Source organism: Rhinolophus hipposideros (assembly GCF_964194185.1).
Source record: "Rhinolophus hipposideros genome assembly, chromosome: 10".
NCBI lineage: Eukaryota > Metazoa > Chordata > Mammalia > Chiroptera > Rhinolophidae > Rhinolophus > Rhinolophus hipposideros.
In genome coordinates this window covers 86,310,483-86,423,563 of record NC_138056.1, presented here as the reverse complement: position 1 = coordinate 86,423,563, position 113,081 = coordinate 86,310,483, and the positions used below count along the sequence as shown (strand labels likewise).

The following is a 113,081-nucleotide window of genomic DNA, read 5'->3' as shown; positions in this document are numbered from 1 at the left end:
AACCAACCCACCCCCTTGCGTAGCCACGGCAGTTATATCAGTGGCTAATAACTAACTGGTTAAAGCTGATGGCCACAGCAGATGGCCATCTAATAACCAAGCCAGCACCTTTCCACATGAGGCCGAGAGCCTGGAAACTGCTCTCCTGGCTCTGGCCCCACACTCTACCCCTCAGGGTCTTGCCTTACAATCTTTGAGACAAGCATCTTCCGGGAGGGGTCTGGTGCCATATTAGCCTACAGGCACCTATGGGCGGAAAGAGTAGTCATACTATTTGCTGTACAATGGCAAATCCCTTCCATCTGGGAGGATACATGCTAGCTTTTTGTCCTGGGAAAAGACACCAGCACCTTTCCTGATTTGTGGTACCAGACCTTTATGGCAGTGCTTGGGGTCCCTTGCGTAGTTTCAACATGTAACAGAACAGGGGACCCCATAATAGGCCATAGTGAGAGCACATAGGTTCCCGGCAAAATCATCCCAGTATCGGGACCTCCGTATACTACAGTCACTTGTGGTGGCCACTCAACCACCACCCCTGGCGTCACTTGCAAATCATGAGTCAAACCGGCCCCCCATGAGGCTATCAGGCCCAACCATCGACAATGGTGGCCTTTGACCTGCCAGGGCCAAGTCCATTGCTGCCGTTCCCCTGCTTTCAAGCATGTGAGTGCTGGCAGCAAAATGTTTCCATTTCTGCCGTGGCCTGGCTTTAACAGAGTCTCACTGGTGGTAACTTGTAATTGAATGGGAGCGGCTGTTCGATGTAGCAGAGCTTCTACTGGTGCCGGTCCTCCCTTCCGTGGTCTCTCATTCGGGACTCTCAGGACGTCCCATAGACGCGAGGCCCAGTCACGCATCGTGGGAGGGTGTTTTGACACCCGGAGACCTTGCTTCAAAAGGCCATTATAGTGTTCAATCATGCCAGCTGCTTGTGGGTTATACGGAGCATGAAACAACCATTGCACGTCCATCCTGGCAGCCCAGCGTTGCACTTCTTGCCCCATAAAATGGGTATCCCTGTCACTTTCAATGACTTGGGGGGCCCATAGAGGGCGCACAGCCGTGTAAGAGCGACCACTGTATGCCACTGCACTAATCCACAGCCGGACATGGCCAAGCAAACATCAACCCCGTAGCAGTGTCCACTGCTGTAAACACGTATACCGCATTGCGAGCCTTAGGCAGGGGTCCAATGTATTCCACTTGCCAGCGAGTGAGAGGCACCCTTCCTCACGTTATCTGCTGTGTCTCCCAGGGGAGCCTCCGCCTTTGGGGACTGTCCAGGGCACAGACGGCACAATCATAGCAGGCATCTGCTATCTCCTGCCATTTCAAAGGCAGACCCCAGCGTCTGCTCACCTGCCACATGGTTCGGCTTCCAGCGTGCTGCAATTTCCTGTGCAGCCAATGGGCCACGTCAGTGGCAGGAGCCCGTTCTAACCATCGGACCCGTGCTAGGGCATCTGCTTCATCATTACCTGGGGACACTAAAGGGGGAGTGACCTGTGACATGCATTAGGGTCACCTCCTTTCTCTGCCCTAGGTCCCAGAGGTCCTGCCACATGGCTTGACCCCACAGTGGACGGTGTCCTACCAACCAGTTTTGGTGTTTCCATGTAGGGAGCCACAACGGTAGGCCCCGGAACACCGCCCAGCTGTCAGTACAAATAACTAGGGGCCCGGGCTCGTGGCTGATTACCATCCACACAGCCCGTAGCTCAGCCCACTGGCTACTCTGGCCCGTCTCAGTATCAAACCAAATGGTGTCTGTTTTGGGCTACATACCAATAGCCATCCAGACGGCTGCAGCTCCTCGGCTAGAACCATCAGTAAACCAGGCATCCTCAGGCACTGGGGACTGTCCTTCTCTGTAGGGCGAGGGCTCCAAGTCCTCTCCTCTAGGCAGAGCGCTTGGCTCAGCCTGGGCTACAAGCTCCACAGGCCCCAGGACCTGTTGTAGCTCTGTGCTCAAAGGGCTTGAGCTAAGGGTGCTACGTTGCTCCAAGTGGGTACCTCACTTGGCGAGGGTGGTAGTTTATGTCACCCCCATTTTGGGTTCCTGGGTCCACGTACGGAGCCACCCCTGGACGGGATAGGTTGTTCGAACCAACACCTGTGCCATTCCTGTGATGGCTTCTGTGGCCATTAGGGCTGCGTACACAGCAGCCAGCTGTTTCTCTATTAGAGACTTCCTCTCCTTTCCACAATTGGGACCAAAATCCCACTGGCAACCGGAGACGCTCCTGCCGTTGCCAGAGGCCCCATCCATACCCCTCTTGGGTTACGTGAACATCAAGTTCAAATGGGCGGCCAGGGTCCACTACTTGCAGAGTCTGTGCCTGCTGCACTGCTTGTTTTGTGGCAACAAAGCCTTGCTCTATAGCCTCTGTCCAATCCTATGAGGCCCCCTTTTTAATCATGTTGTACAAGGGCCTTGCCATTTGTGCTAAATGGGGTACAAACGCCCGCCAATATCCTAGCAGACCAAAATACGTCTGCAGTTGGGAGACCTTGGTCGGCCAGGGAAAAGCTCGTATTTTGTCAATAATCACCTCAGGTATCACCTTTGTCTTACCCGACCACACAACACCCAAAAACTTAACAAATAAGCCAGGGCCTTGGACCTTTTCCTCATTCACCGCCCAGCCACGTGACTTCAAGTGGTGGAGAAGAGAGGGAGCCACTTGCTCTAAATCTGAAAAGGAATCTGATGTTAATAAAATATCATCGACATAATGAAAGAAGGCCACAGAGGACGGGCGATCCCACTGTGCCAAATCCTGGGCCACGAGCCCGTGGCAGATAGTGGGGCTGTGCAAGTATCCTTGCGGAAGGATTTGAAAAGTCCACTGCCGCCGTCCCAAGTAAAAGCAAACTGCTCTTGACACTCGGGTGCAATGTCAAGGGAGAAAAAAGCATTGGCCAAGTCCACTACATAGTGAAATGTTCCCAGGCGGACAGTCAGACGACCCATCAAATCGTGTAGTGAAGGTACTGTAGCACGCAAGGGTGGTGTCACCTTATTTAACTACTTATGGTCCTCAGTCATTCGCCAGGTCCCATCTGGCTTCTTGACAGGCCATATTGGGGAGTTAAAGGGACTGTGTGTTGGCCTCAAATATGTGCCTTCTCCAATTCCAAAATTGTACGACCAATCTCCTCCTGCCCTCCTGGCAGGCAGTACTGTCACACTGTAACCACGCACCGGGGCTGTTGCAACACTTGAGGAGGGTGGTGAGCATGCCCGTGTGTCACCGCTTTCACCACCCAGATCCGGAGACGGAACTCTCCTAACGACGTCTGTAAGCTGAGGCCATGTAGCACGTCCTCCCCTAGAATATACTCCGGAACTGGGGAGACATAAACCCTGTAGGTATGACGGGGAAGCCTTCCTATACCCAGTGGTAAGGAAACAGCTTTTACAGTCTTTCCCCCGTAGCCATCAATGCAGATTGCTGGTCCAGGGAATAGTTCTGGGTTATCATAAACAAGACTGCAGTCTGCGCCAGTGTCAACTAGGGACAAAACCCTCTGCACATTAGGAGGGGACCAATGTATGGACAGTTCCACATGGGGCCTCCGGTCCCTGCTCCTCCCCTCTGACCCTGGTACCTTGGCCCCACCCCTAATCAAGCTGAAAGGAGTGGGCCTCAAGCGGCCACATGAAGTCCTGAAGGGACATGGGTCGTGCTTTCCCAGACTTCTCCTTTAGGCTTCGCTGGAACTGCTGTTCCAGATGCAGCTGTTTCCAAAATTCCAACAGTGCATTGGGTTGTCAGTCTATTCCCCCCCCCCCATCAACTCCTGCTGCCACGAGATCACGCCACGTCTGTGCGCGTTACTCTCTGAAGCCCGCGACCTTGCCCCTTTACTTTTGATTTGGGCTTCGAGGTCTCGACTTCTTGGACCTCCTGTCTCAACTTCCTTTGCCTTCGACTTTCAATCCCCCAAGGCGGCCATGGCAGTTGTAACTTCATGGATCTGCCGCCCCACATGGGCCGTAAGAATGGCGACCAAGAATCCAAAAGCACTCGCAGGTACAGTATCCAAAACCAGATTTCTCATGCTGGTTGTCATCCGACCCCCGCATATTAGAGTTGAAAATAGCATGTCTCATACCCATTTCACTGGTGATTTGAGTAAGTTCCGTATATGACTGCCATTGACTCACAGTGTCTGGCAGCTCACCAGCCTGTCCCCATACTGTGCGTACTGCAGCAGTGAGCCACTCCATTAGAGCTGTGGTCTTGGGTCAACCTATGGCAGATCTGTAACCTTTGTCACAGGGACGGATGCACTGTCACAAAGGCTAGCTTTTCCATCTCGCCTGGGGAGCAGAGAATGTTGTCTGCTCCCTCACCCCATAAACGCAGTAGCCAAGCCAAGACTCTCTGGGGCGCTGTCGGCACCGTCCCCCCAGCTCCTGCAACTCAGTAGGTAAGGAGTGTAGGTTGTGAACTCAGTCACAGCTGGGTTGCTGACAGCAATGCCCCTGGGCCCGCTTTACCTTTTGTTTCACGATGGGCAGGGCTTGGGGGTTGGGAGCTACATTGTCTCCACTTGCTTCCTCCGCCTCTGCCTCAGAGTCTCCACTGTGAGGCTCATCCTCTAACAGGCGGACCCGGGCTTCCAGCGCTTCCAACCGGGACACCTGGTCCGGCACCTGGGCCATTTCATTAAGCGCACTTTCCCTGTTGAGACTGAAGGCCTGAGGAACATCCAGCCCACGCGGCTGGCTGTAGCCTTCTCCTCCTCCGGCAACCGTTCAGCTAGAACCTGCAGAGCCCTCTCCACGCTGTCCGGAGAGCCGTCCATGTCCTCCCACCCCTCCTTGGGGGTCCAACTCCTGAGAACAGTGGCTACTGGGTACCACACACTGTGTGGGGGCCACCTGTCTTCCTGCTGAGAGTCAGATGCCATTCCTACCCGGCCGGAATCCTGCTCGCCGTGCCAGACGACTGATTGGGTGGAGGCCTCGGTGTAAGATGTCCGCAACCCTGGGAGCCCACGGCAGCAGCGGATCACCAAAAAGCAGGTGACGTCTGCCATGGGCAGCGTGCCATCCGGAGGCTGGAGAGGACCACCAACTCACCGAGGGGTCACGTTTCTCCCAAGCAGATTGTTTCCTGCTCCCGCTGCCACTCCTCATGGGCTTCCCTTGACTGAGTTTTCATACGCACAAACTGTTCCACCATCCTTCGGAGGGTTTTGGCCGACACCATACCCTGCTCGCTGCGCCATGTCATCCGGGGTTTCAGCTCCTGCTCCCCGCACCAGAACGCAGGATATGGTGAGGCCAAAAAGGAACACCAGCAGAGCCATTGATAAGGGGAGTCATACCATTATATTGTCGCTGGCGGCTGGATTAGAGACACAGGAAGCAGGAGCCACATGACCTGCAGCCAGCCTTCTGCCTCTGCCAACCAACCCACCCCCTAGCGTAGCCTCTGATTACAGCTGACGGCCATCTAATAACCAAGCCAGCATCTTTCCACATGAAGCCGAGTCTGGAAACTGCTCTCCTGGCTTTGTCCCCACAACATTGCTATAAAGCCCTTATTTTTTGCCTGCATTTCACCAGCAGCCATCTGCTTACTGTCTCTCTTGCGATTTATATTCCCCATCATTACCAGAATCACGACTCTAAACCTTTACATGGTTACTTTGGGTGGTCCTGCCTTCCTTTCCATCTTGTCCTTCTCCCCATCCTGCGCCCTCTGTACTACACCATAAAGTACCCCTTTAGGTTTACAAGCCTAGTTTCTTCCATTTGGAATAACTTGCCCACCTTTGTTAATGGTAGCTCTAATCACTTCCTTGATGAAGCCTTTCCTGATCCCTTACCCACGTAATATTCTCTACTCCCATTCTGAACCTTTTAAATGAACCCTGATAGGCTTCTATTTCTATCATTCCACTTATTTACATCTTTCCTTGCCTCTGTACTGCAAGTCTCTCCAGGCCACGTCCTGGGTTTTATTATCTTTGTATCCTTAGCACCTGTAACAGTGCCTGGACGGGAACTTGGTAAATGGCTGACGGAATTAATAAATTTTCTTTCCTATTTCCTTCTGCAGTAGCCAGTGTTTTGGCCTTTTTAAAAAGGGCCAGAAGGGCGGCCTGATGGCTCAGTTGGTTAGAGCGCAAGCTCTCAACAAGGTTGCGGGATCAATTCCCACATGGGATGGTGGGCTGTGCCCCCTGCAACTAAAGATTGAAAACAGCAACTGGACTTGGAGCTGAGCTGCGCCCTCCACAGCTAGATTGAAGGACAACGACTTGGAGCTGATGGGCCCTGGAAAAACACACAACTCCCTCATATTCCCCAGTAAAATTTATTTTTTAAAAAGGCCCAGAAATCTTCGTTGGGCAGCTTCCTGCCCATCCAAGCCCCCTGAGAATATTTCCTTGACCTCACCAGAGTAGCAGAGACCCTAAGAATGGACACAGGTTGCTGTGAAGTGGCTGGACAGGTCTAAAGAAATAGTTCTTATTTTGGAGGGTTTCAACCTCTTTGAGAAAAACCAGACCCTTTCCTCAGGAAAATGCACTCACACAATATTTTCTAACTTGGTTCCTGGATTCCAAGTACCTACCATTCCCTAGGGCCTCCAAATCCACCTTCCACAGCCAGCTTCCTTCCTATTCCCATAGCCCCACAGGTAAAGAACACCTATCCCGGAGGCACTGGGTTCTAATCAGGACTAGAGGGTGTGGGCATGGTCAGGTACTGTATCTTCCTGGTTAGCCCCACTCATCCATTCTAGAGTGCTGCTACTGCAAACTCATGACCTATGCTTGGGATCTCCAGGGAGATGGCAGATACTAAGAAGAAACGGATAAGTTTCCAAAGAGGGGGTGGGGTGGGGCAGAAGACAGTGATCCCCCCATCACGAAAAGGGGAACAAGCCTAATTACTCAGCTCCTCTTCTGGGAGGCTAGTTAGCCGTCACCACACATAAGAAAAAAAATCAGTTAACAGCCGAAGTGTTTCTTTTATTACCAAAAACAACTATCATATACACACTCAGTGCCTCCAGCCCCAGTCCCGAGGATAACATGAAGTCCTTGGGTTGGAGGAGGAACCCTTTAGAGGGAAATGGTTGCCTGGCTCACACCTCAGCTAGCTATGATGAAAGGGCCCCTGCAGGGACCAGTTATGTCATCCCCTGGCCTAAGAAACCCTAAAGATGGGAATGGATGCAAGTTGACTTAAGGATTTTAATGACTGTTCCAGCATGGCTAGGGGTTATGGTTAAGCCCATCTGTAAGAACACACATAGCCAGGGGGTCCTCCTCAAAGAACCCAAACTTCTCAGGATCCTGACATAGTCTAACAGAGAAGGGAAGTCCTTAGAGTCCGCTGAATGACGCAAGCTGAATCCAGAGTGGACCACACTGCTCTCAGCACTACTCCTAAAGGGCAAGGGCTGCCCACAGGGACACTGCCAGCAGCCTAGTTCAAACCCCAGGGCCTGGGGTAGGAATGGTGGGGTTCTGCAGCCTTCACACCATCTGGATTTCTGGCTCCTCAGCTATTCCCTGAAGCTTTTCCATGATGCTCTCTGAGGGAGACTCCGGGGCTGGTGGGTGGTCTCCCAGGGCTTCAGACAGCACATAGTAGACAATCTCTTGCTCGCCTTGGGCATTGGTCTGATTCACCACGTGGATGACGGGACTAGGGGTGTCCTGAGAGCCTGAGTGGGCTGTTCCCTCACCACCCCTGCCCTCCTCCTCCTCTTCGTCTTCTTCTTGGGGTCCTGGCTCCCCTGGCAGTGTTTCTAGAATGATGCCCTGCAGGCTGCTCTCATTCAGTGAGGCTCCCAGGCCCGATCCTTCCTGTGGTTGACGCAGCAATTGCTGTGTGAGCTCCACACTCTCATAGCGAACCAGCTGCAGTCGCATGTACCCATCTTCATGCTCCTTGTACCTGGTGAAGTAGGGGCACAAAGGGCAGCAAATATGGGCAGGGGGCAAAAGAAGTGGGCTGGAGCTTGGCAAGGTTAAGGGACAAATCTGAGGGATGGAAGAAGCCCTGGGATTCTAAATGATAGGAGTTGAAGATAAAAAGGTCTTTAGTGGAATAGATAGAAAAGGGAAGAATCGATTACTGAAAATGGAAAATGTTATATAGAAACCAGGGATGGTGGAGATGAGGGAGGGGAGATAAGTTGTTTGTGTTGGAGGGTAGGGGTGTCAAAGGATTTATGAGGTGGCCATGGGGCTATGAATCAGGACCCTTAGGATCTAGTTCTACTTTTGACTGCAGAACTTTGGGCACCATTTATTGGGTTTGGCACTGTGCCTTGGAATCAAAAATCAGAAAAGCAATCTTTGCCTCACCACTATTGTCAGAGTTCCTTGAGCCTAATGGAGATGGTGGACATCAAAGCACTATCAAATTCAACGATTCTAATTTGTTGAAATGGTATGGGGAAAAAAATGTATGAATCTAGGGTGGAGGATTGAGAAACATACCGAAAACGGGGGTGCCCTGAGGGCCACTTGAACTGGTGCTTCTTGCGAAGGTGCACGGTGAGGTTGTTGCCCCTTGTGAAGCATTTGTCACACACATGACATTTGTACCTTGGCTCTGAGTATCCCTGATGATGAGGGGAGGGAGAGTGAGGCCAGCTCTTCACCCTGGGTTCCCCCACACTTTTGCTAGCCCTCTCCCACCACCAGCACCACTCACTTCATGTACTTTTCGGTAATGAGACTTGATAGAGCAGAGGGATCGGGCACTGAAGCTGCAGTTCTCAAAATCACACCTGTGCACTGGCTCCTTGCTATGGGTATCCAGGTGCTTCCGGAGGTCAATCAGATTCTTACAACTGCCAGGAGAAGTCAGGAGGGAGTGGAGGGCATGGGGGACCCTGGAACATGAGTTCTCTGATTTCTGGCCCCTGGTTCCCCTTACCTGTAGTCACAACAGTCACATTTGAAGGGCCGGTCCTCGCTGTGGCGAAAGCGCATGTGGTTGCGGAGGGAGGATGGCAGTGGACAGGTCATGTCACACAGGGGGCACTTATAGTGATTCACTGAGGGGAGTAGAGAGGTGGCTGTGATTTGAGGGGCAATGAACTTTAGAGGGTGGGCAGGGAGGTTGGGGGCAGTCAGCTACTCACCATGGTTACGCATGTGGTCTCGCAACAGCCGCTCAGTGGCAAATCTCTTGGAACAGTGGGAGCACTGGAAGCGTTGCTCTGGAGTGGGGCAGGCAGAAGAAAGGGTGGCTGTGGGGGATGTCGGCGAGGCACAGAGAGGAGAATGAGTCCCGAAGAAGGGAACCATCCCAGGCAGAAGGGAACCACCCAAGGAGACAGGGGAGCTTAGGGAACTATGGATGGACACAGTATCATGGAGAGCATGGGCCTCGGAATCAAAAACCTGGATTAGAATCCCAGCTTGACCACTTACTATCTGTGTGATCTCAGGTAAGTGATTTAACCTCTCTGAGCCTCAGTTTCCTCATCTGCAAAAAGGGGGATAAGAAGCCTACCTCATGGGGCTGTTGTGAGGCTTCTCTGAGATAACTGATGGGGAACACAGTAAGCCCTGAATAGCAATGTCTAATGAATCTGAGTCAGCAGAGACTGTGGCAGGTGACTGAGCCCTAAAGATAGATATAGTCAGTTGCAGATACCTTCAGTGGCCCCCTCTCCTGGGAGTATGCCCCCAACTCCCACCACAACCAGGACAGCCTGCACCCACACCCCTTCTCTGATTGCTTACGATCCAATGAGGTCTGGCGACGGATGTGATCTAAGAACTTCGTATTGTTGGCAAACATGCCCCCGCAAGTGGGACACGCCACCACTTTCTCCTGAGTATGGCTGCGTAGGTGCTCACGAAGCTTACAGTGGTCCTTAAAGGTGCAGGTACAGCCTAGGAAGGAAGGCCTGGTCAGGCTCCAGCCACAAACCCAGAGTAGGCTCTGATACCCCCAAGTCTCTCCAGATAGCAGCCAACCTTGCCCTACAGGACTGGACCCACCCTAGTCCCTCAGCAACTCCACGGTTTCTTTAGAGGCCAGAAGTTAAGGAGTCGCCCTACCTTTCCAGCCACACAGCACCATGTGGTTGTCCTTGCCGACTGATTTGTATTCACAGCACAGGCTGTGCGCTTCCACGTGCCGATAGAACCACTCGGGATTGTCGAAGGAGCTCTGTGCCAGGAGCAACTTGGGGTAAGGACTGAGGGTGGGTGGAGGGACTCTTACCCTTATGTGTCCAAAGGGGCCTTCTCACCTCTCTCCCAAATTAACTTGGTGGGGACAGAAACGTTTGACCAAGGGAGCTACCCAGAAATGAAGGAGAGATACTAGCAAGAACCTCGGGAATACAGGGCATCGCTGAAAGGGTCAAGGCATTTTGAATTAAGATCTGCAACTTCCTTCCACCCCCTACTGCCAGCACTGCCTGCTGACCTCACAGTGCTCCCACAGACACAGGAAGTGGTCAGGTATGTCAGGGATGATGTTGCGGCTGTGGAAGTCCAGAATGCAGGGGCTGAGGTCCGCCTGGCTTTTCAGGGCCTGCAGCCCCCACTGTTTCAGCTTGGTGTGGTAGCAGTGGAAGTAGACATGACGGATGAGATCAGCAGAATTGTCCAGAGAACAAAAGCCACACTCCTGCCACAAGCAGGAAAATTCTTCATCTGCAGAAAGGGGTTTAGAAAGAAGAGAGTCTGATACCTTCCAAAGCTCAGCTCTCCTTCCATCTGTGGCACTTAGCAAGCAGTAAGCAAGGAGGCTGGACTCTGACCAAATTACAAGTTCATTCAGCAAATACCAGTATTTAAATCACCACTAATTGTGCCAAGTGCTGGGGATATAACAATGAGTAAAAGAGTAAAAAGCCCTTATATAGCTTTTAGTCAGGAAGAAAAAACATCAATCAAATAATCACACGTATAAATATAAAACTGCAACCAGCCATAAGTACTACAAAGTCGGGGTGTGGTACTACAAAACAAACAAGAGCTAACGTGAGGCAGAGCTATCTTGGAAGCGTCCCTGTGTTGAGATCCAAAGGGTATCTGTAAACTAGGTGAAGAAGTGTCATCTAGGCAGCGGGGCAGTGTGTGCAAGGCGCAGTGCCAGGGTCTCAGGGACGGCAGGTGTGACTAGAATGCTGCTCCCCGCAGAAGACACTACTGCCCAACCTGGGCACCTCCCGCTCCTCCCTGTCAGACTACAGGACCTCCTTTCCACCGTGTTCTGCTCAAGATCTGTATTCTCCAGGAAAGTCTATCAACTATTCCAATCCACTTCCTATCTCTCTAAACACCATATTTGCAGTGCTTTTTAGGGGTTTACTTGTTTTAAAAAGCAAATACTTTAAAAAAATAACAATCTCCTAATTTCTCTTTTGTATAAATATTCCTTGACCTTTGAAACAATTATAGTTCAGTCACCCGACTTCAAACAGAATTTGAGGTGCGGGAGAGCTGCCTCTGCACTTTACAGAACAGAGTTTTTCAAACTGTCGTGACCTATTAGTGGGTAGTCAAGTCAATTTAGGAGATTGAAAACCATATTTTTTATTTTAATGAATTTAAGATAGAACACTTCAGAGAGCATTTAATGAAGGCAGATATTGTTTCAAGTATTTTTTAACTTTTGTGTACAGGGTTGTGATGTAAAATGTACTCCTAACTGGTGGTTTCAGTGAAAAGAGAGAGAGAGAGCGAGAGAGCGAGAGAGCGAGAGAGAGACAGAGAGAGAGAGAGAGAGAGAGAGAGAGACAGAGAGAGAGAGAGAGAGACCGAGACACCAGAGTGGGGGAAAAGAAGTTTGCCAATAGCTTGTACAATATGATCCTTTTAAAAAAGATAAAATCAGTTATCTAATTTATGCAGAGAGAAGTCAAAAAGAATATTCACTAAAGTACTATCAGTAATTGCCTTTTGATGGGAAGATGGAAAATTCATTTTGAAAATCCTTGTTGAATGAGTTTTCTATAAGGAGTCTACAAGGTTTTTTTATAAACAAAAAAAGCACAATTAGGAAAGTAAACCACCATTCTTCCAGGCTGCCTTCTCCCTCCGCGGAAAAGACGTCAGATTTTCCACTTTCCCTTGAGCTTCTACTTCCTGTATCTGGCTCCCTTACCCAGTGGGTCCTCCTCTCCCTCGTCTTCCTCCACGGAGCCATGCAGGTATTTCTGCAGGTGCTGAGAAACATGCTCACAGAACTCCTCCATGGCCGAGCACACAAAGGAGCAGGACCCCCACTCACACTGTAACCCTAGGTTCTCCTTCCGCGGAACCTTCCCAGGGGGCGGCATGGCCTTCACCCTACAGGGGAAAGAGAAAATCCACAGTTGCAAGGACTTCACCCAAATGCAGCTGGGGGTAAACAGCCGGGCAGGCAGCCTGCTTTAGAACCAGCAGGTGTTTTTCCAGTGACCCCTGAGAAACCCTGTGCTTTTTCAATAAGGATGAATAGCATTTCCTCAAACCCCTGGAAGCTGTCTGATATTCTCGGGAAGGGACAACACAAACTAACATTGAGCACATGCAAGGCACTGAGCTAAGAACTTGAAGACATTTTCTCATGAAGCTTCAGAGCAACCTGCCAAGAAGGAATTATTCCTATGGGAGGCAGAACGATGCTCAGGTTCAAAGAGATGGCTTTGGAGAAGGAGCCGAGTTCAAATCCAGACTCCTCGGTCCACCAAGCTATGTGACCTTAGCCAAGTAACTTCACCCTTCTACTCCTGAACATGTCAGCTTCAAAATGGGGTAACAGAACCTTTTTTAATTTCACACTTACTATATGTCTAACGCCATACTAATCACTTTATTTATATCACATCATTTAATTATCACTTAACCACCCTATGAGGTAAGCACTATTTTTAACTTTATAGATAAGGACCTGAGGCTCAGAGAGGTTAACTGTTTTGTGCAAGGCCACACACTAGTGGTGTGGTAAGGTCAGGATGAGCGCACTCCAAAGTCTACATTCATATAGCCTGCAAATGAACCCAGAAGCTCCTTATTTATTACTGCATTGTGTCTAACTGCCAGACTTTCAAAGTGCCATACAATCTTACCTTTGCCGAACCTATCCAGTGGTTTACTCCACCATGCCCCTGGCATTCTCTGAACTAAAATGTAGATTCAATTTGAACTTAAGAGGCTGTATCTGTCTAGCTGATAACCGTACCTTGGGTGTATACAGGGTGAGGCATGCTTAGGCATGTCATATTTGTTGAAGAAAACTGAATAAAAAACTGAAGGTTCTCAACCTTTATAATGCATACAAACGCAGAGTTCTCCAGCTCCTCTCCTAGAGATCTGGATTCAGGAAGGCTGGCATTAAGCCTAGAAATCTGCCCTTTTAACTCAGCACCCCAGTTCTGATGCAGGCAGTTCTAGGAGCAGAGTTTGAGGAACAATAATAGTTTCCCTCATTAAAACAAAACACTGCAAGCAGAAGTTCTGGGGGGAGAGAGGGCAATGGGAGGTCTTGACTCTGCCCCGAGTGTTATCTCGAGGATTCTCGCTGCCCCCACCATGGTCAACCTTGGAAGGGAGGGGGGCATTGTTTCTTATGGCTTACCTGAGACAGATGAAACCTGTGAAAACGGCTTCTAGTACATACTGAGTGGAAAAAACACATAAAAATTCTTCATTCCTACAAGTACAGGAACCTACTATACCTAACTACTCACCAAAGAAAACCCTTTCTAATCTATAGCCTTTGCTCCTCCACCAAGAAGAATCCAGTCACCTTTGATACTCGGGTGTACATGGGGTTGTGGGGCTGCTCGTAGACTACCAGTGAAGCCCTATTAGGGAGAAAATGTTAACTACTTTTATAATGTTGTGGTAAGAAAAGTAGGGAAAGCCTGCCTAGGTCAGACATAACAGCCCAAATCTTCTCTAACTCTCTACTACCTACAGGATCAAGTTCACACGCAAGGTTCTTCTCCAACTGGCCTCAACTTACTTCTCCAGGAGCTAGGTAAGGAAACTAACACGTATTGAAGGCCCACCAGATGTCAGCCCTGTAGTGAACCCTCTCCAAACTTTATTTCATTTGACGTAAGAGTGCCCTGATTCTAATCCAAAGATCATACTCTTCCCCCACACCATGCTGCTTCTGTGGCCTCTTCTCCCATCCCCTTACCCTCTTCCGTTCTCATTCAATCACCTTTGTCCCTAAACACACCACATTCACCTAAAACTACCTAAGCGACTTCTACTCACCCTTCAAGCCCAAATGTCGCCCCCTTGGCAGGCCCTTTCCCAATTTATCCAGGTACATCCACCTACAATATTCCACTTCCTGTCCCCACAGTACTCTGTATACAACTTCATTACAGCACTTGTTACAATGGCATGGAAGGTCTGCCTCCCCTAGTCTAGGAGCTTCTCAGGGCAGAGACCATCACTTCTTCATTTCTCATTCCCAGCATCTGCAGAGTTTTGTACTCTCTGGATACTCAATAAATATCAGGATATGATTCCATTCCAGGAAGCCTTCCTAAACTATCCTGCCCCTCAGATTATTCTTGCCTCTTGGTTCTACAGCTGTCATAGTTGACACCAGAAAATCTCAACCCTATTTTTATGCTATCCATGGTCACTCATGCTTGCTTTATGTATTCTATTCTCATTTACCCAACTGGACAATATTAGCTACTTCTGAGCAGAAATCGTTTCCAACCCGTGTCCCTATACTGTGCCCAGCACAGTGCTGAACACAAATATTCTAAACACATAGCTGCTGTTAGACTGGTGCGCAAGGCCCAGGAAGCTGGCTCTGCAGAATCTAGAATGACTTGAAGCTTGGCAAAGTTCCCCGAATCCTTCTTTCACTGTCCCCCAACCTTCTTTACTTTCTCTCCCTGTGCCCTGCTTATTTTCACCCCGGGGAGCTGTAGGACTGGGTGACTAACTGATCACCACTCTTTCTGCAGGCGAGGAATGCAAATGAGGCAACCTGTATACTGGAGAGGGCATTGGACCAGCTGTCAAACCTGGGTTCAAGTTTCTTGTCTCAACGATTTTGCTATGCCTAGAATAATACAACAGCGATAATTGTCAAGCAGTGTTCTAAGCATCTTATTTGAATTAAAACTCACTAATACAAGAACCCTAATGAGGTAGGTGCTTTTATTATCCCCCTTCACTGAGGAAACGGGCCCAGACAGGTTAAGTAATTTACCCAAAGTCACAAGGTTAGGAAATGATGGAAACAGAATTCAAAGCCAGGGAATTCAGCTGCATTGTCCTCCTACATCTGCCTGTCTCCCCTCTCTTTGTCTGGTTCCCTCCTCCCTGTAGACAATGTATCCGTATACACAATACCCAAGACATGTTTTATTAAGCAGTTATTTTGTCAGTTTCCTCCAACAAGCTGTGAGCTCCTAGAAAGTCTGCCTGTGCCCTGTTCAGTTCTAAGTGCAGGGCCAGCACTTACCTACAAGGGGCTCTTCGAAGGTTCAAGTAAATCTATAACTTATTATTTTTGGACAAATCACTTAGCTTCTCTAAACTTGTTTCCTTAAACGTAAAATGGCATACTAACAGCACAGCGACGGGTGATGGATACAACGGATCTGGTTAGAAAGCTCCCACATTTACTAGCTGTGCGACCTGAAGCAAGTTACTTAAGCCCGGTTTCCCGTGTAGCACGGGAATAATTATGCCCATCTCACTGAACTGATTTACGGACTAACCTAGGTACCGGACACTAAGATGCTTAGCATAACACACCGCGGGAGCCCAACAGGCGTTAGCTATTCGTATTCCTGCCTGAGGGTGAGATGAGCTAAGCACTAGTTCTACAAAAAGGTCGACAAAAGGACAACCCTAGGGACTGTTAGCACCTCCTCGGGAGTCACACCAGGCACGGAAAGCACCCCGCACGGCACCGAAGAAAAGGAGGGACCCAGCTCCTGAACCTAAGGACTCACAATTTGGCCGAGGAGACACGACTGACGTGTGAAGACAACGATGAAAACAAGGCGCCCGATGAGGGCTATCAGGTCAGACAGAAATCCCAGCGGGCAGGCGAAGACGGAAGGCTTGCCTGGCCCTAAGCGGTGGGGAAACGCTCCTGGAAGGACGCGGAGAGTTCGGAGAGGAGACCGCCCGGCGGGTAAAACTCCCTCGCAGCCCCTCACGCGTCCTGAAGTCCTTCTCCCTAAGACGTGGCGGTGACCGTGCCTCAGCCGCAGAGGACGAGAAAGCAAGGTTAGCGGCGGGGCTGCAGGCGCCAGGCCGACCCGCGCGGCCCAGCTGCAAGGGGAAGCCTCGCTGAGGCGACAAGGGAAGAGCGAGGCCTCGAAGCCGGCCCAGAGCGCGGCTCCCGACGCATCCCCGCCACTCCAGGGGCACAGCTTACCGGCCCTCGGCTCCCGGGTCTCTTCAGCTCTCCTCCCACCTCAGACCATTTCCGGGAGGGCGCTTGAGCGACAACCAATTGCTGCTCTCAGATCCTCTAACAGCCAATAGCCACTGCGACTGATGGAACCTGTGCGCATCAAAATACGGAAGGGGCGGGAGGAAGGGGCGGCGGGCTGCCGGGAAAGTAGAGTGGCGGGCGCCGCGGGGACCCGAGAAAGGCGCCGGCGGGGGCCCGGGGCCGGAGTTCCGCCAGCTGCGCAGGCTCGGCGAGCGAACCCCACTGGGCCTGCGCTGGGCTCGGGCTGGGCGCCGAGCGCGGCTTCTTTTCTGGGTCGGTTCACTGCGTTGGCGGGGGCGTGGGCAGCGAGGTGTACCTCGGTCCTGCATACTTCTCCACTTGGGTCTCAAGTCCTTCTCGACCTTCCTTCCCGATCTCCGGCCCCAAATTTCTTTGTTTCTCCACACCTAGCCGCCTCTTATCTCTCTTGCCTTGTGCTTGCCACTTCCTCTTCCTGGAACAATCTTCTCCGTCACCTCATCCCGCACAGACGTGACTGATTCCTACTCATTTTTCTGGTCTCAATGAAGATGCGCCTTTTTGCAAAAAGTCATGCTTGACATCACTTTCCTGTATTTCCTTATTACATCTATCAGTTGTGTTGTACTTGCCTGATTGTCTACATTCCGCAGTAGACTCAGCTCAGTGAGGGAGGGTGGAGATTGTATGTATTTTCACCTTTATAATAACTCCATCACTTAGCCTCAGTAAGGGTTCAAGATATATTTGTTAAATAAAATCTGTACCTTAGTAAAGTTCATTGGGATTGACAGTTATTTTATTGTTACATTTTTCTAACAGAAAAAGCCTATATAATTTATATAAGAAAACACATTAAATGTTTAATAAAAATAAAGTGAACTTAAAGACACCATTAAAAATAGCAAAGTCATAGTAAAATCAATAATTTGGGGATGAAGTTTATTAACAACACTGCATTATAGCTTTGTCCTTGTTTTAAAATAAGGGTTTTAAAATATCCAAGAGTGGACCAGCCCAGTGGCTCAGGCGTTTGGACCTCCGTGCTCCTAACTCCGAAGGCTGCCGGTTCGATCCCCACATGGGCCAGTGGGCTCTCAACCACAAGGCTGCCAGTTCGACTCCCGCAAGGGATGGTGGGCTGTGGCCCCTGCAACTAGAAAACAGCAACTGGACCTGGAGCTGAGCTGCGCCCTCCACAACTAAGACTGAAAGGACAACAACTTGACTTGGAAAAAAAAGTCCTGGAAGTGCACACTGTTCCCCAATAAAGTCCTGTACCCCCTCACCCAATAAAAAAAATATCCAATAGTAAAATTTATTAACTTTATTCATTATCATATAGTAGTATTTCACAAACTGCCAATCTTATTTTAATTCAGATTTATACCACTAAAGATGGCTATTAGCTTTAATTTAGCAATTTCATGAAGTAAAAGTTCATTCACAGAGCTGCGTAGAGTCAAACAATTTTTACTGAGTAAAAATTTCAGAATAGTTCTGGGATCCACGCATCTTTCCAAAATTTGAGGCAGTGTCTTGTGTCTAGCACAGTTTTCTTCCCTCTCAATCTGCTTCTCTTGAAAACAAGCCACAGTTTGGCTAGATAACTTAGACATAGCCTAAGATTTGTTCTTTAAAAGCTGCCACAAAACTTAAGGCATAATTCATATTCATCAAAAGCTATGGATCTCAGGGTGGTCAGTTAGCTCAGTTGGTTAGACCGCAGTGCTCGTAACAAGGTCGCCAGTTTGACCCCTGCACAGGCCACTGTGAGCTGTGCCCTCCACAACTACTAGATTGAAACTACTACTTGGCTTGGGAAACTTAAAATAAATAAAGTTTTTTTTTAAAAAAAGGTGTGAATCTCTTCTGTAAGTGTAAAATGGATAAAGTTGATTAAATTCTGTATCTCTTTTGCATTTATTTTTAAAATCCCTATTTTTGAATCAGGCTTTTCTTCACTACAAAATATGTGGTTCCATTGAGCTCTGGTCCGCTCAGCACTGGAAGCTGAGCACAATTTCCAGTTACCATCCATTCAACCCACAGGTCCAGTGGGAATCTGAATACCTGCCTTCCCATCAACAAAAGTTTCTTGTGAAATTTCAAGTTCGGTGTTTGGCTGTCTTGTCATACTGGTAAACAAACTGCTCCTCTGTGAACTAAGATTTGCATTTCTTAGATCAGGGGAAATAGCTAGATAAATCTGAGTTTTCATGACACAGAGTTGAGCATATTATATACAAATTAACCAAATAGCCATGCTCTGCCACTCTTTCTAAATAGCCCATATTCTGTAACTAGTATGGAAAGGATCATGGAGAATATCAACAATTCCATACTGCCTACCCAAAGACACATGCCCTGAACTCCCTGTGATATACATAAGTCAGAATGGCAAGGCTGGGAGTGACCTGAATGATTATCTAGGCCACCCCTCCTTTTAGAGATGAGGAAGTTGAGGTCCAGAAAGGAGAAGTGGTCTCCTCCAGGTCACGATGTGTTTGTGGCACACTCAGGTTCTCTGTCCCTGATCCAGTGCTCTGACTCCCTGCAGTAGCTTACTTGGTTCAAGCCCTGTATAAGGTCCCAGACAACAGGAACCAGGGACATAGTTTGCTAGTATACATAACTCCCTGAAAGTAGCCCACATTTAGGAATAAAAGACTTTTTATTATGAGGAAAACTTTATAAGGCTTTCCTCTCCCAATCTGTCACTTCCGAGGCAACAGTTAACACATCTTCATCACTGACTATATGCCATGCCAGTAGAGTACTAAGCACTTTAATCATTTACTTCTCATCTACAACCAAATGACAGCTACTATTATCACAGTCCCCATTTTACAGATGAGAAAACTGAGGCACTCTGAGGTTACATAACTTTCCAAAGGACACACAGGTAATTAGTAGAGCTAATTAGTCAAATCCAAGCAGTCTAGATCCAGAGTCCATGTTCTGGACTGTCATATCCTGGAAGGAGGAGCCTATTCAAGAAAGGGGAATGAGGGGTGGATGGGTGGTTCAGTTCCTCAGAGCGCGAGCAATGGGGCTGCCAGTTCGATTCCAACATGGGCCAGCGAGCTGCGCCCTCCACAGCTAGAATGAAGTCAATGAGCTGCCATTCAGCTCCCAGGTGGCCACATGGCTCAGTTGGTTGGAGCGTGGGCTCTCAACCTCAAAGTTGCCAGTTCAACTCCTCAACTCCCTCAAGGGATGGTGGGCTGCGCTCCCTGCAACTAATAACGGCAACTGGACCTGGAGCTGAGCTGCGCCCTCCACAACTCAGATAACAAGGACAACAACTTGACTTGGAAAAAGTCATGGAAGTACACACCATTCCCCAATACAGTCCTGTTTCCCTTCCAGTCAAAAAAAAAAGAAAGGGGAATGAAGATGCCTGTACCAGCCAATCTACTTTTTTTTCTGATTGACTTTGTCATAACTCACCCTTCAAAGGCTTTTGTTCTCCCATCCTCTTTCCACACGTCCCTTCCTCCTTGCAGGTTCTTAGCAGACCCAGCACATGTGTCGTCTCTGCCACCTCACTATCTGGGCCCTGTGTCTGATTCTCCTACTCCATCAGCACCACATTCTCACTGCCCCTTTGCCTTTCAAAGGATAACCAGTTGTCCAGTTTATAAACTCCAATTTGACTTTAATAAATTAAATTCCAAGCCATCACACAGCAATGGACATCATCATCTCCCAACATACAGAGGTGCAGTCCTGCTCTTGCTCCGTCATCACACAATTTTTAAATAAAGCCATCTGTCCAGGAAGGCTTCACACCAGGCTCCTGGATCCCTCCTTCCAACAGAGCCACTGCTCTTGGAGAAGGCATCAAGTACAAAAACGGTAATAAAGGGGAAGGAGGGATGAGGAGCAGAAGGGGAGGCAGGGAGGTGGGGAGTACCTGCCCCCCCTCCCAGGCACCAGCCCGACTTTCTATGAGTTGCCAATGTCCTCAGAGGCAGACACTGGTGCTGGTCAGAGTGGGGACCTGTGGTAGGTATGGGAGCCCCATCCCAAAGGGAATTGCCTACCCTCCTGAGACAGTAAAGAAGGGTTACCTTGGAGAGATGCCCTCTATCATCTGTTCACTGAGGGTCCTGGACCACACATTTAAATAGAAAAGAGAATAAATAAGGGAAGAAGTATCAGCTGAGGAGCTAAGCACCCTGGACTCCTCTGAGGGGCCAGTGACAACAGCAGGCAAATGGTTCTGAGGAATGGCCACACAGGCCAGAATCCTCCTCTTACTCCCAGCTATGCACTCCCTCTTCTATGTCCTCAGCAATGGGTGCTCACCTCTCACATGCTTCCCATTGCAAGTACTCTTCCAACTGGCCCCACAGCCCAGGGTAGACAGGGCTTCTTGGAACTCAGAGGGCTTCCCTGGCCCAGGCTGTTGGGAATCCAGGAAGGGGAATGGAATGGGATGTGGGGAAAGGGCTAAGAGTACTCCTGCCTTCTCCTAGCTCAAGAGGTGAGAAGGGCCCTCAGAGCTGGGGGCTGGGGTTGCCATTGGCTTTGGGTTTGGATTTGAAGGAAAAGCGCTTAATAAGGCGGCGAGAAAAACTGCCAGCCTTCTTTCGGACACTAGGTGTGGCCATCGTGTTGGAGAGGTCATCGTGTGATTGGCTCAGACCAGCTTCCTTCTGTCGAGGTCTCCGGCGGAAGATGAGCTTAGTGCCACTGCGCAGGAAACTCACTGTGGGGGAAGAGAGGAGGCTGAGACAGAGAAAGGGGCACAATGGGGGTGAGGTGGGGGGCAGAGAAAAGACCAAGCATGGAGGGGCAGAAGATTCGGAACAGAACCGGGCCTTGGCCTAGAAACCAGCCTTCCTTACAAAAGAAAGTAGAGACAAAACATGCCCTTTATCCTTCTTGAGGAAAAAATAGCGGTGTTCATGGGATTCTGTGTGTATTCCTGAGTACTGGCCCTGAGGAGCAATGTCATGGGGCCGGCTGCTATGTGAAGACAGACTGAAAACTGGGCCTATTTAAAGGCTGAGCAGGGGTGTTCCTAAAAGCCTATAAAATCATGAGGGACAAAGTGAGTTGACACTGGCTTGTTGACCAAATTCCAGGATGTGAGCAGGAAGCGGTGCATCTGCAAAACTTCAAAAAGGTAAATTCAGACCAATATAATGAGGAAGGTGCGTACACAGCAAGCTTTGGCCTTAGGAATCTCAATATCCCAAGAGCTGATGAGGGCTTAAATCATAGTCAAGTACATTCACGGTTGACAGACTTATTGGCAGAGGGGCGAAGATGTTTTTGAGTAAGCCCTTCATCCTTAGAACTTAAAAAAAAAGCAACACAGCTATCCGCGGACTGTGTCACTGCAAGAGGGACACTCCTAGGGTTAGCCCAGGGTAGGATTTCTTATACTCATGAGGGAGAGAGAACTGAATGAAAGGGAAGAAAGAAAGAAAAAGAAAACAAAACAAGGGAAGGAAGATGTACACTTAGACCCAGGAAGAAAGAAAAAAGGTGCTAAGCGACGCCACAGGATCCGAAGTATCGAGTTCCGCCTGTCTGCCGCAGCCGGGCTGAAACAGGCTGCGGACTCTGGCCATCCCTTAGAAGAGCAGGAGAAGGCAAACTGGCCGACCGCCCCCACGTCCCCAAGGCTCCAGCGGGACCCAGGACATGACACTGGGTATAAAAGAGGGGGCCCGCCCTATCTCCCCACCTTTGTGATCCTTGAGGCTGCGGGTCTCTAGCGCACCAGTAGACCCTGTTTCCGATTCAACATCATCCACAGATGGCCTTTCAGAAATGTCTGAACGTGTTGTCTCCTCTGCTTCCTGGACACTTGTGGGACTGGAAAGGGCCTCTAGGGGTCCTGGGGACATGGCTGGTGGGTCTGACAGAGGCGAACAAGGACCTCCGCTGCTCCCTGCATCGTCCTGCATTGACGCTTCCAGAGATGCCGCATAGCCCAAGGACAGTGCCAACTCGTCCTGAGCAATGGGCACCTGGCAGGAGGGACACGTTGTAATGGGCAGGAATGACCCATTAGGGCTTTCTCCTTATCCCAGCTCCTCTCCCCAGAGTCCTGTTACCTTGGAAACACCAGAGATGATGAGAGTGCTACGCTTGGTGGGTGTCTTCTTGGCTGCCCGCCCACTGGGCTCAGTCAGCTGGCGAATTGCTGTCTCTGCTACAGGGTCCAAGCCGTTGGAAAGGTGGCTGTCCCCTGCTGGGGGTACAAAGGGCGAACAACCTGACTCCTCCTCAGCTCCTCCTTGGACCTGAACTCCTGTGCCCCACCCAAAGTGGTTTTTGACTCTGGGGCCCGGTGACAACCAACATTCATACTTCCCAGTTCCCCACTCACGGCTGCTGCTGTGGGAGGTACTGCTGGGGCCATTGCTCTCACTCAGCACAGTTGTTGTCTTCTCGGTCATTTCCACCTTGGACGGGGAGCGGGAGGGGGAGTCTGGTGGGTGGGGGAGGGTAAGTGAGCTGGGAGGTGCTTTAGAATGGTCCCCACCCCCTATCTTTGTTGTGGTACAGACTTTGGTGACTCAGAGGGCAGGGGTGACTAAGAGATTAATCACAGGGGTGATTAAGAAGATGCCAGGGGGACAAAAAGAGACCACAGGAACCAATGGGATGTGGGAAAGTGCCATTGGGCCCTGAAGGTGTGGGGAGATGCCATGAAAATACTGAGAGGCACAGAGATGGCTCAGGGTCCACTGAGGATAGGGAGAATTCCACGAGACCCCTAGAGATAGGAGAAATGTCACGGAGGGCCGCTGGGAGTGGGAGAAATACCATGGAGGCCACTTGGTGTATTGGAGGATCCCACAGGGTGCTGGAAGGTTGAGGGCAGAGGGAGGAACAATTAGGCAGTTGGGGCTGGGGAAAGGCAGGAGAAGAGACCCGTGAAAAGACGGAGGGAACTTGGGAAGGTGGAAGTGTCACGGTCCCATGTGAGGGGTTGGTAGATCCAGGATTGAAGAGGAAGGGGAGTAGTTGAAGAAATGGAGGGATGTAAGGGAAAGTCTGAGAGAGACAAATATAATTAGGAAGACGTGGCAGGAAACCCGGGTGAGTTGGAATTAGGGCTTCCCTTGCCCTTTCCCTGTCCTGCCATGGATCTGTAGTCCGGGGCCCCTTGCTAAAGCGGGCCTCTCACACTCCTTCTCTTTACCTAATTTGCCATCCACACGGGGCCGGGACTGGACAGTAGTAACCGTGGTGACAATGGTGCCATCGGGCATGATGGTCCGATCTAACTCAATCTTCTTGGTAGGTGTGATGCTGGGGCGTGGAGTGGAGAGAGTGGGAGCGCCCAGGTTCTGGGGCGAGCCCTCCTCATACTGAAGCTGTCGAGGGGTGAGAGAGCAAAAAGGCTGAGCCTCAAAAACTGCCCTCCCTTGTCTCCTCCCAACTTCCCCCAGGGGTCAGCTTCTCACCTCCACTGCCATGGTGGCTGCAGGTCCCAGAGCTTTCCCTGGTCCAGGGGTGAGTGGGCACACCTGTCTTCGGGACAGCGGTCTGGAAGGGGAGCCCACGGGCAGTGTGGCCTGGCCCAGGAGTTCAGCTGGGGAAAGGGTAGCACTGTGAGCCAGGCCCATGACCAGGCACTACTCAGCGCCCACCCAGAAGTGCTCCTTTCTGTCCCATACTCACTGTCTCCATAGCCTCTGCTCCTCAGCACTTTGAGGGCCAGCTCCCGGCTCTGGGGGCCCAGATCCCTGTGGCCAAGGGGAGGAAGAGCAGGGAGCGGGAAGGTTAGCAAATGGAATCCACCCTTGAGCTGATCACAGGCCAGAGACAGAGAGAGATATACATAAACAACATGATACAAGTATTCCAATCAGATTAATTCCTGCCCTTCAAATACTTTCTTTTCCCAAGAGAAGAGGACACGGCTTGAGTGGAGACCATAATTCTCAGCTGGGCATTCAAATCCTCCCTGGTTCTGCCCCACCCTGCCTTCCCAGTCTCTTTCTCTGTCAAACCACCCTCTTTCCTTTGCTCAAGCTGTTCCCTCTACCAAGAACACCTTTTTCTCACTCTTTGTTAAAATCCTATTCTTTAAGGTGTAGTTTAAATGTCACGTTCTCCATGAAGCCTACTCTGATCCTCATTCTCCTACAGGAATTAAGCTCCCCCACCTAAGCGCACCCATGTACTTTTTGTAACCTTAACTGGAGCACTTATGCCATCTTCTTTATATACATCTGTCTCTGCCTCAAGCCTAATATCAGTTCAGGGGTGGGGTATGTATCTTGTTGTTTGATGTCTGTATCCCCAGGACCTAGGCTGGGGTCAGGCATACAATAAGGGCTCCCACCAAGGTTTACTGAAAACAGAGCTGGTTCATGCCAGGACTATGCTGGATAGGGGTGATTCTCAGTCTGACCATGGGAGCAGGGGTGGCGGCAGGGGAGTCACTCCTTACAGTGCCAGATCTTCGGTCCACTCCACCTCAGGACCAGCCCTCGTGGGCTTGGTCCACTTCTGTTGCATGGGGTTGTCAAGTTCAGCTACACAGCAAAGGTCCCCAGTGCCTGTGAGGAAACAGAAATTAGAGGATCTTCAGATACAGACGGGAAGCCACTGTGGAATAGAGAGGCCATACCCTTGGCAGAGGGGCAGGTAGCACCTGCAGCCATAGCCCTGGCAGTCCCCCAGTCACTTCTGGCTCTCACCTTCCAGCTCAGTTCCCAGGTGTGATGCTCGAAGCTGCCGTAGGAATAACCGGGTAGGTCTGGGGATAGCTGGCTGGGCCTGGGGCACCATAGGTGGCTTCTCACTGGGTACCTAAAAGCAGAAGGAGGTAAAGAGTGACTACTCCGACAAAGTACCCTGGGGATAGTATATCTGTAAACTATTTACTTTGAGTGCCTACTCACCAGAACTTCAGGGGCAGAACAAGCCCTGAGGTTGATCATCATGGCTGCCTGGGTGCTGACTATGGTATCTTTGATCAGTTCCTCAACAGTGGAGAGCTCTACTTGCTCCTCACTTCTCTGCAGGGAGGAGAAGAGGAGAACAAAGACGTGGGGCGCCCAGCTCTGCCTTCCCTTCCCTGTTCTGCCTCTTCCCCCCAGCCCCAGCCCTGCTCGCATACCTCTCTGGCCTGCAGCTTTGGAAGCACTGTCAGGCTGAGATCTGGGCGCTCACTGAAGGCCCAGGATACGAGCAGCCCCTCATCAGGGATTTCCTCCAGGTTGACTTCCAACTGGGGACAGGGACAAAGGGATTGGATTGTCTTGCCCCACTCCTCTAGCTACTCCCACTCCCCAGGACCCTCCCTTCCCAAAACCATCCCAGAGAAGAACCAAACTGAAAAGGCTGAGGCAATTGAACCGCCCCCTGCCCAACTCCATTTCCCACACTCCCCTCCACCTGTGTTGGTGGCAGTGTCAGTGTGATGTGGTAGGTCTCCATGGAGACAGCAGCGGGGGACTGCTGGGTCACAGAAACTGGGAACATCACCTCCTCAGCAGAGAGCTGGCAATGCAGCACCTGAGACAGGCAAGGCATTGGAGGCAAGGAGTGTCAGGCCTGGAGGACGGGTGCTCAATCCTGCTTTGCCCTGCTCTGTAATGGGTCAGCAGACCTCTCCCCGCTTCAGTTTTCCTTGAGAGTTCACCTTTTTGGGGTCACAAACCCATTAAAAGAATCAGATAAAAATCAAAGACTCCTCTCTCCAGGAAAATGCAGGTACGCGTACTATATGGGATTCTCAGACCTCCTGAGGTCAATCTTTGAATCCCTCAGGCATTCATAGACTTCAGGTTAAGAACCCTTGGGCTAAAGGGAACTTTTAGGATCATCCCCCTCCCAGACCCTAAAGAAGGCAGTGCCCGGCAGAGCCTTACCATGGTGCGCTCTGATTGGTCAACACAGGTCACATGACTAATGCTGGCTCTGAGTAGGCGTTGGGGCACCTCCTCAATGGCGATTTGGATGGAGCTCTGAGGGAGTAATGTGGACATAGGATCAGGCCTCTGGAGCTGTCCCCGCAGGGCTGGCCTGCTCAGTTGCTGGCTGGACCCTGGCACTGCTGAGGCCTCAACTGCAGGCTGGCTTCTGGCCCCTCCCCCGGTTCAGGGCTTTAGGACAGGAAGTGTTCTCCTTGAACCCCGCCTCTCAAGGGGCCTGCAACTGCTAGGGAGAACTGGCAAGGTGGACCACCTCAGAGACCAGATCACCTTGGGCTGAAAACCCTAGATTCCTCCTGGAATACCAGAAGCCTCCCTTTTCTTTCTCTGCCTTCATCTTCACCCCCACCCTACCCCAAAGAGAGATGCACAGAAAAAAATAATAAAGGTGTTGGTTGCCACCTATATATATAACTGGGCAGAGAAAGACATGACTGAAATAAGGGTGGAAGCAGTACGGCCACTTATTCAAGACAAGCGCCGGAGAAACAAGGCTAAGCCGTCATCCTCCAGATAAATAGGATGCAGAGCTGCAGGAATATGTCTCTAGCCACATTCTTGGAGATGAAGACAGCTCAGCATGGCCTTGGGGAACTTGACCAGAGTGGAAAGAAAACTACACTTGAAGGGCTCAAGGTCCAGAGAGACCTGGCTAATTCCTCAAGGCAGACAGCAGGGTGGTATTAGGGAGCAGAAAGCTGCTTAGTTTAGGTCTTGAAAGAGCTTCCTAATTCTTCCACAGCAGTGGAAGCAACCTACTGCAGCACCATCCAGGAAACAGAATGAGATGAACTGAGGAAGGGGCACAGACTGAGCTGGCAGCTATTCCTTGGGTCTTGGGACAGGACGAAACAAGTCCACAGGGCTCCTTTGCCGGGCAAACCAGGAGAAGCCAATTTCTCTGTTCCTGCAGTTGTCTTATTAGAAGGCCAGGCCCAGGGAGATGGGGAAATGGATGCTTGGAACCCCAATCTCCCCACCACCTGCAAGGGAGACCAATGTCCAGCTGAGTCAGCTGCCCTAGGGAGTCACTCCTGACCCAGGGACATAGTACAGGGAGAGCTGGGTAGAGGGGTGAGTTCAAGGTGTAGACTGACAGATGCCATCTGGCTTTCTGTTGGGCAGAGGAGACAGAGCAATTTCTTGTGTGGCCATTTCTGTTTCCAGACATGTGGGGAGCTAGTAAAGCTCTCACACTACTGATGGCTGGAAATGGAGAACCCTCTGAGCAAAGCCTAATGGATGTGAGGGCAAGGAGAGATTACTGAGCCAAGATGGGAGGGGGTCCCATATGAAAGGAAGGCCTTTACCTCACACCTCACCTCTCAATCTTAAGACCATGCTTCCTGCTCCACTTCCTGGGAGGCCAGATGCCCACCCGTGGTGCAATGGGAGGAAGTAGGCTGGGCTGGTTTGTGACTGACCCTTAAGGGGCAGCTCCAGGCTCGTCTACTGGGAAAGGCATGGATTGTCAATATGGTCTTCACCTGAACACCTTTCTCTGGACACATACACAGCAGATGAGCATGGCGAATGTGTTAGACTGTAGCAGGGAAATTACTGAGGGGTGAGAGTGGGATGTAATTCATGCACCTTGGGAATCTGCCTGATTACACCAGGGGTTTTGGACAGGAAATGTTAACTAGGTGTGGTGGCAGGAGGACCAGGCAAATTCCTACCACAGGGCACCTGTCTCCCTTCTCCGCCCCCCTCCCCACACCCCCAACACAGCCAGAACACAGGATAGGCGGAAGTGCCCTCAGGCCCAGGGATTAGCGTTGCTATAACAGCAACTTGTGCTTGGGTTTGGAGCTAGAGAGTACTTTGACCACAAGAATAGCGAATTTGGGACACAGCTGGATTTCTACAACCTCCAGCCTCCCCTGCACGCTTTCCTCTGATCTGGGAAAAGAAGAGAAGCCATGGGATTCCCAGTTGATCCCAACCCCCATTCGGCCCTCCTGGTGTGAACAGTTTTCCGCCCCCCCCCAAAGGAAAGGTTGAGTGAGGGGACCACCTATGTGCTCTGTCCAACTCACCCCGTCCCTGCAGGCCTGCTCGTTGAGCGCTCGCACCCAAGCCCGCTGCCAGTTCTCCCGAAAAGACTTGAAGGCAAAGAGTGACGCTAGGAGGCCCCGAATGCCTGGCTCCTCCGGGGCGGCGGCCCGAGTAGCCCGCAGCCGCAGCAGCGAGCGCCACACGCCCAGCTCCCGCAGGGAGCCCGCGGGCTCGGCAGCTAAGGCGGGTCTCGGAACCCGGGACCCGCGGGCCCGCACCAGCCACAAGCCCCGGGCATACTGCAGCAGCCAGCCGAACACCGTGAGCAGCGAGGCGGCGAAAAGGATCAGCAGGGCCGCCCAGCCCACGTCCCACTGCCCCCAGCCCAGATCCATGCTCCGCGCGGGCTCCGGTCCCAGTCCCACTCTCGGCTAGGGCTCAGCCGCTGCCCCGGGGGAGCATGGCCCGGGTGGGCCGAGGGGCGGGGGAGGGCTCCCCCGGGGCTGGGCGCGCGGGCTTAGGGTCTCTCCGGGGCTGGTTGCTCGGGACTAGTGGGTTCCACAGATTGTAAGAGGCAGTCCTGGGGGTCGCAACGCCGGTGCCGCTCTCGGTGGTCCGCGTCGCTCCTGGGTTGGTCCCGCAGCCCCAACAGGTTAGCGGCCGGCCAGCGCCGGACTCCTCCCACCCACGGCGCGGGCCCCGCGGGACCCGGGCGGGGACTAGTCTGCAGAAACGCTGGGGCTCGCTGGCCGGCACCGGCGCTGGGAAGGCTGCGTGCGCAGAGCTGACACTGACAACACTGCCGGCGCCCCACCCCCACCCGCCCTTAAAGGAGCCAGACCCGCGCCGGGCGGAGTCTGGGGAGCCCCGCGCTCCAGCGCTGGAGGAACAAGGGAGGACTAGGCGGGAACCGAGGAGGTTTGAGGTTGAAAATAGGCGGGATCTTTGACCACCCAGCCCATCCTGGAATAGGGGTTACTCCCCCTTCCCGAGCTCACCGCCGGAGTAACTTCACTCACCTGAGATGCTGCCTCCGCTTTTCCCTATGCTCCTTAGATTTCTATAATTCGGACGCCTGTGAGGTTAAGAAGGAGGCGACCCCTGTGGACAGCATTGCCCCTTCTCCCAACACCCCTAGGCTCAACAGCTTCTTGGTTCTCATTTCCTGGTCGAAGTTAGACCCTCCTAGATATAAATGCCAGGCAGAGGTCCAGCTGATACTGACCAGAGAGCAGAACCTGAACCTGATAGAGGTTCAGAACAAAACATGGAATATTAACCCCCTCTACGCCTCCCACCATCCTTCTCCTTGGAACTAGGACACCAGGACAACCTATTAGTCTCCTTGATGGTTGGGTTTGTTCTGGAGACATTTCCCAAGCTTGGGACTACTTCTGGTTTTAAAAATAATATATTGCCATAGTAACAGCTCCTGCCTATGTAGTATGTGTAGAGGGAGTGGTAATGAGGAGGGAGATAGCAGTGCAGCACTGGACTACCAATAGATTCAGCCAGAGGACCCTGCCATCCAAATATCTACTGTAATATCGCAACAAACACCCAAAAACTGATGCTATACGTACACCTTTTCCTAAGTTTAAGAGAGTGGATTCCATCCCCATTGTCATTGCTTTCTGGAGACAGGGGAAGGAAAACCCTACAAAAGGATTCAAAGGAATCTCCATTCCCCAAGAGGTTCTTCTTCTCCACATATATATGTTAAGGTCTTCCTTAGAAAGGTAAACAGGGAAGGTGTTAGATTTCTCTCTCCCAAATCCAGTAGGTAGTCTGAGGAATGAATACCTGGGAGTAAGCAATGCCCTTTAAAGTGTAGAGTTGCAGAGCTAGGCAGAACCCGGCAGATCAGCTTCAGAATGCCTAAGCCTGAGGAGGTGGGGGGGGGGGGGGAAGCGGGAGGCATCCCTGGATTTGACTGTAAGGAATGACAGCAGGAGGCAGGGGGAGGGTAACCTTGCTGTGGCCTGGCCCATGCATCATCACTGGTCTCTAAAAACAATGGAAGACTTCTAGAGTGTACATTTCTAATGTTGAGGGGGAGGAGACATGAAATGTAGGGAGGAGAGAACTTAGGGCCAGAACCTAAGGGCAGAAGGAAGCTGTCAGTGGGCGGAGCAAGCAGCTAGAGCTAAGGGAGCACGTTCCACAGGAAGTTGTCCAGATGCAAAGTTTCACGGTGAAGACCCTCTTCCCCCAAGAACCCTTCTTCAGGAACCCTCCGACCTCCCAGGGGTCTCAGTTCTCTGAGTTCTTAGATTTACTTCCTCAATTCCACGGAGCAGTTGGTCCTCTGCTGCCAGATACTGCTTCACAATTCTGTCTTCCACGAGTCTCCCTAGTTGGTCCTCCCACTCTTCCTTTTACTTGTTGCTTAGACCTGTAGTACTTAATTCATTCCGCCTTATAGTCTGGTTGGTTGTTTATATGTCTGCTTTTCCCATTCACCAGGAAACTGCTTAAGAGTGGGGACCATGTCTTACTCATTCCTCTTTCCTCATATTCAACCAAGGTGTTTTAATATGCTGAAGTAGATTTCTTGAGGGCAACAACTGCATTTATGTTACTTTGTGTCCCCACAATACTTAAGAGTTTCCCATTCACAGAGTAGGTATTAGCAAATTCTTTGTAATTTTTAGAAGTCTAACAGAAAATATTCTAATATTCATGTAAACACTAAAAATTTCTATTTTGTTTCCAACTTTGGAAAACTCACTCATGTCTTCCCAGTAGAATGGAAGATCAGAGGCTTGCTTTCAGCTAACAGTTTTTGGTAAACTGATAGGGGAGGGACAAAGGGGAAAAGGAAAAAGAGTAACTCAGTTGCCTGGAAAGAGCCACAGATCTGGTCCTGCAAGTGCCATAGCCCCCAGATTATCCAAAGCTGTCTCATGGACTTTTTAGGCGCTGTGAAACGTTTTTTGGGACAGGCTTTGTCAGGCAATCAGACTTAATAGTAGATTGGCCTTGCTCACTGGGAGGTACTCAGGGCTTCCTAATAAGAGGCTAGAAGCTTGTATCTCAGACACTGCTCAGCCCAAGAAACCAGCCGAAGCCATTGACAACTCACTTGACCTGTGAGTCCTAGAATGAGCTTCAGCTTTCAGGCGAACGCTTTGAACTTTTAACACAGAAGGCACAAAACTTCAAGTGTGGTCAAGTCATGTGTTTGTTTCTTTCTCCTGATTAGTCTGATAATCAACTGGGCGGTTACCATCTCGGGAACAAAAATATTCAGATTATATGACAAGTATCCAAGTAACTATATTCTGATGGTAACATGTATACTGGATGATGACTCTCTAGGGCACTGTCTTTGAACAAGTCCCCCTGCCCTCTTCTAGTAGAGGTTGCAGAGTAGGGATAATGATCTTTGGAAAAGAAAGAGACCAAGGTTTCCGATGTGAGGCTGGGAAGGAATATTTATTAGGATTGGCCTCCTACTAAAAAAGGAAATAGCTACAAAGTGTCCCCCAGACCTCCAAGGAGTCTCCGACCGCTCCTGATCAACCAGATAACTGAATGCTGCCTCCTCTGGGGCTCCCATAAGCTCCTCCTTTCCACCTGCTCCCAGCATCTCACTTTCCCTGTTTGGAAGGCCCCTTCCACACTTGTCACTTACTGAAATTTTTGGTGATGCTACTTTTCCTCAAGGTCCTATCACTTCCCTTGGTCACAATTAATTGCTCTCTCCATGTGCTTCTGTTACCCTGTACCTCTTTCAGACCTAGACTCATTAAGTATGATAATGCTTTGTATACAGGTATCTGTGTATCCTTAGTCCCAGGGGGACACCCTGTGGAACAAAAAACACTTGCCTCTAGTTTCCAGTCTATGAGGCACAGATGCACTCAACACACAGAAAAACAATACCAGTGGGATAAGTACTGAAAACTCGGTGGAATACTATCAAGTGAATTACTGGGATTACTTCATAAAGTATATTTTATATATATATATGGTTTTCCACTTTTAGAGTGGCCTTCAAGTAGAAGAGACATTTCACACCTGGTTTTGAAAGACAGGAGGGGCCATCTTTGGCCTAAAGAGTCAATGTGACCCTCACTCCTAGAGCAAGTCATATTCGAAAGAGTGGACCAAGGGCCAGGATGCTTGAGTCCATCTGCAGAACTCCCTGGTGATTTCCTCTCTGAGGAATGGAAATCATTTACCATCTAAGAGCCTGTGGGTGAATTAAAGAGAATGCAGATTCTGGTGAACTATTATTTGCAGCAAGGAAACAGGTGCCAAGTAAAAGGCACAGTAACCTGGAGGAAGAGACGGGATTGGGAGTTGCTCAGTCTCACAGGAGTCCACGTGTGGGTCTGCTTCTCCTGCTTCCTTAGCTTTTTCCAACGCCTCACCCTCACCTCCTCGGTTTGGGAGCCTGGCACAAAGCAGTGATCCGGGACCAAGGAAAGTCAAGTACCGGGGCAATTCCAAGACCTGAAGGCACTGCCAACCCCTTCATTAATGAGGTGCCCTGCGGGGTTGCCCGACAACTAACTGCTACTGCGAAGGCAAAAGGTAGGCGGGATGATTAAGGAAAAGTACCAGGATGAAGGACAAGAAACACACGGAGTAGGAGAGGCTTTTTAAGTGTCTACGCTTCAGAATTTACATAATCTTCCAAACTGTGGCTGCGTTTCCAGGAACTGAGTTGTATTTACCTTGGCTTCCCATTACGTTGGGAACAGACTTTCTTTAGGGAGAGGGCGCAGTTCCACTTCCTCGTCCCTCACGCCCTCCCCAACTCGCTTCCACTGGCGGACTTCTCCGCTCTGGAGGCCGCCCACAGGAAACTCAGGGTACTGGCCCTTTAAACGTGACCGGCGGCGGCCGACGCAGAACTGACGTAGAAACGAGAGTGAGCGGCGTCGGACGCCTGTTAGAAGGCGGCGTTCATCTTGGAGCCGGGCAAGAAGTTTTTCTGCTTTGGGCTATATACATCCTGAATATGATGATAGGAAAGTATCCACTTTTGTCTTTAATTGCTTTTCTTATACTCTCGTGATGATTCAACTCTCGAATGAAAGATGTAGTTTAAAAAAAACACTTCTGTCCCCACGCTTCTGCCCATATTAAAAATGGCCGTCGCCGCTTTCCACAAGGATAGTTGCTCTGCGTACAAGATCCAGGCGGAGACGAGGGTAGGTAAATACAGTGGGGCGGAGCCGAGGTTTCTCTGTAGAGGCTTGCGGGAGTCTGGAGGGCAGCTTTAGTCGAGAGTTGTTGGGTTTTGCTCAGGCGGGTGTGTGGAGCGGCCACTGCTTCCCGCGGCGGGCTCAGGGTTTCTGCCCTCCTTAGGCGTTAGCTGGGGAGGAGGCGGAGGGGGCCTCCTGGCCGGTCACCATGTGGGCCTTCCCGGAGTTGCCGATGCCGCTGCTGGTGAATTTGATCGGTTCGCTGCTGGGATTTGTGGCCACACTCATCCTCATCCCTGCATTCCGTGGCCACTTCATCGCCGCGCACCTCTGTGGTCAGGACCTCAACAAATCCGGCCGGCAGCAGATGTGAGCGGTGGCACACGGATCCCGGGCAGGGGACAAGGGCTGGGGCTAGGACTGGGGTGCTTGGCTGCGCGCGGAGCTGCAGCGCCAATCCAGCAGACAGCCCCTTGGGAGGTGAAGAGCAGGAGTGGTTAGCACGGGGGAAGGGGTGGCGGGAGAGGGGGAACTCTCGGGTGTGTCAGGGACTTCCTCAGGGGTGCCCGCCCCCCACCTAAGATTAGGGTACTATAATGCTTGCACTAGTGCGTGACCACGTGCCCTTTCCTCTGTCCCCTTCACCCCACCTGCTGCTGGGCCACAGCCCAGAGTCCCAGGGAGTTATCAGCGGCGCTGTTTTCCTAATCATCCTCTTCTGCTTCATCCCTTTCCCTTTCCTGAACTGCTTTGTGGAGGAACAGTGTAAAGCCTTCCCCCACCATGAAGTAAGTGGGCTACTGGGGGCGGTTGCCTATGTCTGGGGACTTGCGAGGTGCCTGAAAGAGAGGGTTATTTGGATTTGGGTGGAGGGGCTGAGGGAGGAATGAAAAGACAGAAATTCTGGAAAGGAATGGTGAAGTGGGCTTAGGCTTGAGCCATGACTTGCCCGAGCCTCCCCCAGTTTGTGGCCCTGATAGGTGCGCTCCTTGCCATCTGCTGCATGATTTTCCTGGGCTTCGCGGATGATGTACTGAATCTACGCTGGCGCCATAAACTGCTGCTGCCCACAGCTGCCTCACTACCACTCCTTATGGTCTATTTCACCAACTTCGGCAACACAACCATTGTGGTACCCAAGCCCTTCCGTCCGATTCTTGGCCTGCATTTGGATTTGGGTGAGTAGCCCTGCCACTACTGCCTCTGTGTCCCCTACTTCAGGGTACCAGTACACCTTGAGATATCCAGCAAAGCATCCTTCATGGCGCTCTGTATTCTCCTCCATGTCCCCGTTTTGTCCCTGTGTCTTCTCAGATCTTTTCTGTTGGCCCTTCATCCTACCCTGTGTCCTCAATACTTTTCTCAGAAGAATATCCTTAAATCCTCATTCTGTAGGTGGCCTTACTTCTTTTCTTACTGTCTTCTCTCCTCAGGGATCCTGTACTATGTCTACATGGGGCTGCTGGCAGTGTTCTGTACCAATGCCATCAATATCCTAGCAGGGATTAATGGCCTAGAGGCTGGCCAGTCACTAGTCATTTCTGCTTCCATCATCATCTTCAACCTGGTAGAGCTGGAAGGTAGGTGGGTTGTGGGTAGGGAGAGAGAGAAGTCTGAGTGTTAAGCGAATTGCCTGATATCTGGCTTTGGGAAATTCAGAAAAAAAGCAATATGTTAATAACTATAGAAGATGAGTAAAGGTATTAACTTTGCAAATAACAAGTAAGATTTATTAAATGTGAGAAAAACAGCATCCCTGTCATTTATACCTAGTTTGGCATTATTCTGTAGGCCATGATCTTCTCTTACCAAACATAAACAGTTTCACAGAAGTCCCAACCTCTGTGACCATGATAGAGTAAGATGAAAACCAGACCTCTCCATAACTATGTCTGAGCATAAACAAAACCACAAGAACCCAGAGCACCCCACAAAAATGACCAAGATCCCCCTCTTCTGGCTAACATGAGTGATTGCTGCTTCCTTCTAACAACTCAGTTCTTCCAACTTAAATAAAAATTAAGATGCTTAATATAGAATTACTCCTGTTGACAGCATCCAGTCCAGGGCAAAACTCTGCCTCCTTGTATCCTCCTCAGAATTACTTAAATCCTATAGCAAGTTCTCGTAACACACCATTATGAGACATCCCATGGTTCTACATGGTATGTGGTTTCTAGTTTCCCTTGTTACAAATCAAACCCAGCTTTGATTACAGGTGTGTTTCTAGTGGTTTTGGACATCAATAAGTGTTTATTAAAGCTAAGTGCTTTTTCACAGCGGCCAGTTGGCTCTGTTGGTTAAGAGCGCAGTGCTCATAGTACCAAGGTCGCTGGTTCGATTCCCACATAGGCCAGTGAGCTGTGCCCTCCACAACTAGATTGAAAACAACAGTTTGACTTGGAGCTGATGGGTCCTGGAAAAAGACACTGTTCCCCAATATTCCCCAATAAAAATTTTTTTTTTAAAAAAAAGCTAAGCACTTTTCAAACATCTCATTTAAATTTTGTAACAGTTCTATGTGGTAGGTGTTATTAACTGTGTTTTACAGCATTTCACAGATGAAACTGAAGCTTAGAGAAGTAATGTATCTTGATCAAGGTCACACTGGCAGTAAAGCTCGTATTCAAACTTAGGTCTGAACAGTCTAAACCAGTTTAAGACAATAACTAGTTTAGAAAGGGTTCACGAAAGAGGTAGAATGTTGAGAATTACCTGGGTGACATAAAAGGTGTTGTGAGTTCTTGAATGTGACTTGGGAGAGGTGGACAATACAGTTGGGACATAACTTAGAGGCAGACAAAAATAGGATCAGGGTGTACAGAGGAAGTGGCTATCAGTTTTTCCTTCTTTCTTTTCCCCCTGCTTCCAAAGGTGATTGTCGGGATGATCATGTCTTTTCCCTCTACTTCATGATACCCTTTTTTTTCACCACCTTGGGATTGCTCTACCATAACTGGTAAGTAGGCCTGTGGATAGGGGGACAACTATTTGATCATGTGGCAAGTGTTGTCCTGATCATGACCCATCTCCTAATGGAGAGGCTAAACCTGTGCATACCCATGTTGTGTTTTCTGGGTCTTCAGTTGGTAGTATTCTTAAATTTCTGTCTACTCAGCAGTGGTTGGTGACAAGTGCTGTGGTTCCCTAAGAATAGATGAATTCAGGACCTTGCGTTCCAGAGAGTTGCTGGGATTGCTGATTGGAGTCTCCTCTGAGCCAGAACTAGGGTCAGGGCTAGCCGAGTGCCCAGGGTGTGTTATGTGAGAGAAAGATTTGGTAATGCCTCTTGCCACTGGCTCAGATCCTCTCTCCCACACAGGTACCCATCACGGGTGTTTGTGGGAGATACCTTCTGTTACTTTGCTGGCATGACCTTTGCCGTGGTGGGCATCTTGGGACACTTCAGCAAGACCATGCTACTCTTCTTCATGCCCCAGGTGTTCAACTTCCTCTACTCACTGCCTCAACTCCTGCATATCATCCCCTGCCCTCGCCACCGTGTGCCCAGGTAGCTGCTTTGGGTTTTGAAAGGAACATTATAGCTTTTTCACTTGAGATTCATAAAACCAGCCTTATACATTTGCTGCGCAAAGGGAGGGCCCAAAAAAGGGCTGTTTCCCTGTGGATAGCCCTTTATAAATTACAGAGCACATTCACTTACATAATCTCATTTAATGTTCATAGCAACTCTGATCACACAATAGTAAGCAGCAGAGCCAGAAATAGATCTTGAGTTGTTTGACTCCAAATTTCATTCTTCTTCCTATTAAATAACCAGACTGAAGAGAGTTCATTACGTAGTGGACCAGTCACATAAAACTCTCTTGCCCCTGCAGACTCAATACCAACACAGGCAAACTGGAGATGAGCTATTCCAAGTTCAAGACGAAGAGCCTCTCTTTCTTGGGCACCTTTATTCTAAAGGTAACGGGAACAAGGAGGTAAGGCTTTAGGCCACCATCCTAACTTCAGGGAATGGGGAACCAAGGCCTGTATCAGATCCAAGGGGAGTTTGGAAGCATTAAGCAGATCCCCATTCCTGAAGCATAGGTATTAGCTGAAGTACTCATCACTTCCGGCCCTTCCAGGTAGCAGGAAGCCTCCAGCTAGTGACAGTGCGCCAGAGTGAGAATGAGGACGGTCCCTTCACCGAGTGTAACAACATGACCCTCATCAACTTGCTACTTAAGGTTTTTGGGCCCATGCACGAAAGAAACCTCACACTGCTCCTGCTGCTGCTACAGGTGCGGTTTGGCATAGGGTTTACACCTCCTTGTCTCCTTTTCTCTATGGTTCTTACTCTAATCCATTTTTCCTTGCAGATCCTGGGAAGTGCTGTCACATTCTCCATTCGGTACCAGCTTGTCCGACTCTTCTATGATGTCTGAGTCTCCAGATCATTGCCTTTTACTTCACAGTCTCCAGGGTTCCTGACTCAGGATGACCTCATCATTCTAGACCAAGACTGCCTTTTGGCTCGGGCCTCTCCCACCCTTCATTCTCCTTAGCATTTTGTTTCCCCCATGATTATTGACAAATTGGGCCTTTCTTGCCCTCTAGTGACTATTGATTGGACTTCGCCAATGGTTTCTTCAACCTGCCACTCTCCCTATCCATCCAGTCTTTGTAGCCCCCCAAGGTGGGATGCTGCATTTGTTATGCAGTTTTCTACAACTATGGTTTTCTACAACATAGTCAAGGACTATGTTGGGCCTGGGGATAATATAACCTTGGCTGGTGATAGGGACACAGGCTCAAAGATGACATTTCACTATAAGTATTCTAATTAGTAAAAGCAGACAGGGTTGGGGGGCACAGGTGCTCCCAGTGGTGACAATAAAGTGTTGTCTTGTTCCTGTAGGTCTGTTTCCTATATGGGCATTTTAGAGTACATTGGGAGGGTTGGTGGAGGCACCTCCTCCAAGAGGATGCCTGTCTCTCTGCCCCATCCTTTTTCTTTCAGTACATCAGGCCCCTTTTAGCAAGTGAGCAGAAAGAACTGCAACCAGACAGAACATATTGAATAAATATTGAAATCCTGATACTTCAAGTGGCATGGAGGGTCATAAGATTGCAGTTACCTGTTCTCTGAGCGGGGATTGAACTTTCAGGGGGTCTCATTTCTTCCCTTTTTCATTCTCCCTTGGCCAGAAAGGAGGAGGAAGTAGGGTGTGACCACACACGGAAGGGAAGATAGACGTAGTTGTAGTGTTGACCCCTTTCCTTTAAAAATACCAAGTCCCACACTATTTCCCAGAGGCGCTTCGGCTTGCTTCTTTCTCCACCTACTGTCTTTTAAAGATTTGGTCGTCGGGTGTAGGATTTAAATCTCGCGCGCTTCACATGGATTGGCTACATGAGGGAGTAGTTGGCTGGCTGAATACCGCCACTCCTCCTCACCATTCCCCGGGCAAACGGTTTTCAAATTCGACCAATCGGCTGGCGCGCTCCCTTAGCCGAGGCGCGTCACCGAAGGGTTAACTGCAACCAACCAGAGGCTGCTTTAGAGAAAGAAGCCAATCAGGAGGGCACGGAGGTGTGCCCTGGTGGCTTATAAGGGCGGTTTCCGGCCGTGCGCGCCATCAGTTAGACTGCAGTGGGTGGCTGTGCGGTGCTCTACGAAGCGCTCTCCCTCATCACTCCTCTACCTCCAGCGACATGTCGGGCCGTGGCAAGACCGGCGGCAAGGCCCGCGCCAAGGCCAAGTCGCGTTCGTCGCGCGCCGGCCTCCAGTTCCCCGTGGGCCGCGTACACCGGCTGCTGCGGAAGGGCCACTATGCTGAGCGAGTGGGAGCCGGCGCGCCGGTGTACTTGGCGGCTGTGCTCGAGTACCTCACCGCGGAGATCCTAGAGCTGGCGGGCAACGCGGCCCGCGACAACAAGAAGACGCGCATCATCCCGCGCCACCTGCAGCTGGCCATCCGCAACGATGAGGAACTCAACAAGCTGCTGGGTGGCGTGACGATTGCCCAGGGAGGCGTCCTGCCCAACATCCAGGCGGTGCTGCTGCCCAAGAAAACCAGCGCCTCCGTGGGGCCGAAGGCGCCAGCGGGAGGCAAAAAGGCCACTCAGGCCTCTCAGGAGTACTGAGGGGCGCCCGCGCCGTCGCCGGCCTCCCGGCCCTCCCTGAGCCACCACAAAGGCCCTTTTAAGGGCCACCACAACCCTCAAGGAAAGAGCTGAGCCACGGCGTCGGCTGCGCCGGCTGCCCCCCGCCCCGCGCGGGCTCGCAGTGGCCCGCTCGGGTTCTCTGGCCGGGCGCGGCCGTTGAGCGACGCCGCGGCCCGGGGAGTGTCCGGCGCTGTGACTCAGCCACCCTGCCCTCGGAGTCGCTGACGGACGCGGGGAGGCCGCGGCGCTTTGGGGAGGCCGGGCCTACTGCTGTGACGTAGAGCTGAGGGGAGCGGCCCGGAGGTGAGTCGCCGGCGGAGCCTCAGCGCCACGGCTCGTCTGCTCCAGCTCGGGGCTTAGGCCGCCACCTCAGGCGTGGCTGTTGACTTGCAGGCTTTGGTGGGGGAAATATTGATCCCGAAGTTCGTTAGGGCGCCCCCTTCCCGGCCAGATCCGGGGCTTTTCCAATCCGCTTCCTCCATCTTCACTAGGCCTGTGCGTTGCGGCCACGACGGACGTTGTAATGTGCACACTTTGCCCAGAGAAGAGCGCCTTCCGGGGAGAGGCTGGGGGAGGGCCAAGGCCTCCCGCCGGCGTTCCGACGGGCTGCGTGGACTGCGGGCCGCGTGCCACCCCGGCGCTGACGGGCAGCCGGGCCCCCTCCGCCGCCGCCGCCGCCGCCAGCCAGTCCAGCACCTAGATAGCACACTACAGTAACCCGTCTGGGCCCAAGGCTTCCGAACTGAACTGGAATTGAACCCGCCCGCCCAAGGCTAGTACCTTAGGTATTGGGGAGTTTTAAGATGGGCTAATTTTATTAAAGGATTGTTTTTTAAAAATGAGTCACTTTCATTTTGCCCCGAAGTGTTGTAGGCCTGATGACTTTGTAGATTCTTGAGGGGGTAGGGTTGGGAGTGTACTACCTAATAACAAGGCTCTGGTTAACTGGAGAGATGCAAACTACAGGCTCTTCAGATGGTTCACTTTTGGTGTTCTCTGGAAGATCATTTATTGAATGTTTGAAATGAGAACTATTGAAGCAGAAAAAAAGGAGTATTCCAGAACTGTGGACAGAGGTCCCAGCCTTCAAAATAAGGAGTAAAGTGTTGTGTTTGTCTTTATCTTTCCTGCAACCCAAACAAAAACAAAAACCACCTTCAGAGCTGATTTATTAAGAGTTGGTTACATCCAAAGGCTTGGCATCTTTCTAAAGAGATGAAGCCCCTACCTAATGAGGCAAGGCAGTCCCTCCAAGTCTCTGACCCTGCAGTTCAATCCCCTGGGGTAATCATTCCCCAGTTAGTGAGAATGGGGCACTGAGGGCTGAGATGCAGGCACTGGACAGCAGTAATTCAGGCACCTGTGCCTCACAGACCAGTTAGTGGGCATCATTAAGCTGTCGGGCAACGTCCAGGATGTTCTTGGCTCCTTTGTTCAGCAACAAGTTGGCCAGGCTGATGCCCAGGTTCTCAGCAGCTAGCTGAGCTACTCGTGGAATGTTCTGGGCAGTGATGCCCACCAGCTGTGGATCATCTTCAGGGCCATCTTCATGCTGGGTGAGATAATATAAGATTTGGTGAGCACAAAAGGGGAGGTCTCAAGGCAGACTTGTTTCTTAACCCTCCCTCACTTTCCAGCCTTGGCACCTGGACAGGGACTCTGATGGTGGCCTGCATGGTCTCTTGCATACTATCTGAGCCATCCAGACTCCAGACTCCTCCAGTCAGGTACAGCTGGGAACGAAAACGGTTTGCCTTAGCATATTCTGAGAGGGAACTGCTTAGAAACCTGGGCTCTTGCCAGCAACTCAAGGACGCACAGGGAGAAACGCAACAGTCCTTTCTTTCCTGCCCTCCCACCCATCTTCCCTGCTTACTTGCCCATCCTTCATAGCTGTATGCACTGCTACTGGCACACTGCAGCCTCCTTCCTGCAATGAGAAGTTCTCCCCGTGAGTTCCAAAGACCCTCTTAACACTACCCTGTGACCAGAGCCCTATGAGGACATGAGTGAAAAGGAGGCCAGGGACCCAGACTTGGGTCCTCTATACACAATATTCAAGAATGAATTGCCACTAATTTCAGAGCATGAATTTTAGAAATCTCCCCAATATTCCCAACTCCCCACCCCTCCACAGCTGAAATACAGGCCCTACCAGGTGCCTCAGGAAGGCCCGTTCAGCAATGCAGCAAAGCAGAGTCTCAGGATCATGCAACACACCCACCAGATCCAAGATGTCCTTGTCCTTGGCTCGGACTTCCACGCCCAGAGCCCCCTGGTGGAAAAACAGCCTAAGACATCAGGTCCAATCTTTCCCCAACCAATGGAGCTACGGATGGGAACCAGCCCAACTCCATCTGCTCCCCAAGGCCTTTTGGTACAGTAGCCTCCCAAGACCTGGCCCTCCCTAGGAACGTTTATGCTGGGGAAGCAGATGCAGACTGAGACAGTTGTGTAACCATCTTGGTTGAGAACAAAGGGGTATATCAACACGGCTTCCTGGTCAAGCATACCTGACCCACAGCATACATGCATTCCTCAGGGTGCAGGATCTGTGGGGGCAGAATAGGCAGAAAGGTAGAGATGAGGGTACCTAAAAGAACAGCAGTGACATGGGGCTTCCCTATCATATAGAAAGCCTGGATAGGCAAAAGATGGCCTCTGATCCCCAATCTTCCATCCTGGGACTCATTTTGATTGTAGTGTTTTCCAAAGACTAGAGGCGGGGTGTTTAAGAAGAGCACATAGGCAGGAAGGGGATAAAGATTAACAGGAGGGAATAGGGGCAGCCCCTACCTGCCCCACCCGGTTCTGCCAGCCCATGCGATGCAGGCCAGCTGCAGCCAAAATGATGGCACTGAATTCCTGCAGCTCATCCAGCTTTTGAAGCCTTGTGTTGAGATTTCCTCGCTGTGAAGAGATGCTAAGGACCATGAGCATTGTTCCCTCTTCCTGAAGCATTCTCTAAATGGTTAACTTCTCATCTTTCAGTTCTCAGCTTAATGGTAACAGCATGCCACATACTAAAGTGTTTTACATGTCAACTCATTTAATTTTCACAGAAACTCTAAGGTAGGTTTTATTATCTCCATGTCACAGATGAGGAAAATGATACACAGAGATTAAATAACTTGCCCAAGGTTACAAGATCTCTAAGAAGCCTTCCTGACCCCCCAAATCTGTTTAGGTGTTCCAGTTAGAAGCTTCCAGAGAATTCCTTACTTTGCTCATTGGAGCACTTAGCACACACTATTTTAGTTTTACAAAACATACCACATATTCATTGTAAAAATCAAAACAATGTAGTAGAATATAAAATAAAAATGGAAGTACCCTCCATACTCCCCAGCACCTCCCTGGAGTATCACTCTTTGTTATCAATGCCTGTTTGTCTGCCTCCCAAACCAAAATGTAAACTCTACATAAACAGGGGCAATGTTGATCTTGCTCACCACTATCCCCATTGCCAGGCACTTGCCTGGAGCTGAGAAAACATGAAAGGATTATGGATGGATGGATGGATGGATGGATGGATGGATGGATGGATGGATGGATGGGAGGACAGCCAGCCCACTGCCCTGTGGCTCACTTCCTCTGGAAGCCCCTTCCACTCTCAGGACTCCCAGGGCCCTCTGGACCTCATCTTCCTCCTGGGCTGCTCCTCTAAAAGGATACAATATTCTTGAACTCCAGATGTGGGAACTTTCTCTTCAGCTGGGCTGCTCTCCGCAGGGAGCTGGTTCCTACCACACTGCTCAGAGAGGATTTAAAATTAGATTTAACCCTAGGCAGGCACTGTTCCTTTCTTCCTCCTTCTAACCATCCATCGTCTGTGCACATTCCACCAAGATGCCTATCCAGGCCCCACTCACCTCTTCTCTGGCAAGGTTTCTAGAGTCTTCCCAACAAATTTTGGGTGAAAGACAACAGCATCATAGGGGTTCTCTCGTCTGTGGGTGGAGGGGAGGACAGAATGATGGAGAGATCTCAGTTCAGGTCACTTTCAGTCTCTGCTGATAGCTAACTAACTGGCATTTTCTGAGTTTTCTGCTATGCTTGATACTCCTCAGGGCAGGGGATGCAGCCCTAGAGGCAGAGGGTCAAGTCCCAAAGGGAAAAGCCAAGGTTAACATGTTGCCCGCCCACCCTACCCAGGCCCTTACTCGCAGGACATACTTGCAGATGGCTCCAATGGTGAAGCCCGGAGGAAGCACAGTGGGCAGATCCTTCAGGGAGTGAACAACCAGGTCCACTCTAGAGAGATGGGATAGGGCAAGGAGAAGGAGTCTGGGCAGCAGGCCCCCACTTCTCCACCTACCCCTGCCTCTAGTTCAGTGGCAGAGCCTAGAGCAGTTTGGGAAGCAGGCCTCTCTTGAGATCTCAGGACCCTGAGACCTTTATCCCCACACTCCCACCCCCTCCCCCAGTCAATCTTGCACTCCAGGAAGCCAGATGGCTCAGAACCAGGACACTATCCTTTTCTGATGCCTGGAAAATCCCCCATATGATTCCCCTCTCTAGCTTATCCAAGGGTTTAAATTAGGCAGTCCAGCTGATATCCAGGTCTGATGCACACACTGGAGTCCTAGCAAGAGGCAGAGAGGGACCACACTCTGTCTTTTTTTTTTTTTTCTGGTTGCTATTCCACCATCTTGGATGTTCTCTCACGTCTTTCACTTACTCATTCTTCTCCAGTGCATGTTCCAGCTCTTTGGTAAATAGGCTCTTCTCTCCAATCTGCCAAACAAGAAAGAGCCTCGGACTAAATCTCTTGGGGGAAGGAGAGAGGAGGGGAGCAGGGATTGGGGGTGGAAATGTTACCTTAGAGAGTGCAGTATCAAGAATCTTGTCCCCTGTGGTAGACATAGCAACTGTGGAGAGAATCAGGCGCTCACTGAAAAGTATATATTGAGCCCCTACTGAACCCAGCCCTGTACTAAGAGCCAAGGTAAATGCCAAGGCAAATAAACCCCCGTCCCCACCCTCTGGGAGTGTACGAGGCCAGACGGCCTCAGAACGAGACCCAAAGCAGAAGATGTTAAATGCCAGGCTAAGCCAGGGAGTCAGAGCTGGAGGTGTTCAGAGGAAAGAGCCCTCCAAACTGGGGACAGCCATGAATTCTCGAAGGCAATGGGACCAGGTTGTGGTCCTGGGCCAAGGCAGAAACGCTCTGTTCTCCCCTTCAGAAGGTATGAGCTTCCTGTTAACTTCCATGCCTGTCCAGAAAACTCACTGATTTCAAACTGCAGTCCTGGGTATAAGGCTTTCAGGGTTGCCACCACACTGTCCGTCTGTATGCGAGCCAGCTGGGGGCAGAAATATGGATTAGTCCTGTCCTTCCCTGGCCACTGCCCTGAGCTCAGACCACCAGAGGGTCAGGATGATCCTGAAAGGACTGGAATTCAGATAGGGGGTTGAATGCCCATCTAGGAAGGAAAGAAGCGTTTTGGCCTAGGAATCCTCTGCACCCCAACAACTTCCACAATCCAAGGACTATCTCTCCACAGAATGCAATCTGCCATTATGCATGAAATTTAATACACAGCCACCACATTTCCTCCATCCCTGAGCTGCTGGGAACTAACCCTGAGGACCCCCCAATTTGTAATACTGTGAGCACAGAACTCTTCCAACAAACCTCCTTCTTCCAGTACCTGCACTCACCTGGCTCTTGCGGGTACCCACGCGAATCACTCGCATCTTTGGACTGTTTTCTTCCTGCAAAAAAAGTCCCCAGGTCACAGTCCCCTCCGTTCCTTGTGTTCTTCAGCACCTTGTCCAAGAACCAGAATCACTGGCTTGGAAGAAAGGAACCTGAGCACCTGGCCTGGGGCCAGGTAAGCCTTAGAGTGGGAAAATATTCCAAGAATGGTCCCTTTACTTTCCTCAATTCCTTCTACCCTCTTCACAGATCCAGAGAAGCAGAGGGAAGCAACGGTAGGACCTGCCGTTGTTGCACTAACCAAGACAGTGAGTCCTGAAGCCCACCCTGGCCAAGGCAGTGGGGGTGTTGCACATAGCCAGGTGGGTAAAGAGATAAGGCCCATCAGCCAGGCCACAGAGAGGGTGGAGCCTGTAGCAGGCATGGGCAAGACAGCTGGGGCCACACACGGAACTTATGCTGAGTCACTGAGGACAAGTTCAGCATTCACAGCAGAGCAGGCACTCAAGAAAGCTTCAATGCCACCCAGATGCCAAGAGCTACCCATCAGCTGCCACACTACGATCCCCTAATCTGGTTGGAATGATACAGAAAGGACTGGGGTCACAGAGTTTATGTATAGGCCTGCTCAGCCTCTTGGCTGGTGACCTTAAGCACATCATCCCTTCAGTACCTACTAGTGCTTCTAAAACATTAAGAGGTTTGGACTCAAGTATCTTCTGCCTTTGATGTTCTATAAGACTAAGAGGCTAAGCTGCCTAATGTCCATTCACTTAGAGTGCTGCCTCGGGTTTCATCAACAAGGAAACATCGGGGGCGGGCCCGGTGGCTCAGGCGGTTAGAGCTCCATGCTCCTAACCCCGAAGGCTGTTGGTTCGATTCCCACATGGGCAGCGTCCCCTGCAACTAAAATTGAACATGGCACCTTGAGCTGAGCTGCCGCTGAGCTCCCGGATGGCTCAGTTGGTTGGAGTGCGTCCTCTCAACCACAAGGTTGCTGGTTCGACTCCCGCAAGGGATGGTGGGCTGTGCCTGCTGCAACTAGAGGCAACTGGACCTGGAGCTGAGCTGCGCCCTCCACAACTAAGACTGAAAGGACCACAACTTGAAGCTGAACAGCACCCTCCACAACTAAGATTGAAAGGACAACTTGGCTTGAAAAAAAAGTCCTAGAAGTACACACTGTTCCCCCAATAAAGTCTTGTTCCGCTTCCCCAATTAAAAAAAAAAAAAAAAAAAAAAACACAAGGAAATATCGGGATGGCAGAGACCAAGCCAAGAACTCAAAGCACTCTTCCTCCTGCCAGGGCACCTTGGACAAAGGTGTTCAGTGCCAAGCAGGTAGAACTGAGTTCTTCAGTCTGAGGTCCTATTTCTTTCTGGATCTCAACAGCAGCCACTGTAGATACCGTCAACTTTCCTTGTTCTGGGATTTTCATCCCATGGAGCTCTTTTGCAGGTAGGCATCTGAGGAAGAGGTGATAGCTGATTGGTCTTTGACTCTAGTCTATTCCATTGCTATCACTTCTCTAATAAATCAGTCCTGAGGGACCCTGAGCAAATTAGGCTAGGCTTGGAATGCTAAACATGGCCACTAAAATTCTGGGCCACAGGGAACCCAGAGTTATCTAAGGTCTCGAAAACTGCTAGGTTCAAACAATCCCTTAATTTCATTGATTCTACACAGCATATTCAGTCAAATTGTTTCATTAAAAAATTATTTATTGAGCATTAATCTTCACAACCACCTATCAGGTAGACAGGGAGGCATCTCTGGGACCATAGTCCCAGAAGCAAAGGCTGGCTCTGAGGGGTGAAGTGACTTGTCCAGGGTTACACAGCTAATAATGGGCTGACAGCAGGAGCTAGAATCCGGATCTTCCTCCTTCTAGTGCAGTGCTCAGGAATGTCTGCAATGGCAAAGAATCCCTCATCTCACCAGCAGGCTGGAGAGGGAGAGATAAGCAGCTGCCCTACCTCTTTATCTCAGGCTGGCAATGGCCTCCACCGGCTCTGTAGCTTGCATCTGCACAAGCCCAGAAGTCGGGTTGGCAGGCCAGGAATAGGAAGACCTAAGGACGCCCCTAACCCCATCATAGTAACCCAATAGTGTGTTTCAGCTGGGGACTTCGAGAGTAGGTTGGGGCTGCGTGACCACTAAAACGGAAAAAAGGGAGAGGGAGCACTTCCAACATGGCTGTGTGCAGCTCAGAGACTTGGGGTCTCCTGTCTGGATGCGAAGTGGAACATCTTCCCAAGGTGGTCGAACCTCCCCCGCACCACCCGCCTCCGCCTCGTGTGAAAGGATCCTAGGGGAGAGTACCCAGTCTTCTGTATTCAACCTTCCCGGGTTGGGTCACTGGATCTAGAGCCGTGGGTGCCAGAATCCCACCCAATTTCCCGGAGGGCTGGGGGCTCCGTTCAAGGCAATCTCTCCACTCTTAACCCCATCCCCACCGCTCACCGATTTCCCCCCTCCTTCCTAAGGGCAAGCCAGCTACTGGCCCTTTAAAAAACATTCGGACACGCACACACGAAGGAAAGGCGTTCCGACCAATAGACAACAGAGGGTGGCAACCTGGGGCCAATCGTTGCACTGCTAGTCCGGAAAACCGAAATAGCGAGGTTCCTTGGCGCAGGACTCACCACCGCCGAGGCCGCGTTGCTGTTACCAGACATGGCTGTGCTTGGAAGGAGCGGGGAGAGGCTGTCGCCGAGGCCCTAGGATCCGGGGAAGCCAGAAGCATCGATTGCCGGGTACCGGGTCCACGCGGGGCCTGACCTCCAACAGTGGCCTCAGACTCGCGGCTCTAGGCCAGGCCTACGTCACTTCCGGCGCCCGCCCTCCGAAGGAAGGTGTCTCCCTCTGGGCGGGAATTAGAACGATCGCGACGGAGACCTAGCCCTTGGGTTACCGCCCCTACTCCACAGGCTGACGCGGGACGGGGCGGGGGGCGGCGGGCGGGGGTGGGGTGGCGTGTCCCAGCCGCAGCCTTCCCGGTTTGAGACCCAGGCCTACCACCTACGCTTTTCTGCTTTCACCTACACTTAGTTCTGAGCCAGTAATACTGATGGTCAGTGGCTAAAATATACTCCCCAGATTAAACCACAAAGTAAACTGCACTCCCCTCCTACCGCCACCCAAAGGGATGGTCAGTTAAGCCAAAGTTAGCCCCAAGAAGGAAAGGAGACCATATAAAACCTGAAGTGCTGCATTGGAAGTAAAGGATCCTTGAGGGAATTACCATGCCCCCTAGGTTGGATTCAATATCTACAAATAAAAGGAATGCTCCAAAAAGCTAGTCATCCAGAATTCTACAGCTTTATCTCCTTAGCTCTGGCACATTAGTGCAGTTTCTGTGGCACTTCCTTCACTCTATTCAAATGCAGGTCTGCTACAACCTTGAAGTCGGCAACATTTCTATTTTTAAAATAGGGAAAACTGGATCAGAGATTAAAGGTCATGCCTAGAGACAAATAACTGAAGTGGGAGTGCCAAACACATGGAAAACAGGGTTTGTTAGAAAAAGGGCCTTACCCGCTGACATTACTAATAACCGTGTATACATATTGAGCACCCATGCAGGAATCACTCTACAAAGAAATGGATACCCATTCGTTCCTTTGGCCTTCATAATGTCCTTAAAAGAAAGGTATCATAATTCCTAATGTACAGATAAAGAAACAGGTTCAGAGGAGGTAAGAGTTGTTCTAAGTCAAGCTAGGATTCCAACTAGGATACAAAGTTTGCACTTTTCTAAGTTTACCTAAACCGCAATGTCCAACTTGCTTTCTTCAATTAACCCCATAGGAGCAATTTCTGACAGGTGATGTAACACAAATTACATGCAGACACCAGCAACATAAAACTTCAGCAGACAACTTGAAACAGGGAAAAATGTTTCAATAAAGGCCCTTTTATCCCTTACATCTGGTACTGAATAGGGCAAGACACCAGCCTACCCATGATAAAGGCAGACTTAAGCCCAAGGCTCCCCACAAGAATCTGCCTCCTACCTGAATACTCTGTCCAAATGACACCCAGAGAGACCAGCTGTGGGGACAGAGCCAGGAGTGCAGTTTCCAGGCTCTCGGCCTCACGTGGAAATGTGCTGGCTCGGGTAGTAAATGGCCATCAACTGTGATCGGATGGCCATCAGCTGTGGCTAGTTGGCCGTCAGCTGTAACCAGTGAGCCATCGGCCACTAATATAACTGCTGTGGCTGCGCTAGCAGATGATGGTGGCTGACAAGTGCGGATTGCAGTTGGCACGACAGATTGCAGTTAGCAAGTGAGGTTGGTTGGCAGAGAAGTGGATCGCAGGTTGCAGATCATGTGGCTCCAACCCAGCCACCAGCGAAACTGTAGTGGTGTGACTCCCCTATCTATGGCTCCGTGGGTGTCCCTTTTTGGCCTCACCATATCCTGCGTTCTTATGTGGGGAGCAGGAGCTGAGACCCCTGCATGACACCCTGCATGACAAATGGCGCAGTGAGCAGGGTTCAATGCCATCCAGAATCCCCAAAGTGGTAATGGAGGAGTTTATCCATATGAAAGCTCAGTTTCAGGAAGCCCTTAAGGAGCAGCGCTAGGAACAGGAGGTGTAATCTGCTTGGGAGAAATGTTACCCCTCGGTGAATTGGTAGGTCTCTCAAGCCTCCGGATCACCTGTTGGCCATGGCGGGCGTCACCTTCCTTTTGGTGGTCCGCTGCTGTGGTGGGCTCCTAGAGTTGTGGCCATCTGACACTGAGCCCTCCACCCACTCAGACACTTGGCACGGCGAGCAGGATCCCGCCGGGTAGGAATGGTGTCTGACTCTGGGCAGGAGGACAGGTGGCCCCCACACAGTGTGTGGTACCCAGTAGCCACTGTTCTCAGGAGTTGGACCCCCAAGGAGGGGTGGGAGGACATGGACGGCTCTCCGGCCAGCGTGGAGAGGGCCCTGCAGGCTCTGGCTGAGCGGTTGCCAGAGGAGGCGAAGGGTACAGCCGGCAGCGTGGGCTGGATGTTCCTCACGACCTTGCTTTGTAACACAGAGGACGCACTTAATGAAATAGCCCAGGTGCAGGACCAACAGTCCCAGTGGGAGGCGCTGGAAGCTCGGGTCTGCCTGTTAGAGGATGTGCCCCACAGTGGATACTCTGAGGCAGAGGTAGAGGAAGTGAATGGAGAAAATGTAGCTCCCAACCCCCAAGCCCGGCCCATCATGAAGCAAAAGGTAAAACATGAGCAACCTTTGGGCCCCGGGGGCGTTGCTGTCAGCAACCCAGCTATGACTGAGTTCACAACCTACACCCCTTACACTCCCACTGAGTTGCAGGAGCTGGGGAGGCGGTACCCACAGCGCCCCAGAGAGCCAGTCTTGGCTTGGCTACTGCGTTTATGGGGTGAGGGAGCAGACAACATTCTCTGCTCCCGAGGCAAGACGGAAAAGCTAGCCTTTGTGACGGGGCATCCGTCCCTGCGACAAAGGTTACAGAACTGCCATAGGTTGGCCCACGACCAGGGCAACCATTCTTTAATGGAGTGGCTCACTGCTGCGGTACACACAGTATGAGGACAGGCTGGCAAGCTGCCAGACACTGTGAGTCAATGGCAGTCATATATGGAACTTACTCAAATCATCTGTGAAGTGGGTATGAGACATGCTATCTTCAACCCTAATATGCGAGGGCCGGATGACAAGCGTTTTACAGCCAGCATGAGAGATCTGGTTTTGGATACTGCCCCTGCAAGTGCTTTTGGATCCTTGGTTGCCATTCTTACGCCCTATGTGGGGCGGCAGATCCTGAAGTTACCATCGCCATGGCCACCCGAGGGGATGTTGAAAGCCGGATGCAAAGGAAGTTAAGACAGGAGGTCCGTGCAGTTGAGACCTGGAAGCCCAAATCAAAAGTAAGGGGGCGAGGTCACGGGCCTCAGAGAGTAACACGCACGCAGATGTGGCGTGATCTTGTGGAGCAGGGGTTGATTGGGAAAAAAATATACTGACAATCTATGTACTCTTTTATTTTTTTAAGGGAAAAGGACTTTATTGGGGAACAGTGTGTATTTCCAGGACTTTTTTCCAAGTCAAGTCGTCCTTTCAATCTTAGTTGTGGAGGGCGCAGCTCAGCTCCAGGTCCAGTTGCCGTTGCTAGTTGCAGGGGGCGCAGCCCACCATCCCTTGCAGGAGTCGAACCAGCAACCCTGTGGTTGAGAGGACTCGCTCCAACCAACTGAGCCACCCAGGAGGCAGCTCAGCTCAAGGTGCCCTGTTCAATCTTAGTTGCAGGGGGCGCTGCCCACCATCTCTTGCGGGACTCGAGGAACTGAACTGGCAACCTTGTGGTTGAGAGCCCACCGGCCCATGTGGGAATCGAACCGGCAGCCTTCAGAGTTAGGAGCATAGAGCTCTAACTACCTGAGCCACCTGGTCAGCCCCCGCAATGTACTCTTGTTGGAACTTTGGAAACAGCTGCATCCGGAATAGCAATTTCAGGGAAGTCTAAAGGAGAAGTGCGAGAAAGCGCAACCCGTGTCCCTTCAGGACTTCATGGGGCAGCTTGAGGCCCACTCCTTTCATCTTGATTAGGGGTGAGGCCAAGGTACCAGGGTCAGAGGGGACAAGCAGGGACCAGAGGCTCCATGTGGAACTGTCCATACATTGGTCACCTTCTAATGTGCAGAGGGTTTTGGCCCTAATTGACACTGGCGCAGACTGCAGTCTTGTTTATGGGAACCCAGAATTGTCCCCCGGACCAGCAATCTGCATTGATGGCTATGGGGGAAAGACTGTGACTGTAAAAGCCGTTTCCTTACCACTGGGTATAGGAAGGCTTCCCCAAGTACCTACAAGGTTTATGTCTACCCAGTTCCGGAGTATATTCTAGGGGTGGACGTGCTATATGGCCTCAATTTACAGACGTTGGTAGGAGAGTTCTGTCTCCGGATCCGGGTAGTGAAAGCGGTGACATGTGGGCATGCTCACCACCCACCTCAAATGTTGCCGCAGCACCAATGCGTGGTTACAGTGTGACAGTACCGCCTGCCAGGAGGGCAGGAGCAGATTGGTCGTACAATTTTGGAATTGGAGAAGGCACATATTTGAGGCCAACACACAGTCCCTTTAACTCCCCAGTATGGCTTGTCAAGAAGCCAGATGGGACCTGGCGAATGACTGTGGACTATAAGTAGTTAAATAAGGTGACACGACCTTTGGACGCTGCAGTGCCTTCAATTCACGATTTGGTGGATTGTCTGACTGTCTGCCTGGGGACATATCACTATGTAGTGGACTTGGCCAATGCTTTTTTCTCCATTGACATTGCACCCGAGTGTCGAGAGCAGTTTGCTTTTACTTGGGACGGGCGGCAGTGGACTTTTCAAATTCTTCCGCAAGGATACTTGCACAGCCCCACTATCTGCCACTCTTTTCTGCCAGCTGAAGTCACGTGGCTGGGCTTGTAGCCCAGGATTTGGCACAGTGGAATCACCCATCCTCTGTGGCCTTGTTTCACTATGTCAATGATATTTTATGAACATCAGATTCTGTTTCAGATTTAGAGCAAGCAGCTCCCTCTCTTTTCTGCCACCTGAAGTCACGTGGCTGGGCGGTGAATGAGGAAAAGGTCCAAGGCCCTGGCTTATCCGTCAAGTTTTTGGGTGTTGTGTGGTCGGGTAAAACAAAGGTCATACCTGAGGCGATTAGTGACAAAATACAAGCCTTTCCTCGGCCGACCAAGGTCTGCCAATCGCAGACATATTTGGGTCTGTTGGGGTAATAGCGGAGGTTTGTACCCCATTTAGCACAAAGGGCAAGGCCCTTGTATAACATGATAAAAAAAAAGGGGGCCTCATGGGATTGGACAGAGGCTATAGAGCAAGGCTTTGTTGCCATGAAACGGGCAGTGCAGTAGGCACAGGCTCTGCAAATAGTAGACCCTGGCCGCCCATTTGAACTTGATGTTCACGTAACCCAAGAGGGGTACGGATGTGGCCTCTGGCAACGGCAGGAGCGTCTCCGGTTGCCAGTGCGATTTTGGTTTAAATTATGGAAAGCAGCGGAGGTCCGCTACTCTCTAATAGAGAAACAGCTGGCTGCTGTATACACAGCCCTAGTGGCCACAGAAGCCATCACAGGAACAGCACGGGTGTTGGTTCGAGCAAACTATCCCGTCCAGGGGTGGCTCCCTACGTGGACCCAGGGACCCAAAACGGGGGTGGCACAGACCACCACCCTCACCAAGTGGGGTGCCTACTTGGAGCAATGTAGCACCCTTAGCTCAAGCTCTTTGAGCACAGAGCTACAACAGGTCCTGGGGCCTGTGGAGCTTGTAGCCCAGGCTGAGCCAAGCGCTCTGCCTAGGGGGGAGGACTTGAGCCCTCGCCCTACAGAGAAGGACAGCCCCCAGTATCTGAGGATGCCTGGTTTACTGATGGTTCTAGCCAAGGGACTGCAGCTGTTTGGACGGCTATTGGTGTGCAGCCCAAAACAGACACCATTTGATTTGATACTGGGACGGGCCAGAGTAGCCAGTGGGCTGAGCTACGGGCTGTGTGGATGGTAATCAGCCATGAGCCTGGGCCCCTGGTTATTTGTACTGACAGCTGGGCGGTGTTCCGGGGCCTAACGCTGTGGCTCCCTACGTGGAAACACCAAAACTGGTTGGTAGGACACCGTCCACTGTGGGGTCAAGCCATGTGGCAGGACCTCTGGGACCTAGGGCAGAGAAAGGAGGTGACCTTAATGCATGTCACAGGTCACTCCCCCTTAGTGTCCCCAGGTAATGATGAAGCAGATGCCCTAGCACGGGTCCGATGGTTAGAACGGGCTCTTGCCACTGATGTGGCCCATTGGCTGCATAGGAAATTGTAGCACGCTGGAAGCCGAACCATGTGGCAGGTGAGCAGACGCTGGGGTCTGCCTTTGAAATGGCAGGCGATAGCAGATGCTTGCTATGTCTGTGCCCAGGACAACCCCCAATGGCGGAGGCTCCCCTGAGGGAGACAGCAGATTATGCGAGGGTGTCCCTAATTTGCTGGCAAATGGATTACATTGGACCCCTGCCTAAGGCCCGCAATGCGGTATACGCATTTACAGCAGTGGACACTGCTACGGGGTTGATGTTTGTTTGGCCATGTCTGGCTGTGGATCAGGGGCATAAAGTGGTCGCTCTACAGGCTGTGCGCCCTCTATGGGCCCCCCAAGTCATTGAAAGTGACAGGTGTACCCATTTTATGGGGCAAGAAGTGCAGCGCTGGGCTGCCAGGATGGACGTGCAATGGTTGTTTCATGCTCCGTATAACCCACAAGTAGCTGGTATGATTGAAAGCTATGGCGGCCTTTTGAAGCAAGGCCTCCGGGTGTCAAAACACCCTCCCACGATGCGTGACTGGGCCTCGTGTCTATGGAACGTCCTGAGAATCCTGAATGAGAGACCACGGAAGGGAGGACCGGCACCAGTAGAAGCTCTGCTACATCGAACGGCCGCTCCCATTCAATTACAAGTTACCACCAGTGAGACTGTTAAAGCCAGGCTATGGCAGAAATGGAAACATTTTGCTGCCAGCACCCACATGCTTGAAAGCAGGGGAACGGCAGCAATGGACTTGGCCCTGGCAGGTCAAAGGCCCCCACTGTCGATGGTTGGGCCTGATAGCCCCATAGGGGGCCGGTTTGACTCATGATTTGCAAGTGACGCCAGGGGTGGTGGCTGAGTGGCCACCTCAAGTGACTCTAGTATACGGAGCTCCCTATACGGGGATGATTTTGCCGGGAACCTATGTGCTCTCACTATGGCCTATTATGGGATCCCCTGTTCTGTTACATGTTGAAACTACGCAAGGGACCCCAAGCACTGCCATAAAGGTCTGGTACCACAAACCGGGAAAGGTGCCAGAGGCAGCGACCCTCCTTTCCCAGGACAAAAAGCTAGCATGTATCCTCCCAGATGGAAGGGATTTGCCATTGTTGGTTCCTAAGACTACTATTTCTTTCCGTCCATTGTGCCTTTAGCCTAATATGGCACAGGACCCCTCACAGAACACGCTTGTTGCATATACTGTGAGGCAAGACCCTGTAGGGGTGGAGTGTGGGGACAGAGTCCCAGAGAGCAGTTTCCAGGCTCTCGGCGTCACGTGGAAAGGTGCTGGCTTAGGTAGTAGATGGTCATCAGCTGTGACTAGTTGGCCATCAGCTGTTACCGGTTAGCCATTAGCTCTAAAAACTGCCGTGGCTATGCTAGGGGGTTGGTTGGTTGGCAGAGAAGCTGATTGCAGAGGCGTGGATTGCAGTTAGCATGGAGGATTGCAGTTGGCAAGTGAGGTTGGTTGGCAGAAAAGTGGACGGCGGATTGCGGATTGCGGATTGTGTGGCTCCTGCTTCCTGTGTCTCCAACTCAGCCGCCAGTGAGAATATAGAGGTATGACTCCCCTATCTGTGGCTCCGTGGGTGTTCCTTTTTGGCCTCACTATATCCTGCGTTCTTGTGTGGGGAGCGGGAGCTGAGACCCCGCATGACGCCCTGCATGACAGGGGTAATGGAGGAGCTTATATGTGTGAAAGCTTCGGAAGGCCTGTGAGGAACAGCGATGGGAATGGGAGGCACGGTCTGCCTGGGAGATTCTAGCCTCCGGATGGCAAACCACCCTCTAGGCCATAGAAGGTGTAGCCTTCCTTTTGGTGGTTGGCTGCTGCCGTGGGCTCCTAGAGTTGTGGACATCTTACACTGGGGCCACCACCCATTCGGACACCTGGCATGGCAAGCAAGTTTCTGACCAGCACAGGAAAAGCCGTGCAACTGCTGGAGAGCTGGATCCCCGTGGAGGAGTGGGAAGATGTGGATGATTCTCCAACCAGCACAGGCTAGAGAAAGCGAAGGTCGTTTTAGCCCTGTGGACTGGGAAGTGCTTGCTGAGGCAGCCCAGATGCAGGACTTGAAGTCCCAGGAGAAAACGCTTGGTGAGTCTTCAGTGGGAGATGAGGGTGAGGTCAAGGTCGTCCCTCATTCCCAGGTTGGGTAGGACTTGGAGCCCTCACCCTGCGGAGAGGGCACACGTTGTGAGGCTGGTGCACAGCCCTGGTGAATGACTGTGGACTATAGGGAATTGCCTTCCATCTCTGATTTGATGGACCACTTGACTGTTTGTTTGGGAACGTACCACCATGTAGTGGATGTTTGTTTCCTGTGTCTTGCTCGGCCGCCAGGGAGGCTGGTGCAAGAAGACCCCTTGTTGGGGGGGTGCAGGCGGATGTTTGCTTTCGTGTATCAACTGGCCTCCGTCGAGAATATGTAAGCACCTTGGCTGTGAGCCAGTGTTGTTTCAGCACGGTACCCTGAGAAATCCTTGCTATGCCCAAGAAGTCTGGCTGTGCCCAGGGAGTGGTGGTGCCCTGAGAGACCTGACTGTATCCAGGAAGTCTGGCTGTGCCCAGAGCGGCAATGCCCTGAGAGGTCCTGGCTATGCCCAGGGAGACTGCCCAGGGAGATTTCCTTAAGAAGCCCAGGAAGTCTGGCTGTGCCCAGAGAGAGTGGTGGTGCCCTGAGAGACCTGGCTGTGTCCAGGAAGTCTGGCTGTGCCCAGAGCGGCAATGCCCTGAGAGGTCCTGGCTATGCCCAGGGAGACTTCCTTAAGAAGCCCAGGAAGTCTGGCTGTGCCCAGAAGGACTGGTGGTGCCCTGAGAAACCCTGGCTATGCCCAGAGAGCTTGGCTGTGTCCAGGATATTACATTCACCTCCAGGCTCCTCGCACAGGGCCCCTCACGGAAGACACTTGTCGCGTAGATTGTGAGGTGAGACCCTGGAGGGGTGGAGTGTGGGGACAGAGCCAGGAGTGCAGTTTCCAGGCTCTCGGCCTCACATAGAAAGAAGCTGGCTCGGGTAATAAATGGCCATCAACTGTGATCGGATGGCTGTCAGCTGTAACCAGTGAGCCGTTGGCCACTAATATAACTGCCGTGGCTATGCTAGCAGATGATGGTGGCTGGCAAGTGCGGATTGTAGTTGGCACGGCAGATTGCAGTTAGCAAGTGAGGTTGGTTGGCAGAGAAGTGGATCGCAGGTTGCAGATCGTGTGGCTCCTGCTTCCTGTGTCTCCAACCCAGCTGCCAGCGAGACTATAGTGGTATAACTCCCCTATCTATGGCTCCATGGGTGTTCCTTTTTGGTCTTACCATATCCTGCATTCTTGTGTGGGGAGCGGGAGCTGAGACCCTGCATGACACCAGCCAAAGTAAAGAGCAGGAACTGTTTGGGGGCCTCAGTCCAGGCTGCTCTTGGCTGCTCTTAACCATTAGGTGTTTTGCAGAGGTTCTTCAGTAAACTGAACTCTACTTAAGATGCCACAGGTCCCACTCATAACTGGGATGAGGTCAAGTCAACATGACCTTTACGACCTCTGTAAGAGGGGAAGTGGAGCTCTAGGAGAACAGAGGAAGAGAATTACATTTTTCAGTAAAAAATCACACCTGAAACTAATAATAAAAACAAAATCAAAAGAATCACCAGGAAGTCCCCAAAGTAAGTCCTTCAACCCATTTATTTATAGACTCTGGGAGCAAGGACCCAAGCAAAGCCTGGTGCTCTTAGGTAGAGAATAAAGCAACTATTGTCCATACTCAAAGGTTGCTGAGGTACCCTTCCCCATGGATCTGGAATGATCTTCACTGCTCAGAAAGTTAACAGGAGGAATGCCGGGCTGGCCAAAAGAGGAGGCAGGAAAAGAAAGTCCTCGTTAGTCCTGAAGGCTATCACATCAGATCAAAGTGGAATCTTGGCCATGTCAGCCTGACTCCTGTGCAACAGCCCTGCCTCTGTCCTCCTGTGTCCCTACTGCTGTGTCCCCACTACCACACCCCTCCCACAAGCTGCTTAAGTGCCTCTCTTGGAGTGTATGAGCAGGTCCCGCTGCAGCCCGGACTCCAGGCTCGCAGTCAGCCTGGACACAGGAGGGTCAGTCAGCAGAGTCAATTTGTTGAAAACACCTCGGCCAAAGTAGTCAGCAATCACAGAGAAGCTGTCATTGGAGCACTTGAGCTACAGGGAAAGAGGAGAGAAGTAGGAATCAGAACTGAAGTGCTTGTTTCCTCAAATGAGAAGAGAAAAGCCCTGCAATGCTCCCGTGACTCTGAGTGGGTAGTCATCTACTCCACCCTTTCCCACCTGGTGCTGGAACTGATCATGGAGATCTCGTTTCTGTTCCTGGGCCCGGATCATATCCATGACCTTCCGGTTTTCAGGGAGGCAGGTGGGACAGTCGGCATCACTTTCCGAGTAACTCTCAAAGCAGTGCTGGTGGAAGGAGTGGCCACAGAGAAAGTGGACTGAGGGCAACTCCAAGGCACTGTTACAGATGCTGCACTTGGTCTTCTGGAAAATCTTCGGACTATAGGCAAAGGAGACCAAAAAGGAGTGGCAAACAGTGAGGGTAGGGCCAACAGACAAGTGGAAAGAGAAAGCAGCTGGCGTCAATGAGAGAGAGGACCCTGTTAAGGGACTTCAAGACCCTGCTCTTCTTACCACCTAAAAGGGGTCAAATGAGGACAGCAGCACCGGGCCTTCAGTGAATCTCAGTATGCTCCCAGTAAGTCCAGGTATCCTAGGGGGATACTTTTCTCTTTCAGTTTTCACAATTGCCACAAAATTATCTTTTAGGTCTTTATTCAGATGTGATCCTCTCAGTGAGGCCTTTCCTAAACACCTTATAAATTATCACACACACACACACACACACACACACACACACACGTCACCTTACTCCCTCTCCTTAATTTTCTCCTTAGAACTTATTACCATCTAGCATACTATAATATTTTGCTTATTTAACGTGTTTACTGTCTGTCTCTACCTCTACAATGTAAGTAAGCTCCATGAAGACAAGGCTGTTTGCGTTGTTAAGAACAGTGCTTAGGACATAATGGAGACTCAGAAAATATTTGTGGAATGAATTGTTTTCTACTACAGTGGTACCTCAATTTTCAAACATAATCTGTTCTGGAAGACCGTCTGAGTTCTGAAACGTTTGAAAACCAAGGCACGGTTTCCCCGTAGAAAGTAATGCAAAATGGATTAATCCATTCCACACTTTAAAAATCAACCCCTAAAACTGAAAATTTAGCATGAATTTTACTATCTAATGATACCAGAGATCCATAAAATTTATGGCGTTCGTAAACCAAAATGTTCGTCAACGGAGACGTTGGAAAACTGAGGTACCACTGTAAATATTTTACAATGCTAAGAGCTAATTAGACTTAAGTGTAGGCATTAATGTCTGCTATATATACTTACACATTATCCACCTTCTGTATTTTCTAAAGCAAAGTTTTTATTTCTGAATGGCTTCTAACCACAACTTAGATGTGTTTAGAAAATGTAAAACATGGGCATATACAGAAAGAAAAGTACCTGCTACAAAATAATATCCTCCAAAGCCCAATAAAAAATGATGTATGTAATAAACCATTCTTTGGAATTCCTCCATTAAAACAGTTCTTCAAGCATGAAATGCTCAAACACACTCCACATAATCTTTTGTCTATTAAAAGTATTTAATGATACTTTTGTGAAGAACAAGGTTATCCACTGGACCCCTCCACATATCCAGATGCCAACTACCTTGCCTTGAGCTCCTGGATCTCCTGGCGGATACGGGTGGTCTCCTCTCGGTACCGCCGCACCTGGAGCTCGTCCTGTGCAATCTGCTGGCTCTGTTTCTGCAGTTTTTGGACCAGGTAGTCCCGGATGACGGACAAAGTGGCTGTGGAGTTGTGGGCCAGGGTCTGTACCACTGAGGTTGGGGTCCAGGAGGAAACAAAACAATGAACCAAGCATCGCAACCAGCACCTACCCACCCACCCTGTCCTCCCAAATACCTAGAAGGGGTGGCATGAGGTTCTTGTTCTCAATATGCTTGAGCACAGCCGCCACATACTCCTTGCAGTCCTCCTCCTTGCGGGCAAAGTAGCTGAGGGCCTGCTCCCACAGAGAGGGGTCCTGCTCCCCATGGCGTTCACACACAGCTATCACCTGCCGGTACTGCTCGTGCTGCATGTGGTAGTGCATGATCTGCTGATACCTGGCGCCGGGGCAAGGCACACCTCAGTGGCTGTCCCTGGAAAATTACTTGGATCCTTCCCCCTTCCTTGAAATTCCCCAAACTCTTACAGCTTCCCCTGCTCATAGAGGTAAAGGACCCCATCCTGGAAGTCATGCATCTGGCAGAGGACCAAGGCTTTGTCAAAGACATCGCAGAAGCGGCCACTCTTCAGCAGGGAGATGGCCTCTACATGAAGCTTCTCTTTGACCTGGGGAAAGAGAGTAGAGCCGCTGGACGTAAGGGAAAAAAAAAGTCACAAGGCCTCTTGGGACAAGGCAAGTCAACTATCACTTCCCCTTAGTCCAGTTTCCTCTTCCGAGGACCATTTAGCTCCCAACAGTGAGGTGATATTGCTCTAAAGAATGCAGCAAAAAGTAACCACAAAAGATGGAAGGACTCTTTTCTCCAGGACCTCCTGCAGCTTTTGCCAGGCCTCACCTGTGGATCCTTCTCATGGGCCCAGTTCTGTAGTTGTAGCTCAAGGAGTGTGTCGTAGATGCCCTGCGGTGAGTCAGGCTGTACTTCACTCATGTGCTCTAGGAAAGCTTTCAGTTCTCGGGGGTTGTTGGCAAAGATGGGGATGAATTCTTCTGAGTTGGCCTAAGATGGGAAGGGAGGAGAGAAGAGGCAGAGGGGGTATGCTTGGTATCCAGGAGGCCCCTAAGGTGATCCCTGTTGTGCCACGGCAGTTCTCCCTGAGGCCTCACCCTGCAGCCTGAAGCCTCCCAGTCACCTCGTCCTTCGAGGCCGGGCCGATAGTTAGTACAAAGTCCCTTCAGCAACTGGGTCATCTGTTCTGGTATATGGTGCATGAGGATCTTGCCATAACGTTTCATGTTGCTCTCTGCCTGCTCAAAAGGCAGCTTGCCAATGTACCTAAGGGCTTCTTGATAATTCTGTGGAGAGGTAAAAGGCAGAGTAAGTGTATGCTCCTGTCTCACCCACCAGGAAGCACTGTCACTGTTCCGGGATGTCTTAGAAAAAAGAACAGAGCTCTTTGTGACAACATGGATGGATCTTGAGATTATAATGCTTAGTGAAATAAGTCAGACGGAAAAAGCAGAGAACCATATGATTTCACTGATGTGTGGTATATGAACCAAGAACAACAAAAGAACAAGACAAATGAGAAACAAAAACTCATAGACACAGAAATAGTTTAGTGGTTACCAGAGGGTAAGGGGGGAGGGGGATAGTTGATGAGGGTAAGGGGGATCAAATATATGGTGATGGAAGGAGAACTGACTCTGGGTGGTGAACACACAGTAGGATTTATAGATGATGTAATACAGAATTGGACACCTGAAATCTATGTAACTTTACTAACAATTGTCATACCAACAAACTTTAACCAAAAAAAAAAAGAAAAGAGCTCTGAGTCAAGAGACTTCCCTACCTTGATGTCCTCTAGCTGGATCTTCAAGTACCACTCATGATGTGCATGGTTCTCAGCTAAATAGAGGGCATGGGAGTAGTAGCCAGCCTGCCGGAGGACCTTGATGGCGGTCTCCACATCGAAGTGGACTTCACTCTCACTCTTGGTCTGCCAGGGAACATTAGATAACATCATTCAGAGAGAGGTTGGGGCTGGGGAAGGGAGAGGAAACATGCATCTGACTCTAAGACCAGATTCTTAACATAAAGTCCATGCTTTTAAAATATTATCCTGCCTCTCAGAAAGTTTCTAAGAGCCAAAGTCTTCCTCCACCCCTACTATTGGAGGGATTCCTTTAGGGACAAAGGGCTTCCCCAATGCTACTTCCCTGTGCTTAAATACCATGGAAAGTTCTGGCATCATAAAGCATTCCCAGTTTATAGACCAGAGGGTCCTGGTCCACTAATAAGGTCAGCTTTTTCCTCTCCCTACAACCTGCTGAAGAAGGGCAAACCCTGGTGGAGCCAGCTCATGCTCAGTGGGGCTCTTGACGAATCCCCCAACCACCACCGCCCTGCACCTTGATGAACTCCTCCAGCTTCGAGCTGTCCTTGAGCTTGGTATAGCAGTTGAGCAGCAGGGTGGTATGGTCAGCATTGGCCAGGGATTGCCGGTGCAGGGTCTGCAGGTAGGCAGTCAGGTTGTGGATACGCTGGGCATCCAGAAACTTGCGAATCACATAAGATGGCTCCAACTTTCCAATGGTTCTAGGGAGACATGTGCATCAAGTAGCACGCAGATCACTGTACTTCTCAAACTCTCATGTGCATAGGAACCACTTGCAGATCTTCTTAAAATGCAAATTCTGTTTCAGCCGATCTGGAGTGAGGCCTGAGAGTCTGCATTTCTAACAAAGTCCCAGGTGATATCGATGCTACTAGACTGTGGACCACATGAATAGCAAGAGCACTCCAGAGCACTGGTTCTTAAAGTTGGCTGAAAACAGGAATTCTGGAGAGGTTGGGAAAGAAGCTAGGCAGGTTCCTAAAACTCCTTCTTAGAGCAGAAAATTCCAAGAATTAATGCCAAAGAAAGTGTAGAAGCAAAAGATAAATGAAATGATAAAGGGAAAAGGGGTTTTCCCTTTAAAGACTCAGGTTGAAATGAATATTAACAAAGGCCAAGCTAAAGTTTAAAATAACAGGTACTCATCAGATCAGTCGCATACTGGTCATGTAATATTCGACCCTAAACATTCCCTTTCCAATAAGGGATATTGTCTTATCATTCAAGGCATCATAGTTTCTGCAGAAAAAAAGGACAGTTCCTGGTGGAGTCCACCCCTTTCCCCTAAGCACAGGTATCAGCCTATCTGGCTGCCTGTCCCTGCATCCAGAGCTATGTCCTAAAGTGCCTGCAGACTGACCGGATATACTGCTGGACGGCCCCATCATGGTTGCCCTTGCTGTAGAGATGGTCTCCGTACTGCATGAAGATCTGGGCCAACCCATCACTGTCTAAGTGCTGGCTCTTGGCCAGGTTAATTGCCATCTCAAATAGGTTCTTCTTAAACAGCATCTGGAAGGGGAGATTAGAAAATTGGTAGAAACAGTCCTGCGGAGACATTTTGAATGTACCCACAACACACAAGCCAGACAGTCCTGAAGTTCCAATCTGGCCTAGATCCTAGATAGAGGGAGACCTCTCAGATACTCCCAAGACCAGTATCACCTCACCTCAGAGGCTCTCTGCAGAGTGGACCCTGAAAGTGGGCTGTCAGCCATTACTTCCCTCAAAGGTCTCATCCCAGTCTGTTTACCTTGTAACTACCCTAAGGGAGCTAAGTAAGTCTGTAACCTGAAGGGAAGGAAACACTCTGGCCAAGGGGACTTGGTGAGCCTGTTCCTAAACTATGTCTGCATGCTTTGAGCAGTTCTGGGAACTTGGTGGCCTTGCCTCCAGTTTGGTCTGTGTGTCCTTCTCCTGCAGTGCATGGACCCGCCCATCCCGCGTCAGCACATACAGGGAGCCCCACTCAGCAAGCACATCCACTACATCCTCAAAGACAGCGCTATAGGCTATGAACTTGTTGCACAGGTCATAGATGTTGAGAATCTGCTTGTCGGAGCTCTGTGAGAGCCTGCTGGTAAACTCTGACCTGTGTGGGAAAGAAAAGCACCAGATGTTTGTACCCTCTCTGCTTCAGCTCCCCTTTATTTCCTTTCCCATGACAACTTTGGTGCTGCCCATCCCACACAAAACAAATCACTTCTTTGGCCCCTCTAGCAGCTCATCCTATAACATGCAGCATTGTGTTGGCAGTTGTAAGACGAGAACATATAGACCTGATCTTACCCCTATGAGATCCTACAACTAACATAGGCAACAGACTGAAAAAGTAAGTACATCCGAACATCCATTCATTTAAAAAATAATTAGCGCTGGTGTATGTAAAACACTGTGTTTAGTACCGAATGAAAACAAGCTAACATCTGATAGGGATTACTTCCATCATGCAGAAGACCCCACTGCCCCTTTCATGTGGCTCAGAGTAAAAATACTTAGTCCTACTACTCAATCCCTTGTTCCTCTGCCCCAATTTATTTTGACTAAAGAGTAAAAAAACCAATACCAGGTCCAAAATTCCCTGGAGCATTCTAGTGCACCAGGGATGCTCAGCAAATGTCTGCAGCAAAAACACATTTTCTCAGTAAAAACATTATAACTGAGTCTAGATCTCAGCACAATCTACATAAAATCAAAGGAGGAGATTGACACGATGTAGACATCAGGGTTTTGCAAATCGGGTTGATTCTGGGGGACAAGTCCAGCCCTCTCCCTTTCCCTTCTCCCTGGTGTTCTTACTTGGGAGAAGCCTTCTGGTCACGAGAGACAATGACAAGGTAGCCTCTAAACCAGTGAGCAATGAGTTTATGGCCCTCAAAAGCGAAGCAGGGCCCACGTTCATCAGGCTGGTACAAGTAGACACACTCATCCCCGGCCACTATAAACTGCAGGTCCTGAGAAGGGTCGCTTAGGGCTGAGCAGCGTAAGCCACAACCGTGGGTGTCCAACTCCACACGAGGGTAGTCCTTTCCAGAAACTATATAGGACTGTGAGAAGTAAGAAAGGGGTTAACAGGCTCCTTTTGAGGAGGTGGCGTCTAAGCCTTCCCAAAGGTATTCCATCTCCATATTAACTCTTTCTTTTTAGCTCTTAGCATACTAAGACTTTCCGTGGCTGCTTGCTTTCTCCATTAACCACCACCCATCCACAAAACATATAAGCAGGGACCACGTTTCCTTCCTCTGTATGTACTAACTACTACAGGAATTCAGCAAGTAAGAGAAATGCAATAATCTTTTACTGTTTTAACTATTCCTGAGAGTAGGCTGTTATAAATTAGGAGTACCAGGAACCAGAGAAATAAAGCAACTTGTTCAATGTCACTTAACAAGTTAATTAGGAAAAATTCAGGTCTTTTACTACAAGCTCAGAGTTTCTTTTTCCTAACTCTAACTCTTCCCAGTATCTTAAATGAAGAAATAAAATATTAAACTGAGCAAATGATTCAAGACTATACGATAAAAAATGTAAGAATCCTACCTCTCTTGTTAGTTCTTTACCCTAGCCCCCTGACCAATGGAGAAGCCTTTCCTGCTTGCCTCTAACACTAGTCATACCTGAACATTCTCTGTTGTCACAACAAACAAGTGAGTGGTCTTTCCTGTTTGGCGAAAGGCCAGTCCAGTAACAGGATAGTTGCCCTTGTGCAAAATCTGAGTCTTGCTATGCCGGTCCCGAGTGATGTCTCCTTTGTTCAATGTAACACTGCCATCTGTAAAACCTGCAGGAGAGCAGGAAACAGCACTTCACCGAGGCTGAAAGACCAGGACGCACAGACCAGGGGAGAAAAAGACCATTTGAAGCACTCATTAGAAGTGACAAGCTTTCTCCTCATACCCAAATTCTCCAAAGGTTAACATGAACATATGTACTCACTGCTTCATTTTTAAAAAAACAAGACTAAATGCTTTCCCATTCCAAACTGTGGTCTCATGAAAACAATGAAGATGAGCTGCAGAAGCAACTGTGAAGATAATCTATAAAGAATCCTGCAGTGTTTGCTTTGCCTTCTTTCTGCTTACCGATGGCCATAAAGTTGAGATTTTCATGGACAGTCAAACAAGACACAACAGTCGGCTCTGTTCCTGGGATGGCAGGGAAGATTCGAGTACAGAGTGGATTGCCACCATCTCTCTTCTCCAAGTTCCAGATCTTTACCTATGGGCACACCTCAGATGTGTGAATGCTAGTCACCCTCCAACAACCAACCATTCCCAGGCTTATGGATCTTTCCCATTTCCTTTCTAGGACTCACCAGGGGGTTGATGCCCTCTTCATCCTCACCTACAGATGCCAGAATATTGTGCTGCTTCAGTTGATACAGGTGTGTCACCCGTAGTTTGTAGGCTTGGAAGCCTGTAAGCTGTAGGGAGCGAGGCAAGAACCAGATCTGGCCTTCCATATGTGCAGAGTAGTCAAGGAGCCTCCTTTCCAAGGAGAGATATTTAGACCAGAACCCAGATAACAACTAACATACATGAAGCTCTTTAAATTTTTCAAAGGTTTTTCCACATATTATCTCCTGGGCTCCCCATCTTAAAAAGAGTGAAAAGAAGGCCAGAGTTTAGTGGCAGCAATATGAAGAAGGAAGCAGCACACTCCTGATCTCATTTAACCTCCTCACCCACAATATTGGACAGGGAAGATAATAACACCTTACATAGGTATTCGTCTTTTAAAGCCAATTTGCATTCTTTCTTTTGATTAATCTTAAAATAACTCTGCCAAATTGGTATTTTATACCCCTTCTACAGATAAGGAAATTGAAGCCGGAAGAGGTTAAATGGCTTGCCCAGGATTACTCAGTTGGCAACAAGTCGGACAATGGACATTCATTTTTCTCCCCTCTGACCACAGAAGGAGCACTGGGCGCTCATCTAAAGGAAAGTGACGCGTAACACGAACCCCTCTGACGGACAGATTCCATCCCAGCTGGATCTCTTCAGGGAATCGGGGAGGTAAGAGACAGCTCCAGAGGAAGGATATCTCCAAAGACTAGACTCCCTCGGCCTGAGTCGCAGACAGTGATGCCAGGAGGGAGGCAAAGAAACTTGGAAGCAGTGGGTCCAGAGGTAGGCGCGGGCCCGGGAGCTGCCCCATCATTGCCCAGCGGTTCCTTCACCAACTCCTTGTCGAAGAAAACGAAGCGCCGCCACTGCAAGTAGGCCGCCATCTTGGCCGCAGGCCCCCAACCTGGGGGACAGAGGTCACGTGAAAGAACCCGGCGGATCACGTGACACAGCAATTTCCCGGAGCTTGGGCGCACTTGGACTCTAGAGCTTCCTGCTGCTGGGAGAGTGGGCGGGGCCGCGTGAGGTAGGGACCCTGCGCGCCCTTGGTTCCGCGGTTTGCGAATTTTCCGGCTCTGCAATCGCTCTGGCTAAAATGCTTTTAAGAGTTCGGCCCTCCACCTCTTTGAGCATCAGTTTCCTCTTTTATTAAACCTGTGGACATTGAGGGATCAAGATGAGGGATGTCAGGCGCTTTGTGAATTGTAACCCGCTGTGCCTAAGTGAATTATGTTCTGACCTCACAGGACTGCTTTGAGGCATAAATGAACCAGTGTGTATGAAACTGGTTTTTCAGCTGTGGGAAAGGAGAAATAAAATTAAAAGTTTGTGTCTGCCACCAGATATAAACTGTGAACCATATACTCAGTGTCTTGTATTTGTTTTTGTGTCCCTCTGTCAGAGTGTGTGGCTTGTAATCTACACGTAAAACATGTTTCTAAAGAAGCCAGGAAATGTTAATAGGGCAGGAATTCTTATAAGAAGAATACAGCAAAAAGTCTGGAAATGGCAGCTATGAGACCTGAGGGATTTAGCAAGTGGCAAGTTTCTAAGATATTCCATGGTCACCTGCAATTCCCAACTCTGGCTAAACCAACTGTCCACGTGGAAAACTGGGTGTTTGTGTATCACAAGGAGCTATGTACAGGACTGACATCAATATTTTGAGAGAGGATGATGTACCACCAAAAAAATGGCCCTGGGATTAGTATTTGTGAAGTTTATTTTTGCACTCACCCCCACCACCCGTTGCCACACACACACTGCTTTTTAGTTTCAGAATATTTTACTCTTTATTCCCACCAACCTGAGTGTGGGGACAAAGCCCCAAAAAGTAGTTTCCAGGCTCTCTGCCTCACATAGAAAGGTGCTGGCTCGGGTAGTAAATGGCCATCAACTGTGATCAGATGGCCAGCAGCTGTGGCTAGTTGGCCGTCAGCTGTAAACCATAGGCCATTGGCCACTAATATAACGGCTGTGGCTACGCTAGCAGAAGGGAATGGGGGCTAGCAAGAAGATGGTGGCTGGCAAGCGCGGACTGCTGTTAGGCAGATTATGTAGATCCTGCTTCCTGTGTCTCCAGCCCAGCCGCCAGCGAGAATATATTGGTTTGACTCCCCTATCTATGGCTCCATGGGTATTCCTTTTTGGCCTTACCGTGTCCTGTGTTCTTGGGCGGGGAGTGGGAGCTGAGACCCTGCACGACAAATGGCGCAGCGAGCAGAGTCCCCCGCATGACACTGAGTTCCCAGAGAACAGGGCGGTATCTTGTTTACCATGAACGAGGCCTAACAGGCCTGGTAGATGCTCCACGTTTGGTTGAGGAATGAATGTGAATGATTTTCCTTGTATTTCCTCCTCTCCTCAGTCTCGTTGACAGGAAAGGTAGTGTCCATTTGTCTGAAATGTTAAATGAGGGGAATAAACTGTCCGGCCACTGCCAGGCATACAGATTTCCTGACTTCCAGCTCAGATTTCTTTCCTCTTTGTCACACAAGTATTGAAATTGTTTCAGGACTTCAACCCATGGGCAGAAGCACAAATGGGGAGTAGATTAGACCCACTTTCACCTACTGAGCATATTCTGCACTACTCATTAGAATTTTTAGATAGCCTATCAGTTGTTAAGGCTATGAATATATATTAAAAGAAGCAATATAAAAACAAAGATTTGAACAGCAGAGTGGCATCTTTGTTGTTGATTTGGGTGCTCCCCTTACTGTACCATGGCAGAGGCCGAGTCTTCCCTGAAATCTAAACCTGGTAAGGCCTGTGTCCACTGGATCTTCTTATTGATGACGGTTCTGACCTGCCAGAGCAACCAACATCTCTTCAGACTTACTGCCTTCCTTCCTTCCTCCTTTGACAGATATGTACAGAGTACTCACTATTGCTGGAATTGTACTAAATGTTGAGAATATTATAAATATGAACGAGACCTGGTCTTGCCCTTTAGGGAGCTTGACTATTACAATAGGGGACAAAAATAGACTGACAGTAACCAGCTCTTAATTTTAAGTAGTGAATTATACCTAACGAAGTGCTTTCACTTTTCATGGACTCTTCATAGCAAGCATCTGTAGAAGTAGCATTATCTCTGATGAGAAACGGAGTCTCAAAGAGGTTCAAGTGACTCTCTGGGCAAAAACACCAAAGTTCTTTGGAAATAAGTTGAGAGTTCTTCAGTTCCCTAACCTTTAATTAGTTTGTTGGGACGCAAAGCTAGACTACTCTTGTAAGGACATACTCCATGTCTTTTAGTTATACTCATTTAAATCCAGGAACTTCAGGTGAGTGAGGAAGATAAGCAAGCAAACTGCACAGAAAATGACTGACTGTGTATACAAATTCACTGAAAGTTCTGCATACTGAGAACTTGAGTCTGAGTGGACTAAAGATAAAAAAGCAATTCAAGTTTTTAGCTTGAAATTAAAGAGATCACAATTCAAAATTAAGAATTGCCTGGTAATCCCTTCTTTTCCCCTTCAGTAAACTGTTGCCTCATGTTGTACAACAGTCATATCCAATGGGGCAAAACAGGAACACTTCTTGTTCCACTTGCAAACTTTTTTTTTTTTTCATTTGGATCTCTGGGTAGAAACTAGTTTCTACTACTGAAAAGTCTGTTTTTTTCTCTTAGTCCCTAAGAAGGCTAGCAGCAGTTTCCACTTTAGGGGCAAGAAAGTCAATCTAAAATAAACTCAAAGGTCTTGTAGTACAAAAGAACCCAGGGCTCCAAAGCTACAGTGAAAAGAGGAAAAAGAAGCAAGTCGCTGGTTTTTTATTGTGAAAATCTGGCCTACAAAAGGGAAATAAAATTCCCCATGAACTTGGCAAAGCATTTAACCAAGTTTTTAACTCTGCAATAGCACCTTTTAGTTTTATTTCTCTAGACTAATAACAAAACCAGTAAGTTAACTAAAGTGCACTTGGTGCTTAGGATGTCCCAAGTACTGTGCTAAGCATTTTACCCTTCTTTAATTTTTACACCAATCCCATGAAGCAAGTACCAGCCTCTTTTAATGATGTGGAAACTGAGGCCCAGGAAAGGTAAACAACTTGCCAGGAGTCACATAGGTAGAAATTGGTGGAGTTCACAGGCAAATCCAGGTTTGTCAAACTCCAAAGCCCCATATTCTGGGTGCTCAATTTAATTATTTTTTTTAGAACACTCAAGTTTGAATTTGTTAATAAATCTGAATGATTTTCTATGTGATCATGAAGTCACAGAATTCAAGAACCTTAAAAGTCTTGCTGTCTCTTTTTGACACATAATAATTCCTATCTCAATGCAAGCTGGGAAATATTCCCAATCCTTTGTCTCCTCACCCAATTCCGTATCCTATTTAAATTCATAATACCAAGACTTTTAAAGTGTTCTAAAATATTCTAGTGTTATTAAGGATACAGGGGGGCTGTCATTCACTGCTGTTGGCGAGTGCATATTGGTAAACCTTTCTGGAGGGTAATTTGGCAATGCAGATCAAATGCCTAAAAACAGGAATTTAAGCCTGCATTTCCACTTCTAGGAATTCATCCTAAGTAGATTATAAGGGATTGATTTGTATGAAGATTTATCAATAAAGATGTCTATTGCAATTTTATAATAGCAAAAAGAAACAACCTAATTGTCAAATAGCAATTTTGTAAGTAAATTTTTGTACTTTCCTATGCTACAATTCCATAAATATAGCCACTGAAAAATCTATAGAGGAAAAATATGACATAGGAAAATGTTCTCAATAAATTAAATGAAAAACAATCACAAAATATTATCTCCATGAAAGTTTACAGTGTGTGTGTGTGTGTTTGTGTATATTGATATACATCATAATGCTAAAAGTGATTTAATCTAGAAAATGGAATTGTAGGTCGTTTTTATTTTATTCTTTTTTCCTATGTTTTTCCAGTTTTCTTCAATAACCACATATTTCTTTTGTAATTCTAAAAACATTGTTGTAGAAGTAGAAAAAAATTTATCCTAGTGTAGCTTCTCCTGCTAAAAGGTTATTCTTTCCCCCACTTGAGTTTACAGCAAAATCACATACAAAATAATTTTTAAAATTTTTATTGAATATAACATAAAGTGTACATACTACAGCCCATTGAATTTTCACAAAGCAACCAGCACTGCAAAAGAGCATTACCAGAACACTGAAGCCTGCCTTATGCCCTTTTCTAAACACTACCTCCCCACAAAGGAAAGCACCACCACAATTTCCATCACTGTTTAGTTTTCCATTTTTAAACTTTATATAAGTGAAACATAAAGCATGTACTCTTTGACTTCTGGCTTCTTTCATTCACTATTATGTTTGTGGGATTCATTTAAGTCATCGAATGTAATGGTAGACCATTCATTTTCATTGTTGTATAGAATTCCATTGTGTGAATCTACCGCAATTTATTTATCCATCCAACTATTGATGGGCATTATGTTAGTATTCAATTTTGGGCCATTATGCATAAAGCTGTTACAAACTCTCTGGGTGAACATATGTATATATTTGTTAGATACAAATCTAAGAATGGTTGCTGGGTAACAACCAATTTTTTAAATTCTCCAGGATGTTTGCCCTGATCAAAACTGCCTGTAGGGGTGGCTGGTCAGTTCAGTTTGTTAGAATATGGTGCTAATAACACCAAGGTTGCTGGTTAGACCCTGCGTGGCCCACTGTGAGCTGGCCCTCCTTAAATAAAACAATAAAAATCAAGATGTTGAACATTGGGAATAAAACAAAAACTGTCCTCAGCCCATGACATAACATGTATGGTTAATAATGTATGCATATACTCTTGCTAATGAGTTCATTTTAATCTTCTGTCAGTTTGGCACATGTCCTACAAGAGGGTAACTTTCTTCCCTGGAATTTCTGCATAGTATGGGGGAAAGGGATGTAATCCTCAAATGTTATTAACAGGTTATTCTGGACAAAAACTAGTAGATTCAGCTGCGTTGGTCAATCAATATCAGGTGTTTTACATTAAAGTTTTCCCATTGTTTTACAACTTGTTCTTGTGAAACACTATGCTCTGGTCAGAGAACAAACCAGGTGACTCCCCAGAGTACTTGCACCTGCCCCACATCACAGGGGCACAGATAGATATGCAGGTCGAAAACGGTAGCTGTATCAAAACTGTGCTCCCATCAAGGGTATTCTAGGGTGAGAGCTCACTTAGGAGCAGGGGAGACTAACTTTCTTAATCTCTCAATTTGCAGCCGTTCAATAGATTTTTAATAAATTCATGAAACCATGAACATATAGTATTTGTTTCCCAACAGACTGACTTCTCTAAAGGAAAGGACAAGGTTGTCCCCACCTTTGGAATCCCAGCACCTAGCACAGTGCCTGCATATGACAAAGGTCCAATAAATGTTAAAATTCATACCCTATTTGAAATGGATGGAATCTTTCTTACGGAACTGACAACTTATACTTGAATGTCCATCATTAAAGCTAAGCAACACCCATGATATAGACTGTTCTACAGCAGTAAACAACAATATGGTGAATCTTTACAGATACGGAAAACGCTCCATGATTTACTAGTTACCACAGAGAGCAAGTTGCAAACAGTCTAATTGTATAACATTTTATCATTTATAAAAAGACAATAGTTACATGTTTCAAGAGACATATATGTATGTAAAAGCAGAGGAAAAGGCCAAAAGCTTACACACTACACTGATAACAGCTACACACCTCCTGAGGAGAGAGGTTGCGGATGTTATCAAAGAGATTTAGCTTTCTCTAGAATATTTGAATTTTTTTCAAGATTACGTTTGTGTATTATTTGTGTAATTGAACTACCGTATGTTAAATTTTTAAGAGAATTTCTCTTTATTTCCGCCAATTTCTCTATTACCTGAAGACTGACCTATTCTTAAAGGGAACAAAAACAGACCTCTCCCTGGTACTACCAGTAGATGTATCTTCTGAGCATAGACACCCGACTACTTTCTCTCCGGAAGCATCATGAAAAATGTAGGGCAAGGAACAGAAGAGTTCCTCAAACAAGCCCTAGCCGGCGCGGCCAGGGTCTTCAAGAGTGCCTTCTGTGAAGGACGACCAGGCGCAACTGTGGGAAAGGGGAAAGGGGAGGCATTTCCACATTTAAGAAAAGCGCACTCATCTCCATAAAACTGGGGGGAAAGTGGGGGGAAGTGCGCTCGCTAAGGACTGTGCACATTTCGGTTGGGCTGTAAGGCACAGAGAAGGGAGTACGGCGTGCGAAACACCTGCCCAACGTGCTTTAAGGAACAGGAACATGAGGTGCTGCATATGTGCTCTACCGAGTACAGCCTCACAAACAAAAGTGTCTTTTGTGTGTGGCGCTTTGCGGTTTAGAATATTCTTCCTCATACAAATTGGGGTTAGAGTAGGAGCCCAGGCCAAATTCTGCCAATACAAGTGTCACCTCCGACCCATCAGCGAGCATCTCTTTTGGTGGCTTTATTTTCCTGGGTAAAACAAAGGGGGTGTTGGGGTGGACTAAGCTTGAACTGCAGCCATCCTCTGACCTCCATCCAAAGCCCAGGGCAGTTCATTACCGGCCAGCAAGCTAACGCCTCTTCCGCGTGGCTGCGGAACGCATGTCGGTTACTTCCGCTTCTCGGTAGGAGCTCCGTAGGTGACCGGAAGAAGAGGGTGCCCACTCGCTCCAGGTATCCTTCATTCCCGAGCCGGGCTGTCAGGCACCCAGCACCGACGCCGGAGAGATCCCCCGAGCACACCCGGGCGGGCGCTGGGCCCGGTGACGGGCGCTGGGCCCCGTGACGTGGCCCAATCCCTTGGTCCCGCCGGCCGTTTTCCCTCAACCCGCGGACCGGCCCCCTCAGCCGCCGCAGGAGACGGACGAGGGGGAGTCGTCGCGAACGGAGGAGGGGCGGGCCTAGGACGTGGCCCAATGGGAGCGCGCGCCGGGGCAGCCGGGGGCGGGGCCGTGCGCGCGGCGCAGGGCCGGACAGCGGAGGCTCCAATGAGAGCGCGCCGCGTCCGGGGCCGGCTAGTGCGCTAGAAGCTTCTGAGAGGTTGGTGGCTAATGTAACAGTTTGCAAACCGAGGGGAGTTGTGAAGGGCGCCGGCTGGCGGGGCGCGCTGTCGGCTTCGTGGTTTCGTCCGCTGCCGCGTTTGTCCCAGAGCTGGGGCCACGGGAGCGAAGGCAAGAGGTAGAGGGAGTGGAGGCGGCGCGGGGGCACGGCCACCCCTCCTGGAGGAGGTAGCGTGCTAGCTCTGGGGGCGGGTCGGTCGCGAGAGAGGGCCGCACGGGCACCCGGACGCTTGGTCCCACAGCTTGGTCCTGGGTCGCCCCCGCGCCATAGGACGGGGCCGGCCTCGTTTCCGGGAGTGGGAGCCGTCCCCTTCGTCAGGTGAGGCTTAGATGAACTCCGGGCACTCGGTGCTCTCCCGGCGACAACCTGACGTTTTGGGCACAGCGTCTATTTATTTAGGCAGCGGGGCCGGGAGGTGGGATGCAGAAGGGGAGCGGGAAGGACAGCCCACAGGGATTTCTAGGAGGAGACGGGCCGTTTCCATCCCGGCTGCCCCCGACGTCGTCACCCCTCAGTTCCCGTCCAGGCCCGGCCTGGCTTTTCGCGCCGGCGGGGGAGCTCCAGGTGTGGGGAGGTAGCTGAGCCCTGGGCGGGGATCCCCGGCCGCACCCAGCTGTCTGCCAGGACCAGTGCTACGGTGCGCTCTTTACTGCCTATGCAGTAGGAAGGTTCTGGTCCCCTCCTCCTGTCCAGTTATCTCCCCTGCTTAGAGATGGGGTGGGTGGAGCCCAGGACCCATGCTGTTTCACCTGGGCCTTTGTATGGGGACATCTGTGTGCTTGGGCCTTGTCAGGAGGGAGGGGAAGGGATATAGGATGGTCTGCCCTGGGTGAAAGTGGAGTCGGTATGAATTTTAAAGCTTCCCTGTTGTGGGATGAGGTTCTGTCTCTTTTACTCAGGGCATCCTGTTACAAGTGTTGTTTTTCTCCTCCACAGGGGCACAATGGTGGCCGGTGTCAGGAGGCAGAGGCTGACGAGGCTAGCCCGTTGGGCTTTGATGGCTGTGCTCTTGGCAGACCTGTTGGCCCTGAGTGGTGTGTACCCCAGCGGAGGGATGAAGGGAGGAACAAATGACTGAATGATGAGTAATACGTGGTGGGAAGGGGCAATGAGGCTCTTGGTCAGAAATCTCCGGAATCTTGAGTTGCTGGACCCACATGTTTTCTTTGTCTTTTACTATCTTACCTTCTCCATGGGAAACAGTGTTCTCTGATTAGAGGAGCCTCAGGAAGGCGGGGGAAGAGGGGCTAATTGACAAATCTGTTTCCCCTTCAGACACGTTGGCAGTGATGTCTGTGGACCTGGGCAGCGAGTCCATGAAGGTGGCCATCGTCAAACCTGGAGTGCCCATGGAAATTGTCTTGAACAAGTGAGGGCAGCCCCAGTACCAAGGGTGGGGAAATAGGGAGTCTGGGCTCCAAGCCACTGTGTGTCCTTTGAAGTGCCCACAACAGACTTTAGTGTCCGGGTGATTGTATGTGGGCTGTTGAGGCTCCTCGGTCCACACTCTGCTATAGGCACCTGGACCCAATGTCTCTTGTCCTCAGGGAATCCCGGCGGAAAACCCCAGTGACTGTGACCCTGAAAGAAAATGAAAGATTCTTTGGAGACAGTGCAGCAAGCATGGTGAGCCAACAGCCAACCCCCTTCCCTGAAGTGCTGAGCAGAGAGGAGGTAACAGACCCCAGAGTCTGTTCCCTTATCGATCTCTGATGTAAGAGGTAGGTGATGGTGGGCTTGGGAGCCTAATACTCTGTTTCTTTTTTCTCTCCTCTCAGGCCATCAAGAATCCAAAGGCTACGCTGCGTTACTTCCAGCAGCTCCTGGGGAAGCAGGAGGATAATCCCCATGTGGCCCTTTACAGAGTCCGCTTCCCAGAGCATGAGTTAGGCTTCGACCCACAGAGACAGACTGTGTACTTCCAAATCAGTCCGTGAGTGCTCTGCTGGGGAAGTGGCCTTGCCTTAATGCCTGGCTTTCCTTGCCTCTGATGACTCCACCTCCCCCACCCCCACTCCAGGCAGCTGCGGTTCTCACCTGAGGAAGTACTGGGCATGGTTCTTAACTACTCCCGATCCCTGGCTGAAGATTTTGCAGGTGAGAGGACAAGGTGGGGGCCAGTGGAGGCCAGGTTCCCTAGGGTCTGAAATGGGGGCAATTTTGCCTCCCAGGGAATATCTGGCAGTGTCTGGAGACATTTTTGGTTGTCAGAACTGGGGAGTTGCTCTTGGCATTTATTGAATAGAGGCTAGGGATGCTTCCAAACATCCTGCAAGGCACAGGAGAGCCCCCACAACAAAGAATTATCTGGCCCAAAATGTCAATAGTGCCAAGGCTGGGAAACTCATCTAAGGTATGGTGCGCTGGTGGGAGCCCTGTTCTGTTGTCCTCTGTAGAGCAGCCTATCAAGGATGCAGTGATCACTGTGCCAGCCTTCTTCAATCAGGCTGAGCGCCGAGCTGTGCTGCAGGCTGCTCATATTGCTGGCCTCAAAGTGCTGCAGCTCATCAATGACAACACTGCCACCGCCCTCAGCTACGGTGTCTTCCGCCGGAAAGATATCAATACTACTGCTCAGGTGAGCCACGGAGGAACTTCTGACTAGACTTACAGGGTGGCTTGTTCTGAGGATGGAGGCCACTTGGCTTGTTTTGCATCTTGTTGGCATACACAGCCTCCTTTCAGCCTCATTGGAGTTGCTAGGCTTTCATAGAGAGTTGGTGCAATCCCTTGAAAGCAGGCAGGCACCCTGGAATTGGTTAAGGTTCCTGTGACACTTGCATTGATGTCTCTACAGAATATCATGTTCTATGACATGGGCTCAGGCAGCACTGTGTGCACCATCGTGACCTACCAGACAGTGAAGACTAAGGAGGCAGGGATGCAGCCACAGCTACAAATCCGGGGAGTGGGGTAAGTGGGTACTGGGAGGAAGGCTACTTGCTAAGAGACCCTCAGGTCAGGGGTACCTTCTTGGAGGGGCAACTGCCTCACTTTCCTGCTCCTTGCAGGGGTGCTCTCCTGGTTAAAGCATCAATGATTGTGGGGTTCCTCTCCCAAAGAACAAGGGGAAGATGGAGATGGGGAAGAACAGATTGAAAGGCAGGGAATTTACTGAATTTCTTCTAAGAAAATCCACCAGGCTATCAGCCGTATATAGGATGTCAGATTTGATTTTTTTTTCACTGTTGTCATTTCCAATTTACTTAAATAATCTCATCTTGTTTTCTTTCTTGAATTCATCCTTTTCCATCCATCTTTACCACTACCACTCTAGTTCAAGCTACCATTGCTTCTTACTTGCAGAATTCCAAGCATTTCCTGCTTCCAGTGTGGGCTCCCTCCTGTTCTTTTTCCACATTGCAGCCAGAGGGTTCCTTTCAAAATACCAACCTGATGATAATCCATTTCTTTAAAAACCCTTCAGTGGCTCTAAACCTTTATCTCGGACTATGAGGCTGTGCCTGTTTGCTAGTCTCTAACCGAGCCTCTTGTTCTTTGGGCTTCAACATACCTTCCCTCCTTTGGAACTTAACATACTCTCTCCTATCTCAGGGTCTTTATGCATATTGTTCCCTCTGTCTAGATTGTTCTTTCCACTTCACCTAGTTAACTTCCACTCACCCTTTAGGTTTCAGTTCAAGCATCTCTTCTTCACAAAACATTTCCTGACATCTCTTAAGTAGCTGAAATTTCCCATGTATAGGTTCTAAATAGCATTGTCTGCCTCTCCTTTATAACACATGGGGTGGTTAAAATTTTACGTTTATATGATTCTTTGATTGCTGGAAAGTACATTCCTTGAGAGCAGGAATCCTGTCTTTTTTTTCTTCTCATAATTGTATCCCCAGAGACAAATAACACTGATGCCCAGTAATTACGGTTGAACGAGTGGATGGGTGAATTGTACCTGTGAGGCGTTGCCATGTAGGATGAGAGTCAGGTTCCTGTACAGATGAAGAGACCCCATGTGTTCTTCACACTTGTTCCTGTTTCCTTTCTGAATAGGTTTGACCGCACCCTGGGGGGCCTAGAGATGGAGCTCCGGCTGCGTGAGCACCTGGCTGGGCTTTTCAATGAGCAGCGCAAGGGCCAGAAAGCAAAGGACGTGCGGGAGAACCCCCGTGCCATGGCCAAGCTGCTACGTGAGGCTAATCGACTGAAAACTGTCCTGAGCGCCAATGTTGACCACATGGCACAGGTGTCCACACATAGCTGGTTGAGGACAGTATTCCCCACCGAGAGGGTAGAGGACCTCACTGTCCCGAGCTAGGCTACTTGTGCCTGGTGTGGCCTATCCCTTCTTCCCATGCCTTCTGCCATCCTCCTAAAGTCCTGCTCCCTTGGTTTCTGACTGCACCCTCAGAAAGCTAGACTTGGGCAAAAACTGACACTTTTCCTCCTCCCCCAGATTGAGGGCCTCATGGACGATGTGGACTTCAAGGCAAAAGTGACTCGAGTGGAGTTCGAAGAATTGTGCACAGACTTATTTGAGCGGGTGCCTGGGCCTGTGCAGCAGGCCCTCCAGAGTGCTGAAATGAATTTGGTGAGGGGGTAGTCAGTTGCAGGTGGGCCTGGGGTAGGAGACAAGTGGGATAGAAAGTAATTGGATGGCAGGAGAAGGGAGCAGAAACGTAAGGGAAGAGTCTGTGCTAAGGAGGGCAGTCAACTATGTCCCATCTCACATTCTTTCTCCTTCTGCAGGATGAGATTGAGCAGGTGATCCTGGTGGGTGGGGCCACTCGGGTCCCCAAAGTTCAGGAGGTACTGCTAAAGGCTGTGCGCAAGTGAGTGTGGGCGCTAGGACTCGAGGGCTGAGGGGAGGGAGGCCAGGCTGGGAGCTACAGTATATAGGTGGTGCTGAAGCCTGCGACTTTGACAGGGAGGAGCTGGGGAAGAACATCAATGCAGATGAAGCAGCCGCTATGGGGGCTGTGTACCAGGCAGCTGCCCTCAGCAAAGCCTTTAAGGTGAAGCCATTTGTAGTCCGAGACGCAGTGATCTATCCCATCCTGGTGAGTTAACCCGTCTGATCAGGTGACAAGCTCCTTTTACCTCTCCAAGTGGGATCTCCCCTTTTGTCTGCTCTAGCCTGTCCTTTGTTTTTCTGTCAGTTGGTATTTCCCACCCACCCTTGCCCCAGAACCTGCTTTGGTTCTCCAGTGTGCCTCCTCTGTCTGCTGTGTAGGTGGAGTTCACAAGGGAGGTGGAGGAGGAACCTGGGGTTCATAGCCTGAAGCACAATAAGCGTGTTCTCTTCTCCCGGATGGGGCCCTACCCTCAACGTAAAGTCATCACCTTTAACCGCTACAGCCATGATTTCAACTTTCACATCAACTATGGTGACCTCAGCTTCCTGGGGCCTGAGGATCTTCGGTGAGGGGGTGGGGTGGGGCAGGATGGGAGCTCCGGGGAGGGAGAACTTGGGGCCTACAGGGTTAAGGAGGAGGGTCAACTGTGTGCTGTCCCATCTGACATTCTTTTTCCCTCTACAGGATGAGATTGAGCAGGTGATCCTGGTGGGTGGGGCCGCAGAGGAAGCAGGCTGTGGGGTTGGGGTTGCGTTGAGCTTCTTTTCCAGAGGGTGCTCCCCTCCTGAGTGTGTCCTCAGGGAGGGCCGCGATGTCTCATGCCAGGAGGCTGTGTAGTCTAGATCTGGGGGCAAGTTGGGTGGGTTCCGCTGAACTGCTCTCTCCTCCCAACCAGGGTATTTGGCTCCCAGAATCTGACCACAGTGAAGCTAAAAGGTGTGGGTGAGAGCTTCAAGAAGTATCCCGACTACGAGTCCAAGGGCATCAAGGCTCACTTCAACTTGGATGAGAGTGGTGTGCTCAGCCTCGTCAGGGTGAGCGCAGAGGGAGAACCTGTGTGCTGGGCAAGGGCCCAGGCAACACCAGCTTCTCCCAGAGCAGTTCTACATGGTGTTAGAATATGAGAAATGAAACGAGTGTGGGGGTTAGATATATCTTGACTCTAAATAAAGCTAACCAAGGATTTGGTGTGGGCCTTCTTTATAGCCTGTAAATGCCTATGGACATTGTAAACTTCAGGATCTATACAATGGCTGAGGGACCCAGTTTCGAAGAACAGTTCTGAGGATTAATATCGTTTAGAACATACTATGGGAAATAATAGCCCATTCTGCTGAGTGGAGATGTGCAGCGCTCTGGGACATAATAAAAGCTGTGATCCTGTCCTCAGAGAGGTCATAGTCGATTCTGTCCTCAGAGAGGTCATAGTCAAAGGCGGGCAGGGTGACTTGATCCAAGAGGATTTAGAAGAAGGCAGGCGATATCTCATGCCAGGAGGCGAGAGAAGAGGCCAGCACAGCTAGGAATCATGGATGTGCATAAGTGGACCCCCACCATGGCTGAAGGTTTGTGGAGAAAAGGTGGGTTCACATGTATGTTTCTTCATCTTGAACCTGTTTTCAGGTGGAGTCTGTGTTTGAGACACTGGTGGAGGACAGCGCAGAAGAAGAATCAACTCTGACCAGTAAGATGCATGCACGTGTGTGTTGTGTGTGGGTGTGTGTGTGTGAGGGAGGGAAAGGGAGAGAGGAAGTATATACTTGTATGCGTTTCGGGGAGGCGAACAGGCCTTGCCCTTGGGTTGGGAGGTAGAGTCACTTCTGTGATATCCTTTGAGTCTTTGGGCTTTCTTCCCCCTAGAACTGGGCAACACCATCTCCAGCCTGTTTGGCGGTGGCACCACATCAGATACCAAAGAAAATGGTACTGACACTGTCCAGGTAAGGCCAGGGGGAAGCCAAGAAAGCATAAAAGATGGTATGGGGGCAAGGAGTTGGGGTGGGTATCCCAGCTCCCTAGGATTTAATAGCTCTCCTCTTCCTCTCAGCTCATGCTGAGTAACCATAAAACCTTCCTCTGCATTCTGAGCTGTCCCTGTGCGTAAGGTCCAAGGCCCATTTCCCTCATCTCCAGATCCTTCTCCTTTGTCTAACTAGACTGCTGCAGTCCAAACGGCCCACTGCCCATTTCCATACAGTTGTCCTCTGTCTATCCCCAAGCTGTGAGTTTTTTTAAAGCAGAGCTGGGGGACTTGGCATTGCTGAGCTGGTCCTGCTCCGTAGGTCCTGACTATCCTCTGTGATGTGTTTGTGATTGTGTTCCAGGAGGAAGAAGAAAGCCCTGCCGAGGGGAGCAAGGATGAGCCTGGAGAGCAAGCGGAGCTCAAGGAGGAAGCTGAGGCCCCAGGGGAGGACACCTCTCAGCCTCCACCCCCTGAGCCTAAGGGAGATGCAGCCCCTGAGAGAGAACAGGTCACAGACAAAGAAAATGGTGAAAAGTCTGAGGCCCAGGTAAGCTACAGGCAGAGTCAGGCCAGGCTGGCCCCAGAGGCTGAGGGAGCAGATGCCTGTCTTGTTTCTCATTTCCTTGAGCCCTGCCAGTGGAGAATAGAAGGGCCTAAGCTTTTCCTGATATCCTTATCTTTTTCCCCCATAGAAGCCAAGTGAGAAGGGGGAGACAGGGTCTGAGGGTATCTCTCCAGCCCCGGAGGAAGAAAAGAAGCAGAACCTGGCCCGGAAGCAGAGAATGGTAGAGGAGATTGGGGTGGAGCTGGTTGTTCTGGACCTACCTGACTTGTCTGAGGATGAGCTGGTCCGTTCAGCACAGAAGTGAGTAAAGACTGCAAGTGTGTGTGTGGTGGCCATGGTGTGCATTGGTGCCTCTGGGAGGGAGAGCTCTCTGACCAGGGCCTGGGTTCGGCACACCCTCTCCCTCATACCTGTCTCCTTTTGTCCCACAGACTTCAGGATTTAACAGTCCGAGACCTAGAGAAGCAGGAACGGGAGAAAGCTGCCAACAGCTTGGAAGCTTTCATCTTTGAGACCCAGGTTAATAGGCTGGGTGGTGCACTTGCTCCAGGACCTGTACTGGGGAGGCTCTGGCTCTCAGGAGCTCACTGCATGCTTGCACTTGTGTGCACCTCTCTAGGACAAGCTGTACCAGCCCGAATACCAGGAAGTATCCACCGAGGAACAGCGTGAAGAGATCTCTGGGAGACTCAGCGCTGCTTCCACCTGGCTGGAGGATGAAGGCTTTGGGGCCACCACAGTGGTGAGGGGCCTCCCAGGACGTGGCGGGTAGGATGGGAGCTTTCTCCAGGATCGGAGAAAATGAGAAGAGCTGGGGTGTAAGTCTATAAACAAGGCTAGAGGGCTGGCTTCAGGGCTGCCCTGTTATCCTTCCAACCCCTCTACCCACTCCTACCCCCATACACCAGATGTTGAAGGAGAGGCTGGCTGAGCTGAGGAAGCTGTGCCAAGCGCTGTTCTTTCGGGTGGAAGAGCGGAAGAAGTGGCCTGAACGGCTCTCAGCCCTCGATAGTCTCCTCAACCATTCCAGCATGTTTCTCAAGTGAGCAGCCCCTGTGCCCTTTCTTCCAAATTCAGTCCTGCCAAGCTCACCGATACTCATTCTCATCAGCTTCCCATTCCCCACACCCACACCCCATTCCCCACTTCTTTCTGTGATTGTCTCCCCTCTGGCTTCCAGGGGGGCCCGGCTTATCCCAGAAATGGACCAGATCTTCACCGAGGTGGAGATGACGACGTTAGAGAAAGTCATCAATGAGACCTGGGTAATCCCTGTGTAAATACTTAACTGGGTACTTAACTGGCAAAGTGTGCCATTCTAGGCAGCACAGGAGATGCAGAGCAGTAGAGACTCAGCAGCCCCTGCCTCCTGGCATAGCAGCTAATTGGGAAGGCGAAAAAAGATGTTTGCGTTTGAGACCATGTCTGACTAGTCCAAAACAAGGATCAGAGCCCTGAGTAGTCAGATTGGAGGAGCAACAGAGCCCATCCCTCTGAGATTAGAGAAAACTGCTTTGAGGAGCTGGGGCTTGAGCTGGACTCAGAAAGTGGGCCAGGGTTTGGACAGGTGAGAATGATTTTCGTGTGAAGCAGAAACTGTTTTGGATATGTGGGGACTTTTTGAACCAGAGCTCAGAAGTAAAAAGACTAGAAAGGAATAATCAGGAGGTTCAGCTGTAGTTAGTACAAAGTAATAGGATGTAAGCCAGAAACGTGTAGTTTGAGACTTTCTTGCGGAGAGCCTCAAATGCCATTCTGAGGAGTCCACTTAACCCTGTGGGACTGACCGCCAGAGGTGGCAGAGTGATTTGAGGTCCAATAGAAGAGCCTGAGGCTAGTTGTGGGTATGTTTCATCTGGAACAGAGATGTCTGCTGTCTCCGTGGTTAGCTCTGAGCCTGTTCTGGCCTTACCCGCAGGCCTGGAAAAATACAACGATGGCCGAACAGGCCAAGCTTCCCGCCACAGAGAGGCCTGTGTTGCTCTCAAAAGACATTGAGGCCAAGATGATGGCCCTGGACCGTGAGGTGCAGTATCTGCTCAATAAGGCCAAGTTTACCAAGCCGCGGCCCCGGCCCAAGGACAAGAATGGGACCCGGGCAGAACCGCCACTCAATGCCAGTGCCAGTGACCATGGAGAGAAGGTCATCCGTCCACCAGGTGAGCGCAAGGTGCCTGGTTCCAGGTACTACTGGGCAGAAAGAAATTCTCCTTTCCCTCCTGGGACTACATTTTACTCTTGGTTTCCCTCCAGGCCAGACCGAAGATGCACAGCCCATTTCAGAACCTGAGAAAGCGACTCGTGAGTTGGGGAATCTGGGAATATGGAAGGGGTTGGCAAACTGCACATCCTGTTTCTGAACAGCCCACGAGCTAGCTACGAATGATATGTACATTTTTAGGTTATCAAAAAAACAAGAATATGCAAAGAGACTGAGTATGGCCAACAACTACTAAAATATTTACTATCTGGCTCTTTACAGAAAAAGTTTGCCAACCCCTCCTTTAGCCCCTTCCCCCTTTCTGCAGACACTAAACTATTCCTTCCCAAAAGCAGGATCTGAACCAGCAGACTCTGAACCGCTGGAGTTAGAAGGTGCTGGAGCAGGTGAGGATGGCACTGGGAGTATGCCAGGAAGCCTGGTGGTTTCTGGGGGAAATACCTGCTCAGGACCAGGGCCGGTTACCTCCATTTCACCTGCTGTCATTCCTTTGTCTCCCCAACTCCCAACAGAATCTGAACAGAAGGAGCAGCCCACAGAACAGAAGCGAACTTTGAAGAATGATGAACTATAACCCCTCTTGGCAGTTCCCCATTCATCCCCGCCCCTTTCTCCTACCACCTCTATTTATTAAACATTGAGGGGGGGGGGGGTTGGTCCTGCCCGCAGAGGCTTACGGTCCTTTTCTCTCACCTGTGGTTGGAGGTGTGTAGAAGGGGAAGGAAGGGACAACTCACCAGTCCTTCCAGAGGAGTTCTGTGGTTAAAACTGAAATTGTTCTATTCCCCAACCCCCCCTCCCCCCGTTCCCTACCTATCCAGGTCCAAATTTGGGAAAAATCACTATTATGTCTTAATTCGTTGCCTGTGGGTAGGTGAGAGAATGCCTGTCAGTGGTTGGCAGACCTGTTAGTGGGAAGAATGTCCTCGATTATTAGAGAGTCTCCAGTCTTCGATCATCCTCATTTCTTTCGTCTTCTACCACGAAATCAGTGTCACACAAGGGCCAGTGTCTACGGAGACTTGGTTACCACGTTTGGTTTCTGAGTGCTTGTCTATACTGTTTTCTCCTCCAAGTTCTTCTTTTTCCCTAGAAAAACTGCCATCCCCATTGACTCTTCTTCCTGTGGGTTTCCTTGGATTCCTGTTGCAAATTACGCTGTCTCTTGCCCAAAGCCCTTAACATCTGGACTGGCTGAAGTAAATCTGTCTATTCCCACATGCACGTATGACCCCTAGCGGCCAGAGTAAACGGAGAAAGTGAAGAAGGGAAACCAGCCACTTGTCCAGGGCATCAGCTGTGTGAAAACCATGTAGCTCCCACCTGTGGACTCTTGGGCCCAGGAATGCCATGCGGAGTGGCTTGGCATGGGATGCCAGCATCCTGCAAGCACAGTCAAAATCTGCATCTCCCCAGTATCCTGGTACTCTGTCCCTTTGACTGCCTGCCCCCATTTCTTTCCTACTATTCTGCCCTCCCAGTCATAGCCTTTCCCTCACTCTCTGGGCTGACCAAAATGTGCTTTCTACTGTGCGCCCCTATCCTAAGACTCCGGGGGAAGGAGAGAACATGGTGTGAATGTAAAAACGGCACCTCGCTCTCCTTGAGGCAGGCTTTGTGGGTGAAGGAAGAGGCTGGCTTTCTTTTGTGTATTGCTCTGCTAGGATGGGGGCCCTTTACCCACCATGCTAGTGTTGGGGGGTCAGTCCTTCAGTATTCTGTCTGTAACAGGAGCTAGGGCTGCAACCCCGGTTCCCAGGGCAAAAGGGAGCCTAGTTGTGTCTCTTTTATTCCTTTTTTTTTTTTTTTTTTTTTTTTTGCCACATTGGCAGAAATGAGACCTAAGGGTCCCGCCCTGTCCTGTATGTTTTGGTTCTTTCGCTAGCAGTTGAGGCTGGTTGGACAGGTTTGAATCAAATTACACTTTGCTCCATTGTTAATTGAGAAACTGTTTCAATAAAATATTATTTTCTACAGTTTTTGTGTTGTGGTTTTAAACATTGTGTTTATTTTCTGACTAAGTAATGGATGTTTATTGTAGAAAATTTGGAAGATAGAAGTTTGAATAATTAGGTTACCTATAATACTATCACCAAAACATTATTAACATTTTGGACTTAGTTGAGATTCATGTGGAAGTTTTTTTCATGAAAACAAAATGGTTTTTTTTCACCTGACATTATTTAGACCTCTATGTTATTTTTACTTCCATTTCTAAGGTAACAAACCCACTTTACAAAATAAGAAATCGACAGTCCGTAAGAGGTTCAATATGACCAAGGGATTAGAGATGTTAAGTGCCCTAAGCCAGATTTGATCTTAATAACTGACCCATTAGCTTTTGCTGTTACTACTCTGTCACAAGAATGTGTTTCTAGAAATTCACCATTCATAGACAATTTGGATTGTGTCAGTTGTGATGGAGCCATATTATACCAACAAAAGATCACTCTAGTCATTAATCACTTACCTGTCTAAGCAGTTGAACAATGGCTATGGAGTTTATATTTTTCTCTAAAGGTTGAACAGTTCAGACAAGTTTTGAACCTGGAAGTCTTTTTTTTAATAGACTTATTTTTTAGAGTAGTTTTAGGTTCACAGCAAAATTGAGCAGATAGTACAGAGAGTTCCCGTATGCCCTCTGGCCTTATACATGCACAGCCTCCAGCTATCAATATCCCACACCGGACTGGGACGTTTGTTACAAATGATGAACCTACGCATCATTATGACCCAAAGTCCATAGATTACATTAGGGCTCACTCAGTGTTGTACATTCTTTGGGTTTGAACAAACATATGATGAATGACATGTACCCACTATTGGAGTATCATGCAGAGTAGTTTCACTGCCCTGAAAATCCTCTGTGCTCTGCCTCCTTTCCCTCTAACCTCTGGCAACCACAGGTCTTTTTACTGTCTCCATAGTTTTGCCTTTTCCAGAATGTCAGAATCACAGTACGCAGCCTTTTCAGAGTGGCTTCTTGAACTTAGTAATATGCAGTTAAATTTCCTCCATGTCTTTTCATGGCCTGATAGCACATTTTTTAGTACTGAATAATCCATTGTCTGGATGTGTCACAGTTTATCCATTCACCTACTGAAGGACATCTTGTGTTGCTTTTCTAAGTTTCAGCAATTGTGAATAAAGCTGCTATAAATAAAGATCCACGTTCAGGTTTTAAGTTTTCAACTTATTTGGAAGGATATGTGTGTGTATGTGTGTATTTGAACTTAATACCGTAGGCATGCCATTAGCAATTCTTGAATATAGAAATAACAGCTTTTTAATAGACATTGTCTTTAAAGGGTTGATTTTGATTCTTCTAGTTTTTATCATCAGGTGGGCATTACTAACTGCGATAACACTGAGTAGATATACCACAGTTTATTTAATCTTTCCTCTGTTACTACACACCTAGGATGTTTTCTGCTTTTCAGAATTATAAACAATAGTGACTACCATTGGGTATCAGATTGTTTCATTATCTCTTAGGTTACGTTACAAGGTACCAATATTTAATACAGTGGTTGTCAATAGGGCAATTTTACTAGGGGATATTTGACAATGGAAACATTTTTGGCAGTCATAATTGGTGGGTGGAAAGGGGGGGGTTACTGGTATCTAGTGGATAGATGGCGAAGGATGCTGCTAAACATCCTACAGAACATTCTCTAGGATACATGATATTTTGGGCCACAAAACAAGTCTTAATAAACTTTAATAGCTTGAAATCTTACAAAGCATTTTCACTGACAGTGGAATGAAGCCAGAAACCAATAGAAGGGAAACTGGAAAATTCACAAATATGTGGAAATTAAACAATACACTCTTAAATATCCAAGAAGAAATCACAAGGGAAGTTAGAAAATACTTTGAGACAAATGAAAATAAAAACAAACAACAAAAAGATCAGGGGTTGGGGGCCAGCCCGGTGGCTCAGGCGGTTAGAGCTCCATGCTCCTAACTCCAAAGGCTGCCGGTTCGATTCCCACATGGGCCAGTAGGGTCTCATCTGCAAGGTTGCCTGTTCAATTCCTTGAGTCCTGCAAGGGATGGTGGGCAGCGCCCCTGCAACTAAAATTGAACGCGGCACCTTGAGCTGAGCTGCCGCTGAGCTCCCAGATGGCTCAGTTGGTTGGAGCACCTCCTCTCAACCACGAGGTTGCCAGTTCAATTCCCCGACTCCCACAAGGGATGGTGGGCTGTGCTCCCTGCAACTAGCAACAGAAACTGAACCTGGAGCTGAGCTGCCCCCTCCACAACTAAGACTGAAAGGACAACTTGAAGCTGAACGGCACCCTCCACAACTAAGATTGAAAGGACAACAACTTGACTTGGAAAAAGTCCTAGAAGTACACACTGTTCCCCAATAAAATCCTGTTCCCCTTCCCCAATAAATTCTTTAAAAAAAAAAAAGAAAAAAAAGATCGGGGTTGGGGAGGAGGGAGGGATGAATTAGCTAGGAATTAGCTAGGACGGGGTTTTCAGAGCAGTGTAACTGCTCTGTATGGTACTATAATGATGGTACATGTCATACATTTGTCAAAACCAAAAAAATGTACACCACCAAGAGTGAGCCCTAATTTAAACAGCAGATTTTGGATGATAATGATGTGTCGATGTAGGTTCACTGATTGTAACAAGTACAACACTCTGGTGGGGGATGTTGGTAGTGGGGAAGTCAGTGCATATGTGAGGCCAGGGGATATATGGGAACTCTGTACTTTCTTCTCAATTTTTCTGTGAACAAAAAACTGCTGGGGGACCAGCCCAGTGGCTCAGATGGTTGGAGTACCATGCTCCTAACACCGAGGTCTCCGGTTCGATTCCCACATGGGCCAATGAGCTGCACCCTGGAACGGAACTGCTGTGAGCAGCTGGAGGTCTGCATAAGCTGCCATGAGGAGCTGCCACGGGCTGCAGAGTCATGCCGCGGGCTACCATGTGCCTCTGTGAGCGGCTGGTGGCCAGTGAGAGCTACTGTGAGCAACGGGGACCAACCGACTGCTCAGCCAGGGGGAGCGCAAGGCTCATAATACCAGCATGGGCCAGGGTGCTGTGTCCTACACAACTAGACTGAGAAACAAAGGTTTGAACCAGAGTGGGGGGGTCGGGGGAGGCAGAAGAAGGAGGGGGGGAAACTGCTGTAATAAATCTATTAAACACACATGCACAAACACACAACCCAATCAAAACTTGTAAGATTCAATGAAGACTTCACAGAGGGAAATTTATAGCAGTAAGTACATGCCTACATATAAATATATGCCTACGTATAAAAAGAAGAAATATCTCAAATTAACAGTCTAACTTCCCATCTGAAAGTAGAAAAACAAAAGCAAACTAAACCCAAATGAAGGAAATAAAGAAGATTAAAGCAGAGTTAAACAAAATAGAAAAAAATGAGAAAAATCAATGAAACAAAAATTAGTTCTTTGAAAAGATTGACAAATCTTTAAGATAAACTGACTAAAATAGAAAAAAGAGAGAGAAAAGTCTCAAATTACTAAAATCAGAAATGAAAGGGGATATAACTGCTAACTTTACAAAAACAAAACAGATTGTAAGAGAATACCATGAATAACTGTAGGCCAACCAAGTGGATAATCTAGATGAAACGGACAAATTACTAGAAACACACAAACTACCAAAACTAACTCAAGAAGAAATTAAAAATCTTAATAGACCTATAAGGCATAAGGAGATTGAATCAGTAATCAAAAACCTACAACAAAGAAAACTTCGAGACCAGATGGTTTCACTGATGAATTCTATTAAACACTTAAAGAAGAATTAACACCAATCTTTCTCAGACTCTTCCCAAAAATTGAACAGGAGGGAACACTTCCTATCTCATTTTGTGAGGCAAGCATTAGACTAATACAGAAACCAGAACAGGACACTACAAGATGAGGAAGCTATAGATAAAAATCCCTTATAAATAAAGAGGCGAAAATCCTAAAAATAATAAGTAAATAAATAATAAATCCAGCAAACTGAATTAAGCAGCATATTAAAAGAATTGTGTACTAAAAGCAAATGAGACTTATCCCAGGAATGCAAAGGTGGTTTAATATATGAAAATCAGTCAATGTAATAGACCATATTAATTAGATGAAGGAAAAACCACATGATCATCTCAATTGATGCAGAAAATGCATTTGACAAAAATCTATCATTCTTACATGATAAAATCTCTTAAAAATCGAAAATTGTCTCAACTCGATGAAGCCCATATGTGAAAAACCCACAGCAAACATCATACTCAATGATAAAAGACTGAAAGCTTTTTCTCTAAGATCAGGAATAAGACAGGATGTTCACTTTTACCACTTCTATTTAACATGACACTAAAAATTGTAGTCAGGCAAGAAAAGAAATAAAAGGCAGCCAAATTTAAAAGGAGGAATAAAACTATCTCTTTTTGCAGATGACTTGATATTATATGTAGAAACCCAAAAGAATCCTGAGAAAATCTATTAGAGATAATAAAAATTCAACAAAATTGCAAGATACAAAATCAACACTCAAAGATTAGTTGTATTTCTATACACTGACAATGAACAAACCAAAAGGAATTTAGCAAAACAATTTCATTTACAATAGCATCAAGAAGAATACAATACTTAGGAAAAAAATTAACCAAGGAAACACAGCTCTTATGCACTGAAAACTACAAAACACTGCTGAAGGAAATTAAAGAAGACCTAAATAAATAGAAAGACATCCACGTTCATGGATTGGAAGACTTACTATTGCTAAAATGATACTACTCCCCAAATTGACCTATCAAAATCCCATCAGATTTATAGCCAAAAATTTCATAAAGGATAAAAATGGCAATAGGCCTCTATGATAAAGGTATTGGCAGAGTTACAATTAAAATACTGCATTCCCTTCATGTTCAATTAAAAATGAGACAGAAAGCAACAGAGTACACAAAGTATTCTAAGAGAATTCATTATGATCTACACTTTTAAAATATTAATGAGGCAAATTTCCACGGAAATACTTGTGTATTTTGATAGTAAAGCCAACAGATGCTCACACATCGGTGGTTATCATCACAAAGTAAATACGAACACACCTGCATACATCCCTCCCTCTATCCTTCCTTCTGCCCCTCTGCCGCCAAACTCAAGAACAAGTCTCATGAACAAGTCGGGACATCCATTTGTCAGAGATGGTTTAACAATTCCATGTCCAAGCTGCCTCTTTTCTAGCAATTGTAACAAAAAGATATTTACAAATTGGTTAATTCACTAGCTCTACTTTTTATCATAGTCACCTCAGGACATCTAAAAAGCTCAGCTATTGCAAAATAAAGAATGAACCTTGTCCACAACACAGGTACTTTACAAAAATGCACATGGATCTATGATTCTAACCTAAAACTGTCTTCTAGATGTGGGGATCCTAGCCAAGAGCCCTTCCCGTCACCCTTCCCCTTCTCCCTCCTCCACCACGTCAATGACTAAGCACAGACCTACATCTAGTAGCTCCAAGAGGGGGATTAATAACAAAGACTCCCCGAAGACAGTCCTTCCTACAAACTAACAAAAGGGCATTTGTAAAGGGATTATTTTACTACCTCTACTTTTGATATACTTTGGGCATTAGGACTTGTTTATCCTTGAATACATAGCACTATTAACTAAAATGCACATTTATAACAATGGTTAGACAATCTGAACTTGTCTGAAAACTCCTGGGCACAGAACCTGTCTCTGTACTTCCTTTCCTCCCCCCACCCTGTGAACAGTCAGCATCCGCTCCAAGACATCAAGACTGCATTCACCAAATACAATCACTCCTAGGAAAAAAAACAAACCCAAAACCTTAAAGGGCATTAACTCTTTTAACATGTTCACTTTTAAACATCTAGAGAAGACTAGATGTTTCAAATTAAGTTTGGCCACTATACACCTAGTAGCATTGAATAAACTGCACACAAAGGCTATAATCTGAAAGTGTCTTCTAAATAGCAAGGAACATTCTGGCCTAGAGCCCTTCCCCTTCTCATCTGTCAACCCAGTGGGAAAGTATAAGCATCTGTAATGCTTAGAGGGGATTTTTAAAATGCCCACTTCCTCACATTTTCAGAATAGTCTTTCCTAGGAATTTTAATACAAACTGTATACAATGTGTTTGTTTATTAACTCTACTTCTGTCATACACTGGCAACCTCTTTAACATCTGGAAAGACTAGATGTTCAAATTAGGACGTTCGTCCTTTATATACACTATATACACAGCTAACTAAAACAAAATGAACAGACATACGGGGACAGTGGTTAATCTTGCCAAACTATAAACATACGGGTATAAAGCGCTTTGCACTTTCTCCTCCTTCCTCCCTGAACCTACACAAATATAGTAACATGTACTGCTCAGAGGTGGTTTGATCATTTTGATCATCCCATTTCCAAAACACAGTATTTCAGATGAATTTTAACAAAAGGATATCTACAAAATGTGTTATTTTACTATCTCTACTTTTAACACACTTTGTGCACTTCTAAACATCTAGAAATACTAGATGTTTCAAATAAGGACTTAAGTTTGTCCACTATATACAGAGTAGTGTTGAATAAACTACACACATGTAACAATGGTTATATCTGAAAGTGTCTTCTACATAAGAACATTCTCGTCTAGAACCCTCCACTTCTCCCAATTCCTCCTGTCTACCATCAATCCAGTGGGTTGAGTATAGGCACATGTATCACTTAGATGTGATTTTACAATTTCATTTTTAAAAGTCCTTTTCTGAAGACGGCCTTTCAGTGACTTTTAACACAAAGTGTACAAAATGTGTTAGTTTACTAACTCTACTTTTGTCATACATTGGCAACCTCTTAATATCTAGAGATTAGATATTATAAAATTAGGACCCATTTGTCCAGTATATACACAATATATAAAGTTAAATGAAATGCATGTAACAGGGCAATAGATAAGCTAAAAATTTCTAGTACACACTAGCAAAACGTATTTTGTAATTTCTTCCTTCCCACCTCCATCAACCCAATGAACAAGTACATAAAAGTACACACTGTTCAGAGAGGTGGTTTAACAATTCCATTTCCAGAGACAGTATTTCCCAAGACAGTTTTTAAAAGTTATTTACAAGAAGCGTTATTCTACTACTCCTAACTTTTAAATACATCAAGCACTTCTAAATATCTACAAAGATATTTAATATACAAACTTACTTGGCCACTATGTACACAGCACTGTTAAAATTGCACACATGTAACAATGGTTAGTCTGAGGTATCTTCTAAATATGACCGTGTTGGCCAGAACCATTCCCCCTCTCACTCCCTTCTCTCCACCACCAATCCAGTGGACAAGTACAGATATATGTAATGCTTAGAGGTGGTTGAACAAATTCACATCCAAAAGTCATTTACACAAGACAAGCTTTCTATGAATTGCAACACAAAGTGTACAAAATGTGCTAATTTAACTAACTACTTTGTCATACACTGGCAACCTCTTTTAACATCTAGAGACTAGATGTTGCAAAATTAGGACTTACTTGTCCATTATATACACTATATATACAGCAAAACAAAATGCACATAATATACAAAAATGGTTTTGCCTGAAAATGTCTGAGTATGAACACACACTGGCATATTACCTTTTGCAATTTCCCTCCCACCTCCTCCAAACCACTGAACAAGTATGTAATATATTGCTCAGAGGTGGTTTTAACAATTCCATTCCCAAGACAGTATTTCCTATGAATTTTAGCAAAAAGATATTTACAAAGTGTTATTTTACTACCTCTACATTTAACATACTTTGGGCACTTCTAAACATCTAGATGGACTAGATGTTTCAAATAAGGACTTACTTTGTCCACTATATACACAGCAGATTTGAATAAACTGCACACATGTAACAGTTAGAATTTGAAAGTGTCTTCGAAATAGGAACATTCTAGTCCAAGATCAACCCTTCCCTTCTCCCCCTCCCCCTCCTCTACTAACCAAGTGGGCTATAATGCTCAAATTTTAAAGACAGTCTTTCTAGGGATTTTTAACACAAAATGTACAAAATCTATTAGTTTACTAACTCTACTTTTGTCATACACTGGCAACCTCTTTAACATTTAGAAAGACTAGATGTTGTAAATTAGGACTTATTTGTCCATTATATACACTATATACACAGCAAAGTAAAACAAAATGCATGAACATAAGGGACAATGGTTTACCTTACCTCACTAGACACACACTGGCATAGAGCTCTTTGCACTGCTTTCTCCCTCCTCCCTGGAACCAGTGCACAAATTCAGTGTGTACTGTTCAAAAGAGGTGGTTTGGCCATTCCCGAAAATAACAATATTTCACATGAATTTTAATTTTACTACATCTACTTTTATCAGGCACTTCAGAACATCTAGAAAGATAGATATTTCAAAACAGTACTTAGCGTTTTCAACTATTATACAGTAGTGAGGAATGAAATACATACACAAACAATAATTATACTCTGAAAATGTCTTCTAAATAAGACCAGTTGGCATAGAACCTTCGTATCTTCTTCCTCAAGGTCTTCTCCATGTCCTCTACCCCACTGAACAAACGTGAACGTGTGTTGCTCCTGATGTCGCTTCTAGGGGTAGTCTAACAATTCTATTTCAAAGTCATTTCCAGAAGACATTTCTTCGATTAAAAAAAAAAAAAGAAGAAACAAATGTGCATTTGCAAGACGTGTGATTTTCTAACTCTTCTTTATCATACGTAGGCAACCTCTTTACATCTAAAGGCCTAGATGTAGCAGGTTTCTTTTGAAAGGTTGGGGGGTAAAGTTGAGAGCAGCTTTTTCATATTATATACACAGGCCTTCTATATACGGCCAGTAAATCTTGCCAAAGGGTGGTGGGCACTTCCTGTTGGCCAACTGTGGTATACTGTTGTGCCGTTTCTTTCTTGCGTAATCAGGGTCCAGTAGAACGAAGACCAACCGCCCGATGGCCCACTAACCCTTCCACCGTCGTCGACTGGGTTCTTTCTGCTCACCTTCCGGGCCCCTTAGGGCCTTTGTCCTTCGCTGTCTGTGCGAGGGGAGATCGCGTCCAACTGGGTCAGAGGAGTCCCCCAGGTCCTGCATCTGCGCGGCTCCAGGCCTAAGGGGGGGCCAGCCCGCGACCACGCAGACCCGCCCCTCGGACCCCCGAAGGTCCTAACGGCCCTCTGCGGCATTCGCGTGGCCGCCATGCTTTCCGCCCCTCCGCGCCCTTCGCTCCAACGCCCGGCGTCGTCCGCCGCGTGGCGGGGCTTCGCCTAGGCCCCAGGGTTGGGCCAGAAGACCGGGCGGTCGCGGGGATGTGCGATCCGAGAAGCCGCCGCCATCCGGTCGCGGAGATGGAGGTGGGGGTAGGGCGAGAGGTTCGCTGCTGCTTCAAGGCCTGGGCCCAGCCATGGGCAACCGCGGGGAGGGGTCTGGGTCTCTGCAGGACGGAGCCTGCGGCCTGTCCCCGGGCCCCCCCAGCTCACCTCCCAGCCCGAGGCCGGAGGGCCTGGAGGGGCCCAGAATAGAAAGCCGCGCTCCGCTTCTCACCACGTTCTCTGCCGGAACTCTAGACTAATTTTTAATAAAATATTTTGCTGCTCATTTGAAAGCTGTTCATTCTATGTTGATTATTCTCATGGATAATGGTTGCTTATTCTCATGGTTGCTTCTTAATTATTAAGACCTAGATTTATTTTTGTTTTTTCTCTGTCAAATCCTTAAGCATTTCAAAATTGATATTATCCTCATAACAAGGTAAATTCCTTAGTCTTAATTCCTCTAGTTACCACCCTCATGATGATATAATCTACAATTTTCTTTCTGGTTTATTATTGTATTAGTCAAGGTTCTCCAGAAAAACAGAACCAATAGGATGTAGTGTGTGTGTGTGTGTGTGTGTGTGTGTGTGTGTGTGTGTGTGTGTGTGTGTGTGTATAAAATAAGGAATTGGCTCAAATGAGTATGGAAGTTGATGAGTCCAAAATCTGCAGTGTGAGGTGGTCGGCTGGGGACCCGGGAGATTCAATAGTTCACTTTCCGTCCAAAGGCAAGTCAATGGTGCTAATGAAGTCTGAAGGCAGTCTGTTGGAGAATTTCGTCTTGTTTGGGGAAGAATCAGTCTTTTTGTTCTATTCAGGCCTCCAACTGATTGGATGAAGCCTACCCCCATTATGAAGAACAATCAGCTTTACCCAAAGTTCACAGATTTAAATGTTAATCTCATCCAAAAACACCCTGCAAGTTGACACATAAAATTACTCATCACTATTATGAATACGTTTTTTGTTTTGACTCTTGCTTTTTTAGACAAAAGTGAACTTAATTATCTTAGAATTTTTTCTTTATTTGTGTCTGATGTTTTAAGTTCTTATTTTTAGTTATTGTACTTTTCAACTTAAGAGTATCCAAGTGAGTCTTTATTGTATAGTTTCGAGTTCTCTGCTTGTCACTTGATTTCTTGGACATATTAATCACAGTTATTTTTAAGTCTGTGTTTGATAATTCCTCTATCTGTATACTCTCTGGATATAGTTCTATTTGGTACTTTTTTCCTTATGGTCCCTTAAATCTTGTCCTTTTCAATGCCTGTTTGTTTTTTTGTTGGTTGGTTCATTTTTGAGTGTCAAGCATTGAGTATAAGGAATTGTGGAGATGATAAAAACACAAAAGGATGGGATTTGGTGAGCTTCTGGGTTAGTGAATACATGAAGATTTGTGTAGAGTGACATGCCTGGAGAGCGCATGGAAGCTCCAAACCCTTTGCCTTTGTCCTGTGCATCTCTTTCATCTGGCTGTTCCTCAGCATATTCTTTTATAATAAATTGGTAATCTAGGAAAAAAAATAATGGTAGAGATAATTTGAGGTTTTAGATGATGTTATCTTCCTTCAGAGAGACATATCTTTTGTTTATGGTAGGCAGTTAGGGTAAGGAAAAATCATCTTTAAAAAAATGTTCCCCTGGTTTCATTGAAGTGTGATTGACAAATAGAATTGTAATATATTTAAAGTGTACAAAATGATGGTTTGATATACATATACATTGTGAAATGATCCCACAACCAAGTTAATTAACACTTCTATCACCTCAGTTGCCTTTTTTTGTGTGTATGAGAACAAAATCTACTGTCTTAGCAAATTTCAAGTTACAGTATATTATTGTTAACTATAGTCATCATGATGTACATCATTAGATCTCAGAACTTATTCATCTTATAACTGAAAGTTTGTATCATTTGACCAACCTCCTCCTGTTTCCCCTGCACCCAAGACCCTGACAACCACCATTCTACTCTCCGTTTCTATGAGTTTGACTTTTGTTTTAGATTCCACATATAACTGATACCGTACGGTATTTGTCTTTCTCTGTCTGACATATTTCACTTAGCATAATGACCTCAGGGTCGAACCATGTTATCACAAATAGTAGAATTTTCTTCTTTTTTATGGCTAAACATTATTCCAATAAAGAAAATGTGATTTATTTAGATATAAAAATCACATTTTCTTTATCCATTATCTGTCGATCGACACTTAGGTTATTTCTTAGGTTATTTCTATTGTGAATAATGCTGCAATGAACATGAGAGTACAGATATCTCTTCAAGATAGTGATTTTGTTTCTTTTGGATAAATACCCAGAAGTGGGATTGATTGATCATATGGTTGTTTTTTGAGGAAACTCCATACTGTTTTCCATAATGTCTGTACAAATTTACATTCTCACTGTCAGTGTACAAGCATTTCCTTTGCTCCGCTTCTTCATCAATAGTTGTTATTTCTTGTCTTTTTGAAAAGACACCCTAAGAGGTGTGAGGTGCTAACTCATTGTGGTTTTGATTTGCATTTCCCTAATAGTTAGTGATGTTGAACATCTTTTAATATACACCTTAGTCATTTGTATGTTTTCTTTGGAAAAATGTCTATTCAGATCCTTTGCCTATTTTTAAAATTGGGTTATTTGTCTTTTGGGATTTTGTTTATTTGTTTTTTGCTATTGAGTTGTATAAATTCCTTATGTATTTTGGATATTACCTCCTTATCAGATATGTGGATATGTGGTTTGCAAGTATTTTCTCTCCCATTCTGTACATTGCCTTTCTTTCTTTCTTTCTTTCTTTCTTTCTTTCTTTCTTTCTTTCTTTCTTTCTTTCTTTCTTTCTTTCTTTCTTTCTTTCTTTCTTTCTTTCTTTCTCTCTCTCTCTCTCTCTCTCTCTCTCTCTCTCTCTCTCTCTCTCTCTCCCCCTCCCTCCCTCCCTCCCTCCCTCCCTTCCTTCTCTCTCTCTCTTCTCTCTCTCTGTCTCTCTGTCTCTCTGTCTCTCTGTCTCTCTGTCTCTCTGTCTCTCTCCCTCCCTCCCTCCCTCCCTCCCTCCCTCCCTCCCTCCCTTCCTTCCTTCCTTCCTTCCTTCCCTCTCTCTCTTCTCTCTCTCTATCTCTATGTCTCTATGTCTCTCTCTCTCTCTCTCTCTCTCTCTCTCTCTCTCTCCCCCTCCCTCCCTCCCTCCATCCCTCCCTCCCTTCCTTCCTTCCCTCTCTCTCTTCTCTCTCTCTGTCTCTATGTCTCTCTCTCTCTCTCTCTCTCTCTCTCTCTCTCTCTCTCTCTCTCTCTCTCTCTCTCTTTCAGGAGGGTGCAGCTCACAGTGGCCCATGCGGGGATTGAACCTTGGTATTATCAGCACCATGTTCTAACCAACCGAGCTAACTGACCACCCAGAGTACATTGCCTTTTAATTTTGTTGCTTGTTTCCTTTGCTGTGCAGGAACTTTTTAGTTTGATGCAGTCCCACTTGTTTGTTTTTGCTTTTGTTGCCTGTGCTTTTGGTGTCAAATCCAAAAAATTATTTCCAAAGCTAATATCAAGCCAATGTTTTCTTCTAGGAGTTTTACAGTTTCAGGCCTTACGTTTAAGTCTTTAATCCATTTTTCCCCTTGTATAGAGATGTCCTTCATTCTGAAGTCCTTAATCCATTTTGAGTTGATTTTTGTGTATAGTGTAACATAGGAGTCCAATTTTTTTTTTAAGATTTTGTTTTTAATTGGGGAAGGGGAACAGGACTTTATTGGGGAACAGTGTGTACATCTTGGACTGTTTTCCAAGTCAAGTTGTCCTTTCGATCTTAATTGTGGAGGGTGCCATTCAGCTTCAAGTTGTCCTTTCAGTCTTAGTTGTGGAGGGCACAGCTCAGCTCCAGGTCCAGATGCTGTTGCTAGTTGCAGGGGGCGCAGCCCACCATCCCTTGTGGGAGTCAAACCGGCAACCTTGTGGTTGAGAGGATGCACTCCAACCAATTGAGCCATTTGGGAGCCCAGCAGCAGCTCAGCTCCAGGTGCCGTGTTCAATCTTAGTTGCAGAGGGCGGAGCCCACCATCCCTTGTGGGACTCGAGGAATTGAACTGGCAACCTTGCGGTTGACAGCCCACTGGCCCATGTGGGAATCGAACCGGCAGCCTTTGGAGTTAGGAGCATGGAGCTCCAACAGCCTGAGCCACCGGGATGGCCCTAGGAGTCCAATTTTATTCTTTTGCATGTGGATATCCTGTTTTGCCAACACTATTTATTGAAGAGAATTTTCCCATTGAGTATTCCTGCTACCTTCCTTGAAAATGAGTTGGCTATATATGCGTGGGTTTATGATTCTGGACTCTATTCTGTTCCACTGATCTATGTGTCCGCTTTTTATGCCAATACCACACTGTTTTTATTATTAGAGCTTTGAAATATAGATTGAAATCAGAAAGTGTGATGCCTCCAGCTTAGCTCTTCTTGCTCAAGATTACTTTAGCTGTTTTAATTTTTTGTGCTACCACGTGAATTTTAGGATTTTTTTTTCTATTTCTGTTTAAAAGTGCCACTGGAATTTTGATAGAACTTGCACTGAATCTGTAGATAGCTTTGGGTACTATGGACATTTTAACAATAGTAATTCTTCCAGTCCATAAACACAGAATATCTTTCCATTTACTGGTGTCTTCCTCAATTTCTTTCATCAATGTTTTAGAGTTTTCAGTGCATAAATCTTTTACTTACTTGGTTAAATTTATTCCAAAGTACTGCATTCTTTTTCATGCTGTTGTAAAAGGCATTATTTGGCTAATTTCTTTTTTCAGAGCCCGCCTAGTGGTCCTAGTAGATCTGTCTCTTACTTCAACAGCGTTTGTACAGGAAAGACCAGGGTACTTCCCATTTTCCAGCCTCCACTCCAGTTGCAACCTCCAGGACCATTTTATCAGCTTTTGCCTGACTCTGGGACCAGACAACACCATGTTTTATGGTTAGCTCCTTATTGCTGACCATCCATGAGCTCCCAGATTCGTCAGAATTATTCCACCAAGATGGAGGCCACTACCAACTGCCTGGTCTACTTGCATCTGCCAGTTCCAATGCCTACTTCCCTGTTGGCTTCTATTTCCATGGCATCAGTGTGACTCTGGAAGGTGTGGGCCACTTCTGTGAGTTGACCAAAGAGAAATGAAAGGGCTCTGAGTATGTCTCTTTTTTAAAAAATTTTTATTGGGGAAGATTGGGGAACAGTCTGTTTTTCCAGGATCCATCAGCTCCATGTCGAGTCGTTGTTTTCAATCTAGTTTTGAAGGGCACAGCTCACTGGCCCATATGGGAATCAAACCGGCGACCTTGGTGTTATGAGCACTGAGCTCTAACCACTGAGTCAACCGGCCGCCGTCTGAGTATCTCTTAAAGATGCAAAACCTGCCCAGCTGCCACACCCTCCAGGACTTGGAGAAGCTGTCCCAAGATGAATGGGGTAAAATCCATCATGCCAGGGAAGCTGCCATGGCTCTGCAGGAAAATCTGAATCAGCCCTTTTGGATCTGCATGTCCTGGATTCTGCCCCCACAGACCCCCATCTCTGTGACTTGCTGGAAAGCCACTTTCTAGATGAGGAGGTGAAACCCATCAAGAAGATGGCAGCCACCTGACTAAACTGCTCGGGCTGGCCTACCCCCAGTCTGCGCCGTGAGAGTATGTCTCACTTTCAAGCATGATTAGAAGCCTCCAGAGCCCGGCAGCCTTTGAGGAGCTCCTCTGCATATCCCCCCACCCCACCCCTTGTGTCAGGGTTTCTGCCTGAGCCTCTCCCTGCAACCACTGGGCAGCTTTTGAACCACTCTGGAGTCCTCTCCCAAGCTGTGAACAGAAACAATAAAGCCTTTTGCAGAAAAAAAGAAAAACCTTTTTGGGTAGTTTGTGATTAATGTATAGGAGCTGGTTTTTGAGTGTTGATTTTGTATCCTACTACTTTACTGGATTTGTTTATCAATCCTAACAGGTTTTTTGTGTGGAATCTTTAGGGTTTTCTATATATAAAATCATGTCATCTGAAAACAGAGACAATTTTAAGGGTAGGGGAAGATCATCATAATCTAGTGATCTCAGGGCCATTTTACCTTCTTAATTATTGAAAATTCCAAATAGCTAATGTTTACGTGGGTTATATCTATCAATCTTTTTCATATTGTAAGATTAAAACAGAAACTTTAAAAACATTTATGAGTACATTTTAAAGTAACACTAATAAACTTACTACTACATGTCAATGTAAATAATATTTTTATAAAAAATAATTATGTTTTTAAAATTTGTGAGAATAGTGGGATTGTTTAACATTTATGCAAATTTCCATAATGTCTGGCTTAAAATATATTCTCATATCTGCTTCTGCATTCAACGTCCTGCCTATGTTGTTTTGGTTGAAGTATATGAAGAACCTCCAGACTCACACAGATGTGTAGTTGGAAAAGGGAAGAGTAGGTTAATAGTCTATTCAGATATTTGCGAGTATTTTTTTGGTACTACAGTAAACTAGACAAGTAGTAGTTTCTTAAAGATTGATTGCATTATAGAATCTGAAACCAATTCAATGACTTTTCCATATGCTGTTAAATTAAAATCTATTGATGTATTTTGCACTTTGAGTGGATCTCTTACCTATGCATGTTTGTTTAACATCTTGCATTGGTCATTTGGAAAATGCTCATTCATTGAATTATGCAGATCTTCCAAACGTTAACACTTCATCACATAATACCAAAAAAAATGATTTTTGGTAATATCACCCTGACCTCATTGGAAACGTGTTAAAAGAGTGGAAAGGTGTCGATCTCAATTTTCAAATTTTTTAGCAACAAATACTATCAGTTACTGTCCTTGAAACGACAGGATTACTTTGTTCATTTTGGAGAAAATGACTGCCAAATACTCATATCTGGATAGCGATAGCTTGTATCTGCTGTTCTTTCAAGTAAAAATGGTGTATCATGAAAGAAGAGGCTAGTTCAGCTCACAACTCAAACCATTGCATAGATGCTTTTTTCCTCAGGACCACCACTGTACTTCTATAAGCAGCAGAAGTGCTTTCGGTATGCTTCATATTTCATCACACAAAACATTAAAAAGACGTGTACTCAAGAGTTCAAAATTAATAAAATTTATTATTTTTAAAACTTTTTTTTGTGTAATCAAGGACAGTCTTAAGTGAAACTGGCTTTTCTCCTCCTTTTTTTTTTTTTTAACTTGGGGTGTGTACTGGTAAAGAAAACAATGATTACTAATATGGTTTGATGCCACTGCCTTGATTCACAAGACGGGGCCAGAAGCTGAATCTTCCATTTGCTTTTACATCATCAGTACAGATATTAATATGCTAGAAAAACCCACAAGTTGTTTCTCAGTATTATCATAAAGATAGTTTTGACCTCCTGAGCCCCTAAAAAAACCTCAGGGGTCTGAAGACTATACTTTGAGAACCACTGCCTTAATCCAACCAGGATTTGAGCTGATTTGATTGGACTGTAATCTTTGTGAAGGTTCATATATTTCATGTTTACCCTTATTCCTAAAATACAGTCCCTTGGGGGTCCTCACTTAATGCCTGGGCTGTTTTTCAGTGGGCCTTCTCCTTGGTGGGCCTTGAACTCCAATTTTTGTTTCCCCAGTCCTAGCAGACGTCTGAAAGCTAGGCTGGAGTTCCCTTTCTCCCAGTAGCTTCTTTTGAATTGCCAAGTGTCGTGGCGATGCAAACAACAAAATATTAGGCTCACGTCTCTGGGCTTCTCTTCATTCTGGCGTCTTGATGCCTGTGGCATATTTGTCATAAAGAAATGGCTGCAGTTCTTCATCTACAACTTTTGCAATGTGATTGTGCTGCTCCTCCCAACAGAAGTACAGTCTGCTTCCCCATCCCTTGAATCCTGGGTGGTCTTATAGTTTGCTTTGGCCAATAGAAAACAGCAGAAGCACTTCTGGAACCAAGACCTCAGGAGGCCTGCATGGTTCAATTCTGTCTCAGACCCTTGCCTTGGGAATTGCCATGAGAACAAACCCAACCTACTCTGCTGGAATATGCAAGACCACATGATGCAGAGAGGGGTTGTTTCATCTGGGCCCATCTTAGATCAGCCAACCAAGAGCCAAACCACCTGCTGACTGCAGACCCATCAGCTGAGCCTGGCTTGGATCCTCAAAACTGTCCAGCTGACCCATTGCCTCATGAGTCATAATAAAATGCTTCTTGGCGGACAACCAAGATGGCCCAGCAAGTAAATGCTGTGTTTACCTTCTCTCACAACCACATAAAAACGCATAGAAGAAGCCACCTCCAGACTGGTAGGAGGGACAGAGACGTGGAATGGACTGGTCCTGTACCCGCGTGTGAGGGGTATTTCGGCCATGGGGATCCCCTTATCCCCCAGAGGAGCAAGAGATTGCAGCCCCACCCAGCCCTGGGTTTCAGTGCAGGGAAGAGAAGTCCCCATAATTTATGGTTGTGAAATCCAGCAGAGGGGCGGACAGGTGGCGCAGTTGGTTAGAGAGCAAGCTCTGGGCAATGGGGCTGCCTGTTTGATTCCCACATGGGCCAGCGAGCTGCGCCCTCTGCAACTAGAATGAAGTCAATGAGCTGCCGCTCAGCTCCCAGGTGGCGAGATGGCTCAGTTGGTTGGAGTACGGGCTCTCAACCACAAGGTTGCCGTTTGGACTCCTCGAGTTCCACAAGGGATGGTGGGCTGTGCCCCCTGCAACTAACAACGGCAACTGGATCTGGAGCTGCACCCTACACAACTCAGATTGAAAAGACAACAACTTGACTTGGAAAAAGACCTGGATGTACACACTGTTCCCCAATAAAGTCCTGTTCCCCTTCCCCGATTAAAAAATAGAAACAAAAACCAACCAACCAACCAAACAAACAAACAAAAACAGCAGAGATGTGACTGAGACTGAGTGTGGCTGCACTCACAGGCACTCCTCTTAAAAAGACTGCACTCAGACTTTCCCACCAATGGAAGCACATGCTCTGAGCTCCAGCTGGAACAGTAGCTGGAAAGATGGCAGGGACATATGGTCGGGAATTGGGTTGTCTGGCTTTGGACGGGGGCTGGAGAGGAGGCTTTCTCCTGGATGAGTGTCATGCAGAGTGTCACGTGGGGTCTCAGCTCCCGCTCCCCACATAAGAACGCAGGACATGGTGAGGCCAAAAAGGAACACCCACGGAGCCGTAGATAGGGGAGTCATACCATTATATTCTCGCTGGTGGCTGGGCGAGACAAAGTAGGATCACACGATCCAGAATCCGCCATCCATTTTTCTGCCTGCCAACCAACCAACCAACCAACCAACCAACCAACCAACCAACTGCAGTCACAGCAGTTATATCAGTGGCCAATTGGCCAACCAGTTACAGCCGACAGCCAACGAGTCACAGCCGACAACCATCCAATCACAGTTGACTGTCATTTACTACGTGAGCCAGCACCTTTCCTCGTGAGGCCAAGAGCCTGGAAACTGCACTCCTAGCTCTGTCCCCACAACTGGGAAATTCTTCGTTGAGCCCTCCCCCTTCACTGTGTGCGGACACAATCCACCGCCATATCTGCGTCTCCGCCATTTGTTCATCCTGCCCTGGCGATTGGAGACCCGGCCCCACCCAACTTTCAGGCACACCCATGCGGCTTTCAGTGGTCTTTTCATACAAACCGCCTGCCTTGGCTCAAGTTGCAGACTTCCCTACGGTCTCTCAAATGTTTGTGGAACCAAACCAGCAGCATCTGGCTTGAGCGTGTCCTGTACCTTTGGCTGAGCAGCTCTAAGCACGGCACTGGTAGCAGCCGGCCTTGGTTCATGGCTTGGTCTCTCAAGGTGCTTCCAAGCACAGCATGGGCAGCAGTCATCTGCTGATTTCTTTGTGGCTCTTGCTGGGTGGCTCGGGGTGGGGCACAGGCTATGGCTGAACTTGACCTACTCCAGATCCCGTCCAAGGTGATACTGGGGCTGACGCCTCCAGTGCCCAGCTTCAAAATGAGTTGGAGCATCACCCAGCCGCCTCCAAGTACGACACACTCAAGGGGCAGATTGGGCAGGAACCAGAGTCCTGCTGAGGCAGATCCTGCTCTGTAGGATCAGCCCCCGCATGACAACTCATCCACGGGATGTTAAGGAGGAGTGAAAGGGGAAGGGATTAAGAAGTACAAATTGATTGTTACACAGTAGTCGTGGGGATGTAGGTTACAGCATAAGAAGTATAGTCAATAATATTGTAATAACTAGTTATGGTGCTAGATAGGTACTAGATCTGTCAGGGTGATAGATGGGAATGGGGTTGGGGATGGGGAAAAAGGTGAAGGCATTAAATACAAATTGGTAGTTAATACAGTACGGGGAATATAATCAACAATGTTGTCAAGATCATGTAAGGTGCCAGATGGGCACTGGACTTACCAGGGGGATGACGTTATAGACTGTAGGTGCCTGACCACTGTGCTGTGCACCTAAATCTCTGAAGTAGAATAATAGTGGATGTCAACTAGAACTAAATATATAGGTGTATATAGTCACGGGATGTGGAGTGTAACATAGGGAAGATAGTTAATGGCATTGTAACAGCTGTATAAGATGTCAGAGAGGTAGTAGCTTGGGGGTGGGTTATCACTTTATGAGGGGTTAAATGTCTAACCATTACATTGTTTTGAACACCTAAAACTAATAAAAAAAATTTTTAAAGAACGTGAAAAAAATGCTTCTTGTTTTAAGCAGTTAAGTTTTGGGGTGATTTTGAAACTTGACACTAACCAAGTTTGTTTAAAGTATAATGCAGAAAACAGCAGGAGGCTGTTCCCAGGTCCCTCCACAGCGCTGGCCATAAGCGGCTATCTCGGCTAAAACCAGTCTAACCAACCTGAATCTATGCAGTTAGCAATCAGATATTCCCTATAGAGCCTCCAGAGCTCAGCCATACAGAAATTCACACTACAGCGGAACCAAGATGCAAAGACTTGGTCCTTGCAGACCCATTTTTGAAGCGAGAGGTGCCTGAAACTGTTGCCCAGCTGAAAAGAAAACCAAACACTGTTAGGAATGCATGACTCCAACCAATCAAAATCAGAACTTATAAATATGCATAACCTCTTCTACCCTCACCTCTTAAAACTCATCTCAAGCCGTTGCTTGGGGGGCAGGGCAAGAGGAGACAGATCTGAGCTTTGTTCCCTGTCGCCTTGTCTGGCTGCCTTACAGTTACATCCTTTTCTCTGGAAAAAACCATTGCATCGGAACTTGGTCTTTCTGTTCCATAGAGCGCAATGTGCCCACTTGCCTAGCTTGGTTACAATTTGTTAGTACATAATAGCTAACAGCAAAAGCCAGTTGATAACTGCTTTGGTTACTCTTTGATACCTTCAGACGCTTATTCATATTTTGACCAGCAATTCTCTTTGTTACGTACTGGCAGGAGGATTCGTTTGAAATAAGCTAGTCTGATATTACTAGAAGCAAAACATCCTTAATGACTTCCTGTTTTTCCTCATATTTTCATGAATCCTCTTTTATCTTTTTGAGGGTATTTAATATGACTATGTCGATTTTAACTCCTTTGTCCACCAACTTGCCATGTCTGTTATAGACCGTTCAATTTGTTTAATTTATTCTTGTAATAATTTCTTTCCTAAGTTGTCTAGACTGTCCTTCCTGGAGCTCACATGCCCCTGGGGATATTTTATACCTTGGTTGGTGGACTCATGAGGAATGGCTAGTATTCAGCTTCTAGCATGTAACTCTCCTGATGAATCAGGCTTATGTCTGGAGGAGTATATGAGATGTACAGCAGAGATTTTTCCGATGTTAAAATCACCCAAGGTAGTACAACTCCCTTTTGGGGTACTTCCTCACTTAGAATCATTTTGCCTTTCAGGTTTTGAGGTGATAGAGTACTAGAATCCAGCCAGTCTGCCTGTACTTGTTGAAAGTACAAGTACATGACATCCAACCTGTTGACATTCAGTTGGCTGTTGATTTCTGCCCTTAAGTAGTAACAAGGACAAACAATGAACTGCCCAAGGTAATGCTGAGGGAGAGCCACCTGCAGACCTAAAAACTCTCCCCTACCCTATCTCCTATCCACAATTCATGATTCTCTGTCACTCTGTTCTTCTTCTACCACCCTCCTCCCATACTCTAAACACATACAAGGACTCCATCATTCATTTTCCAGGAATTTCTCTATGTGTCTGTGTTAAGTTGACAGGTCCACTATCCTCCCTCTTACGTCTGACTCTGGGCTTGGGTTGATGCTGGGAGCCAGCAGATTTTGATACTTACATCTTATCATAAATATCTTCATTATTATTTTGTTTTTAAGATTTTTATTAAAATATAGCTAACATACAGTATTATATTAGTTTGAGATGTACACCATAATTCAACATTTAAATACCTAAAGAAGTGGTCAGCATGATAAGTCCAGCAACCATCTGACACCATAGCATGCTACCACAATATTATTGACTATATTCCTTATGCCTGTATGTTACATCCCATGACTTGTTTTATACCTGCAAATTTGGACCCCTTACTCCCTGTCACTCCCCCCGCTTTAAAATTGTTCAATTACAGTTGACATTCAATATTATTTTACATTAATTTCAGGTGTACAGCATAGTGGTTAGACATTTATGCAATTTAAGAAGTCATCCCCGGAGTGGCCGGTTAGATCAGTTCGTTAGAACATGGTGCTCTTAATAACAAGGTTACTGGTTCAATCCTCACATGGGCCACTGTGAGCTACTCCCTCCACAACTAGATTGAAACAACTACTTGACTTGGTCGGTCCTGGAAAAACACATTTAAAATAAATAAAAGTTTAAAAAAAAGGTGATCCCCCTGACTAGCCTAGTACCCACCTGGCACTATATATAGTTATTACCATATTATTGACTATATTCCCTATGATTTACATCCCCATGACTGTTTTGTAACTACCAATTTGTACTTTTTTTTTTTAATTGGGGAAGAGGAACAGGACTTTATTGTGGAACAGTGTGTACTTCCAGGACGTTTTTCCAAGTCAAGTTGTCCTTTCAGTCTTAGTTGTGAAGGGCGCAGCTCAGATCCAGGTGCAGTTGCCGTTGCTAGCTGCAGGGTGCGCAGCCCACCATCCCTTGTGGGAGTCGAGGAATCTAACCAGCAATCTTGTTGAAAGGATGCGCTCCAACCAACTGAGCCATCCGAAAGCTCAGCGGCAGCTCAGCTCAAGGTGCCCTGTTCAATCTTAGTTGCAGGGGGCGGAGCCCACCATCACTTGTGGGACTCTAGGAATTGAACTGGCAACCTTGTGGTTGAGAGCCCACTGGCCCATGTGGGAATCGAACCAGCAGCCTTCAGAGTTAGGAGCGCGGAGCTCTAACCGCCTGAGCCACCGGGCTGGCCCCCCAATTTGTACTTTAAAAAAAAATTATTGGGAGATATTGGGGAACAGTGTATTTCTCCAGGGCCCATCAGCTACAAGTCAGTGTCCTTCAATCTAGTTGTGGAGGGTGCAGCTCAGATTCAAGTCCAATTGTCGTTTTCAATTTTAGTTGCAGGGGGCGCAGCCCACCATCCCCTGCGGGAATTGAACTGGCAACCTTGTTGTTGAGAGCTCGCGCTCTAACCAACTGAGCCATCCGGCTTCCCTCAATTTGTACTTCTTAATCTCTTCACCTTTTCACCCTGCTCCCCAGCCCTTCTCCCATCTATCACCCAGATAAATCTAGTACCATACATAGTTATTACAATATTATTGACTATATTCCTTATGCTATACCCCACATCCCCATAACGACTTTGTAACAACCAATTTATATTTCTTAATCCCTTCCCCTTTTTCATTCACCCCTTCAACTGCTCTTCCATCTGGCAACCATCAAAATGTTCTCTGTATCTATGACTTCGTTTCTGTTTTGTTTGTTCGTTTATTTTGTTTTTTAGATTCCACATGTAAGCAAAATCACATTGCATCTGTCTTTCTCTGTTTGACATACTCCACTCAGCACAATACCTTCCACATCCATCCATGTTGCCATAGATGGCAAGAACCCATTCCTTTCCATGGCTGAGCAATATTCCATTGTATTATGTACTACCTACTCTTTATCCATTCATCCATCGATGGACACCCAAGCTGCCTCCACATCTTGGCCATTGTAAACAACGAACATATGAATACACATGTCCCCTTGAAGTAGTGTTTTGTGTTTCTTCAGATAAATATCCAGAAGTGGGCTTACTGGGTCCTTCATTGTTTCTTACTATAATCCTTTGTTTTTTAAGTCTATTTTGTCTGGTATAAGTATTGCTACTGTAGTTTGGTTTTGTTGTTGTTGTTGTTGTTGTTGTTCATTTCCATTTTCACGAAATACCTTTTTCCATCTTTTTACTTTTAGTCTGGGTGTGTCTTTCAATCTGAAGTGAGTCTTTTATAGGCAGCATATGTAAGGGTTTTGTTCTTTTTATCCATTCAGCCACCTTGTCTTTTGATTAGAACATTTAATCCATTTACATTGAAAGTAATTATTGATAGATACGTAGTTATTGCCATTTTATTATTCATATATATATGAATATATATATATATATATATATATATATATATATATATATATATATATATATATGTGTGTGTGTAAAAAAATTTTTTTTCATCTCAAAGAAGTCCCTCAACTTTCCTTGTAATACTGGTTTGGTGGTGATGAGCTTCTTTAGCTTTTTCTTGTCCAGAAAGGTCTTTATTTGTCCTTCAATTTTAAATGATATCCTTGTTTGGAAGAGTAATTGTGGTTGTAGGTTTTTACTTTTCATCACTTTGAATATTTCATGCCAGTCCCTTCTGGCCTGCAGAGTTTCTGTTGAAAAATCAGCTGACAATCTTATGGGAGCTCCCTTGTAAGTAACTAGCTGCCTTTCTGTTCCTGCTTTTAGGATTCTCTCTTTGTCTTTAACCTTTGCCATTTTAATTATAATGTGTCTTGGTTTGGGCCTGTTAGGGTTCATCCTGTTTGGAACTCTCTGTACTACCTGAGCTTGTATGTCTATCTCCTTCACCGGGTTAGGAAAATTTTCAGTCATTATTTCTCCAAATAGGTTCTCAATCCCTTGCTTTTTCTCTGCTCCTTCTGGTAGCCCTATGATGTGAATATTGTTTCTCTTGATGTTGTCCCAGAGGTTTCTTAAACTAACGTCATTTGTTCCGATTCGGTGTTTTCTGCTTGCATTCCAAACCTCTCATTCGATCCTCTGTTTCATCTAATCTGCTGGTGATTCCATCTAGTGCATTCTTCATTTCAGTTATTGTATTCTTCACATTTGACTGGTTGTTTTTTATGGTTTCTATGTCCTTTTTTATGGTTGCTACCCCTTTGTTGAAGTTCTCACTAAGTTCCTTGAGCATCTTTATATCCATTGCTTTGAACTCTGTATCTGGTGGGTTGCTTGCCTCCATTTTGTTTAGTTCTTTTTCTGAAGTTTTCACCTGTTCTTTCATTTGGAATATATTTCTTTGTTTCTTCATTTTGACCGCCTCTCTGTGCTTGTTTCTATGTGTTAGGTAGATCTGCTATGTCTCCCAGTCTTGGTTAAGTGGCCTTATGCAGTAGGTGCCCTCTGCCCAGTGGCCCAGTGGCACAGTCTCCCTGGTCACCAGTCCCGAGTGCACCAGGAATGTGCCTTGTGTATGTTGTGTATGACCTTCTATTACTGTTGAGCCTTGATTGCTATTGGCACATCAGGATTGACCCTAAGGTTGACTGGCTGTGAGGTTTGGCCACATCCACAGCTTATGGGCTGTTGTGGGGTCGGGGGGCTTGCCCCATAGAGCGAGATTTGCCCTAACAGACTCTGGTGGCTGCTGAAATTGCCCTTTGGGTGTGCTACTTGTGGGGCTAATTGGGTGGTACTCTGCTGTGCTCTGAAGCCAACCTCCAAGTATGTTGGTTATGGGGCCTCTTGGGAGTCATTCCAGTGCAGGCCCATGTCACCCACTGCCTATGACAACATAGGGACTACCGGGTAAAAGCTACAAAGCAATTCATGGTTGGTCACTCCTGTATTAAATGTGGAGGTGCATGGGAGAGGCCATGCTGTGAACAGAGGGTGGCTGCCACCAGTACCAAGCCTGGGGCAGCTTCACAAAAAGCCAGACACCCCAGGTCCTGCTGCCATATGCCAGGTCCTGTAAGGTTCAGCCAGAGGTAAAGCCTTCTGTTGTACACGAGTTGGATGAGGTGGGGTCTCAGGGAGTCACCATGGTGGGACAAGTTTTGTTCACCAGTTTAGTGTAGATTCTTGTTTGGTGTCAGTGCTGAGCCTAGAGCTACTCAGCAAAAGTCTCAGAGGCCAGCCACCACCCACATGGGACCTGCAGACTCCCAAAAGTTGTCAAAGAAAGAGTGCAACATGGGTGGGGCTGGCTGCAGGCTGAGAAAGTGTCTCCAGCATTGGGTGAGTTGGGGGTCCCAGGCAGTCATGTGGGTGGATGGAGTGGAGCTCACCACACCAGTGCATATTCAGACTTGACCATGGGTGTGGAGGGAGAGCTCAACACAGGAAAGATGGTGTCAGCCTGCCAGCTGCATGGGAGAATGATTTCACACAGGGAAAATGATGACTGTCCCTCCAGTCCTCGCCCTGAAGCCATACAACTTAGCTTCTCCCCATACGTCTCTGATGTCCCCCGAGTCACTGTCCCTCCACCCACACCCAGAGTGAGTGCCTGTGAGCAAGTGAGTCTGTGGATGAATCCTTAAAAAGGAAGTGTGGGTTTCCTGCAGCCTTCTGTCCCGCCCAGATGGTCAAAATCCCCATTGTTTTCACAGCCAGATGTTGTGGGGGCTCCTCTTCCTGGCTCTGGTACTCCAGGTTGGGAAGCCTGGTGTGGGGCTGGGGTCCCTCGCTTCTCTGGGGGAACCTCTGTGGCAGAGATATCCCACCCAATTCTCTGCTGCCACACAGAGGTATGGGGCTGGACTGTTGCATGTCTCTGCCCGTCCTAATAGTCTGGACGCGGCTTATTCTTGATATCTTTAGTTATAAAGTTTCTGTTTAGCTAGACTTCAGATGGTTCTCCAAGTTGATTGTTCTATAATTTAGTTGTAATTTTAATGTGATTGCAGGAGGAGGCAAGCACAGCATTTATCTATTCTCCCATTTTGGATCCTCTCTTATTATGTTTTAATGTGGTCAGAGCTAATGTGATTTTCTTTGATGATTTCTTCAGTTGTTTTTAAGATTGGAAAGTACATCCTTACCAAAAGATAAATTTAGTGGTTTTATTTTTTTAATTTTTTAATTTTTTTTAGGTTTTGGAAATAACATTTATTTTTTAGAAGTTAACATGTGCATATAATAAAAAAGTGAAAACACAAGACAAAGTCATAATCACAAGCAGTTTGGTTTGATGTGTCCTTCTAGGTCCTGTAGTGGTTTTATTTTTTTGATAGCACTCTTTATCATATATATTCTGTTGCGGGTGTGCAACATAGATCTAAAATGATTTTTTCTAAATACTTAAACAATTATCTTACACCATTTATTAATTAATCTACCTTCCCCCATTGACTTGGGATGTCTTCTTTACCATAGTTAAAATCACATATGCAAGGATCTGTTTCTAGTACGTCTTGTTCCTTTTAATGCCTGGCTATGCTCTAAACCACACAATTACATAATCTGAGAATTGTTAATATTTGGCAGTCGAAATTGTCCGTTTTTTTATGTCAAGTTTCTTACTCAGGTGCTTATTTTTTTCCTCCAGATTATCTTTAAAAAATTTTGTCTAATTTTCAAGAAATCCTGTTGAGATTTTGATTGGAATTGCTTTAAAACTCCAAATGAATTTGGAAAGGATTGACATTTTGACAGTATCAAAATCATAGTTTCTTTTTCAGGCATGTAGCATGATGTACATTTATTCACATTAGTTTTTATTATCCTTTAGTAAAGCCTGCCTTGCTTTTCTTGGATGTCATCTTCTCATTTCCTCTCCTATTTCTCT

General features: G+C 47.8%; 7 protein-coding genes across 25 annotated transcripts; 3 read left to right on the top strand and 4 right to left on the bottom strand.

Annotated features, from left to right (window-relative positions):
- Positions 1 to 6,321: 6,321 nt before the first annotated feature.
- HINFP (histone H4 transcription factor) lies at positions 6,322 to 16,420 on the bottom strand. 7 transcript variants are annotated; one of them, XM_081063065.1, is made up of 11 exons: positions 16,367 to 16,420; positions 15,936 to 16,188; positions 12,119 to 12,303; positions 10,433 to 10,662; positions 10,060 to 10,171; positions 9,739 to 9,891; positions 9,132 to 9,209; positions 8,924 to 9,044; positions 8,699 to 8,837; positions 8,482 to 8,606; positions 6,322 to 7,933 (listed from the first exon to the last, which is right to left on the bottom strand). In XM_081063065.1, exons 3-11 carry the CDS (start codon positions 12,291 to 12,293, stop codon positions 7,510 to 7,512), a joined length of 1,557 nt encoding a protein of 518 aa, XP_080919191.1. In that variant the 5' UTR covers positions 12,294 to 12,303; positions 15,936 to 16,188; positions 16,367 to 16,420; the 3' UTR covers positions 6,322 to 7,509. The 7 variants fall into 7 exon arrangements, with proteins under 7 accessions (XP_080919191.1, XP_080919190.1, XP_080919192.1 ...); XM_081063061.1 differs by having other exon boundaries at positions 6,327 to 7,933; positions 9,132 to 9,239; XM_081063064.1 differs by having other exon boundaries at positions 15,936 to 16,408.
- Positions 16,421 to 17,723: 1,303 nt separating this feature from the next.
- On the bottom strand, positions 17,724 to 29,077 carry C2CD2L (C2CD2 like). Of its 3 annotated transcripts, none has more exons than XM_081064931.1 (14): positions 28,362 to 29,077; positions 26,260 to 26,355; positions 25,784 to 25,903; positions 25,506 to 25,616; positions 25,288 to 25,404; positions 25,084 to 25,195; positions 24,834 to 24,942; positions 24,059 to 24,123; positions 23,842 to 23,969; positions 23,577 to 23,751; positions 22,758 to 22,859; positions 22,483 to 22,619; positions 22,110 to 22,395; positions 17,724 to 21,122 (listed from the first exon to the last, which is right to left on the bottom strand). In XM_081064931.1, the coding sequence occupies exons 1-14, from the start codon at positions 28,713 to 28,715 to the stop codon at positions 20,911 to 20,913; spliced, it is 2,124 nt and encodes a 707-aa protein (XP_080921057.1). In that variant the 5' UTR covers positions 28,716 to 29,077; the 3' UTR covers positions 17,724 to 20,910. The 3 variants fall into 3 exon arrangements, with proteins under 3 accessions (XP_080921057.1, XP_080921058.1, XP_080921059.1); XM_081064932.1 differs by having other exon boundaries at positions 22,483 to 22,616; positions 28,362 to 29,012; XM_081064933.1 differs by lacking the exon at positions 25,784 to 25,903 and having other exon boundaries at positions 28,362 to 29,012.
- A 3,518-nt stretch (positions 29,078 to 32,595) lies between these two features.
- Positions 32,596 to 38,342, top strand: DPAGT1 (dolichyl-phosphate N-acetylglucosaminephosphotransferase 1). Of its 7 annotated transcripts, none has more exons than XM_081065068.1 (10): positions 32,596 to 33,485; positions 33,643 to 33,848; positions 34,147 to 34,267; positions 34,460 to 34,657; positions 34,913 to 35,059; positions 36,354 to 36,438; positions 36,802 to 36,990; positions 37,319 to 37,406; positions 37,571 to 37,726; positions 37,805 to 38,342. In XM_081065068.1, the coding sequence occupies exons 4-10, from the start codon at positions 34,483 to 34,485 to the stop codon at positions 37,868 to 37,870; spliced, it is 906 nt and encodes a 301-aa protein (XP_080921194.1). In that variant the 5' UTR covers positions 32,596 to 33,485; positions 33,643 to 33,848; positions 34,147 to 34,267; positions 34,460 to 34,482; the 3' UTR covers positions 37,871 to 38,342. The 7 variants fall into 7 exon arrangements, with proteins under 7 accessions (XP_080921194.1, XP_080921192.1, XP_080921193.1 ...); XM_081065066.1 differs by having other exon boundaries at positions 34,444 to 34,657; XM_081065069.1 differs by having other exon boundaries at positions 33,188 to 33,485; positions 34,244 to 34,267; positions 34,444 to 34,657.
- A 693-nt stretch (positions 38,343 to 39,035) lies between these two features.
- On the top strand, positions 39,036 to 40,421 carry H2AX (H2A.X variant histone). Its single transcript, XM_081065073.1, has one exon. It carries the CDS (start codon positions 39,141 to 39,143, stop codon positions 39,570 to 39,572), a length of 432 nt encoding a protein of 143 aa, XP_080921199.1. The 5' UTR covers positions 39,036 to 39,140; the 3' UTR covers positions 39,573 to 40,421.
- Positions 40,422 to 40,745: 324 nt separating this feature from the next.
- On the bottom strand, positions 40,746 to 48,108 carry HMBS (hydroxymethylbilane synthase). The gene is made up of 14 exons (XM_081063078.1): positions 47,902 to 48,108; positions 45,258 to 45,311; positions 44,827 to 44,899; positions 44,415 to 44,464; positions 44,275 to 44,330; positions 43,770 to 43,847; positions 43,466 to 43,543; positions 43,269 to 43,344; positions 42,390 to 42,503; positions 42,107 to 42,145; positions 41,749 to 41,868; positions 41,470 to 41,523; positions 41,240 to 41,326; positions 40,746 to 41,145 (listed from the first exon to the last, which is right to left on the bottom strand). The coding sequence occupies exons 1-14, from the start codon at positions 47,932 to 47,934 to the stop codon at positions 40,972 to 40,974; spliced, it is 1,086 nt and encodes a 361-aa protein (XP_080919204.1). The 5' UTR covers positions 47,935 to 48,108; the 3' UTR covers positions 40,746 to 40,971.
- Positions 48,109 to 57,715: 9,607 nt separating this feature from the next.
- On the bottom strand, positions 57,716 to 67,091 carry VPS11 (VPS11 core subunit of CORVET and HOPS complexes). 2 transcript variants are annotated; one of them, XM_081062691.1, is made up of 16 exons: positions 66,821 to 67,091; positions 66,090 to 66,238; positions 65,857 to 65,992; positions 65,392 to 65,555; positions 64,574 to 64,821; positions 63,665 to 63,866; positions 63,135 to 63,286; positions 62,289 to 62,475; positions 61,730 to 61,876; positions 61,041 to 61,229; positions 60,772 to 60,933; positions 60,402 to 60,541; positions 60,110 to 60,312; positions 59,853 to 60,024; positions 58,398 to 58,620; positions 57,716 to 58,271 (listed from the first exon to the last, which is right to left on the bottom strand). In XM_081062691.1, the coding sequence occupies exons 1-16, from the start codon at positions 67,005 to 67,007 to the stop codon at positions 58,107 to 58,109; spliced, it is 2,826 nt and encodes a 941-aa protein (XP_080918817.1). In that variant the 5' UTR covers positions 67,008 to 67,091; the 3' UTR covers positions 57,716 to 58,106. The 2 variants fall into 2 exon arrangements, with proteins under 2 accessions (XP_080918817.1, XP_080918818.1); XM_081062692.1 differs by having other exon boundaries at positions 57,749 to 58,271; positions 66,090 to 66,369; positions 66,740 to 67,024.
- Positions 67,092 to 73,759: 6,668 nt separating this feature from the next.
- Positions 73,760 to 85,715, top strand: HYOU1 (hypoxia up-regulated 1). 4 transcript variants are annotated; one of them, XM_081063626.1, is made up of 26 exons: positions 73,760 to 73,789; positions 75,113 to 75,210; positions 75,452 to 75,545; positions 75,724 to 75,802; positions 75,955 to 76,109; positions 76,197 to 76,273; positions 76,573 to 76,754; positions 76,974 to 77,089; positions 78,185 to 78,377; positions 78,588 to 78,722; positions 78,881 to 78,963; positions 79,059 to 79,191; positions 79,365 to 79,552; positions 79,883 to 80,021; positions 80,611 to 80,671; positions 80,848 to 80,927; positions 81,312 to 81,497; positions 81,643 to 81,815; positions 81,947 to 82,034; positions 82,135 to 82,257; positions 82,424 to 82,557; positions 82,696 to 82,780; positions 83,434 to 83,674; positions 83,769 to 83,816; positions 84,072 to 84,122; positions 84,249 to 85,715. In XM_081063626.1, exons 2-26 carry the CDS (start codon positions 75,120 to 75,122, stop codon positions 84,308 to 84,310), a joined length of 2,997 nt encoding a protein of 998 aa, XP_080919752.1. In that variant the 5' UTR covers positions 73,760 to 73,789; positions 75,113 to 75,119; the 3' UTR covers positions 84,311 to 85,715. The 4 variants fall into 4 exon arrangements, with proteins under 4 accessions (XP_080919752.1, XP_080919751.1, XP_080919750.1 ...); XM_081063625.1 differs by lacking the exon at positions 73,760 to 73,789 and adding an exon at positions 74,062 to 74,155; XM_081063624.1 differs by lacking the exon at positions 73,760 to 73,789 and adding an exon at positions 74,157 to 74,293.
- The last annotated feature ends 27,366 nt before the right edge of the window (positions 85,716 to 113,081 follow it).

Bases quoted from the DNA above. Each gene is read 5' to 3' on its own strand.
- DPAGT1 (XM_081065066.1), top strand. From the start codon at position 33,423: ATGGCCGTCGCCGCTTTCCACAAGGATAGTTGCTCTGCGTACAAGATC. The intron at 34,658-34,912 runs GTGAGTAGCCCT...TTCTCTCCTCAG, and splicing joins TGGCCTGCATTTGGATTTGG to GGATCCTGTACTATGTCTAC. The intron at 36,991-37,318 runs GTAGCTGCTTTG...TTGCCCCTGCAG, and splicing joins CCTCGCCACCGTGTGCCCAG to ACTCAATACCAACACAGGCA.
- HINFP (XM_081063061.1), bottom strand. From the start codon at position 12,293: ATGCCGCCCCCTGGGAAGGTTCCGCGGAAGGAGAACCTAGGGTTACAG. The intron at 8,607-8,698 runs GTGAGTGGTGCT...CCTCATCATCAG, and splicing joins ATTACCGAAAAGTACATGAA to GGATACTCAGAGCCAAGGTA. The intron at 7,934-8,481 runs GTATGTTTCTCA...CTACTTCACCAG, and splicing joins TCAGGGCACCCCCGTTTTCG to GTACAAGGAGCATGAAGATG.
- HYOU1 (XM_081063626.1), top strand. From the start codon at position 75,120: ATGGTGGCCGGTGTCAGGAGGCAGAGGCTGACGAGGCTAGCCCGTTGG. The intron at 75,546-75,723 runs GTGAGGGCAGCC...TCTTGTCCTCAG, and splicing joins ATGGAAATTGTCTTGAACAA to GGAATCCCGGCGGAAAACCC. The intron at 81,816-81,946 runs GTGAGTAAAGAC...TTTGTCCCACAG, and splicing joins CTGGTCCGTTCAGCACAGAA to ACTTCAGGATTTAACAGTCC.
- VPS11 (XM_081062691.1), bottom strand. From the start codon at position 67,007: ATGGCGGCCTACTTGCAGTGGCGGCGCTTCGTTTTCTTCGACAAGGAG. The intron at 63,287-63,664 runs GCAAGGCCACCA...CTCCCCTTCCAG, and splicing joins ACACACAGACCAAACTGGAG to ATGCTGTTTAAGAAGAACCT. The intron at 58,272-58,397 runs GTGGGAAAGGGT...CTTTCCCTGTAG, and splicing joins ATGATCAGTTCCAGCACCAG to CTCAAGTGCTCCAATGACAG.
- C2CD2L (XM_081064931.1), bottom strand. From the start codon at position 28,715: ATGGATCTGGGCTGGGGGCAGTGGGACGTGGGCTGGGCGGCCCTGCTG. The intron at 23,752-23,841 runs GTGAGAAGCTGA...ACCCCTCGACAG, and splicing joins CAGCCACCATGGCAGTGGAG to CTTCAGTATGAGGAGGGCTC. The intron at 22,620-22,757 runs GTGAGTGGGGAA...TTGTACCCCCAG, and splicing joins TACCTCCCACAGCAGCAGCC to CAGGGGACAGCCACCTTTCC.
- H2AX (XM_081065073.1), top strand. From the start codon at position 39,141: ATGTCGGGCCGTGGCAAGACCGGCGGCAAGGCCCGCGCCAAGGCCAAG.
- HMBS (XM_081063078.1), bottom strand. From the start codon at position 47,934: ATGTCTGGTAACAGCAACGCGGCCTCGGCGGTG. The intron at 41,524-41,748 runs GTAGGGCCTGTA...TTCTCATTGCAG, and splicing joins GGGCCTTCCTGAGGCACCTG to GAAGGAGGCTGCAGTGTGCC. The intron at 41,146-41,239 runs GTGCCAAGGCTG...TATCTCACCCAG, and splicing joins CCATCAGAGTCCCTGTCCAG to CATGAAGATGGCCCTGAAGA.